This window comes from Indicator indicator, chromosome 2 (genome assembly GCF_027791375.1).
Source record: "Indicator indicator isolate 239-I01 chromosome 2, UM_Iind_1.1, whole genome shotgun sequence".
NCBI classification, from domain to species: domain Eukaryota; kingdom Metazoa; phylum Chordata; class Aves; order Piciformes; family Indicatoridae; genus Indicator; species Indicator indicator.
Genome location: NC_072011.1, coordinates 60271882 through 60393978, shown reverse-complemented (window position 1 = coordinate 60393978; position 122097 = coordinate 60271882). Strand labels below are relative to the sequence as shown.

The following is a 122097-nucleotide window of genomic DNA, read 5'->3' as shown; positions in this document are numbered from 1 at the left end:
TCCAACAGGCCAAGTGGGTAAAGTCTCTGTTGTTAGCGGGGGTGATGGCTGAAATATAAATATGAGGAAACCTCCCCCTCTACACTGCCCTGGTGAGGCTGCATCTGGAATACTGTGTCTAGTTCTGGGCCCCTCAGTTCAAGAAGGACCTCAGGGAACTGCTTGAGAGAGTCCAGTACAGGGCTACAAAAGTGATTAGGAGAGTGGAACAACTTCCTTACAAGGAGAGACTGAGGGAGCTGGGGCTCTTCAGCTTGGAGAGGAAGAGACTGAGAGGTGACTTCATTCATGTTGATAAAGATGTAAAGGGTGAGTGCCAAGAGGATGGAGCCAGGCTCTGCTCAGTGATGCCCAATGACAGGACAAGGGGCAATGGGTGGAAGTTGAGGCACAGGAAGTTCCATGGAAATAGGAGGAAAAGTTTTTTTCACTGTGAGGGTGACAGATTTTTTTTTTTTAATTTTTCAAAATTTTTTTGTATTTTTGTAATTTGGCCAGTGGAATGTGCTGTCTGGGGAGGTGGTAGAGTCACTGTCCTTGGAGGTGTTCAAAAAAAGATTGGGTGTGGCACTTGGAGCCATGGTTTAGTTGTCAGGAGGTGTTAGGTATTAGGTAATAGGTTGGACTTGATCTCTGAGGTCTTTTCCAACCTGGTTGATTCTGTAAGTGATTTTTTTGTAATTTTTTTCCCCTAACTTTCAACATGTACACTTTTTTACCTTTTTTTTTTTTCAATTTAAGAAACATTTTCTTTTCCTATTGATACTATTGTTTTTTTAAAGCCTATAGGAAAATACACTACTACTAAATTCAGTTATCAGCCCTGTAGGGTAAATGCTGTTGTGTCCTTCAGCTGCACCACTCAGTGTTTCTTCACCAGGTCCAAAATCTTCCAGAGGTTTTTGATCACATGTGGAGGCTGCTTAGCAGCAGACTCCCTGAGGCTAGAGCCCATCTCTTGGTAGAGGCTCTGTGCGAGCTTGGTGACCACAGCCTTGATCTTGTCACCTCGAACAGGCAGGGCACTCTTTCCCAGGAAGAACCAGAGCACAGGCAGGGCATAGCACTTGACTGCTTGGGGTTTTCGAGGATACAGAGATGTCACAAGCCCTGCCAGGGGAGACAGACAAGCTTCTTAACAAGCCATGCAAACTTGACTTGTGGTTCTTGGAAGCCTTTTCTAATTGGTGAGCACAAAGAGCCTCCTGATCTGGAAACAGGCAACAGTGGCTGACCATAGAATCACAGAATCACAAACTGTCTTCCATTGAAAAGGAGCTTAACGATCGTCTAGGTCCAACCCCCCTGCCATGAGCAGGGATGCCTCTCATTAGACCAGGGCCTCATCTAGCCTGGTCTTCAAAACTTCCAGGGATGAAGAATTCATAACTTCTCTGGCCAACCCATTCCAGTGTCCCACCAACCTCATAGATTCACAGAACGGTTTGGGTTGGAAGGGACCTTGAAGATCATCTATTTCAAATCCCCCTGCCATGGGCAGGGACACCTTCCACTAGCCCAGGTTGCTCAATACCCCATCCAACCTGGCCTTGAACACTTCCAGGAATGGGGCATCCACAACCTCCCTGAGCAACATGGCAACCTCTCTGGGCAGCCCTCACAGTAAAGAACTTCTTCCTAATGTCTAATCTCTCTCGCTTCTAATGTCTTTCACCTCTGCTGCATTTGAGAGCAGAAAGCAAGGACTCTGTTCTCATTGGAGACTGTGGTGAAGGCTGCAGGTTGCCCAGGGCTGTTACACTGAGCTGCTGGGATCTGCAAAGGCTGCGCCTGCCCAGCAGCCAGCACTGCAATTAAGGCCAGGCCCTTGGGCACAGTCTGAAATTTTATGTCCTTCTTGACTTAGATGTGGAGATTAGCTGAAGCAGGCAATACCTGAGAGGTGTTCTGTGACATCAAGCAGAGCTTGGCCACTGAGGTAATGCACTCGGAGGGCAAGGCAGTGCAGCAGCAAGGTGTTATCTGAAAAAGAAATATTTATTTGTCTTTAATACTCTTCTGAGTTTATAGGACACAAAAGGGAAGAGAAAGAAAAAAGAAATTAAAAAAAAAGAAAAGGGGAAAAAAAGGGAAAAGAAAAAGGAAAAGGGAAAAGAGAAAAGAAAAGGGGGGAAGGGGGAAAAAGAAAAAGGAAAAGGGAAAAGAGAAAAGAAAAGGGGGGAAAGGGGGAAAAAGAAAAAGGAAAAGGGAAAAGAGAAAAGAAAAGGGGGGAAAGGGGGAAAAAGAAAAAGGAAAAGGGAAAAGAGAAAAGAAAAGGGGGGAAAGGGGGAAAAAGAAAAAGGAAAAGGGAAAAGAGAAAAGAAAAGGGGGGAAAGGGGGAAAAAGAAAAAGGAAAAGGGAAAAGAGAAAAGAAAAGGGGGGAAAGGGGGAAAAAGAAAAAGGAAAAGTGAAAAGGGAAAAGAAAAGGGGGGAAAGGGGGAAAAAGAAAAAGGGAAAGGGAAAAGAGAAAAGGGAAAAGAAAAGGGGGGAAAGGGGGAAAAAGAAAAAAGGCAAAAGAAAAGAAACTAAAAAATAAAATGGGCGGCAGGGCATTGGTAACTGGATTTTGTAAAATAAATTCCTGCCATTTTCTGAGTCTTTTTCTTTCTCTTTCCTTTCAGCTTACTTGGGAAAATTTATGATTCAAGCCCAAAAGCTCTCCTTTCACATTTGTAAATCCAAAGTTCACTGCTGTACAAGGAGCTGTGTTAAACATTTCTCACCAAGGCCCTCCAAACTTAAATCGCATGTAAGCAGTGTAAAGGTTTTGTGTCCAAGAGCTTTGCAGAAGTGACCTCCTGCCTCCTCTAAGGAAAAGGGTGAGAAAGCTCAAAAGTCCACACATCTACTCACATTTTAAGGCTAAGCTGTTGTTAAATCTTTTAAGTTATCTGTTGGGATCTATGGAAAGATTCCAAGTTACTCTTACAAGAGAGAATTACTGCTCATTGCCAACCCCATTTACTCTCAGGGGCTCTTGTAACATCTCTGAAATCAGATCTTGGCAGAAGCTGGACAACACACTCATTTCCCCACACCTGACTGTCATATGTATTTTCGTTTTTCTTCTGCTGCCTGTTGTTGATTTGGGGTCTTGTTTTACTTTAGAGACTGTTGCCTGGCTCGGTCTGCAAGCCTCCAGCCTCACTGCTTCAATCAGCCAAGCAAAGCTTTGCTTGGAGGCAGAATTCACATGGGACAAGCTGTGATATCTCACAGTGTCACCAGAGTGACACCAGTAAAGCAGGCAACCTGCTGCTTTGTGAACCACTACAGAGCCAAATCCCCAAGTGGCTTTCAGTGGCACTGTGCTGGGAAGTGCTCACGTTTGCATGAAATATAAAAAGGAATTCCCTGATGATCTTCTTGCAAGTATGTAATAAAGAACTGATCCTGCTATGCTAATTAAACTTCTGCCTTGTAATTACAGTCTTCTCATCTACCTTTTCAAACAGACTCTTCACTTTTGGCCTCACACTCTTGGCAGTGTTGGCAGACAGTGTTTTACACTCGCTGTGCCTCCTCAGAGTTACTTTGCAGCTGCTGCTTTAAAAGAAACACTCCTGTGGTGGGTTGAAATTACCCTCCAAAATAAAATTGCCAGACTAGCTCAGAGGAAGCAAATGAGGCTGTATTTACGAGCACAACTACAATCTAGAAAATGGAATGCAGTAAATATGTACAAAATATACAGCATTTACACATATTTACAATTTAGAAACAACATAGACAAAACCAGGGGGTTACCAACAGCTTCCCCCTCCCTGCTCCCTTCCCCCACTAACCCAAAGAAAGAGAGAAGAGCAGAGAGTAGCTTGTTAGTACTTAGTCACAACAAAGAAATACAGCCAAGGTCAGCAACAGCTAAACAAAAGCACCAGATAGTATCTGCTAGAGCAACAAAGCCAAAAAGAGAAAAGAAGTTAATTTATACAACTGACTTTTTGTTAGATATCAGACCAATGGGATTATTTAGACCTTATCATTATTTTCCCTTTTACATCCAATGGTAATTTATTTACATCCTACCACGTTTACTCAAGATATGTGGAAAATTTTCCTAGGCACAGCCTAAAACTGCCACAACTCCCAAGATCTGGAGGTCTTGAAGGAGCACAAAATGGAAGGCTTTCAGGAAAACACTTGGGGTTTGGTGAAGGGAAGGGAACTGTTTGTTTCCTTGGTTTTTAGGAATAAGCACCTATCCACCTTTCAATTGAAGAGTTTCAAATGCCCTATGCAGTTTGAAAGAGTAAAGCTCAAGTCAATGAAAAATTTACCCAACCATTCTTTCAGCTGCCTTGAAAAACCTAAAGATAGAGGAGCTTCTAATGGATGTTACACAAAACAAGGCAGCAGGCAGCTTACTTTTTGTTACCTCAGCTTTTGCTCTCTTCATTACATATTAGCTAAACCTATTGGTCAGAGGACAGGCAGCCCAGCATTTGCAATCTGAGCCACAGAACCTCCTTCTCTATGCTCTCATCTTCACTGTGCTCCCTCTTTGCTACCTTAACATCTACATGGGAAATTTCCCTTCCCCTTCTGCAGAGTGCTGGCTCCTCCTGAAGCTACTTCTGCTGCTACTTGGGCTGTTGGCCTGACTCCATGCCCTGGCATCAGGCAGTGGACATGTGATGTGCATTTCCTTCAAGACAGAGGACAGAGTTGGACAGATAGCAGAGGAGAGCAAGATCTGCATCTTGGTCCCATTGTAGCTGGGCTTGATTAGCTGATTTGTCCTAATTTACACAGTGATTCCCTCAAGTGGGGTTGGGGTCCCAGGCCACAACCAATGAATGTGTGTGGCCTTCAGCTATGGACATCCCAGTCAATGCTAGAGTTAAGCTAAATAAATAATCCAGGCATTATTTAGAAGTAAATCTGTTTGCAGGTAGAATTCTGGTCTCAGAAATTGGGTGGGTAGGGGGCTTCTGGTTTTTGTTCCTGTATCAAGTAACCAAGCAAATTTCTAACCCACTTGCAATTTTGCATGGAGCATTAAAGGTGGCTGTGATTGTTTTAAGACTGTCTTTTTAATTTTTCTTCACAAAGTTCGAGCAGAGAAAGTGAAAGAATGTAAATAAATCACTATTGGGTGCAAGAAAGCAAAATAATGATTATTCTAAACACTTCCATTGGAGAGAGAGAAATGTTTAAGAATCTCTACTCAAAACAAGGTTGGGGAGATGGGCAGTTCTCGGCTTGCTCGGCTTCTGTCTGTCTGCTGTTTCTTCTTTTCTGGCTGAAGATAACAGACTGACCTTCACAAGCTAAGTCTAACAGCCTCTCTGCTTCTTGACTCTCTGCCTTCTGCCAGGAGGGTGTGGGGGGCTTTCTTCTGGCTGGGGAGGAGGCCCCTTGGGGGAAGCAAAGGGGGCTTGGTTGTGCTTTTCTGTTAATTGTGCATATTTGTGAATGTTGTGAATAGTGTATATTTGTACATATCCATTGCATTTCATCATAGATTGTAGATTTGCTTGTAGATACAGCTTTCATTTGCTTCCAGACTGAGCTAGCCTGGTTATTGTTGGTGTGGGACGGGGGATTTCAGCTCTCACACTGTTACAGTGGCAGATGAGGAATACCACCTACAACTCAGAATCTGAGCTACAAAACTCAGCAAAGCAAGGGGACAAGATGCTGTGCTTGTTTACTCTAAGCTAGGAGCACTGCACGATCCTTTAGAGCTCTGTCACTGTATTTTAAATTGTAAAGGCAATTAATTTTATTAAGGCATATGGGAAGGTTTTGCTCATGGACTTTTCCAGTACAGCCTTCTTACCTCCACTGAAGCCCTAAGTGTTGAATTTTGAGATATTTGGGATTCAGTTGCCTGCCTGAATTTTTGCAAGTGTTCATTAAAAAGAGCAGAAACAAAATAAAATAATAATTAATTATACACACACACACATATATATATAGTGCCTTGTTTGCCTGAGCCTATCTCTCATTAAAGTCAGTGTATGAGAGACAGATCTACCTTGCTCCTGTTCTGATATCTGCCAGCATGGAAAATTTACAATGATTGCTCAGAATTGGGGTGTAGGAAATGATAGAAAGCTCCATACAAAACCATGAAGGGATCTGTTTCCTGCATCCTCTGTTAGCAGAATTCTGCATCTTTTCCCCAACCTTCTCCCAGGCACCACAAAAAAAAAAAAAAAAAAAAAAAGAAGGCCAAGAGCAGTGCAAGTCTTACACCCTTCTCCTTGCTTCACAGGCACAACCCTGTTCTTGGCACAGAAAGGCAGGAGGTCAGCAAATTCCCAAGTTCATGAAGCAGCTGATGTGAAGAAGGTTGGTCCTTCCCCTTTAAGACTCACTTCTTCAACACTGAATTTTTCAGGCATATTCACCCAGTGCTGCATTTTCACAGCCAACATAAATCTGCATGGCAGGGGAATTTACAGCAGACCTTGGCTATGTAGTTATTGGCTATAGCAATCTTGCCCCATGCAGAACAAAGTGTGGAACAAGCCATCATTTACAACTGGATTTATGCCTGTTTGTTCTAAAGAAATGAACTTGGCAAATCATAAATTCTCTTTAAAAAAAAAAATGAAAAAGAAGAAGAAGAAAGGTGGAAAATAGACAGGACCAGCTAATGCCCATAATGTAGAGCCTTTGAGGAAGCTCTTCTGCAAAAGCGCTGATGGGCCAGTGTCCCTTCAGGCCAACAGCAAAGTGATTAATTTGGGAAGTCAAATTGGATCCAAACAAGCTCAAAAAATCCCTTTGTCCCTGAATTCTAGCAAAGTTGTGCTCTAGGATTTGTTGTTCAGCTCTTCTGTACCAAAGCAGACGAGCAGCACAGAGCCAAAGGCTTTTTGGACTTCAGGGAAATGCTGCTACATGTTCAAGCCTGACTGAGAACTGGTACTGAAGGACCGCACCACTACAGCTTCTGGTTACACAGCTCGCCAGTTCATAGGATCACAGGATGTTAGGGGTTGGAAGGGACCTCTGGAGATCATCAAGTCCAACCCCTCTGCCAGAGCAGGACCATAGAATCTAGCACAGGTCATACAGGAATGCATCCACATGGGGCTTGAAAGTTTTCAGAGGAGACTCCACAACCTTTCTGGGGAGCCTGTTCCAGCACTCTGTACCCTCACAGTGAAGAAGTTCCTCCTCATGTTGAGGTGGAACCTCCTGTGCTGTAGTTTCTATCCATTGCCCCTTGTCCTATCACAGGGTGCAACTGAGCAGAGCCTGTCCCCTCCCTCTTGACCCCCAGCCCTCAGATATTTATAAATATTTATTAAATCCCCTCTCAGTCTTCTCTTCTCCAGACTAACCAGCCCCAGGGCTCTCAGCCTCTCCTCACAGGGCAGTGCTCCAGTCCTTGAATCATCCTGGTAGCTCTCCATTGGACTCTCTCAAGTAGATTCCTGTCCCTCTTGAACTTGGGAGCCCAAAACTGGATGCAATATTCCAGGTAAAGTCTCACTAGGGCAGAGTAGATGGGGAGGAGAACCTCCCTGGATCTGCTGGACTCACTCCTCTTAATGAACCCCAGGATCCCATTGGCCCTCTTGGCCACCAGGGCACATTGCTGACCCATGGATAATTTGTTATCCACCAGGACTCCCAGGTCCTTCTCCACAGGGCTGCTCTCTAGCAGATCACCTCCTAGCCTGTACTGGTGCAGTTTATTATTCCTTCCCAGACACAGGACTCTGCTTATCCTTGTTGAACCTCATTAGGTTCCTCTCTGCCCAGGTCTCTCTGAATGGCCACACAGCCTTCAGACAGATCAGCCAAGCCTCCCAGTCAGCAGGAATTCAGGCCTTCTGACACACAGCATAAACAACACATGTGATCTGCAAACCTGGCATCCACCATAGCACCCCAGCTCCCTGCATCCATAAGTACATGCTCTCATCTCACGTTTCAACAGAAGTCAGAGGTGGAGTAAACAGCAGATGAAGAGCCTCAGGGACCAGAAACTTCTGGTCACAGCTGCAGCAAAGACAGTAGTAGCACAAGTACTGCCAGCATGCTTCTGAATCTACACCAGCAGATCAAAAGGGAAAGCCAAGCATGGATTCATCTCACCAAACTATAAACACTTCACCAAGGTTTCAGCAGATGTGAACATCTTCAGCAAGCCACACAGAGCAGCCTGACTCTTCTTTCCTGTTGGAACTGTGTACAAAAAGAAAACTAGGCAAGATCAACACCTTCCCACTAGATCCTTGAGGCTTTTTAGGCTACCAGTACACATTGCTGGCTCATGTCAAGAAGGGAGTCAAGGCACTTCTACCCCCACATGCATGGAGACCTCCAGGCTGACTATGGAACAAACATTTCATCCTTCATCTGGTCTCCACTATGATCTCTATCATTAAATTCGAGGTCTCAATCTGGGAATTCCAAAGGACATTATCATTTGGGATTTACATGGATATTTTCCTACAACCTAGAACTGCAAAATGAGTAACTGAGTTCAAAGCTTTTCACATTGGGGTCAGCAAGGGCCAGACAGTATCTGCTCAGGAGAGCTGCCACTACCAGAGCAGGGAACAAAGCCCAGTGGGAACCAAGAGCCTCCACCACCTGTTCCAGCATGCATTCTTTTCATCTTCTTTTAGTGGATGTAAACTTAGCAGAATGCACAGTTTAGAAATCCAATTCCATAAAAACCAAATGCATGCAGTCTCCCAGCAGGAAAGGGGAAAAAACAGCCATGACAGATATGAGTCACTTCCCTCATGCTCTTCTGGCAGAAACTTAAAACAATCCCTAGAATGTCCTCTACTGAATTAATAATCAGACATATGATCCAGGTGTTAAGCAGCATTCATTCAGCTGCACATCACAACATGATACAACAGACTGGGACAGAAAGATTGCAGGCAGGGTGTCATAGAATTATAGAATTGTTAGGGTTGGAAGGGACCTCAAGTACCACCTAGTTCCAACTCCCCTGACATGGGTAGGGACACCTTACACTAGATCATCAACAGCTTGCAGCAGCTGGATATTGCCACAGATGGCAAGAGCTATCAACAGACTTAGTGTTCACTTGACTCTGAGATGTAGAAGGCTCAACTGAGGAAAGTCAGCTGAAGTTAGCCTTACCTAAGTGAGCAATGGATTCTTCCAGCCCTTTCATAGCTGCAGCATAAATCCCTGCGTGCTTTGAGTTCAGGTTGTCAGTGACTGCTGATACCACAAGGAACAGCACTGGCTGTAAGGCATCTCTGAGCAGTGGTATCATCAAAGCCAACACCTCCAGTGCCTTCTGTTTCACTTTCTTGTTCCAGTCCTGAAGTCTTGGGACAAAGGCATCAAAAACCTGCAAAGAAAACAAACAACATGAAAGCTGGATTAAAATGTCTTTGTTTCCAGATGGGATGTAGAAACAAGCACTCAGCAATTTAAGAGATGAAAGTAGTCCTTCCTGTCACTACTTGGCAGCACGATTTCCCTGTTTTCTTGTGGGCTACTCACTCTCATGGCTGCAAAAATGCTTTGTAACATTTTATTAAGAGGTTTGGGTGCAAACAGAATAGTGATATGGTGTTTACCTATAAATCCCTAGAATTAACCCCATTTTTAACAATGCAAACTAGTATTTGTGGTATAGATGTATGAAACAAACAAATATTCACAATGTCCATTTTTCCATAAAATTGTGTCAAGTCCTAAGTGTAGTTTTGATTTTGCCAAAACTGTGGGTGGATGAGATCCAAGTTTTGGGTTATTTGTCTCAGAATCTGCACCTGGAGAAATGCAGGGCTCTGATGAACTCTTCAAGACTCAGATCATTTGTCTAGCTAACAGGTAAATTTCTGACATTTAATGTGCTGTGCAGTTCTCATCAGAGTAGGTTCAGTCCCTTGACAGCCACATTATCATGCACCATTTTCTAGAAAAGGGTAAAAAAGCAGCTTCTGGGAGAAGAAGGAAAAGAAGATCTTTCTCTAGCCATTTTCATCCTCTTTCCAAAGAGAAAAAAAGGGCCTCCAGGAAGGGTGAGAACAGTCCTTCCCAAACATGAAAGGGCTGAGAATAGAAGTGAATAGGCAGAGTTGTATTTGCAGAAGACAGGATACAGTTCACAGAGGCATCCCTTAAAAAAAAGTTTTGTTTTGTTTTGTTTTTTAAATCAACACAGCCTGATACTTCCCTCCTCTGTCCCAACCCGTTTTTCTTCTAGAAAATAACTGCCAAGCTTTCAGTGGCTGGAATCCTCTATTTCAACCTAACTGGTAGGAGGAGACAGCAGAAGATAAGCAACAGTAAATTCTGCCAGCATCTCCTGACCAGCACCACCAGGCTTGCCAGAGTAACACATCTGGATGGAAATCACTCACCATGAAGCCTGGAGCTGAACTAAATCATTAGGAGTGAGAAGGGACCATCCCATCCCATCCCATCCCAAACAACTGGTATGTAGTACCCAGGCACAACAAATTAACTTCTCTGGAACAGGCTCAGGGAGAGAGCTAGTGGGAAAAGGGCAATAGATGCCCTACTTACTTGGACAATGTTATTGCAGATGGGCTCAGGAATGTTTCTGCAGTGATCTAGGAGGAGCATCACTGCATGGATGCGTGCCTGAAACTCTTTCTCTGCCAGGAGCTTGTAAAGCTCTTCAAGCTTATGAGTTTCTTCCACAGCCTGAGGTAATGTGGAAGGGATTCTCTTACAGGGTGCAACACGGACTTGAGAGCCAAACCACAAACTGGGAAATAAAAACAAGGCAAGACCTTTTAGTGGTAACATCTTCACTTAGTTGTGAAGAAAGCATCTCAAGAGAACTTCCTAATGATGTGATTTCAGCTAGATCCCCATCTGCAAAGCAACTTGGATCTCGTGACAATCATTACAAGAGACAACCTGCAAGTAACGTTATCTCTGGTGCTTACTCAGGAAAACCAGGGTGCCAAGGATGAGGTTCATCTCAGTTACCTTCAGTTGTCTTCCCAGCTACTCATCTAGCATTCCTTTGTGGGGAGAAATGGGCACTACTTCAACATTTAAATGCTTCATCTTGTGGGAGAAATGAGAAGGAAATGACTTACACTGGAGAAGTGTCTCTACAACAGCTATGGGAATCTGGATAAACAGCTCAGATGCATCCTGAGAGGGATTAAGGGACATATCTGAAAGGATCCAGAGGAGCAGTGACAAAGATAAAACCAAAAGCTATACATCTCACCATTACATTCACATTATTGCTTCTCTAGGGACTGGATCCATAGTTTAACAGATCCAATGGTAAACAATTCTTTTGGATCAATCTCTCTCTTCATGAGCATGGAGAAATCCTCACTATGCTAGTGAGGTGTGTGGTTACCTTCCTGCCACCACTGAGTGCAACAGAGCTAAATAAATCCACTTGTATCAGAGGAGAGCAGGTACAAGTAGCTCTCCTGTTGGCATGGGTAAGCAGCAAGGACCAAATTCCTACCTTGAATGCTGATTCCAGCACAGGGGTAAAAAACGTGCCATTAACCAACCAGCAGTGGTAGTGCACAACATGAATTACTACAAGAGTCCAATAGAGAGCTACTAGGATAATTAAGGGACTGGAGCATGTGCCCTATGAGGAGAGGCTAAGAGCCCTGGGGCTTTTTAGTCTGGAGAAGAGAAGACTGAGAGGGGATTTAATAAATATTTATAAATATCTGAGGGCTGGGTGTCAAGAGGGAGGGGACAGGCTCTGCTCAGTTGCACCCTGGGATAGGACAAGGGGCAATGGATAGAAACTACAGCACAGGAGGTTCCACCTCAACATGAGGAGGAACTTCTTCACTGTGAGGGTCACAGAGCACTGGAACAGGCTGCCCAGAGAGGTTGTGGAGTCTCCTTCTCTGGAGACTTTCAAGACCCATCTGGACACGTTCCTGTGTGACCTGTGCTAGATTCTATGGTCCTGCTCTGGCAGGGGGGTTGGACTTAATGATCTCTGGAGGTCCCTTCCAACCCTTAACATCCTATGACCCTGCATAAAAAGTCCATGTTGAGACATCTGTTGACCAAAATGGCTCCAGAATGTCTTGCTGGTACTGTCTGAGGGTCAGAAAGCCATGACTCAGCCAGGCCAAAACACATGTATGGAAAGTGCTGGTTTGGGGAATGGCATCTTCCTTCTCAACCTGGACTTCTTATCAAACCACACATCTCAAAAAGGCTTCGCTCAGAAAACAATACCCTGATTGCAATCACTTGTGTCACAACCCTCTCACAGCCTCCCCAACATTGTCCTTGCCACTGCACTGAATCTTCTCAGCTGCAACCTGTAGCTATCCTTTCCTCTCTCAATTTTTGTGGCAAACCCTCCACAGAATTTGTGTTCAACCTAACGCAGAAGTACTTTTTTTTTTACCATAGAAGATTTGTAGAGCAAGGAAACAATACCCGGCACAGCTCATCACCACCAGAAAGATTATACAGAGGACAAGACATGCAAAGGTTGTCATGTGCTTTGTCAGAGATGACAAACAAGCTCATTACCCTCTATCAGAAGGTGAGTTGTCCTTGAGTATCCTCAAGTTGCTGTTAGTAGGCTTTTTGTCTTCTTTGATAGGTGGAAGTTCACATTTCTTTTCTTCTACCCCCTACAAAGATATATTGAAAAAAAAAAAACCCACGACAACAAAAAAGGGCAAAACCCAAAACTCAAACCCAACCATGAATCTATAGAAGACAAGAAACTGCTTGTTGAAAGCACAAGTTATAGCCAGGATCACTGCTACCAAGGAAGGCTGAGGAAAACATTTTGTAACTTAGAGAGTGAGACAGGTCAGAGATTCAGTGCTGTCCACTGTCTTCACAACCCAAGAGAGATTCTAGGTGCTACCACTGAGGGAAGCAGTATAACATCCTGAATTCATTAGTCTTGAGGAGAAACAGGAATAATGCAAACTGGTAGGGAATAGGTCTTCATAAAAGGAATAGCAGGGAACTTTTGGACCTTTCTAGAGGTTGGCCCATTGGTGTTGGGAGTTATTTTGCTTCACATTCACCCTCCCTATTCTTGCACAAAGGCACAAGACCAGAAACAAAACAAAACAAAAGGAATGATTTTCCACTGAGTGCTGAATTCATGAGGCTTCTTCTGGCTCCATAGTGCATGACAGCAGGGCAGTGTTCACAGAACACAGATAATATATGGACTAATTGGGATTGCCTTGTGCAGTTTTTGTATGTTTGGAAGTATTCTTGGCACTACTGCTGCCTTTGGCTGTTGCAAAGACTCTGCTGCCTTCAGAAGCACTATTCTCACTTCCTTGGTTTATTGGGGGTGGGTGGGTAGTGTTGGTTTTTATAATGCTTGAAGGTAAAACCATTTTCTTCTGCTTCCCTTTCCTGTTTGTGGCTGACATTCAAAATACACCCACTTTATTTCTAACAATACCAGCCCCTGCACTCTCTGCAGATAAGCAGGTTGAGGAGCAACAGTTCATTCCCAGGAGCAAAAGAATTCAGTGGAAGAACGAGATAAAGAAAGTTTAGGTATTGTTTAATCTCATCCTAGCAATCTCAGTTCTAGCCTAAAGGGGACATTTCTCCTGCCAGGGACTTACTTGCTGCTTAATTCTTTCCATAATATCTTTCAAGTCACATGGAGGGACAGAATATTTCAAGCATCTAGTAAAGTTTGGATGAGTCATCAAGATACTCAGCATCTTCCGTCCATAATACCTAGCACAGGAAAGAGAGGACCAAATTGAGACTGTTGCTGTCCCTTCTCCCTTGTAAATAAACAAAGCAAAAGTGGTAATAAACTGATATTTGAAACTGGCCATGTGCAATACCTTCTCAAGAAAGTATTACCAGTTCAGCACAGAGAGACATTTACCTTCGTTTGCTGTCACTGCACAATGCTGCTTGTCCCTGCTGACTGCGAGGGGGTCAGACTGGATGACCTTTGGAGGTCCCTTCCAGCCTGGACCATTCTATGATAACACAGGGCAACAATAGGAAAATTGAATTTCACTCTGGGACTGTGAAAATCTTAAGAGGGCCTACAAGAAAGCTGGTGAGGGACATTTTAGAGTGTCAGGTACTGATAGGACTAGGGGGAATGGAATAAAAATAAACATGAGTAGATTCAGATTGGATGTTAGGAAGAAGTTCTTCAATATGAGGATGTTGAGACGCTGAAACAGGTTGCCCAGGGAGGTGATAGAAGCCTCATCCCTGGAGGTTTTTAAGGCCAGGCTGGATGTGGCTCTAAGCAACCTGATGTAGTGTGAGGTGTCCCTGCCCATGGCAGGGGGGTTGGAACTGGATGATCCTTGAGGTTCCTTCCAACCCTTCCAATTCTATGATTTTATATGTTTCTGCAAGCTCAAAGGATGCTAGGGGACAAGAAAAGCACATCCCCTGCTTTGCTGTCATGGCTTATTTGAAGTGTCTTGCTGCCATTGCACAATCATTTCCTTTCACTGGCGTAGGAGCTAGGACAAATCATCTCATGCTTACTATTTATTATTCTATACTGCCATGGATGTGTGCAGGCAGCTTAGCTGCTCATGTGTTCTTGCCATTTATTATAGGGAATTTAAATTAACAAAAGGGGCTTTGGCTTTTTTGTTTGCTCTTGCACCTATGGAACTACAGCTGTCTTCAAGAGGAAATTTGGAGGTTGTTCAGCATTATACAACAACTGGGAATAAAATTCAGTGACTATCACAGGCAATTAAATCTACAGAATAGTTTTAGATAGACCAAATACATGGGTTAAAGACAGCTGGAATGTTTCTAGGACAGTCCTAACCTTGTCAGAAAAAAAAAGCTTGGGATCCTTCAGTGATGAACAGTGGCAAGCTCTTCAACTTGGCACTGTGCACATAAGACCAGATAAATCTGTCTGACTAATCTGAGCGCAGCTGATCTGAATAAAGTATCATTCAAATCACAGGAATTTAGCAATGGCCCTTCTTGCTGAACACAGCTTCATGTTACCCAGTACTGTCATTTTCCCAGAGAACATTATCCATGCTGTGAAGTGACTTTCTTAGTATTTACTTCATCTTCCACTCTTTTGTGGTTTGGTCATTTACAGCCAGGCATCAAATGTGCTTTCATGTTGGAAAAGGGTGCCCAGGGAGGTGGTGGAGTCACCATCCCTGGAGGTGTTCAAAATCCATGTACACATGGCACTTTGGGACATAGTTTAATGGATATGGTGGTGGTAGGTTGATGGCTGGACTCAATGATCTCAGAGGTCTTTTCCAACCAAAACAATTCTATGATTCTTTAAGGAGATGAAACTAAGATTGTCCATCACCTTGTGTCCTGATGATTGTCCTGAGCAAGCTTCACCAGAGTGTGCACCAGCAGGTTAATACTTTCACAGCTTCCAGACAGGAGCTTCCCAGCTCCAATTCGCTCCATGGCAGGCAGCAGATGTTCAGCTGCAAACCTCCGCACCAGGACATTGCGGTGCCTGGAAACAAGAGAACAAACCCCAGGGTAGAGGGAAGAGGAGGGCCAGAAGCCCAAGCCTTGGTCATAGCACGCTCCCTGTCATTGCTGGGGGAAGGAGGCATGCTCCCTGTTATTGCTGGGGGAAGGAGCCATGTGTTCTCATTGCAGTTTTAGCCTGTAGAAGATTTTGGGGGGGAAAACCCTGCAGAGCATGAAGCTGCAGAATACCCAACAATACAGACAGTTTGTTCTTTGGTTCTGTTTGGGTCTGTTTGAATATTTTACCCTTATCAAAAGCCAAGCAAACAGGAGCAGTCATTTTAGCCTGGTTGTCCTCTCTAGAGGGTGCTTATTTGAAGCTGTCAAACACAGCATTAGTGTTTTAAGGCAGCATTTGCTTCAGTTTTCCCATGGGAGGCAACCCGTGAGGATGCCTGTAAAGTGACTCACCACCTCAAGGCTAACACACAGCATCAATCTGAATAGAAAGAGGAGCTCTGAAGACACAACAGACTCCTCTCTCCAGGAGCTGCGTCTGCTGTGCAGGCTGTGCCTACACCCAGTGGGTTCTCTCCAATGTGCTCCATGTCCCAGCAATTAGCCTTATTATTTCTCAAGTTAATGACACCATGGTGATGTATGGCTTTTCCCAGACCTTTTGTGGTTAGTGTTGTGAAATATCAAAGGGCAGGCACTGCTGGAATTGCCACTGTCCCTCTTCCCACAAAGCCACACCACCACCCTTTGCAGGGACTTTCACTTCCTATCATTCACTACGTCTAGGCAGTGCTGGCAAACTGTGAGAATAAACAGGCTGTAGTAGGGCACCAGCAGAGTAAGGAAGAGAGTTTGGTCAGAAAAATCTAACCAACAAGTTCACAGAAAGTGAACTTTCCTCCCATCATTTCCCTTCTGCTTCCTGTGTGGCAGTTTTAGGCTGATGCCTAGGAAAATTTTCTACAGATCTTGAGTAAAAAAGTGGTAAAATGTAAATAAATTACCATTGGATGGAAAGGGAAAATAATGATAAGGTCTAAATAATCCCATTGGTCTAATAAATTAACATAAAATCAGTTGTATAAACTAACTTTTTTCTCTTTTTGGCTTCTTTGCTCTAGCAGATACCAGCTGGTGTTTCTGCTTGGCTGTTGCTGACCTTGGCTGTGTTTCTTTGTTGTGGCTAAGTACTAACAAGCTACTCTCTGCTCGTCTCTCTCTCTTTGGGTTGGGAGGAAGGTAACAGAGAGCAGGTTTGGTTTTGTCCAGGGGGGTTCTTGTGTTGTTTATAAATTGTAAATATATGTAAAGATTGTATATTTTGTACATATCCATTGCATTTCAGATTTCTAGATTGTAGTCTTCTTGTAAATATAGCTTCATCTGCTTTCCATCTGAGCTAGTCTGGCGATTTGATTTTGGGGGGTAATTTCAACCCACCACACTTCTATCACTTCCTTCTACCCACACAATTTCAGGTGAAGGAGGACATCACTAAGAGCAAACCAACATACTGGGTTCCAGAGGTCATGAGAGCAGCCACTGCTCGTGCAGGAGTCACATTTGCCACCATGATCTCCAGGGAGCGACTGGCTGCTTTCTGAATGAACTTGTTGGACTCTCCCATCTTGTGGAGCAAGACTCGAGTAATCTCATCCACTTCGCGGTCCATGTGCTGCTTCATGGTCTTGAAGAGCACTCCAAGAGTGCTGATTGCAGAGCGAGACACCTTTGAACGCAGGTTGTTCACCTGCAAAAGTCACGAGGGGAAGCCACCTTGTAAAGAAAATCAGTTCCCCTAGACAAAAATCCCAGGAAACAACAGGATTTCTATCCAGGTAGAATGGTAAGAGCACAGTAGGAGCAGAAGAGCACAAATGCAGAAACATCCTTATCCTGAGACCAACTACTTCTCTAGCCTCAGGCCCACTTAGGCAATGCAATTTTAATGAGACTGCAAGCCTAAAAAATCCTGTTTCACCTAGCACAAAGTGTGCTACTTGGTCCTGATGTACACCGCTTTAACTTTCACAGAATCACAGAAGCACAGAATCAACCAGGTTGGGAGAGACCTCCAAGATCATCAAGTCAACTCTAAATAATCAACTAAACCATGGCACTTAGTGCCTCATCCAGTCTCTTCTTAAACACCTCCAGGGATGTCGACCCCACCACCTCCCTGGGTAGCCCATTCCAATGGCCTCTCTTTCTGTGAAGACTTTCGGCCCTCTGGTTGAAAACAAGAAAAACAAAACAATACAAACCAAAGAACAACAACAAACATTTAAGCAAGGGCTGTTTTTAAACTATAAAACCACAGTTCATAAAGATAAGGTAGAGGAAAATTACCACTTTCCTCCTGTCCAAAAACACAGCACTGGTAATTTGAACACTCAACCAGGAAAGAGAAAATACGGGGTCAGGTCTACAGATTAACTTGAGTCCATCATCTGTGGCTCCATCTGCTCTCAGGAGTAAGATGTTGGACTTAAGGCACTAAAGGGCCCTGTAGATCACATGCAATTGCAGCTACTGTCAGGGGGGTTTGCAGCATTCAGTGCTGCTCTAGAGTGATCCTTGCTTCCAAAAGGCTCTCCCTTTTGGAAAGGGAAGGAAGAAAGGAGAATCTCAGAGTCATGTGCTTCATTTGAAAATTACACTGAAGGACAGACCAGGAGTTCTTTCTGCCAGACTACTTGTGCCTGTTAATAAATATGAACAGCACAAGTGCTTCAAATGCATGTGAGATCAAAATCTGGGTCTTGAATGAAATGAAAGCTCCGCACACAAGTGTGCAGAACAGAGCAAAGGAAATTTCCTCAGAAATATAAAAGGGATGTAGAGATCAGATGCTCTCGTTCTCTTAGCCCTGATCTCAGAATGGAAGAATTATGAGTCCTGCATATCTAAGCAGAAAAGTTTGAAGAATCCAACAAGAAAAGTGGCATTCAAGCCTCCAACTTCATTAAATATTGAATCAGAGGAGTAATTTTCATGGAAATGAGCTAAATCTTACTGTCTTTGCAAGAAAAGAAAAATTTAATGTATTTGGCAATCCTGTAGTAAGAGTACAAGGCAGGTGGTTCAGCCCGGGATGGAAATATAGGCAGAGATGTTATTAAGGGGCTTAGGTGGAGACCTCTCTGTGAACTGAGAGATGAGATAGTGAAGCTGTGTGCAATTGCCCTGCAAACCCCACAGCCAGGCTGCTCCAAGCACCCAGTGGCTGCAGGCAAGAGATCAATGGAAAGTGTAAGTGACCAAAAAGCAAGCAAAAAGGAAGAAGGAGGAGACACGACCAGGCAACACTGGAAAATGAACAGTTGCAGGCGACCCACCAGGACGCTGCAGAGGAGGAAGTGTTAGGAAGCTGGAAGGAAAAAGCTGCAGTGTTTAATTACAGCTTGGGCAGAGATCTGGCTGCAGCAAATCACTTGATTAGTGTCTCCATTTCTCCGTGTGTACAGTGCACTATAATGACACCTAGCTCAAAGAGGAGTGAGATAGATGCCCTACAGACCAGTAAATATAGTTTTGTGTATGGACAGATGATACAGACAAGTGGACACACCTATTAGAAAAAGAAGGTGTAAAAACAGCATTGAAGGTAACCACTGAGCACACATGTAAATGAACAAGCACAGATCTACTCCGTGGCCCACAACTGAGGTACATGGGACACAACTAAACACAATGTTCTTACCTCTCTGGTAACTGCCAAGGAAACATCATCAAGTCTAGAAAGAAGGATTTCTGAGTGGCAGGCAGCCAGACATCTGATGTTGAGGAGTGCCTTTGTCTTATTATCCCTGAAAGGCAATTACCAAAGAGATTGGTTTTTCTCTTCATCCAGTAAGTAGGCAGCACCATCTGAAGCTATCAGAGTGTTGGCTCAAACAGACTGAGAGAAGTGCTTCTGATACAGCACTTAATGGAATCATGGAACTCATTGTCACAGGGTGCTGTGCTAGTCAAAACTGTACAGAGCAAACCAAGAGGCAAAAAGAGTTTCAGAAGGGATGGGTTAAGCTGTGGCCATTCAACAAGACAGCATTTCTGAAACCCCTAGACTTCTCTCAGTGCTGTCCAGTGACAGGACAAGGGGCAGTGGACACAAACTGGAACACAGGAGGCTCCATGTAAACACAAGGAAAACTTTGTCACTTTGATTGTGGCAGAGCCCTGGAGCAGGCTGTCCAAGGAGGTTGTGGAGTCTCTGTCACTGGAGGCGTTCCAAACCTACCTGCAGGTGTTCCTGGGTGATTTGCTGTACGTGATCCTGCTCTAGTAGCAGGGTTGGACTTGATAATCTTCAGAGGTCCCTTCCAACCCCTACCATTCTGTAATTCTGTGAAGTCTGTATGTTGGTGCTTCCTAGAGCTGAGAGGTTGTACTGTTTCTGTTTCTGCCCCCTTCCCTGTACCCTATCCCTGAGAGAGTCCTGTCTGGCTGTTACTGGAGCATTTTCCCCAACTGCCATCCCCAGGAGTCTCCACTGCCATTCTATAGCTGAGTTGGCATCCTGAAATATAGTTGTTAGCCCTGGTTTCCACACCTGGGCAGAAGGAGTACTACCATGAAAAATCCTTACTCAGGTCCCACCTGAACCAGCAACCTGAGGCCCCTAAATCTCTGAGCTCGACACCACTTCGATCCTGCTTCTAGCTTCAGCCAGCAAATCATCTTGTTCCACAACATTCTCTCTTCCCTGAATATTTTCTTCGCAGCTGCATGGACCAGAAGGCAAAGCAAGGACCTCCTGCAGCTGTAGCACTGCTCTTGACCAAGGCTGTTCTCCCAGTTCCATCATGTCTGGGACTGTTTCAGTGTGGTTTCGCTAGTTCCCTTCAGACATCTGGGCTGTCAGGACTCAGAGGTACTAGGAAAAAGAAGTGTTTCTAACTTATACTGAGAGGGAGAAAGAGTGAAGAGGGGACTGACTTACCATTCATCACTGCTGAGCCATGTGAACACATTGAGCAGCTCCCGCTGGGGACAAGGGAAGGGTCTGGCTTCCTGGATGTCCCCATCCTCTGCCTCATCTTCTTCCAGTATGCACTGACCAATGAGTGGCAGCTTCTTTGCTGTAAGGAGAGAGTCAGATACCAGCATGACACATCCTGGCTGAAGGCATCCCAATGCCAAGCAGATTACAATACAAACACAGAATTGTTTAGGCTGGAAAAGACCCAGCACTGCAAGGCTGCTGCTAAACCACGCTCCTCAGCACCACATCTCCACGGCTTTGAAACCCCTCCAGGGACAGGGACTCCAACACTGCCCTGGGCAGCCTGTTCAACAACCTTTTTGGGGCAGAAATTGTTCTTCATATCCAAACTACACCTCCTCTCATGCAACTTGGGACCATTTCCTCTTGTCCTATCACTTGTTCTTTGGGAGAAGAGACCAACCCCCACCTGGCTCCATCCTCCTTTCAGGGAGTCATAGAAGGCCAGGTCTTCCCTGAACCTCCTTTTCTCAAGCCTGAACAACCCCAGTTCCCTCAGTTGCTCCTTACCAGGCCTGTTCTCCATACCCTTCACCAGCTTTGTTGCCCTTCTCTGGACGTGCTCGAGCATCTTGATGTCTTCCTTGGAGCACAACTCTCAGTCTGGAGACTGATCTTCCAGTCAAGATTACATATGGATGCAGAGTAGTATTGGTTCAAAGATTTCCCTGCTGTCTGTCTCATTTCTCTTTCCAGCACCCAACCATCCCCCTTCAGCAGGGCAGAAGGTTCTTGTGTAAATCTGAGACCTGGACACACACACAGAGCCAGCTCCCAAGTACCTATAGGTACCACAGCCAGTTCACAGAGTGCAGCAGAGCTCCCACTCTGTGGAAGACAGTGCCACCCAGCAAGACTTGCTACCACAGGAGCAAGCTCCTGAGATCCCAGGATCACAGGGTGTTAGGGGTTGGAAGGGACCTCTGGAGATCATCGAGTCCAACCCCCCTGCCAGAGCAGGACCATAGAATCTAGCACAGGTCACACAGGAATGCATCCACATGGGGCTTGAAAGTCTCCAGAGAAGGAAACTCCACAATCTCTCTCAGGAGCCTGTTCCAGTACTCTGTGACCCTCACAATGAAGAAGTTCCTCCTCATGTTGAGGTGGAACCTCCTGTGCTGTAGTTTATACCCATTGTCCCTTGTTCTATTGCAGAGTGCAACTGAGCAGAGCCTGTCCCCTCCCTCTTGACCCCCAGCCCTCAGGTATTTATAAACATTTATTAACTCCCCTCTCAGTCTTCTCTTCTCTAGACTAAAAAGCGTATACCTCCTTGTATCAACTCCCTGAAACCTGGAGCACTGGGGATACAAGCACCCTGTAACTCTCTGAGGAAAGCCCTCCCAGCTACCCCCAGTGAGCACCAAGCTTGAACCACAAAATCCTGCTGGGCTCAGGGAGACTCTCAAGGAGCAACCACTAGGAAACAGGGATACCTGACCCTCTAAATCTGAGAGTGACTCTGTTTCTATTTGCTTCCAAAATTCTAGGCAGCTGAAAGCACATCCATTTTTGGGATACTATTGGAAAAGTAGTAGTTTATGGATCTGGCTATTTTCCAAGTGTCATGAATGTTTACTGTTTCAGAAGTACCCACTGGATGTAGTTTGAAGATGCTGAGGTGGAATTTATTTGTCACCAAATGTCCTTGTTTGCAAACTGTGCAATGCTTAAGCTTTCTCTTGTGGAAGAAAAAAAATGCAATTTCCATCTAGATAGTGGTGACAACAACAACAACAACAAAAAAAAAAAAAGCCTTCCAAATGTGAACCGGGAATAAAAATATGTAAATACAGATGCAAATTGTTGGTAAACACACTCTCTTGGTGATAAATGGACAAGGTATAAGAAAATTCAGCTGACAAATGCATTTGTTATGAAACCTGTTTGTCATCCAAAGCACCACACATCAACAATTTCATGCCTTGCACTCAAAAGCTCATTGTCTGAAGTGGAGATGAAAACACCTGAGCTGTCTAAAGGATTAAGCATAGAGGTTGCACAGAATCTAGATGAACTGCTAGGGACTCTTGAGGGGGTTTATGCTACCTTGCATGTTCTACAAAGTGTGGAGGAAATAGAAGATCAAAACTATGCAGGCAGAGATTGTTTTGAATGTCAGCAATATCACTGTCACTGGCAACAGTGATGTCACTGCATGAGTATGCTGATATCCATCTCTCTAGTTAATGGAGAGCCACATCAGGCTAGTTCTGGTTGATTTTGAAGAACAGAGCAGCATCACTAGGAGCATTCCAAGCTCCCTTCTTCTTAACGCATTGTGGTAGTTTTGGGCTGATGCCTGGGAAATTTTCCACAGATCTCAAGCAGAATGTGGTAGAAGGTAAATAAATTACCATTGGATGTAAAGGGAAAATAATGGTAAGGTCTAAATCATCCCATTGATCTGATAACTAACATAAGGTCAGTTGTATAAACTAACTTTTTTCTCTTTTTGGCTTCTTTGCTCTAGCAGATAGTAGCTGGTGGCTTTTGCTTGGCTGTTGCTGAGCTTAGCTGCATTCTTGTTGTGGCTAAGTACTAACAAGCTACTCATTGTTCTTCTCTTTTCTTTTTTCCCTTGTACAGGAAGGGGGAAGGGAGTGGAGGGGGGGAAGCTGTTGGTAACCCCCTGGTTTTGTCCAGGGGGGTTCTTGTGTAATATATTGTATATATATACACATGTAAATATTGTATATTTTGTACATATTAATTGCATTTCAGATTTCTAGATTTTAGTATGCTTATAAATATAGCTTCATTTGCTTTCCAACCGAGCTGGTCTGGCAATTTTATTTTGGGGGGTAATTTCAACCCACCACAGCACATCTCTAGTTAATGGAGAGCCACATCAGGCTAGCTCAGGCTGATTTTGAAGAAGAGAGCAGCATCACTAAGAAAAAAGCAGTCCAATCTCCCTTCTTCTTAACTCATGCTACTCAGGATCATAACATGAAGAAGATTACCCACAAAGGAGAGAAGAGAATCATTGTGGACTCACTGTCTGTTGCATATTTATTGCAGGTAGCAAGCAGCCTGGGAGCTACCAGACAGCCTCCCTTGTTACGGTATCTGCTACACACAGGGCCACCACATTTGGGTGGGGTGACAGAAGAGGCACTGCTTGCTCCCAGCTTGCAGTGCAGGCAAGTGAGATGAAAGAGGCTACCAGCTGCTAAGCACTTGTAGGTGCAATAGCATGGTTGGACCAAGTCACTAAGTTGCATGCAGAAACAACCCTTGCTGTGACATCCAAAAAAATGCTGGCTGGAGAGCCAGACAGCAGCACAGGCAAAGGGCCAAAACAGTGAGTGGCTAATGGCTTGTGGTGGTGCACGTATGTGCACAGTAAGAACTACAGCTCAGCCCTGCTGTTACAGCTGCCTCCTGCCACCAATGTTATATTTTGGACTATTGCTATGGGCAAAAGCTAGAGTTTAAAGCTTTGCCACCACGTTATCCAGCTGAACTTTCCAATGGATCTGTAAGCACCAACTGCTCCAATGTCAAACTAAGCTGGAGCAGATCCAAAAGAGGTTTACTCTCAAACCTCAGGACAGGCTTTGAACCCAAGGTCGTGCCTGTGGTTGAGGAATGAGGCAGTTTGTGCTCCTAGTGCAAGGAAAGAGCTGGTGGAGGGGCTGCAGCATAGCAGACTCACTTGAAAGCCTGCGGGGGGCTCCACAACCCTGGCTGTTGATCCTGGGCAGTGAGATCATGTTGGTTTGCTCCCCCAGGGAAGTTTCAGCAAGTTTTTTGCATGCATTGCTGGTGCAGGGTAATCTGGAAACTGTCTCATTGATAGGTGGTAGGCTGGATCCTGCAGAGATTGAAAAGAACACAAGTAATTAGTGAGAGAACAAGAGATCACAGGTAATCAGTGAGAGAACAAGAGGGAATGGCCTCAAGCTACGATTGTGCAGGCTTATATTGGACATCAGGAATTTTTTTTTCCCATCAAGAGTGGTCAGCCATTGGAATGCGCTGCCCAGGGAGGTGGTGGAGTCACCAACCCTGGATGTGTTTAAAGGTGGTTTGGATGTGGTGCATGGGGATATGGTTTAGGGGTGAACCTTGTCGAGTAGAGTTATCAGTTGGACTTGGTGATCCAAAGGATCTTTTCCAACATGAATGTTTCTGTGATTCTGTGAAATATTCAGTGGTCTTAGGTGATTACTGTATCTGTAGCACGCAAAATGTCCATCCAAACATTCTCTTTTGTTCTACTGCACTCTTACAGTAGCTTATGCCCTGCCTCTTTACTGCAGAGACACTCAAAACCAAAGGGAAGATGCCCTGCCTCAAACAGTTTCTGGTCTTGGCTGTTCCTGAAAATTCAAAATCATGCACAGGATGTTTCCCTGCCACTTCTCCTGGCCATTATCTTCTCCATTATCCAGCTTCTAAGGCTGAGCTCTCACTTGAGCAGGATGAAGAACAGCTTCTGCACTTTTTGGAATCTCCAGAGTCTTGTGATCAGCCCTTTGAATAAAGCCTTTGTACATGCTCTGCCTCCCTGAGCCAAGCAGCATTCCTGGGCACTGGCACTGCTGCTGCAGGCAAACATCCTCCAGGGAAAGGCTGCAGGAATCAGATTGCAAGGAGCCCTGGCTGAAGAAGGCTCCAGCCTGCTACATCCCTTTACCTGCTGCAAAATCATCTTGCATTGCCACAGGGGGGGTGAGGCAACGGCCTCGCTGCAGATCAGAGTCCACTCAAGGTCCTGCTGGTCGCTGGGCCTGATATAGCTGCTGGTGGGTTCCCCTGCAACATCAGGAGCCTGTGTGGAAAAATAACACTATTAGTGCAAGTGACAGCCACCCATCCTTGGCTCTGCCCTGCCTACAGGGCTTCCTGGGTACAAAACTGCTCAAGCCTGGAGAGAAGAAGGTTTGGGGAAGACCTTATAGCAGCCTTCCAGTATCTGAAAGGGGACTATAGGAAAGCCATGAAAGGACTTTTTACAAGAGGTTGTAGGTGTAGGATGAGAGGTAATGGATTGAAACTTGAGGAGAGGAGATTTAGACTGGAGATTAGGAAGAAGTTCTTTACTATGAGGGTGGTGAGACACTGAAACAGGTGCCCAGGGTGGAACACCCCCTCCCTGGTGGTGTTCAAGGCCAGGTTTGATGAGGCCTTGAGCAACCTGTTCTTGTGGAAGGTGTCCCTGCCCATGGCAGGAGGGTTGGAACTAGGTGGATCTTCAAGGTCCCTTCCAACCCGAACCATTCTATGAATCTATGAATTTGAGACAGGTGGTGTTCAAACAACATAAAAATATATTCAAGCTATGCATTTCCCACATTCTGTCAAAATCACAGCCACAAAGTCCAAACACTGGAGGAAGACTGCTGCTGGCGTAGCAGAGGAAACACGACTCCACAGCAGCTGCTTTCCCAGGGGCTGTATGAGCTGCTGGACCCAGTGCAACATTGAAGTTGTTCAAACTGAACTCAGCACTGCAGCTTCAGCAGGAGCATCGCTTCACACATTTGATAACACAGAGCTGTCAAGTCATGCTTGGCTTGTCCTAAGAATAACCAGAGAACAACCTGCTTAATACAAATGTACCTGGATTTAAGGTGGGGCACTGAGCTAGCAATACTGGAGACTGGTGTGTCCCTCTCTCTAGCACTTTCACACAGAATCACAAGGGTCAGAAAGGACTTCTGGAGGTCATCGAGTCCAACCCCCCCTTCCAAGGCAGGTTCACTCAGAGAAGGTCACACAGGAGCATGTCCAGGTGGGTTTTGAATGTCTCCAGAGAGGGAGACTCCACCACCTCTCTGGACAGCCTGTTGCAGTGCTCTGTCACCCCTAAAGAAGTTCATCCTGGTGTTTAGATGGAACAGCTTATGTTCAAGTCTGTGCCTGTTACCCCTTGTCCTGTTACTGGGCACCACTGAAAAAAGAGTGGCCCCATCCTCCTGACACCCACTCTTTTATTATTTGAGATGTGGTCTCACCAAAGAAGAGTAGAGAGGGAGGACAACTTCCCTCAACCTGCTTGCCACACTCTTTTTGATGCAGCCCAGGATGCCCATTGGCCTTCTTGGTCATAAGGGCACATGGCTGGTTCATGGTCATCCTGTTGGCCACCAAGCCTCTAAGGTCCTTTTCCTCAGAGCTGCTCTCCAGTCTGCAAGATTTTTACCTTAGGAGGGGACAGATTTTATGACACATCCATGACTAATTCTGAGTTACAGCTCAAATACTTCCCAATCCACCACCCAAGGGGAAGGAAGGAGAAAAGAAGTTGAAACACCTGCCTGTGGAGCTAAATTGCCTACCCTTGTAGAGTTGCTGAGGTACCTCCAGCACTTACTTCAGAAAGCCTGATGCTAAAGCACATTTAAGAGATGTCAGCTATCCAGAGACTCTCTGTCATGCTCACACCAGCAAATGCACAAACCACTGGGCTAGTGGAGTGCACAGGGTATAGATGAGGGTAAAGGATGTCATTGCTTAGCCCGTCAGGTTAGTGCAATAGCAAAATGTCACCTTTCTCAGCTTCAGTCCCTGTAACCTGTTTCCTTACCACTTTGTTTGATTTCACGTCAAGACTGGACAGAGATTTCACCTTCTGACAGAGATTTAAGTCACCATAGAAGGCTTGGGCTTCCTTAAATGCATTGTCTCCTTTCCTATGGCCTAAATGAGAGGCAGGAAGGGATTTTTCAGAGCATACCTTAGGGTGAGAAGTAAAGATGGTAAGCCAGTAGTAAAATTCCTAGAAAGACCAGTGAGTACAAAAGGATGTCCATGTGAACTGCTTTTGAAAACACACTCATAGGTGCTTGTAAAGCTCTGCAAACAGAAGAACTGCCACATGAGGACCAATTACAGGCAAAGTTCAGTTAAATTTTTACAGAAGAAAAGATGCCTCTGCCCTCAATGGAAGAAGCAAAGGCAGGTCCCTGTTAATGTGCTCCATAAGCTTAAATCAAATAACAAAGCATGCCTGTGCAAGGACTTCAGGTACTCTGCTATTAACCAAACCTGCAAGCTGCTAATATAGGATCTTCAAGAAAATTTCAGTTAGAAACTATTCATATAGCAGCAAGACCCTTTACTGCTCCACCCCCTGCCCAAGAGATTTACCTGCTCACAAGCTGTCAAAGCTTTCATCTGGAGAAAAGGAAATCACTTCAGAAAGGCTGGAGCTAGCTGAGACAGTTAACCCACTTCTGACCTTCAGCCTTTTTGTTAGGCTAGATAAATTCACAGAGACAGCTTAAGGTCAGGGAATGAAGGGGCTTAGAGGGTTTTCTCTACAGTCTAATTCCCATTGCTTCCAATGAAAGACAGGCATTAAACACCCTTAAAAGTACAAATGCCTGTCTGTTTGGACTGTGTTCTTTAGAAGAAGGAATGAAGGAACCACTGGGACTAGGACATAAAGCAGGGATTAAGGTATATTTTCTTATGTCTCATGGCATAGGATGAACATCTAAGAAATATGCCAGTAGCAATTTTGGCTGATGAAGATCAACCTCCTAAATGCCCCATTGCTTAAGGTATTAAAAATGCCTAGGAGAAAGCAGTAAGTACCACAAATGAGTCTATCCTACAGCTAGGATAGATGGCTGCCTCTGCCACTGACTTAGCATGTCCCAGTTTTGTTCCTCTGCCAGACTGTGCTACCTAAATGCTAGCATGCTAGGATGTGTAATTAAGGAAGGGCATCACTTATGACATCTTCATGCCCCCCAAAAGATTAATTGACTAAAGTCAGGGCATGGTTCCTGGTTCAGGTGAGATACATGCTGTGGAAAACCTCATTGTTGGTGACATGGACAGTGGGACTGAGGCACCCTCAGCAAGTTTGCCAACACCACCAAACTGTATGGTGAGATCAACATGCTGGAGGGAAGGGATGCCATCCAGAGGGACCTTGACAGGTTGTGGGGAAGAGAAGGCTCCAGCAAGACTTTATAGTGGCTGTCCAGGGGGCTACAGGAAAGCTGGAGAGGGACTTTTTGTAAGGGCCTGTGATGACAGGACAAAAGGCAATAGTTTTAAATGAGAGCAGGGTAGATTAGATTGGACATTAGGAAGAAGTTCTTCCCTGTGAGGGTGGTGAGTCATTGGAGTGGGTTGCCCAGAGAAGTTGTGGATGCCTCATCCTTGGAAGTGTTTAAGAGCAGGCTGGATGAGGCTCTGAGCAACCTGCTCTCGTGGGAGGTGTCCCTGCCCTTGACAGGGAGGTTGGAACTAGATGATCTTTAAGGTCCCTTCCAACTCAAGCCATTCTCTGATTCGATAATGATGAAAGGTACAGCTATGTAAGGCCACGCCTTTCTCCCTTGTACTAAAACCACTGGGACAATAATGGCAGAGCAATTTTTGCTCTGGGGGAAGTGCTGAGTGTGCAGGATTCATCTTTTGCCATTGCTGATAGAAACATGGGAAACAAGCTGGTGCCATTCTGGAGCAGTGGCAACGGTTCCCTGCTGAGTGCAAAAAAAATAATAATAATAAAAAAGTGTTAGAAAATGGCTTTCTGAAGAGATAAAAAAAAAAGCACAGCTGCCTATGAACAGCTCTAGGCCCTGGTGATATTTCAGTAGACAGTAACTGTATTCCTTGTCATCCCTCTGCTGGGTTAATCCAAAAGAAATGCATCCTCTGGGATTTTCATCTTCTTTGGATCATTAGCATGCAGTAAATGAAAACAGAGATTATTTAGTGCTACTATTACTTCCTTTCTCAACAAGCTATTTCTCTGGTGGCTTCCCAGCACAGCAAAAGTAGAGTATCATTGTGTGAAGCCTGCTGATGGCAACAACCCTACAGAATCCATCAGGACTAGAGCCACTCTGGAGGTTGAACACAGTATCTCAGCAGCCAGAGGCTTGTGGTGAGGATAAAGTGGATCTGGAATAAGTGGCAGTTCTTCAGAGTTGGTTGGGTTTTGGTTTTGGGTTTTTTTTTGGCCAGTGGATTTCAGCTTACAGGGCCATAACACATCTGCAGCATGATGGTTTTACGTAGAGCAAAGAGCCATCACCCTGTGGAACTGGGCAGTTTCCCCGTGCCTGTGGGAGAACCATGAGGCAGATCCCTGTGCTACAGATCTCCCCACTTTTCTAAGTTCTTGGTGTGAAAGACACTTAGGTTAGACACACAGCTCACCAGAAATGCTCCTGTTTCTTTCTGTACAATGATCCAAGAGAAATCACAGAATCAACCAGGTTGGAAGAAACCTCCAAGATCATCAAGCCCAACCTATCCCATCGAACCCTAACTAATCAAGTAGTCCATGGCACTAAGTGCCTCATTCAGTCTTTTCTTAAACACCTCCAGGGACCTTGACCCTACCACCTCCCTGGCCAACCCATTCCCATGGCCAATCTCTCTTTCTGTGAAGAACTTCTTTCTAAGATCAAGCCTAAACTTCCCCCTGCACAGCTTGAGACTGTGTCCTCTTGTTCTGGTGCTGGTTGCCTGGGAGAAGAGACCAACCCCCACCTGGCTACAGCCACCCTTCAGGTGCCAGATCTAAAATCCATTTTCTCTTGCTATTGAACTAACTGCTTTAAGGAAATTCTGAACCAGCACGCTTTCTTCCTCAAATATTTACTGTGCATGGCAAGAGGCACAGACAAAAGATGTCACCTGAAAAGCATCACCCAACATGATGCCTCTTTATATAAGTTCTGTTCTCATCTTTCTTGTGGAAGCTCTTAAAAGTTCACTGTCCATATCCAAAGTTCCTACAACAGCTGCTTCTCAGCAGAGCAGGGCTGCTCAACCATGAAACAAGAGGTACCACAAGCAACAGCTTACCCAGCACAGCAAATCAAGAGTTAGGAACAGGCTGATCTGAATGCCAAACCTCATTAGCTCCTTCAGAAAGCCCTTGAACAATCCCTCATTCCAGCTCTAATGAAGTGGTGTGCTGGACACCAGAGTTAGTGGAGTACTGTGCACAAGTTTGCTGCCAAGAAGTGCTGCTACAGTCTCCACTGGAGATGTGACTGAGGGAAATTGTTCCCCAAAGGTGGGTGATGGATTGTGCTGCGGGCTCCTGTGACTGCTGGACACAATGAGACGAGAAGGAGCCAAGTACACTGACAAACCTTTACCTTCAGCATACTCCAACCTCAACCAAAAGTTTTGGAAGGTTTCCCCACCTTCACAGATTCCCAGATCACACTGGGTTGGAAGGGACCCTCAAAGTGCATCTTGTCCAAATCCCCTGCAGTGAACAGGGATACCTCCAACTAGGTCAGGCTGCCCAGGGCCTTATTGAGGCGCTTTGAAGAAGACTGAAACTGTGAGATCCTGAGGCCATGCAGGGGTCAGCAGAACACCTCCTGCAGATGGGTCTAACAGGCTGGCTGAAAACAGAACTGCAGGGAGACACTGTGAAAAAGCAGGGCATTATGAATACATGGAGTGAGGAAAAGAAAGAGAGAACAACTCTTCCTGTGGAACCATCAATATCCTCCAGGGGACCCTCCCCACTGAACCATCAAGGACGCGGTGGTGACTATCTCTTGCAGTCTATCAGACACTCCACTTACATTTCTATACCTTTTCTATCATTCCTTCTTTCTTACCTCTCACTTCTATTTTGATAAGTTTGTAAGGGCAATAAACACTTGACTGCATTTGTGTCTTAGGTTCACTCTGGGGGACTTAGGAACTGTCCTCCAAGCAATCAGAATGGGACAGTCCTCATCCTGAGGGCCTCCGAGTGCTGTGTGAACATAAATCAGATGACAGTGAGACCTGGGCAGAGTGGAAAGCTGGGCAGAGAGGAACCTAATGAGGTTCAACAAGGATAAGCAGAGTCCTGTGTCTGGGAAGGAATAATAAACTGCACCAGTACAGGCTAGGAGGTGATCTGCTAGAGAGCAGCCCTGTGGAGAAGGACCTGGGAGTCCTGGTGGATAACAAATTATCCATGGCTCAGCAATGTGCCCTGGTGGCCAAGAGGGCAAATGGGATCCTGGGGTGCATTAAGAGGAGTGTCCAGGAGATCAAGGGAGGTTCTTCTCTGTCTCTACTCTGCCCTAGCGAGACCTCACCTGGAGTATTGCATCCAGTTTTGGGCTCCCCAGTTCAAGAAGGACAGGGGTCTGTTGGAAAGAGTCCAATGGAGAGCTACCAGGATGATGAAGGGACTGGAGCACCGCCCTGTGAGGAGAGGCTGAGAGACCTGGGGATGGTTAGTCTGGAGAAGACTGAGAGGGGAGTTAATAAATGTTTATAAATATCTGAGGGCTGGGTATCAAGAGGGAGGGGACAGGCTCTGCTCACTTGCACCCTGGGATAGGACAAGGGGCAATGGATAGAAACTACAGCACAGGAGGTGCTACCTCAACATGAGGAGGAACTTCTTCACTGTGAGGGTCCCAGAGCACTGGAACAGGCTGCCCAGAAAGGTTGTGGAGTCTCCTTCTCTGAAGACTTTCAAGCCCCATCTGGATGCATTCCTGTGTGACCTGTGCTAGATTCTGTCTTTGGAGGTCCCTTCCAACCCCTAGCATCCAGTGATGCTGTGACAGCAGTGAAGCTGCAGGGGCTAGTGCAAGAAAAAGCATGCAGCAAACACCTGATGCTTCTCTTCCAATAGCAGGTCTTCATGGCACATAGGATCTCTGCCATGAGAGCTCTAGGAAAGGTTCTAACTTGAGGCTTGAGTACAAAAGCAATCACAATCAGCACCTTGAACTAACACATCCTCAGACCAGGCCCAATTAGTAGCCAATGGCTTGAAATGTTTGTCAGCTCAAGTCAGTTTCCTATCAAAGCATGTTCCTGAAATATCAGTTCCTCTCCCTTGGTGCCTTCCTCTCAGCTGCCTCTGGTGGCAAGGTCTCCCACTCCATGCTCCTGTGTGAAGCCATCCCAGAGAGCTACTAAAATACCTTTCTTGGCCAGTAGTTTTTCTCCTGGTAAGGATCTGCCCACTGTTCCATACATCTTTGTTAAAGGCACAAACCAACTCCAAGCACTTTGACTACAAGCAGGTTTCCACAAACAGTTGCATAAATCCAGGATAAATCCAAGTGAGCAGCTTTAGGGTGCTGTCCTATTCCTGTGTAATCATCAGGCAGGGAAATTCTCAGTGATCTGAAGCAATTTCACCCAGCTGCAACATGGGATCTGAGCCTTGTATTGAAATTTTTCATTATTACAAGCATTGGGAGCACAAGGTGCAGGGCTGACATGCAAAAGAAGGAGCATATCCCCTAACAAGACCAGATTAATTGTCCATTTTATTACTCATATCTATTCCACTAGAGTCCCACTACTGTTCTTAGTGCTGCATGAACCCTGAAATAAAACAGCTCCCACTGCTCAGAATCTATCCCCTGTTTTTTACAGTATTTAAACACCTCTGTCTTATTCACAGGCCAAGTCCACCAGTCAAGCATGGGTGAAATATTTAAAGCCTATGAGGTATCACCTAACTCCACAGGCATTTAAATCCCTAGGGTGTCAGAGTGTCCACATGCATCAGCATGTGCCCACATTCACCAGAGGAGCTGCCTTGCATCTGACCTGCTGTGCAGAGCTCCACACCATGGTGCTCAGAGGGCCCCATGCAGGATCTTTAGTCAAGGTGGTAGTTTCAGGCTGTGCCTAGAAAATTTTCCACAGATTCTGAACAGAAAGTGGTAGAGTGAAAATAAATCACCATTGGATGCAAAAAGGAAGATAACGATAAGTTCTAAACAATCCCATTGGATAAACTATCAACAAAGTTGGTCTGCATAGATTAACATTCTCTCTTTTCAGCTTCCTCACTCTGAGAAATACTAATTTGTGCTGCTGGCTGGCTTTGCTGACCTTAGCTCTGTTTTTTGTTGTGGTTGAGTATCTTAAACAACTCTGCTCTTTCTCTTGTCCTTTATGTACGGGGAGGGGAAGCAGGGAAGGGGAAGCTATTGGCTGCTCTGGTTTTGTCCATGGGGAGTTGTCATCTGTTTATAAGTTGTAAATAGTTGTAAATGTTGTAAATATTGTATATTTTGTAAAGTCATTGCATTTCATTTTAGATTGTAGTTCTGCTTGTAAATACACCTTCATTTGCTTCCAGCTGAGCTGGTCTGGCAGTTTAATGCTGGGGGGAACTTTTCAACCCAACACAGTCAAGGTGGACAAACCTGCTGCCAGCATCTTCCTTGGGTGATCTGGAAGCCACAAAGTGGTAAAGGAGCAATAGGCTGTCTCTGCAACAAACTGCAGTGTTTAGAGGACAGAGGACAAAAAAAAAAAAAGGGCTCCCAGATCTGAACATGCAACACAGTAGAGCTGACTGATGAAAACTTGCAGTGGTTTGGCTCACTGACCTGACAGAAACCACCACATTCCCCAGCTGCCATCACATCCCAAAACGAGCAAAGCTGAGGAAGGGCTAGCTCTGCTGCTAATTCATCACCTGGCTTGCAGGAGAATAGAAATATAACTAAGGCCAGGAATATAAATCTTAAAGCCAGAAAAAAAGGCTAGGAGCATATAAAGATAACCTTTGCAGGCCACAGATTTTGGATGTCAGCTTTCAGTTTTGTACAGGTCCATATTCCAGAATCACCATGGTTGGAAAAGACCTCTAAGATCATCTCCAACTAAAAACTGCATACAAATGCTTGGAAGCTTTGCAGAGCTCTCAAAGGCCCTGGGGTGATGGACATTATACAAATACAAGTGGTTACCACTGTTATTACAGCAGTGCTCTCTGCAGCAGAGCTTCAGCTTGCTAAATTGTTAGGGGTGAGAGAGCATGGATGTTATCAGGAAGAAAGGGAATTAAACCAAAAAAAAAAAAAGTGAAGCAAAGGCATGCTCTCTAGAGAGAGAAACAGAAGGTGAATGAAACCAGCAAACACCTCTGATAATGAGTAGAGTCCCTGTGTCTCAGTCCTTCAGAGAGCTGGGTTGGTCTCCCTCTGCTGCTCTGGCAGGCTGGCATCTCTGCAGCTCAAAAGAAATTCAAGATGTGTTAGACTGTGGGTCTTCCATCCTCATCCTCCCACATCTTTCCTAGATTCAATTTTCAAAGACTGATACTTTTTAGTAATAAACTCTTTTGAAAACAGAGGCTAAACTGGAGGCAAGTTTGTTCTTCAGAGTGGTGCTGCTTTGGGGCTAGGGCATTTAGGCATCAGAGAGTCTGTGAGCTCACTAAAGCTCATTTCTTCTCACTGTCATTGGAGCAAAATGATTCCAAGTGTCCCTGCATCCTTTGGAGTGAGATGCCAAGGTTAAACTTACTTGAACCATAGAATCATAGAATTTATTTGATTGGAAAAGACCTCCAAGATCATCTACCATTAGCAAGAGCAGGCTAGATTTCCATCCTGCAGGGATGAACTGTCACCCCCAGGAGCTGATTCAGGAGGTTCATTTGAGTTCAGACTTCCATGATTCTACCTGGAAAATAACAGCATGAGCCCAGGAAGGATTAAAGGTGCAGTTTTTGCCTTTTGGTCCCAGTCACAGGAAGGGGAGTTTGAGCAGGAGCTGAAAGGGCACTTGCCCATTTGCCCACAGCAGCAAAGGGAGCCTTTAGACCCCAAGGGCAGTGCCTGAGTCAAGGTGGGAGCTCTCACTCTACTGACTGTGTAGGCAGAGGCCAGGTTGTCACTCTTCTTATGAAGAGGAGCTTCCTGGGTGACAAACTTCCCCATCTGCCCTGCATCTCCCACCTGTTTTCTTCTCCCCTCCTTCCATCCACCCCAGGCACTGCTTTACTTCCATGTCTCTCAGGACTATGTCTGTTTCAAATGACACCCCAACTCTCCAGCAGGCAGCTGAAGTCACCCAGCAGAAGTTTCCCTCCCCTGGCTTTAAGACTTTCCAAAACCCCTTTTTGAATAGAGAAAAATAAAAGGAAAAAAATCATCAAATCTTTCTCCCAGATTTTACTGCCTTCTGGGAGGCAATGCTTGCACCAAGCAACCCTTGCCAGAGCATGGTAAAAACAGCCCTCCTGCCTGCCTCCTATCAGCCCCACCAGAGCAGCACCTTGCTGAGAAAGCAACAATGCACAAGACAGGGCTTGTCACCAACCTCCTTCACCAACATGCATGTCCTTCCCTCTGGAAATCTCACTCCATGCTGTCAAGCTCACAGGAGCTGTAAAGCCTCACTGTGGCTTGTCTCCCACAAGGGAAGGCAAATTTCTTCCAGACTCTGTGTTTCCAAACCTGGCAGCAGGGACAGCCATTTGTCAAGCCTTCTCCAGGACAGCAGGCTCCCCCTTTCCAGGTGTACAAGCTGAGCAGGAAAACAGTGGCACATACCAGCAATAAACAAGGCTGCATAGCAACCACAGCTCTGAAGAAATCTTCAGCCTCAGAAGCTAGAAATATCTTTCGTCTGCAGGGCTGGCAGGCAGCTCCCTGAGTGCTGCAACTGAAAACCCCTGAGGCACCTCAGCAGCACAAGGATTTTCAGGCACTCACTGACCTGCAACATGCTCCTGGTCCCTCCTGGCTTGCTCATGACTTCTGTGTGAGAATCGTCCCTAAAGCTGTGCCCAACATGCAAGTCAACAGCAAAGCATGTGTCTGCTGGAAGTTTGTCAAAGGGAGGGGGAAGTTTCCACCACCTTCACTGCAGGATCTGATGATGTTTAGAGCAGGCTGCCCAGGGAATTGGTGGAGTCACCATCCCTGGAGGTGTTCAAGAAACCTGTGGCCATGGCACTTTGGGACATGGTTGAACGGCCATGGTGGTATTAGGTTGACAGTTGGAGTGGATGGCCTTAGAGGTCTTTCCCAATCGAAACAATTTAATGATTCATTTCTATGATTCTATGTTAAGAACAGTCCAATCATCCCTCACAAGTTAACAAAACAAATTGCCTTGAAACCCTCTGTCTCTAGACATGAAGCATGGCCTCTATCTCCTCAAACACAGCTTGGGCTTCTTTGGCTTAATCTCCACACTCAGCTTTGAAGCCTTGCAGCATTGCCAGCAGGGGTGCAGGCTGAGCAGGGCTTTCTCCTTATCTGCAGCAGGGATGGAAATGCTGCCACCTTACATGCTTGTGATCCAGAAACCTGCTCAGGTGCTCCTCACAGCATGTTTTCTTTCACATGGCAAGCTTGCTGAGCAGCACAGCCTTTCACGGCAGCCTCCTGGTGTGCAGGCAGCTTCTCTTTTGTATGCAGGAGCCTCTGCTGGATTGGAAGCCCTCGGGTTTTCCCCATGGCAACCTCATTTGTACACTGGGCAAGGGCAATTAACACTTTGTGGCATTTGAGCCTGCAAGGGAAATGACCCAAGTGCACAGAGTAAATGTTAATTAAGAGTTCAGCTGACAGGTTGGGAGCCAGTGAGCTTATACAGCCCTGAAAAAAAGCTGGACAGCCAACAGGAAGAGTGCAGATACTGCTGTAGCTGCCTCTCTCAATTTGCCTCTGTTTTGCCTAGCCCTGAGGAGAATCAAGACCTCCCTAGCTTTTTCTAAATCATTAGACACTGTCCCCATATCAGCAGAGGACCAAGGGCTTTGAGAGGGATACCATCTTCTATAACCCCTCCTCCACCAAGTGCTGTCATGAAAAATAAATCATATCATCCAAAGAGTGGCAATAGAAGTGTGCAGAGCATGCACCTCAGGGTCATGTAAAGCAAGCAGAAAGGAACTGTTAAGATATATATAAGAAAAAACAAGACAGAAAAATCTGCGGTTTCAGCATCTGCATTTGCAGAACTCTCTGTTGCAGTGGAAGCCTTCTGCACCTCTGCTTGCAGAGGCCAACACCTGAAACAAAAGGCATCAAAACAGTGCTTTGGTTTCCTTAAGGGAGATGTGGTTACTGAACAAAGATCATAGATTCACCTGGGTTGGAAGGAACCTCTAAAGGTCCAACCCTCCTGCAGTCAGCAAGGACATCCTCAACTAGATCAGGTTGCCCAGAGCCCTGTCGAGCCTCTCCTTGAATATCTCCAGAGATGGGGCCTCAACTACTTCTCTGGACAGCCTGTTCCAGTGTCACCCTCATTGTATGTAAAGAACCTTCTCCTAACATGCAATCTAAATCTACTCTTCCCTGATTTCAAACCATGAAATTTACCATGAGGGTAGTGGAACACTGCAACATGAAACGACACACTTCTACTTTAAGGCATAAACACACAGGCTCAGAAACACTGGGTCTTGGCAATAAAATGACAGTAATACTTTTGACTCATAATTATATTGCAACCTTCCTCTGATGAGCCCAGAGCAGTTTGCATTGCCACAAGTGCCACTTAACACCTCTCCATTAGCTGACTCCAGAACCGTGGGAATACACTGGGAAACTGAGGCAGGCCAAACCACTCCAAACCTTACCTAGGAGCTCAGAACAAATACACTGCAGTGAGACCAGCAAAACAGAGCTTCCCTTGATCTAGTGACAACTGTGTCAAGGTAAGAACTGGGATTGGGTCAGGTAGAGGAGAAAATGCTGAGATGTTCCAAAACGTCCAAAACAACATAGAGTCTAAGGGCACTATTCTCATTTACTGAAGCACTATATTAAGAGCTTCAAGTTTCAGAGCTTTACATGTGGGTATCAGGGGTGATAAAGGTCATAGAGACTTGAACTGGAGATAAAGATGAAGGTGATAAAGGTGATGAAGACTTGAACTGGAAATAGGCACAAGAGAATTTAGGCCTGCAACTCTTTTTACCTGCCACCAACTTTGAAGAGGTCCTTAAAAAACACTTTCAAGTTTCCATCAGCCCCTGTTAAGAACTTGGTGAAGGACATATCAGAAGCTGGAAGGTTCCCAGACTCACAGACAGGTAACAGCCTCTCTCAGACAGATGGTGACATAATGGCTTCTTCCTCACTCTCCTGTACCAGAGGACTGCTGTGACAAAACAAACCAGAGATGGGACAGGATGAGGAAGGGCACCATTTCCTGGTTAACAGCTTTTCACTCCAGTCCTCTGCAGCTCCAGAAATTAGGTGCCTGAGGAGCACTATGGAAAGCAAAAATAGGCACAGGCTGGTGGATTTTTCTTTAAATGAACAAAACCCAACAAAACCCAAAATCAAAACCAGACACAACAAAACAAAACACATACAAACCCCACAAATAATCAAACACACGAAATCATAATAATAAACCAACAACAAAACCAAACATTAACAAAAAACCACAATGAAACAAAGCACACCAAAGAAACCCCAAACAAACCACACCCCCTGCCCAAAGAAACCAACCAAACCAAATCCAAGTGTTTACAGACCACAGTAAATTCATGGAGAAGACTGCAGTGATGGATGGATATATTCTCCACTTTCCCCTGCATTATTTTAAATAAAACTCCTTGCCTATGCTGGAGAAAAAGGTTTGTATGGCTACCTTGAATTGAACCTATGTGAATGGAGTGGTGGAGTTTATAATAGAACTGTAGAACTGCTGAGGTTGGAGGAGGCCTTGGGGATTATCAAGTCCAACTGCTCACCTAGAGCTCACAATACCACCACTACTGCTAAGCCACTGAACCGTATCCCTAAGCTTCACATCCATGCATCTTTTAAATGCCTCTAGAGATGGTGACTCCACCACCTCCCTGGGTTGCCTGTTCCAATAACGGAGAATCCTTTCTGTGAAGAAATTATTCCTAATATCCAACCTGAACCTCCCTTGGCACAACTTGAGGCTGTTTCCTATTGTCCTGTCACTTCTTTTGAGTTTTTGTTTGCCTGTTTTCTTTATACAGCTGTTCTTGAAATAAAATTGTATAGGATGCAATTCTGACTCCTTGTTCCTTCATTGAATCTGCTGGGGGCGGGAGTGGTAATAATAGGAATTACAGGAGCAAGTCTGACCCTGCTGGAATCAAACAGCCACTGTGCCCAACCTGTGGATGTTTTGAGAAACTGCTCTGGTTTGGCATTGAATCATCCCTGTCAATCTTGGGTAGAAAATTATTTCTAGTCACTAGCCCACAGCAAATGATAGTAACAAATGAAAAATAGTGAAGCTATCATTTACATGAAGTATGGGGGAATTCTTTGCTCTGGTGAGACCTCACCTGCAGTAGTGTGTACAGGTCTGGAGTCCTCAATATAGGCAGGACATGGACCTGATAGAGAGGGTCCAGAGGAGGGCCACACAAATGATCAGGGTGTTGGAGCACCTCTGCTACAAGGACAGGCTGAGGGAGCTGGGGGTGTTCAGCCTGGAGAAGAGGAGGCTCTGAGGAGACCTAGTAGCAGCCTGCCAGTACCTGAAGGGGACCTACAAGAAGGATGGAGAGAGACTGTTTGCAAGGGCCTGCAGTGACAGGACAAGCAGCAATGGCTTCAAACTAGAGAAGGGCAGATTTAGATTGGATGTTAGGAACAAGTTATTTACCATGAGGGCAGTGGAACACTGGAACAGGTTGCCCGGGGAGGTGGTTGAGCCCCATCCTTGGAGATATTCAAGTTTAGGCTTGACAGGGCTCTGGGCAACCTGACCTAGTTGAGGATGTCCCTGTTTACTGCAGAAGGGTTTGGACTAGGTGACCTTTAGAGGTCCCTTCCTACCCAGACCATTCTCTGATTCTATGATTTTATGCATAATTTCCATGCACCACTTATCCAGGAAAGGCTACCTAGCTTTCCACCAAAGGAAGAGAAGCGACCAGCCTTCAGAAGCCCTACTGATAATGCCCTCATTTTGTTTTAAAAATCTTTTGCTTCTCTCAACTCTTATATAATTGCGCTGCTGAATATTTAAAGAGATAATATGCTTTGCTAAAATATTAACTTAGCTGCAGGTTCAGGTCATGACTGATAAAGCTCTCAAAACATTATCTATCGACACAGGATATTTTCTTTGTCTAGAAAAAACAAGCTTGGGTTGAAATGTTTGTGAATAAATAAATTAGCTGATAAATGTAACTCCTTTTGCTATCGACAAATCAATGCTGACTTTTATGCAGAAGGTGGTTATTAGCAAATATTTTCCAAAGAGCTCACACACAAGAAACATACAGCTGAGAAATTACTCTTGGAACAATTCTCCACACTGCTGACTCCGCACTCTTGGTATCCGCACAAATGGGTGCTCAAGACATGTGGCATTGTTTCTACTTCCTGAGCAACTGAAGTGAGAAAAGAAACAGAATCAGAATCAACTCTAAAGTACACCTGGTGTTCAGATTGCATTTTGAGTAAGAAATTATATGTACTGAAAGTCTTGAAGCTTTGTGTTTTCTGAACCTCACAGAATCACAAAACATTAGGGGTTGAAAGAGACCTTGAAAGATCACCCAGTCCAACAACCCTGCCAGAGCAGGAGCACCTAGAGTAGATCACACAGGAACATATCCAGGTGGGTTTTGAAGGAGACTCCACAACCTCTCCGGGCAGCCCATTCTGGTGCTCTATCACCCTCACAGTTAAAAAGTGTTTCTTTATGTTCACATGGACCCTCCTCTGCTCCAGCTTGCATCCATTGCCCCTTGTCCTATCATCGGACATCACTAAGCCTGGCTCTGTCCTCCTGACATGTCCTTCACATCTTTATAAACATGAATGAGGTCACCCCTCAGACTCCTCTACTCCAAGCTAAAGAGCCCCAGCTGCCTCAGCCTTTCCCCATAAGGGAGATGTTCCACTCCATCATCTTTGTGGCTCCACACTAAACTTTTGCAAGCAGTTCTCTGTGGTCCTTCTTGAATTAAGGGACCCAGAACTGGACACAATATTCCAGATATGGCCTCACCAGGGCAGAGGAAAAGGGGAGGAGAACCTCTCTGGACCTACTAAATACACCCCAGGATATCACTGCCATTCTGGGCCACAGCATTTCACTGAAAAAAACAGCAGCTAGGGAAAAAAATCCTCCTGCAATGTCAAGTACAGTGCAGGATTTCCAAGAAGATACCACAAGATGATCATGCATTTTATTCACAAAAACATAAAGCAACCCTTCTTCGACCCATTCAGCTTTCTCTATTATTTTTTTCATCATAGGACTCTCATTGAGCATGAAGCTCTTGACAAAGCTATAGTTGTGTCGAAGTGCAAGTTTTCCTGAGTATGTCCTACTAGACAGGTATTCAGGGGCTGCTGCATCTGCTCAGATCACACTGCGGAAGGCATTTCTGTTTCCCTTGTCTCCAGTGTCTAGATGAACACAAACCCATGCGGTTCCATAGCCTCAAACCCTGAGAGCTTCTCTTGGCACCCAGCCCACCCCCTGTTACCTCCACAGGGAAACTCTTCTGCTCATGGTCAGGGCACACAAGCTCCAAACAGCTGCATTATCTCAGCAGCAGAGCTGGAAGAGTAAATTGATGCCTGGCCATTAGCAGCCTAGTCCTTGCTTCACACAGCTGAGGCGCATCACCTGCCCCTCCTTAAGAACAGCTGTAGCAATGCAAATTGTACAGAGCTGGAAAGCAACAGGGACAACTTTCAACCCATCATTGCATCATTTGGGCTTTGCTTTGACACATTAGGAGGGTTACATGAAGGAAGACCAGATCCTGAATAGGAGGCAGCATTCCCATATCACTGATCCATTCTATTTTGGTAAAGGGAGTGGGAGAAGAGGAAGAACCACCATGCTGCAGTGTGGCCTGCCTGCTCATCACAAAACCTTTCCAATACACCAAACATATTAGCAGTCTCCAGAACAACAATAGAAAAGCCTCCAGACTCCTGCATGATGCATAAACAGTTAAATATATTTCAGTGCAAAACCCTCTACCTTCTCTTTTCAAGTAGGAGTTAGTATCTTACTCTGTTTCACATCTGGCCATCACTTCATTTTTTTTTTTTTAAGCTGTGTAATTAAGAGCTTGTATAAAATTGATTTAAAGAGAGTCTGCACTCTGGATGACTCCACTGAGAGTGAGGTAAAAGAGCCTTGACAGGTCAGTGTTGGGTTCACCTACTTTGTTTCCTCAAATACCTGATGTTTCAAGGAGGCATCCTAGGGAGTGCAAAGGAGCTGAACTGAAGTGTGATTGGAAAGCAGATCCCTTGGGGATCTTCATTTCTTGTCTCATTCATAAATTTCCCAACAGTTCACATCAAGGACTCCAGAGCAGAGAACTGGGATTATACCCACCATTAGAATGAAATATTGTATCTGCCCACAGGGCATGGGAAACTCGTGCCTTGCTTTAAACATACCAAGCCCAAGACTACCAGAAATGGGACTCTGGACATGTGTGGTAGTTTCAGGATGTGCCTGGAAAATTTTCCACAGATCTTGAACAGAAAGTAGTAGAACATAAATAAATCACCACTGGATATAAAAAGGAAAATGATGCTAAATTCTAAATAATCCCATTGGACAGATAGCTAACATAATAGTTTGGTAAACTAACTCACTCCCTTTTCGGCTTCCTCACGGTGGCAGATACTAACTTGTGTTTCTGCTGGCTTTGCTGACCTTGCATGCATTCTTCTTGTGGTTAAGTAACTAACAGCAACTCTCTGCTCTTACTCTTGTCCCATATACAAGGGGATTAGGAAGGGAGCAGGCAGGGGGAAGCTGTTGGTAGCTCCCTGGTTTGTCCGGGGGGGGGGGGGGGGGTGTCTTGTGTTATTTATAAACTGTACATATATATGCAAATATTGCATATTTTGTACATATTCATTGCATTTAGTTCCTAGATTGTAGTTTTGCTTGTAAATACAGCTTCATTTGCTTTCCAATGGAGCTGGTCTGGCAATTTTATGTTAGGGAGAATTTTCAACCCACCACAAAATGACAGGTGACCTAAGCCCCATCCTGACTGTCAATTCACACATTCCTGATTAAGCATACCTCACCTCTCACCTTTGAGAGACAGGCCAGTTAAACTAACTCCAGCTCAATTCCCCTTGCAAACATCTGCCTGTCAACTTTCACAGCCCTTTGCAGCTACATAATCAATGGTTCATCTATACATACCTCCTTCAGCTTCATTCAATGCTGGCAGGTGGTTTGTCACAACTCAGAAACCAGGTACACACTCCAAAGACAGGCCTGGGTAGACACACCTTTGTGTCTACATCATCATTAGCCAAGCAATCTCAGCAATACTCTTTTTCCAAGAGCTTATAGTGATAGGACAAGAGGGAATAGCTTTAAGATGGAAGAGGGGAGATTTAGATTGGATATTAGGAAGAAATTCTCTACAGTGAAGATGGGGAGACACTGGAACAGGTTTGCCCAGGGAGGTGGATACTCTCTCCCTGGAAGTGTTTAAGACCAGACTGGACAGGACCTTGAGCAACCTGGTGTAGTGGGAGGTGTCCCTGCCCATGGCAGGGGGATTGGAATTAGAGGATCTTTAAGGTCCCTTTCAACCCAAACCATTCTGTGATTCCGTGAATATACAGCCAGGGTGCTTCAGAACTCTTGGTAAAGGTTTATGAGTTCAAGTGGAAGTGCTAAGCACCTTGCAGAGGTTATTTAAAAGCTAGCTGGGGAGGGAAAAGCAAGCAGGAAACCACAGAGCAAGGTAAAGGGTTGGGGGAGCTGTCAAGAAGGCAGTTTGTTTTCAGTCAGATCATCAACCCTCATCTGCAGATCCATCCCTTATTCTCTTACTACTTTACTCACTATGAGAACAGTTTGGTGCTCACAAAAAAAAAAATATTTAATTTTTATACATATATATAAATAAAGGAAGCGGGGGGGGGGGGATTTCTTCATCTCAGTGACCCAGGCAGGCATCCACACCCCAAATCAGCTGTGGGAAATGCCCCATGAAATAGAATCACAGGATACATACAGTTGGAACAAACCTCAAAAATCATCCAGTCCAACTGTTGACCCAACTCTGAAATGTCAACACTAAACTCTATCCTTACAGCACTAACACAGGGAACACTGTCAAATGCTGATTTTCAAATGGCTCTGTTTATTTGGCCCTGGCAAGTAAAAGGCGTTAGCCGAAAGAAGGACTGACAGATGGGGTTGGTCTCTTCTCCCAAGCAACCAGTGACAGAACTAGAGGACACAGTCTCAAGCTGCACCAGAGGAAGTTGAGGCTCGAGATGAGGAGAAAATTCTTGACAGAAAGAGTAATTGGCCGTTGGAATGTGCCACCCAGGGAGGTGGTGGAGTCACCATCCGTGGTGGTGTCCATGGAGGTGTTCAAAAAAAAGATTGGATGCGGCACTTGCAGCCATGGTTTAGTTGTCAGGTGGTGTTAGGTAATAGGTTGGACTTGATGATCTCTGAGGTCTTTTCCAACCTGGTTGATTCTGTGATATGGAGGGATGCTGAGAGGAAAAAGAACAGGACTTTTTAGAAGATGCTAATCCAGCAGCTGAAAGCATCCAGCTGACTGGGGAGGTTAATGGAAGGGAAGATTCATACAGAAGAATCTGACCTGATCCTTCAACGGCCATAATGAGATGACACTTGGAGTTCCACTCAGCAAGGCCTGTTTTTGACATTCAGTGCATATCATAGCAGATGCACTTAAGGCTCTAATCTTAAGTCTTTGGGAGAAAATAAACGTTTGGCCTCAAAGTTAGATGCCATGTCTGATCAGTCATTTCCTCTCCTGAGTGACAGAGTGACAGTGGCTCCTGTGCCTGGCCTCAGCATTGCACTCAATTTCTGTGTATTTCCAAAAATGCTATCACTGCAAAAAGTGGTCAGCAAGTTCTTCCTTTTTTTTTTCCTGTCACTCCAACATTTTAAGAACGTTGCCACAGCCTCCCCACAGAGAACACAGACTAGATGTGGTGTGACACAGAGAGTCAAGAATCCCATTCAAAGGAGCACACCCGGAGGCTTGCCTGTGTGATGAACAGATCCCCGGCAGTGCAGATGGAGATGGAGCAGCTCCAGCAGGTTTGTGTTAGCTGCATTTTCCCCACTGTTTTGCAAAGCAATCAACAGCTTGGAGCAGCAGACTGATAGACAAGAAGAAAAACCTGCCTTGATGGTTATTTTGTCTATTCCACTCCCTAAAAGCTGCATTCCCCCTTCTAAGAGTGTATCACAGTACATTAGAGGTTGGAAGAGACCTCCAGAGATCACTCATTCCAACCCCCTGCCAAAGCAGGATCACTTAGGGTAGTCTGCAGAGGAACGCATCCAGGTGGGTTTTGAAAGTCTCTAGAGAAGGAGACTCCTCAGCCTCTCTGGGCAGCCTGTTCCAGTGCTCTGTCACCCCCACTGTAAAGAAGTTTCTCATGTTGAGGTGAAACCTTCTATGTATCCATTGCTTCTTGTCTTAGTACTGTGCACCACTGCAAAGAGCCTGGCCCCCTTCACTTGACACCCACCCCTCAGATATTTATAGACATTGATCAGATCCTGTGTTGGTGTGAGCTGAAATTCCCCCCCCCCACCAACAATAACCAGGCTAGCTCAGTCTGGAAGCAAATGAAAAGCTGTATTTACAAGCAGAGTCTAAAATCTACAATGAAATGCAATGAATATGTACAAATATACAAAATTCACAACATTCACAAATATATACAATCAACAGAAAAAGCACAATCGATCTCCCTTTGCTTCCCCCCAAGGGGACCCTCCCAAAGGGGCCTCCCTCTCCCAGGAGCTTCCCCCCCAGACCCCCCTGGACAGAGAAGCACAGTTAGTTAAGCAGAAAGTTGTTAACTTAGCTGCCAAGGTCAGTGTGTTATCTTCAGCCAGAAGAGAAGAAGAAACAGCAGCCAGACAGCCCAGCAACTGCCCCCACTGCCGAACGCAGAATGTGCCGAGTGCCTACTTTGTTTTGGGTAATAGTTCTTAAACATTTCTATCTATCCAATGGAAGTGTTTAGAACAATCGTTATTTTGCTTTCTTACACCCAATAGTGACTTATTTACATTCTTTCACTTTCTCTGTTCTGAACTTTGCAAGGAAAAATTAAAAAGACAGTTTCAAACCATCACAGTCCACCCCTTCTAAACAATTCCATTGGCTGCTACTATCATTTATCTAATCTAAAATAATATCTACAACAATAGGTGAATAAAGACCATAGTCCATTCCGCTATTTCAGATGTAGATGATTCAAAAGAGTCAAATCACAGGAAAAACAGCAAACAGCTTGTTTCCTCGCAGATGGAGCGAAGGAAGGAACAGGGACTCTCAGGTGACTCAGGGCTCTCAGGGTTCGTGCACCGTAGATCTCATGGACTCTCCTCTTGGGCGCGATGCTGTGTCTGCGCAACACTCTGAATTTAACCTCTCTCAGCCAAAGTTAGATTTCTTTGTGGAATACACTGAATTTCACCATTTTCTTGCATCACCCAATAGGTGTGACCAGGACCTTCAGCAGAAACCACCCCTCGGACAGGTTTGGCCTCTCCTGAAGGAGAAAATACCCAAACAGTTTTGCCTAACAGATTCTTTTCTCTGATAACAGGAACTCTATCACCTTCCTCCTTTCGCAACAAATCTGATTGGGCAGGTCCAGCTCGATTCACTGAACCTCTACTATTCACCAACCAGGTTGCTTGTGCTAAATGTTTCTCCCAGTTTTTCAAAGATCCACCCCCCATGGCTTTGAGAGTGGTTTTCAGCAAACCGTTGTAGCGTTCGATCTTCCCTGCAGCTGGTGCATAGTAGGGAATGTGGAATATCCACTCGATGCCGTGCTCTTTGGCCCAGTTTTTTACAAGATTGTTCTTGAAATGAGTTCCGTTGTCTGACTCAATCCTCTCTGGAGTTCCATGTCTCCACAGGATTTGTCTTTCCAGACCAAGAATGGTGTTACGTGCAGTTGCATGAGGAACTGGATAAGTTTCCAGCCATCCAGTGCTCGCCTCTACCATAGTCAGCACATACTGCTTACCAGATGGAGAACGAGGTAGAGTGATGTAGTCAATCTGCCAGGCTTCACCATACTTGTACTTGGACCATCGGTCACCGTACCACAAGGGCTTGATCCGCTTTGCCTGCTTAATAGCAGCACAAATGTCACAGTCATGGATGACTTGTGTGATAGCATCCATGGAAATGTCAATGGATCTGTCACGAGCCCATCGGTAGGTTGCATCTCTGCCTTGATGTCCTGACGAGTCATGGGCCCACCGAGCTAAGAACAGCTCACCTCGGTGTTTCCAGTCAAGATCAGGATCAGGACCAGAGTTTGTGTCCACCTGGGAAACTCTTGCAGCTAGATCTGCCTGATGGTTGTGTTGTTGTTCTTCAGTAGCTTTGCTCTTAGGAATGTGAGCATCGATGTGTCTCACTTTCACTGGGATTCTCTCAATGCGAGCAGCAATGTCTTGCCACAGATCTGCAGCCCAGATTGGCTTTCCTTTCCTCTGCCAGCCATTCTTCTTCCAGTCTTTCAGCCAACCCCACAAGGCATTGGCTACCATCCACGAGTCGGTGTAGAGATAAAGCTTTGGCCATCTCTCACGTTCAGCTACGTTAAGAGCTAGCTGGACAGCTTTTACCTCTGCGAATTGACTGGATTCTCCTTCTCCATCTCTCGCTTCTGCAACTCTGCGCGTTGGGCTCCACACTGCAGATTTCCATCTCCGCTTGTTCCCAACAAGACGACAGGAACCGTCTGTGAACAAAGCATCTCTCTTTTCATTATCAGACAGATCACTGTAAGGAGGAGCTTCCTCTGCACGAGTTACTCTCTCCTCTGGAGGTTTTGCACAGCTTGTGCCTTCTGGCCAGTTTGTGATCACCTCCACCAAACCAGGCCTTTCGAGATTTCCCATTCGAGCTCTCTGTGTTATCAGAGCCATCCACTTAGACCAGGTAGCATCTGTTGCATGATGTGGTGAAGAACCTTTGCCTTTGAACATCCAATTCAGAACTGGCAATCTAGGAGCTAGAAGAAGTTGTGACTCAGTTCCAATCACTTCAGAAGCAGCTTTCACTCCTTCATAAGCAGCTAAAATCTCTTTCTCTGTTGGAGTGTAGTTTGCCTCTGAGCCTCTGTAGCCACGACCCCAGAAACCAAGAGGACGTCCTCGTGTCTCCCCTGGAGCTCTTTGCCATAAGCACCAGGTTGGACCATTGTCACTCGCAGGCTGTGTACAGAATGTTCTTAATGTCTGGACCAGTTCGGACAGGTCCCAGACCCATCGCTTGGACTACCTCTCGCTTGATCTGGTCAAAGGCTGCTTGTTGCTCAGGACCCCATTGGAAACTGTTTCTCTTTCGAGTCACATCATAGAGAGGTTTCACAATCTGACTGTATCCAGGAATGTGCAGTCTCCAAAATCCCACTATGCCTAAGAAACGCAGAGTTTCTTTCTTGTTGATGGGATTTGCCATGGTGGAGACTCTATTTATCACATCCATTGGGATGTGACGGCGACCATCTTGCCACCGCACTCCCAGAAACTGGATTTCTCTGGCAGGTCCTTTCACCTTGTCTCGCTTGATAGCGAAACCAGCTTGCAAGAGAATGTCAAGGATTTTGTTACCTTTCTCGAAGACTTCTTCAGCAGTCTCACCCCAGACGATGATGTCATCGATGAACTGAATGTGTTCTGGAGCTCCACCTTTCTCCAAAGCATCATGGATCACTGCATGGCAGATGGTTGAACTGTGAATCCACCCCTGGGGCAAACGATTGAATGTGTACTGAATGCCTCTCCAGGTGAAAGCAAACTGAGGCCTGCATTCCTCTGCTATGGGAATAGAGAAGAAAGCATTAGCAATGTCTATGGTAGCATACCATTTGGCCTGCTTGGATTCCAGCTCATATTGGAGTTCCATCATGTCTGGTACAGCTGCACTCATGGGTGGAGTTACTTCATTCAAGGCACGGAAATCAACTGTCAGACGCCACTCTCCATTCTGCTTTCTCACAGGCCAGATTGGACTGTTGAAAGGTGAATGAGTTTTGCTGATGACCTTCTGACTCTCCAACTGACGAATCAAGTTTTGAATGGGCACCAAAGAGTCATGGTTGGTTCTGTATTGTCTGTGATGCACAGTTTGAGAAGCAACTGGCAGCTTTACATCCTCTATCTCATGTTGTCCCACAACTGCAGATTCATCTGAAAGCTCAGGTCTAAGGACAACTTCAATTTTCCTCCATCAATTTCTACAGTTGCTATTCCAAAAGCCCATTTGTAACCCTTAGGGTCTTTAAAACGCCCTTCTCTCAGAAAGTCAATTCCCAAAATACAAGGTGCATTAGGACCTGTTACAATAGTATGTTTCTTCCACTGCTTCCCAGTTAAACTTATATCAACTTCTATCTTAAACAACTCTTGAGATCCACCAGTGACTCCCTGAATAGTTATAGATTCTCCCCCTTGATAATTTGATGGTATTATGGTGCACTGAGCTCCTGTGTCAACCAAGGCCCTGTACTTCTGAAATTTTGAAGTGCCAGGCCACTGGATGTACACATCCCAATAGATTCTGTTATCTCCATTATCCCTTACCTCCCCCTGGCGGAAGGCAGGGCACCCCTAATGGTGGGGATTACCTCCACATGTACAGCGGCACAACGTCCAGCACCAGAATTAGGATCACTGTTGGAGCTATCAGAGTTGTTCTGGGAAACTGAGGAAGCGACAGCTACCCTCCTGGTATTGCTACCTCGGGATCTGCCTCTCTGCAGCTCCCGTAACCTCTTGAAAAGATCAGAAGTTGGTTGACCATCCCATCTGTTCATGTTCTCACCAAACTGATCACGCAGAGTTATCCAGATACTGCCACGTGATTGCCTCTGCTGTCTGTTTTGGTTTGACCTATTCTGGAATGGCCTCCTTGGAGCACGTCTGTTCCTAACAGCTGAAACTTGTATCCATCTGGAGGAAGAGGAATCAGAATCATCCCCCTTCATCAAGTTGGATATGGAGGTTTTAAGTTCCTCCTTCAGCTCTTTCATGCAATTCTCCATCTTTCCAGACAGAGCTTCAATGGCTGAAACCAAAGAAGTACGTGCAAGACTATCCTCCAATTGCCTCATTTGGTCAGTGAAATGGCCAACAGTAGGAGGCACTCCACCATAATTTCTTGCCACAATCCTGCTTGCCAGAATAGTAGCATAATTAGGAGGAGCAAGCTTAATGAGCTTTTTGGCAAGGCCTGTTCCAACAGGAATTTCATCAGGATTCAGAGTCTTATGATCTCCATACATTACTTCTCTCACAGCAAACTCTCTCAGACGCTTGATTCCCTCAGCTATTGTGGTCCAAGGCTTAGGGTTCCATGGTAAATCATCTCTGCTGGGGTACCTCAGCGAGACTGCCAGTAGGAGGCGTGCCCACAGAGAAGCTTTACCAATGCACTTGCCTAGGTGCCTGTCTATGCCTGTATCCTTTGAGAGCATCCCCAACTGAGAGGCCGACTTATCACCTACCACCAATGCTGGGGCTCCCATATCAAAACACCTGGCTAGCCAAGACAGGACTGGCTCATTATCTTCCTGTCTGGGTGCATTAGCTGACTGTATGTCATCCTCATCATCATCATCATCATCCTGAGGTCGCTGTCCCCATAATCCTGTTGTAATCCTCCGTTGAATTTCCTTGAGTTCAGAGGCTCTGCCAGCAGTTGCTAATCTACCAGGGTCTACATCCTGACCTACATCTCCATCATCCATGTGGGGTCTCAAGAGGTCTAGCAGAGTTTTAAGGCTAACCCTCTCTTCCTCACCAGAAGGATCTTTCTTAAGAGAGGGACCCTGAGTAGAAGGACCCTCATCTCCATCTGCACCATCTCCTGCAGCATCTGCATCTCCTTTACACTTTCTGGTTACAGTGGCCACCAAATTTACTGGCTTGGTTTTCACATTCACAGCAGAGTTGGAAGAGCAAGTAGCCTTATGTCTTTCTTGACACAGTGCTATCAGTAGCCATATGATTATTCCAAGAAGCAACAAAATTAAGGCAAGCACAAGATATCTAGGGTACCACTGGTTCCAAGGACCCTCTGTAGTTATAAGAGGAGTAACAAACTCATATGTGTCTGCTAGCAGATCCATAGTTGAGTTACCATAGCTTCTTAGCCCAATAAGACCACAACAGAATTCACCAACATTCAGTAACTTATTCTTAACCCAAAGAAAGACTTATATGCCACATATCTCACAATCTTGTCTATCATGCAAGAAATGGCCCATCTGTAAACAATCACACCGATAATAGATGAAATAAAATTACTCAAAATCCAAAACAGCTTCATTTTGCTTCCTAATCTGAGCAGAAATAAATCAAACAAGCAATCGAGCCCCGAGTTGGAGCGCCAAAAATAAAAAGTGTGTCGGTGTGAGCTGAAATTCCCCCCCCCCACCAACAATAACCAGGCTAGCTCAGTCTGGAAGCAAATGAAAAGCTGTATTTACAAGCAGAGTCTAAAATCTACAATGAAATGCAATGAATATGTACAAATATACAAAATTCACAACATTCATAAATATATACAATCAACAGAAAAAGCACAACCGATCTCCCTTTGCTTCCCCCCAAGGGGACCCTCCCAAAGGGGCCTCTCTCTCCCAGGAGCTTCCCCCCCAGACCCCCCTGGACAGAGAAGCAGAGTTAGTTAAGCAGAAAGTTGTTAACTTAGCTGCCAAGGTCAGTGTGTTATCTTCAGCCAGAAGAGAAGAAGAAACAGCAGCCAGACAGCCCAGCAACTGCCCCCACTGCCGAACACAGAATGTGCAGAGTGCCTACTTTGTTTTGGGTAATAGTTCTTAAACATTTCTATCTATCCAATGGAAGTGTTTAGAACAATCGTTATTTTGCTTTCTTACACCCAATAGTGACTTATTTACATTCTTTCACTTTCTCTGTTCTGAATTTTGCAAGGAAAAATTAAAAAGACAGTTTCAAACCATCACAGATCCCTTCTCAGTATTCTCTTCTCAAGATTAGACAGCCCCAGGGCTCTCAGTCTCTCTTCATAGGGGAGATGCTCAAGTCCCCTAATCATCCTTGTGGCTCCCTGTTGGACTCTCTCCAGCAGATCCCTGTCTCTCCTGAACTGGGGAGCCCAAAACTGGACACAGTATTCCAGGTGAGGTCTCACCAGAGCAGAGTAGAGGGGCAGAAGAACCTCCCTAGACCTGCTGGGTACACTTTTCTTGATGCACCACAGGATACCCTTGGGTCTCTTGGCCACAAGGGCACATTGCTGTCCCATGCAGAACTTGCTGCCCGCTAGGACTCCAAGGTCTTTCTCCATGGAGCTGTTCTCCAGCAGGGCAGCCTCTAACCTGTTCTGGTGCCTGCTGTCATTCCTCCCCAGATCCAGGACCCTGCACTTTTCCTTATTGAACTTCATGAAGTTTGCCTGCACCCAGCTCTCAGCCTGTCCAGATCTCCCTGGCCCAATAACAGGAGCAATCTGATATTTGGTCTCCTTCCCAAAACGGTTTGGATTACAGCACCATTAGCAACACATCCATTTTTACATACTGGACTGTGACTAGTCCCAAGCACACCACTGCCTCCCAGAGCAGTTCTGAACAACGAAGAACTGAGAATATTTTGCATCTGGTGAGCAGCTCTGGACCAGGATTTGCACTTGCACAGCTGAGCACTGCACTACCCCTCTGTAGCTCTCCTTGCCAGGATCGAGCTAGGAAAAAAAATTTTCAGGCTGGAATCTGAATTTAAGATGAATTAAGTGGCCTTGAACTTAAAAACAAAACAAAACCACAAAGAAACTAAAACTGATGTGATTAGAGATTGTTTTATGACTACCTAAAGCAGGTTAAATGAAAACATTAAAGTCAGTTCAAAACCAATCAGCTCCAAAGCAAAAGTCAGCAATTCTGTTACAGCACTAAAATAAAACACTCCTACTTCTCCCCAACAAAAACAGCCAACAATTATCAAAATTTCTCATTTTTCCCCTCCCTTAAAATTCACTTCACCCTTTCCCTTTTTTGTCCATCAAACTACTAGTCTGTGCAAAATTCACTTCTTCTGCAAATGTACCATTTCCAAGCTGAATTGAAATCTCATTTCACACTTCAAGCTTCCAGAAAAGCAATGCAGACAAGACACCACTTCTGGACTTCAAGCAACCTCACATCCATAATGACATCCACTTCTCCTAGCAGACAGTCAAGCTAAGAGGAGATCATCCACGAAGAGCAGTGAGCACCGTGGTTGTGACCCATGATGCAGAGACAGGGCAGTGGTGGAGTCTCCATCCCTGGAAGTGTTTAAGCAGCCTATGGACCTGATTTAGTGTTGACTTTTCAGTGCTAGGTCAAGGGTTGGACTGATAGATCTTTGAGGTCTCTTCCAACCAGATGTTTTCTGTGATTTTCTGACAAGCTTGACCAGGACACAGGAGGTTGCTTATCAGCTCACCAGCGTGTTCAGCCTTTTTTCCTACTTGCAGCCTTTTGGAAGCACAAAAAAAGGACCTGGTTGCCACCTAGTGCTGTTCCACTCAGGCTTTAATTGTATAGGACTGCAAACAGTCATCTCCCCCATCTTCTACTGGCTCAGCACATCAAGGCTGGCTTAACCATCACTGCAGTGGATACTTGTGGAAGATCCAGGGCTGTGAAGCCAAAGCCTCCTGCACCCTCAGGAGCAGGTTGGGTTGGTTGCTCAGCAGACAGCTGCATTTCCTCTGCCTGCAGTTTCTAGCAGTAGTTATCACACCACTAACACATTAGAAAAAAAAAATCACCTTGAATAAGCAAAGATTGGCAAACTAAGTTAGAATTTATGGAACTGGGGGGTGGGAGAGGGAGTGACAACCCCTGTAAGCACCAGCTGAGCTCCAAAATTGTTATCAGACCCTTTCATGAGGCAGCAGGTTTCAGTACCTTATAAATTGAGCCTTCTGTGAAATTATTTTAGATAAAGGGCAATTTATCTGCATATGGAGAGAAAACCCCTGTCATGGGTTGAGTTACAACCCCTTATGAGCATGAAAACCTTGCACTGGAAATGAGGAGATTGTAGAAAAGCAATTGTCACTTTGAAACTCTCCTTATTTAAAGGTAAAGTCATTTAGTTTGATATATCCAGCGGAGTTCCTATTTTCCAGAATTGCCTTCCCCTCATTCCATCAGTTTCCTTCCCCAGGTGTACCCCGTTTCCAAGTCTGTAGTTGTACCTACAAACTCTACTTCAGCTACCCACCTTGCTTTGAGAAGCCTGAATATTAATCAAGCTTCAGAGAACCCCAGGTTCAGAGAACCCAGGCTCCTTCCAACCTGTAAGTGCTGGGAGCCAGCCAGCTGGAACAGTGACCACAAATACCTGTGTTCCTATGTTACCCCAGCTCACACCATGAAGTTTTTATTTCATTACAGAAATCTCTGAACCCACACAACACAACTCCAGCAAAAGCAGATTCTACCAACCTTCACTGTCCACCCTCCCTTCTCAAAACCCAGATTCAGCTGGGAGCAGAAAACATTTGATCTGATTACAGGAACTTCCAGCTTTAGGCAGCTGATAAGAGTCAAGAGTTCCTGTACCAAGCATTCTGGGGCATATAATTCCAATTTGACTTACCACCTTTTTGGGAAGCATCACAAGTGGTCTCACCCAATTCAGAGCAGGAAGGTTTTAAATACTTTCATCGAGGTGGATGCAAAAAAGATTCTTGTTGGTGCAACATAATTGTTGCTGTGCTTGTCACAGCATTGTCAGGGTTGGAAGGGACCTCAAGGATCATCCAGTTCCAAGCCCCCTGCCATGAGCAGAGACACCTCACACTACATCAGGTTGCTCATAGCCACATCCAGCCTGGCCTTAAAAACCTCCAGGGTTGGGGTTTCTAACACCTCCCTGGGCAACCTGTTCCAGTGTCTCAACAGCCTCATGGTGAAGAATTTCTTCCTAACATCCAATCTGAATCTACCCGCTTTGAGTTTTACTCCTTTCTCCCTAGTCCTATCACTACCTGACATCCCAAAATGTTCCTCATCAGCTTTCTTGCAGGCTCATTTCAGATACTGGAAGGTCACAATAAGGTCACCTCAGAGCCTTCTCTTCTCCAGACTGAACAGTCCCAACTCTCTCAGTCTGTCTCCACAGCAGAGGAGCTCCAGCCCTCTGATCATCCTTGTGGCCCTTCTCTGGACACATTCCAGCATGTCCAGATCTTTCCTGTAAGCGGGGCTCCAGAACTGGACTCCAAGTGGGGTCTCACAAGAGCAGTGTAGAAAGGAAGAATCACCTCCCTCGACTTGCTGGCCACACTTCTCTTGATGTAGCCCAGGATACAGTTAGCTTTCTGGGCTGCAACACACTGGTGGCTTATATTGAGCTTCTCATCCACCAGCACCCCTAAGTCTCAAGATAAATAAATCATTTATTATTCCCCTTCCTCTCGACCCCCTGCTGGCCAACAGCTGAAATCAAAGAAAGAGCTGACTAGGTGTCAGAGGGCATGACAAGCACCACACAAGCCTGCTCCTTCTGAAAAGTGCCATTAGGCACCAAAACACTGCTGACTGTATTATCACAGGGGCTCTGGGGAGTCACTAAAATAACCATCAGACAAGTGCTCTCTAGTGTTGATGAAGTCAAACAGTCCTCCAATTCAGAGATGCAGAGATCAAGGGAGTCCTAAGCCTGTGTGTGCAGTAATCACTATGGCAGGAACCCAGAGAAAAAAAACCCTTCCCTTCCAAGCCCCCATGGAGCTTAAGGGAAATATTTTCTTCTCAAGGACAAAATGCACCATTAATTCCTTAAGTTATTCCTAAATGCCTTTGGCTCATTACTGAGCCAAAGTATTTGAAATAACCTAGTTAACCCCATCTTCATGATTAGAAGAGCCTTGGATAAACTCCAGGTCTGACCATGATTTCACTTCCCCTCCTAGATAACATGAGATTCACTCACACAAATCTTATTTCTCTCTCTGTACCTCCTTGCTGAGCGATTTTGTATCTTGCTGCCAAAACAGAAGCTGAGATGAAAGCACTTGGACAAAATGTTCCTTGTGCAGAGGCCTAGGCTCCCTTCCAAGCAGGATTTTCTTTATGATCTTGGGTTTGCAAGGGCTGGGTATAAGGTAGTTCGGGGGAAAAGACCCAAAAATGAGACTATATTTCAAGCACCAGTTGAGTCAAAAACAATCATCCTGGGAACAGTTAAGCACATTGGGCTAAATTATTGCCACTGCTCAAGCACAGGGGCTTTCCACATGGCATTACTGCAACCCCAATAGGAACAGATCTTTCTCCTCAGTTCAAAACAAGCCTTTATAGATGTTTAAATTAATTGAAAGCCACCACAGCTGTCACAGGTACCCAGATGCTCTTAGTATGTTGTGCTACCTGCTTTACAAGGTTGCCTCCAAATCACAGCTCCAGCAGCCCTTCTGATGACTCCAAGAGCTCTGCACACTTTGTTAGAGAACTCTGGAACCTACATGCCAGGAGGGAGGCAGCAAGACTTATACTAAACTAATATTAATACTAAATACTAAAACTAAACCCAGTCCCAGACTAGAAGGTTATGACCACCAGATAATCAGCCAAAGTAGCAGTCACCCATTTGCAGCAGACTGGAGACGTAAGAATAATTTTCCCCTTCTGGGGTCAGTCATCCTGAAGCAGAACTGAAGTTTTAAGCCACCCACCATAATTTAACTCACAAAATACCTGTCTTTCCTACAAAAGAAGGAAGCAGAGAATCTCCTAGATGGCTCCTCAAGGTGCCACAGCTGTGAATTTGGACACAAAAAGCAACAGGTGTCTGCTGCAATTATAGAATGGATTAAGTCAGAAGGGACCTTAAAGATCATCTAGTTCCAACCTCCCTGTCACAGGCAAGGACACCTCCCATTAGACCAGGTTGCTCAAAGCCTCATTCAGTCACACCTTAAATGCTTCCAGTGTTGAGGTGTTCACAACTTCTCTGGGCAACCCATTCCAGTGTCTCATCACCCTCACAGTAAAGAATTTCTTCCTAATGTCCAATCTAAATCCATCCTGCTCTAGTCAAAAAAAAAAAAAAAAATCCCCTTGTCTTATCAAGGCATAATAGTTTTAAATCCTCTTTCTCCAGCCCCTTTCCTTCCAAGGACCAAGGACCTAACATCCCAAAAGCCACAGATGAGTTTCTTAGAGACTTCATCTTGGTGTAGGCAGAAGTGAAAGCAGCAAATGGCAAAAACACAGAATGAACTTCCCTCACCACAAAACAGTTCCCTGCCATGCAAAGAAAGGCAAGTGTAGTACCAAACTCTAGCTTCATCACAAGACAGCCTAAACTACAGCATTGCTATCAAGCTCTATGCCATCTCCTCAACTTTCATGGGAAGTTTTCAAATGTCTGCATGCTGATATTCCCAGTAATCAGGAATCTTTCCTTCTGTTCTCCCTTGTCATGTCCTTCTCCTCTATCCTGTCTCCAACAGTACATTTTGATTTTGTTGGCTTCTCGTTAACCAATGTTATCAAGAGAGTTGTTTTGTAACAGAAAACCATTAGAAAAAGTAATTTCAAAGGATGAACAGAAGAGGTTGTGCTGCCTTAAAACCAATTAAATCACTTTGCATGGCATGCAGGGAGACCAAAAGCATAACATCCATCCTCCGAGCCCTTCTATAGCAGAACCTCTAACAGACCCAGGTGTCCATCCCACACACACAGCTCTTAATTCCCCTAAAAATTTTCAGAGAATCAGATGAAACACTGAAATACCTAGGAGGGGAAACAAGCATCTCTTGCATCAAACCCTGGTGTAGTACTAAGTTCCTTTGGAAGCAGGAGCATAACAAGAGGCTAGAATAGGAGCCACAGAGTCTTACAGCAGGCTGCATTTAGCAATGAGTCATGAAGTCATCCTCAAAGACACACCTCGGGTGGTGATAATGCTGCCCAGTAATGCCAAGAATTTTTGTGGAGCTGGTGTGACACCCCCTGGCCATCCATGGTATCACACTCATAGAATCACAGAACTGCTTTGGTTGGAAAAGACCTCTAAGATCATCGAGTCCAACCATCCACCTAAAACCACCTTGGCATTAAACTATGTCCCAAAGTGCCATGTCCACAGGTTTCTTGAACCTCCAGGGATGGTGACTCCACCACCTCCCTGGGCAGCCTGCTCCAATGCCTGACCACTCTTGCAGCAAAGAAATTTTCCCTAATCTCCAACCCAAACCTCCCCTGGCACAATTTCAGGCCACTTCCTCTCGTTCTGTCGCCTAATACTAGGGAGAAGAGACTGACCCCCACCTCACTACAACCTCCAACCACAAGACAGCCAAAGTTTATTCACTTCTCTAAACAGGAAATCAAGTCACCAACCCATGAAACAACCCAGCAAAAAATAACAATAACCCCTTGCTCTGTGCAGTGGTGCCTGGACAAACATTAAATACAGGCCTACAAATTGGGCACAACAGTAAAATCCCCCTCAGTTTCCACACTGTTGGTTTATGGACCAGGGAGGGTTGCTCTAGACACACCTTGGACTCTTCACAAACCCTCTTCCAGTCTCCAGTGCTCCACATGAGCAGCTGCTCTGTCTTCCTGGCTCTCTTCCTTACTCCAGCTACCAGGACTAGAGCTGTGAGGAAGGGCCAACCCCTCAGGGGATTTCCCACCTTTTCTCCAGAGGATGGTGCCTCACTGCAGGACAAAGACACAAACAGCTGCCCGAGACCTTGGCTTTGCAGATTAAACAGTTGTAAGGTTCACATAGCACACAGGACTGCCAAGTTACCAGCTCTGAGGAAATTGTGCTTTGGAACTGCCAACCCAGCTGCTTACAGCTGCCATACCCAAAGAGTTTCACACAGAAGAGCGGCTTGAAGATGACGCAGGTGGTGGGAACAGAGGTTGGTGTGAGCCGGCTGTCCGCACACCAGCGCAGGAGACCAGAACTCATACCCCTGCCACCAGCTTCTTTGATAATTCAACAGATTTGAAAAACCTCACTGTCAGCAAAACCCAAGGATGAACAAAGCACTCTTGAAATCCTCCTCCTCTTCCTGCAGCCAGGTCCCAGTGCCGCCGCTCCCCATAACCAAACAGTGCCAACAAGATACTCTGCCTGCTCTTTGACCCCAGCCTAGGGCTCCTGCGTCAACTCCTGGAACAGCCAGGGCACAGATACAGGCAGGACCTCGCACAACCAAAACTCAGGTTCTTCTTGCGTTACTCCACATCCCCAAAGTTCAGCAGACCAGCACTCACCTGAGACAGAATCATGGCACTGTCGAGTTTGGAAGAGACCTTTCAGACCAAGTCCAAACACCCACCTAGAGCCCCACTAGGGGGAGCTCCACCACTACTGCTAAGCCTCTACCGCTACACAACGTCCCTGGGCAGCCTGTCCCAATGCTTCATTAACCCTTTCTGTGAAGAAATTGTTCCTAACCTCAACCCTGAACCTTACCTGACACAGCTTGCGGCTGTCCTCTCAGTTGTTGCTTGTGAGAAGAGGCCAATCCCCAGCTGGCTACTGCCTCCTTTCAGGTAGTTGTAGAAGGTGTTGAGGTCTCCCCTCAGCCTCCTCTGAAGACTGAACAACTCCAGTTCCCTCAGCTGTTCCTTCTGAGACTTGTGTTCAAGGCCCTTCAGCAGCTTGGTTGCTCTTCTTTGGACATCTTTGGCCAGCACCTCGATGTCTTTCTTGTAGTGAGAGGCCCAGGATGGGCAGACCTGCATTCACATCCAGCTTTTGGCCTGATTCACACAGCAACATGGCAGCCTATTAAAAACTCAGGCATCACTTCAGCCTAATTTGGTGGTTTGTGAGAGGCAGTGCTTAAATGCCAGCATTCATTTTCACAGCATCTCTGAAGTGAAATAAAAGCTTCCAAATTATTAAGACACTAATTTACTGCCAGTTAAAACCCTCTGAAGACTGGGAACCTCCATATGCTGCCTTTCTACTTCCAGCCCGCCACAGACAGGGTGATGTCTTTTCCAGCTTTTTCAGTGACAATTCCCTGTGCTGCCAGACAATGCTGCAACCCTAATGCTGTGGGCAAACCAACAGATTGGAATGAGATGTAGGAGTTAGGAAATCAGGAATAACAGATGCTTTGCAAAACACCATCAAGCGTTAGGTTAGCTTCCTCCTCCATCAGAAATCACGGAGTGGTATGGATTGCATGGGACCTCCAGAGACCATTGAGCTCAAATCCCCTGCCAAAGGAGAAGCACCTAGGGCAGGCCACACAGGAACACCTTCAGGTGGGTTTTGAAAGTCTCCAGAGAAGGAGACTCCACAACCTCTCTGGGTAGCCTACTGCAGTGCTCTGGCACACTCTGAAGCTCTTCGTTGCGTTGAGGCAGAATTTCCTGTGTTCCAGCTTGTGTCCATTGACCCTCATCCTATCATTGGGCACCTCTGAGAAGAGCCTGGGTCCCTTTTTCTTGACACCCACCCCTGAGGTATTTGTAAACACTGACCAGATGCCCTTCTCAAGCTTTCTCTTCTCCAGAAAAAACAGCCCCAGATCTCTCAGCCCTTCAAACCTGCTTTCTAGAGCGAGCATTTCATCCTTCACCACTACCTATAGTCTCCCTCAACAAACACCACAGAACATGTTATCTGGTAAAGGAGATGTATATTTATTCACTTTACAAAGAGGGTGCTATTTAGTTGCAACAGCTCCGTTTATAGACAAATATATTATTGTACATTCTAGTGGTGAATGGCTCAAACCTTTACCTTGTTTTGCTCTTAAAAATGTGTTTGCACCACTTCAGCTTCCATTAGCTGAGCAAATAGCTGTCCTTGTTCTGCCACTGAGGGATTAAAAATCCCTAAATAAGGGTAGGGTTGTGCACTACATAGGCACAAGCCTTCACCTTCTCATTTCCCCTTTTACTCCCCCTCTCCCCTCTCAGTTCAACACAGTTTATCCTCTGGGTTAGCATTTAACTTATATACAGCCTCCCTTGAAACAAAATTAGGAGCCACTGATAGTTCTCATGTCCTTTTGAAGCACAAGAAACATCATTGATTGGTACATATAAAAGTCTTTGAGTTCAAATCTGTTTAAAAAAAAAGAGGAAGAAGATAAAGCCATTTTTGTAAGTCAGGTTGGCATTTAGATATTGCCAAAGCATGGCTAAACCAAGGGAAGATGGGGGCAAAGAAAAGAATTTCAGGAGAGAATTTAAATATTACAAAAATATCATCTTTTTTTTTCTCTCTTTTTTTTCTGTGTTTTTTTTTTGGAGGGGGGAGGTGTTTGTTGTTTTGTCTTTTTTTTCCTTTTTTAAAAAAAAGCAGCAGGATGCCCACTTGCTGTTGCTAACCGAAGCATGGAAAGAAGGTACAGAAATCCTTGAATACTGGAAACAAATTCAGTGTAAAGCTGAACCAAGTTTCCCCACACAAAGAGTGGTGGCAGATTTATTTCACTTGAGATACAAATCCATGTCCACATGACAGGCAGAATCTGACCATGAGGTGGAAGAAATGTTTCTATAAGTAAGCGCAGGGAAATGGGGCGAGTGAAGGCTGGCATGGTTAAACATTCTGGATCCAGAAATGCACGGTGCCCCACAAGTGCCTCTGCACACAGGACCTGCAGGACTCTGCAGTCCCTGTATATGCATATATGGCAACTCCCAGCAAGATTGATCCAGAATTAAGAGTTTGGTGGCCCACTTGTTTGAACTGGTAAAAGTTCTTCTTTCATGTTGCTATTCTTCTTCACTTTCATTTTCTGGTTCCCCATCGGAATCACCATTGATTTCTTTTTCAACAGCCATTTCTTGTTCATCAGATTGCTCCTCTTTTTCCTCATCTTCATCCCAGTTTTCCTAGGAAAAAAAAAAACCACACATGGACATGTGAACCTCTGATAGTCACACACTTTGTTAGAAGTAAATGGGAGAAGATTCAATCCAACTCCACTTACATCAGACTCTTTATCTGCAATCATCTCATCGTCTGAGCATTCCTCCTCTGAGGATTCTGCAAAGAGAAAACAATCCCTCAGTATGGAAAACAGACTTTGAAATGTCATTGTGCAAAACACAGCCCAGCTCTACATGCTGCTAAGTCTCCCAACTACGCTACTTCAATTCCAAAACTCAATCCACCTGAAGATTATGTGGATCAACACGAACAAATCACTTCTGTTACAATCATGCAGTACGGAGTTGCAGTGGAAAACAAAAGGTCAAATGGGCAATGCACCTGCACACACTGACACTGGAGAAGAGAAGATTATCAGGAGTAGTCAGCATGGATTCAGAAGGGGAAATCACGCTTGGCCAATCTGATGGCCTTCCATGATGGAGTCACCAGCTGGGTAGATGAGAGGACAATGGGAGAGCAGCAGATGTGCACCTTGACTCCAGCAAGGCTTCTGACACCGTCACCCACAACATCCTCCTAGGTAAACTCAGCCAAGTGTGGGTTGAGTGGACAGTGAGGTGGATTCAGAACTGGCTGAATGACAGAGCTCAGAGGCTTGTGATCAATGGTGCAGGTTCTAGTTGGGAGGCCTGTAGCTAGTGGTGTTCCCCAAGGGCCAGTACTGTGTCCAGTCTTGTTCAGTGACCTCAACTAGGGGACAGAGTTTACCCTTAGCAAGTTTGCTGACAAGGGTGGCTGACACACCCAGAGGGCTGCCCTCCAGTGAGACCCAGACAGTCTGGAGAGTCGGAAAGAGGTGAACCTCATGAAGTTCAACAAGGACAAGTGTAGAGACCTGCACCTATGAAAGAATATCCCCCTGCACCAGCATAGGTTAGGGGCTGACCTGCTGGAAAACAGCTCTGTGAAGAAAGACCTGGGAATCCTGGTGATCAAGTTCAATATGAGCCAGCAATGTGCCCTTGTGGCTGGAAGGTCAGCAGTATTCTGGGGTGCATTAAGAAGAGCGGGTTTAGAAGGTGGAGAGAGGTTCTCCCGCCCCTCTACTCTGTCCTGGTGAATCCACACCTGGAGTTTTGTATCCAGCTCTGGGCTCCCCAGTTCAAGAGGCAGTGAACCACTGGAGGGCCACAAAGATGAAGGAACTGGAGCATCTCTCTGATGAGAAAAGGCTGAAAGACCTGGGGCTGTTTAGCCTGAAGAAGAGAAGACTGAGAGGAGATCTTACCAATGCTAATTATCTAAAGGGTAAAGACCAAGAGGATGGGGCTGGGCTCTTTTCAGTGCAACCCAGTGACAGGATGAGGGGCAGCAGGCACAAAGTAGAACACAGGAGGTTTCACTTAAACATGAGGGAAAAGTTTCTTACTTTTAGGGTGCTGGAGCCTTGAAAAACAGGCTGTCCAAAGAGGTTGTCGAGTCTCCTTATCTGGAGACTTTCAAAACCCACCTGGATGTGTTCCAGTGCAATCCGATCTATGTTTTAGCAGGGGGAGATGATGGAGAAGAACTACATGATTTCTGGAAGTCCCTTCCAACCCCCAACATTCTGTGACCCACTACCCTTGACATCCCGCTGACTCCCGTGTAGAAGTGCCTGGGCTGCAGCTACCTGAGCAGAAAGGCAGCTCACTAAGTTAAGCACCACAGCAAGCTTCAAATTAACTCACTCCTTAGTTTGTGAAGCAGAGATGGGAGGGAATTAAAGGAACTAAAAGGAAGAGCATAAAAGAAGGAACGACAAACTACAAGATATCCATGCCATTAACCACTAACTTTACTGCCACAGACTTCCCACTGGCTGTCACATGAAGTCAGGAGCTGAGCTACACCTTGCATCCACCACTTACCATCCTCATACACCAGCTTTGCAGTCTGATTCACCTCAGTTACATCCTCACCCGCTTCTGAGGCTGCAACCTGGATGGAATTTGCAGATTAGCCTTAGATACAATCATAGACACCAGCCTTAAAAATCAACAAAACTCCTAACAACATAAATGATGCCTACACCCAGTTTACCACAGAGTTATTAATTTAGGGGAGTAGTTTAATATCCAAACATGTATGAAGGATGAAGTACCATTTCAGTAACATTGTCTACAATGCAGTGGGGCCTGGCACCTCCTATCTCCTTTTAAAACTCTATGTGTTAGTAGACATATAAAGCAGGAAAAAATGGCTAACACTTGCAGTAAGCATAGAGTGAACCAGTCATTAAGTACACAGCTCTGAGCCTTATCAGCACAGCTGTAGAGCAGCTGTATTAAGTACCCAATGATAGGTGTAATCACAACAGAAGGTGAAGTCTGCAAACAACAGTTCTTCTGCACAGCCTATGTTCTTTGGTTGGGGCTCACCTGGGAGGCAAGAATGAAGAGTCTTCCGTGCAGACGGGAAAGCTTTTGCAAAGTTCTGACTCTGCTCTCCATTAACTGGTATAGCATCCCCAGCTGAGGAATAAGGTCTGGCAACTTGGGAGAAGTGAAGGAGGAAGAAAAATGAAGCTGTTCACACAAATGGCTTACTCTGAAATTTTTAAACCACCTTTGTATGTTTGGGCCAAGCAATCCTTGCATTATTCTATAGAGAAGGGAAAGCTTAGGGTTCACAGAAACTATCTGCAGCCTGATCAGGTAACATTTGGCCATGGTTAGAAACTGTCTACTTTCAAAACATGGCAATTCTTACACGACTTTCCAGTCACTGCTGTAAGCAGCTGCTGAGGACTATTTGGAAAGCTGTGTAGAAGGAATCTGAATATACACCAATGTACAAATGCAGCCTCACTAATATGTGGCACATTCTGACACACAGTAATCCTATAATACATGGGAGAAAGGGCTAACAGCACCGAAATACCTTCTTCTTAACTAAGCAAGAATGCTTTATCCATCACTTGGCTTCAATCCAGAAGCTAGGACATGACTTACTACCCTGCCAGCTTTGGCACACCTTTACCCTGTAAATCTAGCCATTCCCCAGATAGTCTCAGGATAAGAATTACAATAGCCAAGCAAATTTAGCTCTGCAAGATTTAGTAACACAGGCTGGATTACTCTTTGACAGTAATTTCGATCCCTAACTCTCACAGGTATGTCATAACTTATCTTAAGTTTGGCTTTGGGATGACTGTAATTCTGTCACAAATAACTAAGACAATTTATAAGCAATGTGCAGCAGTCCCACAAAAGTGACAGAGGTATAGCCCTCTGTACACTGATTTGGGCACTGCTGTATGTGGAAAGCAGGAGACAGAATCCTGAAGGAAGAACACAGACATACGTAAGTATTTCAATCTAGTTTTAGTTCCATGCATTAGGACGAAAGCAAAATACTTACTGTAGAAAGGTAGGATGCATGTAGACTAAAAACAGATTTCAGCCATCGAACCATGAGTGAGGCACTGGAAAAGAAAAAGAAATTATATTCAAGAGATACTGGCTGAGAAACACCCATTTCACATTCTAGATGCTACGTAGTTCCAAATAAAATGTTAAATGCAGATATAAAGCAATTTGGCTATATAAATGAGATACCTGTGTAAATTATTAGGAAAAGAACAGGCATTTAGTGAAGGACTAAACTAAAGATGTGTTTCTGACATCTTTTATGGGAATTTTCAATGGATTAAAAAAAAAATCTAAACATTCTACTTTTTTCTCCACCTACAATGAGGGAATTTATATTTAAAAATAAACGAACAAAACACACACAGAGGGAAATTTGTATTTAAAAACCAATAGAAACAAAAAGAACAGAGGGAATCTGTATTTAAAAATAAACAAACAAAACCAAAATAAACACACAGGGAAAAAAAAAAAAAAACAAACACAGAAAGATCCCAACTCAACACCAGATACCACCATTAAGGACAGTTAGTCTCAGCAAAGCTATCCTTAGTGCAGTAGGCAAGGGAACACAACACCAGCCTTACTAAAAGCTCCTTTTTTGCACTCACTATCATCAGGTGAGAATTTTTATCTCAAGATGCTGCAGTGTAAGTATAGTTAGTATGGAAATCAGTCATAGAGGTGGAGGGAGAAACCATAATGCACATACCAGTTGCAGGTGAGTTAAACCATGCTTGGGTTGTCTCTTACCTGTATGGGTTGCCCTGCAATCTCTTCGTAAGCTAAAAGGACAAAAATAGTAAGCAGTTAAATAATAAAGACATCATGATTTTAAACACCAAACATGACATCCCCCTGACAGCCTCGGTATTGGTGCAGAAAGATCTCCAAGCACTTGAAGTCTCTTAGGATTAACCACTGCCAAGCTCCAGAATATTACCTTGCTGGCTCTACCATTCTGTATGTAGGCTTCCAGCTTGCAGAAGCTGATTTTCGTTATTACACTAAAACTGGAACTCTTCCTGGCAGAAGTGGAAGAAAATCTCCTTATTTCTATGTCTATGTGTATCTGCTTAGTAGATGTTACAAGGTGGACAAGGTGTTACAAGGTTACTAGATGTCACAAGGTGGACAAGCTGTAGTCCAACACTTGCACTTAAGATTCTCTAACAAAGGTCCCAGACAAGACACACTGTACCTCATTAAACTAAGTCTAAGGAGGTGACACAACACATGCTTAAAGGAAGTCTAAACTTTCAACACCAGATCACCTGCATAATTCAAGTTAAGATCAGTACCACAGGTGTGAAATGAATCTTACTTGTGGCCAGCACATTAAAATACAAAAGCAATCTAATGATGACTTTGTTATGGAGTCTCATTCACATAACAAGAGCAACTAACTGATGTTCAGTTTAAAGAGAGTCAAGTCTAGAAAAGGCTAATCCTTAAAATAGAGATTTTATTTAACATCACTGAAAAAGCAGATCAGAAGCCAAATCTCTCTTGGAATTATTACTGAGTGATGTCACAAAGCCTAAATATAGTAAGTGGGCTTCTGAGCCATCTTCAAAAGAGGAAAGAAATTGCTCCCCAATTTCCAAGTGCTATCTAAAATCACTGCTCTAAGTATATACTCTGCTCTTTGTTCTCTCACATGAGCATATGTTAAGCTCATGCAACTTGCCCTGTCTGACACTGCTGTTTCCACTTTGCAAATTATCATTCATTTTAAATAGTTCAAAAGAAGATGAAATGGTAACTGCTTGCCATGGACTAAGCAAGCTTTAGCTTAACCTTTTCCTCTTCTTTCCCCACACAGTCATCTAAGACAGCATTAAACTACCTAATGCTCTTCCAAGCTTTGACAATGACATTCTGTCCTTTGGTCGAGCTTTAACCAGAGAAGAGCATATCAGAGATAAGTTAAGAAAAATTTCTGTCTTGTAAAATTCACCAACTAATTTCAGTAGTAAAATAGAGACACATCCTGGATTTTCCCCAGCTAGAACGCTCACACAGTCTCTCCTACCTCATGCAGCAGTGGAATGACAGCGTGGATAGGCATTCTGGCTACTGTGTTCTTTATTACAGTTTCCTTTTTTGTGTTAAGCACTCTCTGTTAAAATGGAAAAATATGGTCAGAGAATCACTCAGTTTTAACATATGTATGAGCAATGAGCACAAAATAAGACACTCAACCCACTTAGAACAATATACCATGGTCTCAAGCCCACCCACCACATGAGGAACAAAGCATCACATGCACATTAAACTTTCCCTTGCCATTTTCTCTGCTTGACTTCTGTCAATAAATGCCTTTCAATAATATCTTCACCAGTATCTTTCACCAATAATTTCTATTCAGCATCAAACTATTAAGACTTTATTTCCCTGCCCCAGAACTATTGTTTCCTCCTAGTCCAAGTGCCAGACTAATCTATTCAAGTGAAAGTGCTGGCATCAAGACTCAGCTTGACAGCGACAGGATGCTGGGCCATCTCATTTAAACTATACTATCCCCTAGAAAGATTGGACCAGATGATCCTTGGGGTGCCTTCCACCATGGCATTCTGTGAATGCATTTTTCCAACGGTATCTACTTGGAAACAGTACACCCAGATTATACTCCAGCTCAATCTAAAGGAAAGACTGCTGCATAAGTAACATCACTTGTCATAGTTTAGATCATAGAATGGTTTGGGTTGGAAGAGACCTTAGAGATCATCCAGTTCCAACTCCTCTGCCAGGGCATCTTCTACCAGACAAGGCTGCTCAAGGCCCTGTCCACCCTGGCCTTGAACACTTCCAGGGAGAGGGCCTCCACAACTTCCCTGGGCAACCTGTTCCAGTGTCTCATCACCCTCACTGGAATGAATTTCTTCCTAATCTCCAGTCTAAATCTCCCCTCCTGAAGTTTCAATCCTTTCCCTCTCATCCTATCACTACAAGCCCTTGCAAAAAGTTCCTCTGCAGCTTTTTTGTAGGTCTCCTTCAGATGTTTTATGTAACAAATTTACCATTTAACATAAGCCTCTCCAAGTTCAAGGACTGACTCAGAAAGCAAGGCAGATAACAACAAAGCATTACCACTACTACCATTTATATTAACACTGCCTTGAGCACCAGATCATAAAAAAACAGCTGGGAGAAACAACAGGTTCTTGACTTGCAGTCTTCCTGACTCTCCCCAAGTCTCAGGGAGTAGATTAACCAGCATACAGTAACCAGGTAACACTTACATTTAAGATTTCCGCATCGTTGCTTTCCAAGCCCTGGACCAAAAGCACTGCAAAGCTGTCTGCCTGTGGAAGGCCCCCTGGAGTTTTTACTTTGCTTACATCAATATCCAGTGCTCCTAGGCGCTCTTCAATGCTTTCCTGCACACAGTAAACAAGGGCAGTGCTGTTTCAGTGCATATTCTCAAAAACATCAGCTGAAAGCAAAGTTATCAAACATACAGAATTCCCTTCTGATTCTGCTGGAAAACGACACAGATTTTGCATGTTCTGACAGAGAACAGACTGAGAAAAGATGGCAAAGCAGTAATATAACCTTAGCATGGAGAGACAGACACAAGCATGTGAAAACTTCTGCAGGGATACGGCAAAACTACAGGTGAGGTATGGAGGGCTTGAAGGGGTGCGTGCTAGGTTAAACCCAGCCCAGGAGGGGGTGAGCTGAAAAGAACCTAGCCCCACGTGGACAAAGAAACCTGACCCAGGTGGGCAGAGAGACTTGGCCCCCTCCCAGGGGGAGGGGTCCCCAGGTCAAAGTCTATTCCGCTCCCATTTCCTGTCTGCAACCCTTTTTAAGGGAGGGCTATTTCCTGCCCCGCTCTCTTCTCCTGCCCTTGCTTTGCTGACCTCCTGGTGCTGTTAACCACGTGGTTGGGCCTGTTCCATGCTGTTCCAGACTCCTAAGGAACTGCATCCATCTTACATCCAAAGAATCCTTTGCCAGAGGTGTCTGGTTTTGCATATATTTTTATTTACCCTTTTTCCTTATACCTTTCTAACCTTCATTTTACTCAAATGCCTTTTCTATTTTGTTGAACTTACCTTTTTACTTCCATATCGATTCAAGACTGTTCTTTTGTAGATAACTCTCTCTCTCTTCTCCTGCCTAATTTTGCTTTCCCTACCAGGAAAAGAGGAGAGGGGAGGCAACCTAAATCTGTTCCATTTGGGGCTCCAGGAAAAGCTTAAACCACAACAGGGTGAAAGGTTTTGAGCAGAGGGAAGTCTCTTTAATACAGGTAGTGTCATCAACCAAACACAGCGACTTTGAGTTCACCTACAGGAGTTCTAATGATGACTTACAACTTCAGTTTCTCCGTTATTGCTGTGTTTAAAGGAGGAAGCAGCAGTTTACCTCTGTCTCTCCAGGTTTCCTCTTGTTCTTCTTTTTCTCCTTCCCTGAGGATGGAGTTTTGACAGTTGTGCTGTGTCCTGGAATGCCAGGCACTAGAACTTTGGTGTCTGAGTTCACAACAGGCGTCTTTACCTAGCAAACAGAGGTAACCACATCTGCATGAATTGCTACGATCTTGAGCATTCTTCCAATTTCAAATACTGATTTTATTCCAAGACTCTTGCATACACAGTAAAACCAGCCTGCCACAACCCATTTTTTTGACATATACATTACTAAGTAAGAACTAATGACCTTAAGCAATAGGCAGCTAGTTTTCATAACTAACTAAAGCAATGCTCTCTCTGGAATCACTTGTGAATCTTTTTACTTACAAACTTGTTCCATAACACTCAGACACAGTGTCTGTTTCCATCAATAAACAGTTGGACGTTTGCTAGTCTAACAGGTGCCTGTTTCCCCCCAACACAGAAGTGAGGGAAAAGTAACACGTGCACAGAACACTCCTGTGAGTTGAGATAAAGAGTTGAGCTAAAAAGAGGCAACATAATGCACAATTACCTTAGCTTGTTTGCACAAAAAGCCCTGCAGAAAGCAGTAGCAAGCAGAAGATAGCAAGCTAAACCCCAAGCCAGGGAGCTACTCCCCTCATCCCTCCCCATCTGGCTGTCATCCCAGCAGGAGAGAGCCAACACCCAAAAGCAGCAACCTGAACAGGAAGCCTCTCGTGTTACAATCTGAACTTCAAGCCCCATAATACTTTGCTCCAGGCAGCACTTTCATTTTGAAGCTGGCATGTAGGATGCTTTTGAGTAACAGCAGCAACTTAACCCATGACAGCCAGCAAGAGATCACAGGACCACAGGATGTTAGGGGTTGGAAAGGACCTCCGAAGATTGAGCCCAACCTCCCTGTTAGAGCAGGGCCATAGAATCTAGCATAGGTCGCACAGGAACACATCCAGATGGGTCTTGAAAATCTCCAGAGGAGATTCCACAATCCCTCTGGGCAGCCTGTTCCAGTGCTCTGTGACCCTCACACTGAAGAAGTTCCTCCTCATGTTGATACCAGGTACACTAACAGTCAGACCCATAAACAGCATGCAGATTAATGTCCCATTGAAAGGTAAGAACTGATCACAAACAGCAGCACAATGTAAAAGGTAGTTACTATTCACTTCGATCCCACCAATTTTCTCCTAGGGAGTGCTCAGATGCAGAACACAGTGGTCTGAATTGGGACTACGGTCACAATGACAGACAGAGCAACTTAGGTTACACCAAAGAAGCTATGATGTTCACTTTCAACAAGCAGAAAGGAGACTGACTTTTAAAGGCAATATATTTTATAAGCAAGTGCTCCCCTGACAGAGGATGTAAAGGAGTATGCTGCTTCCAGACCATCAGCAATACTACCTGTTACTTCCAGAACACTTCTTTAACCACAGTCCTTCTGTGCAGGCCATTTTTTCACATATCTGCCCAAATTTCTGTATTTGTGGGAGCCCTGCTGGGTGCCCACTGAAGCGATGCAAATATAATCTACTACAGTAAGCAAAGCAACTTCCATGCGCTGTGTAAGCAAAACATTGTAGTTTGTAGCTCAAGAATTTTACAACAGTGATTTGCAACAGTGTTAAAATACTGCCTCCTTTGCTCATCATGGACCTTGTCCCCACCAGGCATGCTCAGACAGCCAAGAGAAATGCGTCTTCACTGCAATTCAGTAAAAAGCGAAACCAAGATGGGTATCATCACTGCATGCCAGGAACTTCCTACACCTCCCACTGCCTGACAGCTCTGCTACCCACCAGCCCCAGGACTCAGGAATCAGCACAAAACCCCTCCTGGCTGATGGAGCACCAGACACAGTAGCTAACTCGGGGGTTCAAAAAGCAGCACTGTCTGCTCCCTTCACTGATACTGCAAGCATTTCAAATCTTCAAGGCCTGGAACACACACACTAGTTAACAGCTTCACAGCCTGTTTCTAAAGCCCAGAGAATCCTGCATAAGAAAATGGTGGCAAGGGGCCTCAGTGGACACTACTGCCATCTAAGTGTCAAGCTCACATTCCCAGGTGCCATACGTATCCCTGGGAGTAGGAACATGTGAAGGCCACCCTGATAAAGAGCCGAAAGGACATGTCCTTGAAGGCTCACTGCATTTTATTTAGACTAAAACAAAGCTATCCCTACTGCATCCCAAAGCATCGGGATCAAAGAGGCTGTACAAACCGACAGACTCTAAGGGAAGGAAAAGAAATCATCAGCCAGCCTTGTTTGTCAGACCTTATGAGAACAGGACCTGCTCTGAGCTACGGGAAGGTGTGTGAAGAGCACACTAAAACACACAGTGGCCACGAAGCACGCTTTACCCACAACTGACTGAATATCTGTAGCTATGGATATCTGTAGCTACCACTGCAGCTCTGAGCAAGCCCATCCAGAAATCCAACCTCGTTCTAGAAGAGACCAGCAAATTCTACCATCTCCAAAGTAAAACAAGAGAAGCAACAAAACTGCTTCATGCAAAGCTCACCTTCGTTAAAGCAACGTCTGTTTTAAGTGACAACACTTTCTGGATGTCCCTTATCAAGCACACGTGGGATTCAGTGGTGTTCAAAGACTAGAAGGACAGGAAGAAAACCAGTTAAGGACAGGAACAAAACCAGTTGATATACTTGAGATTCACTCCTGTGATTCATTATGCTACTGAAAGAACAAATTCCAGAGGTACAAAATAGAATGAATTTATTTTTTCATTTTAGAACAGCAGCTGCTTTGCACATCTGCCTTATACTACCAGATCTCTCTGCCCTCCAAAGAGGTTCACACAGGTAAACCAAAACAGTATTAAAAAGCAGTTTCAGTGGCCTAACTCAATAATAGCTGAAATAGCAAGAAACAGACAGCAATAATGTCAAGTTGTATTTTAGTTTCAAGAATGGAAGAATATAAATTGCCTTTCAAAACAGCTCAGGGGCAGGTTATAGCTCCCAAAAAGGGGAAAGGAATAAGCTCTGTCTTGCTATACAGTTTAATAAATAAATAAATATTTTTTAAAATCCCTCCAACTGGGAGCAACTTGTAGTCCAGATTACAAAATCCCACAACTCTACACTAAGTTTTACATACCACTTTCTCTATGATGGGCTGTAAGGTGTTTCCATACACAAGCAGCAGAGACTGTTTGTCTGTGCAAAATGCAGCTGCTAAAATAGGAACAGGTTTTGGTGTGGAGTCCTCATCATTTCCAGGCGTTGCTATCTGGATAGTACAGTTTGATGTTAAGGGTTTTTTGCAATAACTGGAAAAAAAAAAAAGAAATGAAAAAAATTCCAAGAGGTTTAGCTTAAACACTTCAATACCTTCACATCTAAGCATGTTTCATTAACATCCCCTCAGCTAACTCAGCGAGTTTTCCATTTTACAGATGGCTAAGGTGAGGTAGGTAGAGGGAGCTGAAAATCTTGGCTAAAGCAACACTTCATACCCAAGTGCAGCACAGCCCCAACAAGTTCTCCAGAATTGTGTCCAATACTCAAGACAAAGAGCTGGAACTTGGTTTATGAACAGACACAAGAGCTTAAATGCAGCAACATAACAAGATTGAACTTTGCCTTAGAGAAATTTCAAAGACACCCTCAAGATGAGTATTAACTTACCCATTTAAGATATGCTCAAATAAATGCACCTGCCCATCTCTGCACACAACTGCTAACTTCACAGGCTGGAAGAAGGCAGTGTAAAAGGTTTTAATTAGACCAAAGAACAGGACATCAAGAGACAGTAACTAAACACATTTAAGATTTGACTAAATCCATAAGGAAGATCAGAGACACTAACATCACAGGAACATTTAGAACAACTATTAAGAGACAAAAATCTCCTCTATTTTAATGTATCACTAGTGATAAATCCAAATTTGAACACTTTGCACAGTACATACAGGTCATCACAAGCAACAAGTTCCAAAACTATGGTACCAAATACATCTAGAGGCACAAGTGTACAAAGGCACCGATATTGTAAATATGCTTAGAGGAAAGAAACTGAGATGAGTGCTCCAGAAAGTGAAATGACAGGTGCACATTACAGAATATTCTTATCTCCAGTACATGCACAACTGGAAACATGAGAAAATATACCATCAAATATTGGGTTTAGGAAAGGAATCTTAAGGCAGGAGGAGAAAAATGTTTCCAATCATTACTGAAAGTTTGTGAAGATGTTTCACATGTAGATTTTTTTAAAAACAAATACTTGGAAAGATTGTTGAAACTGACAGCCCTTGAGAATGCACACTGCTATTTTGACTCATGAAAGGACAGTTAATTCCAAATGCAGTAACACTGCCAAAACCATTTGCCATCAGATAAACAAGGACCATACCCAAACTGGAATTTTGGAGTCTATTTCGGTTTTTGTTCTCTTTTGTTGTTTTATTTATACTGCCAAGTTACAACAACCAATTTAATTACTAACTTGTTCTAAATAGGAAGCTACTGACATTTTTGCCCTCACAAGCAAAAATCCTGAAGAAAACACTGCATTTGCACTTGGCAGCTTTAAAACCGAGGATTCGAAACTTTCAGCACCTGTGGCAGTTATCCTTACACCTGTGAATTGCAAACTGACATTCAGGTCAAGGAAGTTGGACAAAATGACCTTCGAGGGTCTCTTCCAGCCTGATGCAATCTCTGAACCAGTGAATCTCCGAACAACAACCAAAATACAAACCAAGCTCCTTCCTTTGCGCCCTTAAAACGAAACTGATGTGACAAATCAAAACTGTCGAACCCATCTGATTACAAAATTCTTGCCCCTACCTCTTCTTTGACTTCTGATATGGTCAGGTCAATAAAAGTTGGTTCATCTGTTACTGTGAAAGCCATGACAGCGTTCTTTTCTTTCCTATCTGATCTGATCTGCCTGGAAGACAAACAGTACACATTATTTACAATTGCACAAACAGCACCCTCTGCACCTGAAAAGCAGCATAAAGCCTATAAATCACCAGGACCGTGGCAGTATCTACCCCACCAAAAACATTCAGGCTGTAATTTCAGATTTCACAGAATCACAGAATGTTAGGGGTTAGAAGGGACCTCTAGAGATCATCAAGTCCAATCCCCCTGCCAGAGCAGGATCACCTAGGGCAGACTACACAGGAATGCATCCAGATTGGTTTTGCGACTCTCCAGAGAAAGAGGTTACACGACCTCTCTGGGCAGCCTGCTCCAGGGCTCTGTCACCTCACCATAAAGAAGTGTCTCCTTGTTTTGAGGTAGAACCTCCTGTGTTCTAGCTTGTATCCCGTTTCACATCCTATCACTGGGCACCAATGTAAAGAGACTGTCACCTTCATCTTGACACCCACCCCTCAGATATTTATATTTATAGACATTAATAAGATCCCCTGTCAGCCTTCTCAAGACTAAACAGCCCCAGGAGATATGTTCAAGTTCTGCAGTCATTCTCACAGCTCTCCATTGGACTCTTTTCAATGACTTGGGGAGCCCAAAACTGGACACGGTTTTCCAGGGCAGAGTAGAGGGGGAAGAGAACCTCCCTAAACCTGCTGGACACACTCTTCTTAATGCACCCCAGGAAGCCATTGTCCCTCTTGGCCACAAGGGCACATTGCTGGCCCATGGAGAACTTGCTGTCCACTAGGAGTCCAATGTCCTTCTCCATGGAGCTGCTTTCCAGCAGGACAACCCCTGGTCTGTACTGGTGCCTGGAGTTAGTCTTCTCCAGATGCAGGAGACTGCACTTGTCCTTACTGAACTTACTGAACTTTCAGTGTAGAAAGCGTTCTAAATTCCAAGAGCAAAGTAACTCCCAAATAAAACTGACCAAGAAAACTTAGCATAGACCTCAGAGTAAGAATTAAAAAAAAACAAGGAAAAGCTTATTATACAGCATGTTCTTGGCACACACTGGTGATTCAACTGGCAACTGGAAGCATGCTCAGACACAGCCAAGGAAATTCACATCTTCACTCAACAATCAGCGTAGTTGAAAGCACCATTTAAAAGATCATCACTGCATTCCTCCAAAGTGCCCTTTCTGCTTAACCTTCAGTTTAAGCAGAGTTCAGAAGATACTTCTCAAGTCTGTCCTCCATGCTGATAATAAGGAAAGTTAAAAGTTAGGAAAAGCTTACATACCACACACTCAGTAATCGGTCATGTATAGCTCCAGACAAGAAATAAAGCCCTGTAATTCCATCAAAGGGCTTATTATCATTCATAGGTTTCACTGTGGTAAACATTAATGATGACACTGATGTAGCATGGCCTGTGAAATGCTAAGAGGAAAAGAAGAACCTTTCAGTGATTGCCCCAAGCAGTCATATGGTAAAAATTAAAACATTACTTAACAAAGGAAGGTAGGAAAGACTAAGTGCTACTTAGTCAACAAGGATATTTCAGTGGTTTCATTTTTCACTAGTGATCACCTTCCATGCATTTCTGTATTTCAAGGAAACTTCTTCTGACCCTCCAGATAATTATCAGAATTTTGAAAGTGACATGGGGAATGAAAAGCAAATTCACTGGGACTAAGTCCATTCAAAAGAAATCACATCCACCTGTTACTAACAAAAAGCACTCTCCACCCCCCTACAATTTTACACTTCAACTTTTACAATGAAATTAGATTCATAGTTTCATTCTGAACTGTCAGATGAGCACACAGATCTGCTGACATTCTAAGGGTGTTCAACCTCCCCACCCCTCCCTCAAAAAACAATCAGTTCTTCAATCTGCTTTTCATAAATAGTGGGTTTGGTCATCATAGGAGGCAAACATGATTAGCAGTTGCCATGTGCCAACAAGTCTACAGTAACAGCACATGTGTACACACTTACCTGACAGCAAGTATCAGGAGATTGAGACTAGCTGTGTCCTATCTGCTAGCAGGCAAGAAAACATGGCTGCATTCACGGAACAGCTAAAACATGGTAATTTGCTCACGTCTCAGCCCTGCTCAGGGAACAACAAGGGGTTTGCTCCTATGCCTTCCAACTGTTTCAACAGCAAAACTGATAATGCCACCAGTTACATGAAGCTTAGCAAAGACACGTGAAGGCTTTGAGGAGGGACTCATGTTAAAAGTCAGGGAGCTCATGCACAAACCCATGCTAGCACTAACTAACACTGGGGTGAACCAAGTTCTCCTGCTAGAAGGGTATCCAAAAGGGACCCAGTGGAAAAAAGCAGCATTCACCTTTCTGCTACAGGCTTGAGAAAGTGTGCTGGTAGCGTGCTCAGACACAGCCAAGGAATTTAATGTCCTCACATTCAACTCTCAGAAAGTTGAAACCACCATTGAGGATATCATCACAGCAACAGCCTCCAGCAATCCCCAAACCACCAACTGCCTCCTCACACCCAGTGAAATTTTCAGATGTCCTATCAGGAAATACTAGATACATAATGTCACCAATCAAGAAGGGGTTGATTTTTTTTTTTTTTTTGCACCTAGTTTAACCAAATTACTTACTCTGTAGACTTCTTTGGTCTCCAGGTCCCACAGTTTTATAGTTCTACCGGCTGACAGCAGCATTTTCCCATCTGGACTGATGCACAGAGAGGTGACGCTGCCATTGTCGCCTTTCCACTTGCTGGAATTTGGATGGAGGAGTTTTGATACAAAGGGAGAAAGAGGGAAAAATAGAAAAAGAAAACCCCACAATTTTCATTAGCATAATCTCCAAATGCACATCAACTATGCTGGAAAATTTAAATCAAAAATGATATTACAAAAAAAAAAAAAAAAAAAGGGAAATGAAGGAGCCAAAGACGAGGTCAAAGCTATTCTGTTTTCACTCCTGTCCTTCCAATTTGTTAACACAGAAATACAGCAACTCAAAAATGCTGAATAACTTATTTGCCCATTCTTTTGTTCCTTTTGTAAAGCTCTCTAGTATTCAAAATAAGAGTAGGATTTCAAGGCTTCTTTGCACCGTAATTCAAAAAGCTTGTACCAACCCATTCAGGAAGGCCTTCTTCTCAACACTGAAATTTGGAGTTTCAAGGCCTGTTCAGTTCTTGGCTCTCCTCCCATCATGAATCAAAAAGCTGCCTAAGTAGAGGTACAGAATGCCTCTGAGCTACGACTAGAGAAACAAAGAGTCATCCAGAATGTTTTAGACTACCTCTCTCTGCAACACCTTGTCTTGTCTGTCCATAAACTCTGTCTTCCCCAACACCTTGTCCCTCTGCCAGAGGTTTCAGTATGTGCTGCAGACCTCCTGAAGCAGTTCCAGGGACTACCTCTACAGTCATTAAGAAAGTTAAGCCTAAAATCATGTGGTTTCAATTCTTTATCTACCAGTACACACTTCTACAGGAAGATGTCTAGAAGCCTGCAAATGAAAAGAAGCTGAACACCATTTCTCTATCCCAGGAGCAACCATCCTGAATTCTCTGTGGGATACATAAAAATCCATTTCCAGGTCCTAACAAGTGTCAAGAAATGCAGGCAATCTCACATGTACTTTGAACATGAGCATTATTTTGGATAATTTGTTCTAGTCACATCAATTTAGGAAAAATTTACCTTAGGTATAACTCATATCACATGAGAAAAGCATCAGATAAAAAGCATGAGAATTTTATTGCTGGTGTGCTTTTAATGCATACACTTCCAGAATCTTTCTTTTTTTTTTTTTTTTTTTTTGGTTGCCATCTTTAAAATTAAATAATACAATGTTTCTAATTACCTTTTCTAACCACAATCCCCCCAAGAAGCAGAGGGAAACATCGAAGATGAAGGATGACAAGGAAAAAAAACCTCCCACTTCCTAAGAAATCAGCATGACTGGGACTCAAATACCCAGACACATATACAAGTGCTATGGGATACAAACAGGATGAATTAGATGACCACAGGCAGCTTCAGGGCTTTAATCTCACTGGGATCGCAGGAGTGGAAGACAGGAGTGCTGCAGTAAATGGACCTTTAGGAAAGCACTGCAGGAAGGACATACAAGCAAGACAAAAAGGAAAGGCTTCTCCACACAGAAGGGTAGCATGAAAGAGTAGATCCTTCCTCTGAAACAGGCAAAAGGCCAGTGGAGAACTTGAGTATAACAGGAGACGAAAACAAGGGTGGGCATCTGATACACTGTCCAAATAAAACCAAATAGATAAATTTTCATAATCCCATGGTTCTTCTAAAGGGCTTTAACCACCCCAGCAGCTGTAGGAAGGGCAGCACAGGAGGATACAAGCAGTCCCAGAGATTGCTGGCAAATGCTGAAGACTTTTACTTGATGCAAGTGATTTACAACCACACTAGGAAAGGTGCTTTACTGGATCAGCTACTCAAAAGGAGTAAAAGAACTGGTCAAGGACGTGAAAGCTGATGACAACCTAAAGCCATAACAATCACAAGAAAATTATATTTAAGACCCTCAGAGAAAATGAGCCATATTAAGAGCAGAATCAAAAGAGCAGACTGTAACTTAATTTAGAGTATTCAGAGAACAGACCAGCAGGATCCCACTGGAGGCTGCCCTAAAGGGCAAAGGGGCCCAGGAAAGCTGGTTACTCTTCTATGGCAACCTCCTCAAAGCTACAGAACAGTCCATTCCAAAGAGCAGAAAATCACCAGCTATTGCAGAAGGCTGTTTTGGCCAAATGGGTAACTCCTGACTCAACTCAAGCCCACAAAAAAATAAGCATATAGAAAATGAAAGTGCAGAAAGGTTAACACAGAAGTATATAAAAACATTGTTCAGGCATACAGGGACAGAATTAGCTAAAGCTTAGCTGGTATTCAAACCAGCAGGAAATATGAAGGCCAACAAAAGGACACCTATATAGAGCACATCAGCAGTAAGATAAGCCTGAGGAAAGTGTAGGCCTGCTGCAGAATGATATAGCAACCCAGTCAGCACAAACCTGAGGCCAAAGTATTGAAGAGCAAAGTCTGACAGGCCTCCCATGTTCCTGACTCTACTGCATGAGTCAGATGGAGGAAAGTACTCCTCATAGCAAAGGAAAACCATAATTAGGGATCACAGCTGGGCCTTGAAAAGGAAAAGAACAGGGACAAAACATCCACAAGAGTAATCCAGGTACCAACAGGCAGTGTTACAACAAATCCACCTAGAAGCCATTTCCAGGGACACAAGGGTAGAAAGTGTGACTGAAAACATTCATCATAGATTTACAGATGGCAAATTGTGCCTAACCAACCCAATTGCCTTCCTAATGAGACAACTGTCTTGGTTAGTAAGAAGAAAGCCATGTATGCCATTTTAACTTGACTTTGGCAATGCTTTTGACAACATCTCACAGAGTATCCCTGCAGCCAAACTGTAGATATACAGACTGAATGGATGGACTCTACAGAAGGATAAACTCTGGTTGCAACACTGAGTTCAAACAGCTACCATCACTGGTACAAAGTCCAGCTGGTGGCCAGTTACTGGTGTCACTCTGTAAGGACATCCCAATACTGTTTAACTGCATGCTGAGTTGCATTAGCTGGAGAGTGTAGTCAGCAGGTCAAGGAAAGTGACTCTTCTCTATGCACAACTTCTAAAACTGCATCTAAGCACTTTGTCCACTTATGGAGAAAGTCACTGACACAGTGGAGAAAATTCAGTGCAGGGACACAAAGCTGGCTTAGGGACTACAGTGTAATGTAAGAGAAAAAGGTGAGGGAACTGGGTGTGTTCTATGCTAAGGTAAGATAAAGGGAGACTTTAAAGACATCTTCTGCTGCTTTACATCAGGGTCCCAACTTAATACAATCTAAGGATAACACAAGAGAACTGTTACCAAAAATGAAGCATCATAAAAGAAGGGTCAAGGTGCCATCACACAGTAGGCTTTTATTGAATTAAGATATCCAGGATCATTCATAGAAATTTTGGATTCTTCTTCAAAGTTTAAAACCAGTTTGACTTTATTACAAAAGGAATTAAATGCCTGCACCAGGTATCTTCTTACTCTGCACCAAGATCTATTTTCTCAACAGTAGTTTCAAACAGTAGCAGCCTGCTCAGACAGCCAAGTGGAACTGTCCTCACTGCACATCAGTAGTGAGCGAAACCAAGTGGGTTATCATCACAGCAAGGCCCTTTGAGCAAAGACACATGCATGTAACTTATTTCATTGGGATGAGATGTTCCAGTATCTGCTCCCTCTTATTTCCAATATTATTTTCTAGAATTTAGATTTTCCAAAGTGACTAGAAGCCCACATCCCATTAAAAAGTTAGCATGGAGGGACCCAAATCCCTCACAGGTCAGTTACTCATTTCATTGAGTTTTCCAATACACAGACAAAAAAATACAATTACAAGGATCCTCTTTTATCCCTTAATACAACCACTTCCCATCTCAGAAAAGTAACAGCCAACAGTCAATTCTGCACAGTGGGCATGAAGCCAGCATAGTAGAGCACAGCACTTTCAACAGGGCCTCACTAAAACCTGTGAAGGAGGAAGCATACAAAAGCAAGTGTGAACAAATCTGACCCAAAATCACCATAACTTACCACTTCACTTTGCAGGTCTGTGTGTTCCATTCCACAATGTGTTTGTCCTCTGAACAGCTATACAAGCAGCAGTTGTCTTGATGCCATCTCACACAATTTACTCTACTGTCATGACCACCATCCTACAAGAGGTAAAAGATGGTCAACTCGTTAATAAATCATAGAATCAATAGAACTGTTTTGGCTGGAAAAGAGCTCCAAGATCATGGAGTTCAACCATCAACCTAACACCACCAAAGCCATGAAACCACATCCCAAATTGCCATGTCTACACATGTTTTGAATGAGAATTCTTTGACTACTGAGTCTTCCCCACACCAACAATGAGAAAAAGCTGCTCTTTTGAGAACTAAATTCAAACCACTGACAACTTGAAGCATGGTTTTAAAGAGTACTATACATATACAGTTGTATACACTGAATGTAATTCATCTCTTGGTAAGTACACATCATTATTTGAATTCATTCCTTGTCTAGCCCTTCAGAGTGAAGGACAAAAATTGTCCTGCCCCGCTATTTATATACACATAGCCAAACAGGGCTAACAGAATGCAATTTGTTTCAAAGGCCAGTGAAGCGGTCTTGCTAACAGTCAGCTAAATGCCTGATTGCTAAGCACACTCAGAGCTGAGCAGCCTTCCCTTTGTGCTCAGCATTCAAGAGTGAGCTATCATCAGATCTTACAAAGGGCTGCCATTCACCTCTCTCAACAACCACAAACTCTGCAGCTAAAATATATCCTTTAATGCTTTATGAAAATATTTCCTGGAATTCATAAAATTTCACTAATTGAATTGGCACCAGGCAGCTCAGACAACTCCCCAACGTGCAATCAGTTTTGGGCAAGATGAAATACATCCCAACAAAGGCAATCTATTCTATAAGGGTAGTTAAAAGTGATAGTTCTTAATCTAGCAGGAGTAAGCCTTTACTTCAACCTACCTGTAAAACAGAGTACTCACCAAATAACATCTGCTATCCTGCTCCCACAGAAGAGCAGCCAGTGTTTTCAAACTGACAGAAACAGTAAATTTTAACCTGAGACTCCTTAATTTTGTTCAGTTTTCACGAATCAATACAGCTTTTCCATGCAGCAATTGATACTCCTTAGCTAGTGTCACTTGCACATACCATGATTTTAAGGAGTTGCTGCCTTCTCTAAACCCATGTACAGTTACCACCCTAAAAACAACTAACGCTTTTAGAAGCAAAACTATGCCAAAGTATCTCAAATTTGGTCTTGCAGAGTCATTCACACAGATTTTTGCTTGTTATGTAAGCCAAGACTAAAACCAAGGTACTCAGTGTGGTGGCCTGGAAGAGGGAAGTTATCAATGAGAAGGACAAAATAAAAAACAATGTTATCTCATTCAAGAATGGCCAGATACTCAGAGCTTCCTCAAGGGAGATAAGTTCCCTAAAACTCCCTTAACACTTTCCCCACAAGTGGATGAGCACTTCAGTCCTGTCCCTCTTCCCACAATACTGTGCAGGAACTGAAGGTATGATACTCCCACGGAGGACTTCACTCTCCAGTTGAGCATTTCATCATTATTGATGTTTATAGTGTAAAGTAACAAATCCATACACAACATTAAGATATTACACTAGCTTTGAAACCAAGATTTCTCAGCTGCCAACAAGAGAAAAAGCACCACTTGAAGTTTTCACCTGAACTACTGCACCTCTATGCACATGTGCAGTCACCAAGATAAAATTAGAAACAAAGAAACCCCCAACTGAATAATTAGGGTTGGTTTATTCTATTTTTGAGCAGCAGAAAAAAAACAGAATAACGTGATTGAAACCATCAGTATGTGATGAAGGATGCATTACTTACTAGCTTGCTCTGTAGTTCTCCTTTTACTGTGCTGTACAACAAAATGCTACCAACTGCTGTACCAATAGCCAGGATATCTAACTGTTTGTCCACTTCTGCAACTTCAGACTTTCGTTTTTTCCTCTGGGGACCATCCTGGAAAATTGAAAAAAGAAAAAAACATGACATAAGTTAGTAATCTCAATGTTAAAGCAGAGGGGAAAACACCTTCTGTTAAATGTGAGACCCAGCCAGCCAGAACAAACGCTGACAAGACACAAAAAGAAGACAATGAAGTGCTCAGCAACCCAGAGACTCATCCTGTACCTCCCTCTACAAGGTAACAGAGCTGCTGTGAGTCACTTGGAAGCATTTGCTGAAGGCTATCTTGCTGGCCTAGGGTCCACACATGAGGGAAAAAAATCCACATTTTTTTTTTCACTGAGTTTGTGTCCAAGGGACAGAAATTGATATCATCAGAATACTCCATCCACAAAATGGAAGCCCTTGATGAGGAATGATCAGGTTTGGTGTTTTTTCTCAAAGGCTATTCAGAAGAGTCTTGCAAATACTAAACATTCAGAATGCCTCTGAAAATGAAAGCACTACCCAACTATGAAGAGGGAAGCAGCCAAAACTCCTAGCTAAGTGCTATGCCCAAGTCTTGTCATCAGTAGCAGAGATGCTCCTATGATCAGGCAATTAAGTCTTCACACCCTTCTGCTGCAAGTGCTATCAACCACTTCAAGAAGAAATTCCACTTCATCTCTCCTAATCAAAACCGACTGAATGTCGCGCATCACTGTGAAGAATGAATAAAAGTGTCTCTTGAGCATGTCAAACCAAACAAGTTAGAAGAAGCCACTACATTTATTCTCACCAGGTCAATCCCACATAACTAAAGACATAGGTACAAAGGGAAGGAAAAAAAAAATCTATTTGGGCTTCAAAAGGAAAAAAAAAATCATCCCTAATACCACTGATCAGCTTTTAAAATTAACTTGGTAACTCTCCATACTTTTCTTATGTGACAGCAAAGCATTCTCACCAATTGCAAAACCAATACCATATATACACCAGTTATTTCTTCCCCCACACAACAGATACATCTGCAGTGGCAAGCAGCCAGAAGCCAAAGGAGAATGCTAAAATGTAAGCAATCAGCTCTGTGTGAGCTCCATGTGGTGTAGCTAATCAATTACACAACAGAGGTCACACAGCAAACATAAATAATTTTTACTCATGTCCAGAGATAAAATGGCAGGCTTTAGGGAGTTTTCACCACCACTGTGATTTTAAGAGTGCAGGACAAATATCTTAGTTCTTTGAAGCAGGACTTTCTTTTCTTTTGTATTTAACAGAAACAACACATCCTGCAAGAAGTATTTTGCTTTAGGCCAATAAATATCAAAATGCTATACAAATACTTTTAAAAACAAAGCAGGATCTTGAGTAAAGATTGAGTTTTTGCAAGCATTTTTTTAGGCTCACTCTTTCCTGGGAAAGAAAATCTTTATAAAATAGTTTGAAAACATAGCAACTGAGAAACCATCAGTCACAAAGTCCAATGAAGTAAATCAAACAGGTTTTTAAGTACTAAGTGTCTCAAGTAGCTTAATTTTTGATAGCAATCTTAAAGACACATAAAGAAGGGCCACATGGCCACTGGAGATGCAAGTACAGTTCATCTGGTACTTCTCAATCTCTTCAGGAAGTTTTACCAATTGCCCCACAGACTCTCACTGCAAAGCAAAACTACAATTAAGAAGAGAGACCTCATCACTCTCTACAACTCCCTGAAGGGAGGCTGGATTAAGGAGGGGCTCAGCCTCTTCTCCTTGGTATCAAGCAACAGGACTAGAGGCAACTGTTTCAAGATGCACCAGGGCAGGTTCAGGCTGGATGTCAAGAAATATTTCTTCACTGAAAGGGTTTTCAAACATTGGAATGGTCTGCCCAGGGCAGTGGTGAAGTCACCATCCCTGGAGGTGTTTAAGCAGCCTGTGGACCTGGCACTTGCAGTCATGGTTTAGCGTTGACTCTTCAGTACCGCGTTGAGGGTTGGACTGGATCATCTTTGAGGTCTCTTCCAACTGGACGAATTTTGTGATTCTGTGTGGTAGAACACAGGAACAGGTTGCCCAGGGAGATAGTTGAGGCCCCATCTCTAGAGATATTCAAAGTCAGGCTCAGCAAGGGTCTGAGCAACCTCATCTAGTTGAGGATATCCCTGCTCACTGCAAGGGGGTTGGATTAGATGACCTTTGGAGGTCCCTTCCAACCCAAACCATTCTACAATTCTATGATGAACAGATTTTATTCTCTTTCCCTGCATATATCTTTTAACTTTGTTCACCCTCCATTTCAGATGGTTATGGCCAATCTCAAATAAACAAAACAAAATAAAAATCACCAAAAAACCCCATTTTTTTAAAAAGGAAAGGCAAACCACCAAAAAAAGAATCAAACTTTGCTACACCACACAAGATTAGTACATAGGCAGACTGCCAATTGGAGGAGAGATCCATGTGGGATTCACTTGTGGATCAAGGTCTTCAACATAAGAGCACCCTGTTTTCATGGACAGGATAGGACAAAGGATCTGATCTGTACCAAGTATTGGTTTCCTTTTCATTTGTTATTTTTGGGATTTCTTTCAGATTTATGGAAACTCAAGCTTCTTTAGAAATCCCTCAAGTCTGCTTGAAAAAAAGCACAGTGTTTTAATTAGTAGAGATGCTTAAAAGAAGTTATTTAAAATGGGATTGTGCACATATTTTTCTATAATGTTCTGGCTTGAGTAGGTCAGCCACTGAGACTTTGTTTAAAACCAGAATTCCTATCTCTAGAGGCAGCTCACACATGAAGTAAAGCATTAAAAACACCTCAGTGGGAGGAAGCCTCAAGAGTCTACAGAGCTGAGGATGACAGCACAGTTGCAGTTTATTAGGAAGTGAGTGGAAGAAGGCATTTTGAAAGCTGGTGATCCACATACCCTTGAGCAAGGCACCACTTCATGGAGCAGGAGCAGCACAGCAGGAAGCATTGACACTATGAAAGCACGTGTGGCAAGGAACACCCAAATATGCCATCACTGCATCAGCAATTCCAGGGCCTGCAGTTCAAAACTTTCTAATATTCCCCTGTAACACATGGCCTTCATTCACATGGCAGCAGCCCAAAACATAGTTAGTTTAGTGTTCAGACACTGGAACAGGTTGCCCAGACAAGTTGTGGACACCTCATTCCTCACAGTGTTTCAGAGCAGGCTTTGAGCAACCTGGTCTGGTGGGAAGTGCCCCTGCCCATGACAGGAGAGTTGGAACCAGATGATCTTTAAGGTCCATTCCAACTCAAGCTGTTCTGTATTTCTGTGAACTTGGCCAAACACCATTTATAGATACACAGTGGCACAATTTTACTCCTGAACACCAGATCCTAGCACTGCCTAGACAAATGTAAGCTCTCTGGGAATTAAAAAAAAAATAAAGGAAAAGACTAAACATAGTCAGAAAAAAACCACATTCAATAAAATATATTTATCAGAGTAATTACAGCTTTAGTTCTTCTGTTCAGTTTAGGGCCAAACCAATGAATTCTAAATGTTTATGGCATAATTATTCCAAGAAAGGGTATGCAAACCAGCTCTACTTCAAAACACACCAACTTTCAAGTAGGGGACAGCATTTAAACTACTGGGATCATTAGAAAGCATAGAGAGGTGGCCAAACACTGTCTGATTAAGTCTGTTTTCCAAACATTCCTAAACCATGTTAAAATGGAGCATCTGTGGGGTTTAGGGGTAGGTCTCTTAAAAAGGGTTAAGTTTGAAAAGCCAATCAGAAACCTTCTGTGCTTGACTTATGGCACCACAGCAGTGCACTATGTCAGATTAATCTGGGTTGGAAGGAACCTCCAAAGGTCATCTGGTCCAACTCCCCCTGCAGTGAGCAGGAATATCCTCAACTAGATCAGGTCACCTAAAGCCCAATCGAGCCTCACCTTAAATATCTCCAAGGATGGGGCCTCAACCACCTCTCTTGGCCACCTGTTCCAGTGCTCATTGTAAAGAACTGTTTCCTAGCATCCAATCTAAATCTACTCTTATCTAATTTCAAACCATTGTCCCTCATCCTGTCTCTGAAGGCCTTCATAAACAGTCCCTCTCCAGCCTTCTTGCAGTCCCCCTTCAAGTACTGGAAGGTGGCAATTAGGTCTCCCCAGAGCCTTCTCCTCTCCAGGCTGAACAATCCCAGCAGTTCTACTTCACACAGAATAGATTAGACCCATTTTCACATGCCAGTTTCATTTTATTTTAAGAGTAAAGAAGGACCTACACAGCCCTGCAAATAATGCAATCATTTTTCCTTCAAAGCTACCTGAAAAATGAACAAGTTAAGGCCAGCCTAAAACCAGACTGCATTCTTCAAATGTTCTGGGAAGTTTGCAAAGTTCAGGAACTATGCTGCTCAACTGAGAAAAAAGAGACGCTATCCTCTACCACTGGTCTGCTTACCTGTGGGTTAAGCATTTTGAAACACTTAAGTATTTCACATACACTAAATTGCTGATACACCTAAACACTTTTTAAAAAGCCTCACCTACTTATGACAAAGGGAGAAGATCTCACATACTTTATTCAAGGGATTTTATTTTTCTTTCCCCAGGAAATCATAGAATGGCTTGAGCTGGGAGAAGCCCTAAATATCATCCAGTTCCAACTCCCCTGCCAGGGACAGGAACACCTCCCACCAGACCAGGTTGCTCAAAGTCTCATCCATCCTGCTCTTAAACAGTTTGAGGACGAATAAGGCTTCCACAAATTTTCTGGGCAATTTGGTATGTTCCAGCTAAAGAAAATAGGGTTTCTTCAACATAAAGGAGATGAAAAGGTACATTACTGTATGCACTCCAGCTGCTTTCTGGTTGAGCATCCACCTGAGGTGAAGTTAAGTAAAAAAAAATTCAGTGTGGATACCATCTGACTTCCCTGAAGAGTGCTCTGAATAAAGCTACTGAATACCTTCTCACAGGATTCCTAAGCCTGGGAAGATGCATCACAGACAGCATAGCAGTTGCACGGAAATACTTCCATGGGGAAGTAAGTGTAGAGTGATACTGCTTTTACTGGAATGCAAACTGTACAGCAGTCGACCACCTCTGTAGCATCACCTTCTCAATTAATGTAAGATGTACCAATAAGTAACCTACCTTGTTCCTTCAAGAAAGGCTTCTTCCGTGCAGAGTTTATGAAAGGCAAATGATTTTACACAGTCAGTGCTTCTTTTGAGAGCCCCTTGTCAAGTTGTAAAAAAAGTAATGAAGTCTCCGGTACCGGTCCCCCCCAACACCTATCTGACTTGTGAAAAGCAATCCTGTGATGTTCCTCTGAGGGGCGTGAATTCCCCCCACAGCCCCCCACCACGGGAGACATCACGGGTGGGCATGCTACGAGCACCTGGGGGGGCAGGGGAGACCGTGGCTAAACCCTGCGGGGCTCAAGTGCTCACCCTCCACAGGACCCTTATCCCGTACTCCACACCAGCACGCCTCATCTTCGCTCCCTGGTCTGCCCGGCCACGCCGACCCCCGCCACATGGCGCCGAGAGGGCGGGGTGAAGCCGAACGGGCCGCGGCCACGCGTCAAGGCTACTCGCGGCATCGCCAGCTCCATCCCACTCCCTTCCTTCCCCGGGTGTCATGCTCCCGGCCCTTCCCTCACACACAGCCCATACCTTACTGGGGGGCGGCCGTCCCCCCGGCGGGGCCCAGGCCAGGCAAGTACAGGCAGCGCTGAGATGGGCCGAGGGCACGTACTCGTGATGTAACCGACTGTTGGCCGTCTCCCACACCCGCAGGCGCCCATCCGAACCGGAGATGGCGAAGAAACGACGGTCACAGGGGGAGAAAGCGCAAAGGGCCCGCGCCGCTGCCACCGCCTCACCATCGCATGCCGCCGCCATGGCGCTCCTCGCCCGACCCTCCGCGCCGGCGCACGCACCCGCCGCGTGCTCGCTCCGATGGCGCCGTCCGATGGCGTCACCCGGGCGCGCCGAGCAGCCGCTCAGCATCTCGCGCTGCCTCGCACCGCCTCTCTTCTCATGAGGGCCTGGTGTGAGCTACGGCGGGTGGTCGCCGCCGGCTTCTGCTCCGGCCATGGTGCGGCCCGCGGCAGCAGGCCACGGAAGCGGGCGTGGGAGACGTCACTGTCACCGCTGGAACGGGTGAGGCGGCTGCTGCCACCGGAGGAAGCGGCGGAGGTGGGGCGGTACGCGGCAGCCTCTCAGGCTCCGCCGGAGGAAAAGGAGGAGATGGTGGCTGCCTCCACTCAAGCGCCTCTTGTGGCGACGGCAGGTCTCAGCCCTTTCCGCGCCGGGGACCTAGCGCTGGCAGAGTTGCGGAGGAAACACAACACGACACTGAAGATGCTGTGCCGGCTGGAGGCGGGTTCGGTGTTGAGCGGCTCCAGCGGCATCCTGCCGCACCGCGACATCATCGGGCAGCTGCCCGGGCAGGTGCTGCGCACTTCGTCCGGGACGCGGCTGCTGCTGAGACGTCCCTCGCTGGACGAGTACGTGCTGCTGATGCCGCGGGGGCCCACCATCGCCTATCCTAAGGTATCGGCTGCTCAACCCTACGTCAGTAGCCGATTCTCACCCTCAGCTTTGAGATTAATAATGCGTTGTGCCTTTGTCACCCTCAGGACATAAGTGCTATTTTAACGATGATAGATATCCACCCAGGAGACACCGTTTTGGAAACTGGTAGTGGATCAGGTGCTATGAGCTTGTTTCTGTCAAGAGCAGGTGAGAGTCTGGTTTTACAAAACACAGAACAAATGCAATTTGCTTATCATGTTGCTTTGCTTTTGCCCAAATGTTTACTGTCCACTCTTAAGAGTTTAGCTGCAGCTCAGACGTTCATAAAGAGTTTCTTGACTTAAAGGACAATGACATCTGTGCTAGAGCTAGTACAGGGACTGCAAACCTTTCTGACTATATTTGGAGGACAATGGTACAGAGGGTTACCACTGATCTCACAGAAAGCAGACTTTCAGCCATGATTATTGTTGGCCTTTGCTTTAACCATACTCAATTTTCCTCCAGTCTCAAACCCTCCTCAGTTTCCTTTTCCTTGTCTTGATGGATCCCATGAATAATCAGATTGCTGGGTACCAGTGAAAATGCTTGTGTGGGTGCATGCTTTTTTTGTTTGTTTTTTAATGTTACATCAAGCATGGTTTCATTTAGGTCTTACTGCTGTGAAAGGAAGAAAGCATTTGCATTCAGCAATGTGAGTGAGGGTGAGACCTCACCCTTCAACTTCATCTCATCCGTAGGCGTCCTGCTAGTGGACCACATTTCAGAGTAATTTAACTTATGTGCTCCTGACAGAGAACACAATAAAACAAAACCTCCACAATTTTTTGCTGTGATTGCTTTTGCACACACCTGAAAAATAAAGCACTGTTTCAATGTCATTTTCAAATTACTGGGGTTTTTATGCATTTCTGCTATTGCAGAGTACTGTCCTTCTCTGCAATGTTAAAGGACTTGGGAGGGTAAAGACAGGATCATAGGTCATCTTGAACTGATAAGGCAGAAAAGCATGAGTTGCATATCCTGAAGGCTTATGTTTAAAATTAGTATTTGTGGGCACCCCACCATTAGTTACTGACTACCTGAGGGTATCAGCCGTGGTCACTGAATTTGAGAAACACCTAGCTGTCCTGAGCTTCTGTGAAGCCTCACCACTAATCATAGCCTTGAGGGTTTCCTTAGCCTTTCCCTAACCCTCAGAAGAACAGATGAAGAGAGAACTGTGTATGGAAAACACATTTAAAAATTAAGCTTGTAAGAAAAATTTGAAAACAAGCAGTTTAAAATCCTACTGACAACAGAAGCAGGCCCTGCCTGTCAGCTTTACAGCTTCTGTGAGTAGTGAACAGTTGAAGCTTTCTGAGCTGTATCAGGAAAATCGCAGATTGATGGGGCCACAGATGCTCAGGTTGACACTTGCTGCAGGAATTACACTGGGAGGACATCTCAGAAACAGTTTGTACTACTCTTAACTGCTTTATTTCATCTGGGGATTTCAGTCCATAAAAGAACTAAACCATCAGTTCATCTCCATATTGGTGGTGGAGTTTTTTATAATGTAAAGAAAAAATAAACTGTAATTTGTTGTCTCATATGTGATTACTTCCTAAAGTGAAGTTGAGATTTTTAAAGGTGTGTTATTATTGAGGTGTTCTTTTATTTACTGTGCTGCTTTCTTTCTGAATTCATTTATTACAAGGGGTTAAAAGCAGTAAGACTAGTATCTTTTGTTTGTTTTCAGTTGGGCCCAAAGGACATGTTATAAGTTATGAAATCAGAGAAGATCATCATAATTTAGCTAAGAAGAATTATAGGTACTGGCGTGCTGCGTGGGAAATAGGACATGTGGAAGAGTGGCCAGATAATGTGGACTTCATTCTTAAAGACATTTCAACAGCTGCTGCAGATATGAAATCTCTAACAGTTGATGCAGTAAGTCAAAAAAATCCTCCCATTCAACACTTTTCTTCCTGCAGAAATTAAAACCTCTGATGCTCACACACACAATGGCATTCCATATAATAGCATCATAGAATAGTTTGGCTTGGAGTGGACCTTAAAGATCCAACCTGCCTACCATGGAAAAGGACATCTCCTATTAGACTATCGTAGTGTAATCTGAGAAAAAACAATCAGATCTTCATCAGTGAAAGGAACATTGTGATTTATTTTTCTGCTACCAGAGTACAGCTGTTTTCAAGGTTTTTGGTTACAGTTAAATGAAAGAGCAATATGGCTGTAGTACAGAAATAAAATTGATACCTCCTGTCTTGTAAGCAGACAAGCTTATTTTCTTGTATTCTGGGGAAATGGATGTTTTTGTATCTGACCAAGGAATAGATTTCAAACATTAAGAGAAATACTTAAGCTTATTAAAAATAGAAATATGTAAATACTTTACCACCAGCTCTGTAGAGCACACAATGTAACTAAGGCCTGGATTTAAGTAAAGAATGCTTTTGCTTGCCCTCCTGCCCCGCCTCGTATGTCCAGATGTTGTAAAGGCAAAATGGATGTTAACCATTCTTCCATGTAAAGCAAACTACTTACATTAACAATCTAAACAAAAATTGCATTAAATAGTTTGAGCAAGACATAAAATAAACTTTAAAAATAACAACCCTACAGGAAGGCTCAGATACTGCCTATTTTACAGTTTGAGTAGCAGAAGATGGATAAATTGCCAAAGAGAAGTTTTCCAAATCTTGAAACAAACAGCAAGTTAGATGTTGAGCCTGTAGTGTAACTTTTCGTAATCAAGGTGCATTTGAACATGTATTAGGTTAACATTTGAAGAGTAGATACCCAAATGTGCTAGCAAATGTAGTTTTCTAAAAGTTTTTATTCATGTCAACATTATGGAATTTAATTAGCAGGAGGTTTAATGTTAACACAGAACTCCTGTGTTGGTGAAACACTACTTGCTGGTTTAATAGAAATTCACTTGGAAACAGAAAGGATTTTGTTTTCTAAATGTGTGGCCTCAGGTTTTGAGAAGCAGTAACAAAACTGCTTTGTGATTATATACTGCTTTTGTGTGAATTCGTTTTCCACAGATGAATGGTTTTTTTTCAAGCACTGATAGCTATATATTAATACTTACTGGGAAAACATAGGAGTCTTTCTCTTGCAGATAGTTCTGGATATGCTTAACCCTCAGACAGCTCTGTCTGTGGTACACCCAAGTCTGAAACAGGGTGGTGTGTGCGCTGTGTATTTAGCAAAGTAAGTACTTCCTTCTGGCACTTAGACATTTATTCAGGCATCACCTACCATTGCTTTGAAACCAAGTATCTTTTAAAATATACATACAGAATTAGTTTACATGTTTAACACATTTTTTTTCCTGTGTACTTTTTTCTTCTTTTTTTCCTTTTTTTTTTTTTTCCTTTTTTTTGGGGTGGGGGGATGGCGGGGAGAGTTTTAGGGAGTTATACTTGGCTGAATCCTTTGGCCTTTACTTTGGGAACAGTGTCATTATGGTCAGTGGAAGTTTTCCCGTAATGACACCCTCAAACTAACTGCGCTGTTTTCCAATTGAGTAGTCAGGTTGCTAGCTACTTTATGCTAAAACTGCAGGACTGGAGTAAACCCAAAGGGAAAGAATGTGACAAAGGCAGTAAAACTGAGGCTAACAGTGTATGATTTGATTTTTAAAATACTACTCTATCCTTTGCGTTTCTTCAATAGTATCACACAGGTTATTGACCTTTTAGACAGAATACAGACCTACAAGCTCCCTTTCTTGTGTGAAACAATCATCGAGGTAACTCACAGAAACTGGTTGGTAGCCCCTGCTAAAATCAAGAATTCCAAACCAAGCCAAATGGTGGAAACTCAACAGAATACTGAAGAGCCACCTCTAAAGGAATATGAAGAAATGGACATTCAAGATCAAGTAGTTCTTAAAGAAAGTGAATACAATGGTAAGAGTGTTACTGTTGCTGAGATATCCTGTTACTGCAATTTGATAATCCAAGGATATAATGAAGACAACGTTTGTAGGAAAAGGCAGTGATTTTTCCTTGTTTGTGAAGAGTAAGTTTTTAGACAGCTTCTACCTTGTCACATTGAAAAAGCTATATTAATGGTAATTTAACTTTCAATATCTTATTAAAAGTAGATACTGAACAGAAAATAATTTGCAATCTGCAAATACAGAATGGCTGCTCTTCTACTACTCTACAAATTTTAATTACCCTTTTTTTAAATAACATTCAGTCCTCTGTATTTGTCCTGTAGCTGCTTTAGAGGACCCTGATGGGCTGAAGGATTTCATAGAAAAAACATTACCAGTGTGCTCTCTTTTGTAATCTTGCTATTCTGGCAGTCCCCCCCAAAAGTTCCTCCTACTAGTACAGATTTGCAAAATCCATAGTAAAGCAGAGAGGTCTGAACATCCTGATAGGGAACAACAAAGAACTTCAACAGAGGCAAAAACAATAGGAAAATGCATCGGGGGAAAAAACAATCCATGCCTATTGGCAGCTCTAGTCTGCATGTCTATTTTAAACTTGTTGGAAGAAATTAAAAACCACATTTACTTCTCACAGAGTCGCTTTCTGAGGATCCTGAAACATACTGCTCAGTGCCTTATGTTGCTAGACCATCTTTTTGGCAGGAAGGTCATTCAGGTGAGATACTTGGAAAATGTTTGGGTTTTTTTTTTTAATCTTAAGCGTTCAGTGTTATTTTCAAAACTTTTTTTTTTTTGTACTAGCATTTGACATGTTACTGTATCATGAAATGATAAAACTTAATAATAAAATAACCATGGTGTATTGAAATACTGAAGTAGCAACTTGTTTTGTTTTTAATTAGCATTCCTTACCAAGCTGAGAAAGATTCAACCACTGCGTTCCTGATGCTGCTGAGATGTTAGCTGCTAATTTCAGTTTTGTATCAGAATAAAATAAAGTCTGACAAAGTAGCTGCTAAGCTTTGCAAGTTGTGTCACTGCTTTGATTTTTACTGTATATAACGTTTGAAATCCCATCTGCTATATAAATGGAAAAGTTTGAACAGAATGATCGTGTATGACAGATTGTTCTGCAAAGCACAGTATCTGTTTCTCTCTTACCCAGTGTGTTTCATTCTTCATTGCTTGTGAACCAGTCCATGGATTTGTCTTGGTTCAAGCTGTTACCTGGTGTCCTTTTGCCGGATGGGCTCTGACAGTCTACCAGAAATAAAGAGAAAAGAAGTTATTAAGAAAATAATAGATCCAAGTCTGCCATTTGAAATGCTGGTGCAGCAGCTTCTGACTTCACTGGCTACCAGTTTCTCTAAGAACAATGTTCTTAAAGCACAACCCTAAAGAGAAACTCAAATTTACCAAATCCATTCTCTTGATAAAGCTGTGCTTACTTCAACAAGACCGAGTGTTGAAAGTTTCCTGTTATTTGTGAACTTTACCATATATAAAGCATTCTCAAACACTCAAACAACTCTTTTTCTGACTTTTGTCAGATACGAAATGCAAGATCTCTAAGGTAAAAATAGATGTAAAACTAAGTGTGGCAGTTTTGGCTGGATGCCCCCTGCCACTGCTACATGAGATACACCTCTGGTGTCCTGGGTGCCCACCCAGAGGGGTGGACACAGGAAACGATGTATTTCTACCCATAAATCCTGCGCCCTATAAGGCCATCTGCAGAGTCAGTCTCTTCCTCTTTCTTCCCTCTCTGCTCCCACGGGAGATGTCCTCTCTTATCGGGTAATGCCGGGGGAGTATCCTCAAGGCCTCTTAGGCCTGTCTAGGCCTAATGCCAGGAGGAGAATGGAGGGGGGGCAGTCTCAGACCTGGCCAGCCTGAGACTTGCCTAGCAGTAGGGGGGGGGGAAGGAAGAGCCCTGAGGGATTGGGTAGACCCTCAGGTGAGAGGAAGGGAGGACTGGGAAGCTTTTGGGAATTCTGTGAGGGGGTTCTGTATGCTTTAGGATGTTCTTTTCCACTATGCTTTGTAGTTTGTAGTTTTCTGTAGCTTCACCAATTCGTTTTTCCATTTAAACTTTTTCCATCACTCTCCAATCCGTTTGTGTGTGTCATTCTTTTGTCCCTTTCGGGGCAAGAGATGTTCTGGCTGGCCTCAAACCAGCACACTAAGTCTTCTAGGGTCTCGTGCAAGTCTCTGCATAAACACAGGGTGATGTTAAATACATTAAATATATTAAATGACCTGTTGTAGACACCTGATGTGTTCTGTATCTCAAGGAACTAAAATTTTAATTTCAAATTTGAGGGATCCCTTGAGAAATCAGAGCTGCCTTGAGGCTGTCAAAAGCAGTAATGCAGTCCTGTAACTGAAAATTTGAATATTGGTAAGAATATATGCAAATAAAAATTAGAGCTATAAATAACTGTAGTCCTGTATTAATTAAGTATACCAAGAACTCTGCAGTGGTTAAGTGTCTTTGCAGAACTGAGGTCTCATTCAGCTCCCCCAGAAGTTTACATCTCAAGTGTGTTCCACTCTGAATAATAAAAAAATGAGTGTTTGCCCCATGCCTGCTGTATGTGATGAAGACTTCTCATACAAAAGCTCAGGATGCTATATTGAGTAGATTAATGTGCAAAGATTCAATTACATAAAACAATTTCCACAATAAACTCTTCAGTTTTCCACTTGTACCCCAGTTTTAAAAGCCAAACTGAAGACAGCAACTGAGCAGCCTGCCCTGTCTAAAAGCAGTGCTCTCAACACAAGCTCTGTAACTTAGGTAACACACACTCTTCACTCATGTAACATACCCCAGTATTTTTACTCGTCTAGCCAATTCTAAGTATTTAAAATAGGATTTTAACTTACTTTGTAATGCAAGAATAGTAATAAATGCCTGAATAGACTGGCAGACAACCCAAAATCTACTGTAGTGAATGAAGAAAACTTGTGTGGACTCCAAAACTGTTGGTACTTCCAGGAAGTCAAGACACAAGGTGTGACACAGCAGTAAAAGCATAGATCTGTCAAGGTAAACGCATCTGTCATAAGGGCATCTGCTTACACAGAGAGATCAGGTCTTGCCCTACTGAGAAGAGAGCAGCAGTCCCTACAGTAGTTTGAGGAGTGAACATGGCCTCAGTTGTCTGAACTAACTGCAGGTTATCTGTCCATACCTTGGACATAACAAATAGAAGAGTCAGCAAGCACTTTTTCAGTTGGAAGGGTGTTCTTCAGATTCTGGCATGAGTGTAAGTCCATCATCTCCAGAGTGCCAGTAGATGAGGAAGAAGATGACGATAATCCTAGTCGTACAAATCTTCCCTTCTTGCCACACAGCAGGCAGACTGTAGGAGTAGCACTAGGGCCTCGGGGCAGCTGGGCTTCAGCTTTGTAGCTTCTCACAGCTCCGCTGTGGTGCGTAGAACGTTCGCGCTGCCACACGTAATGTGTTGGAGCAATAGCCATCACCTATGAGAATGAGAACGTAACAAGAACAGGAAATGTACAGCTTTGAACAAGGGATCCAATTCATGCCAGGCAGAGAATGAGTACGTAGCTGAAATGGGTGTTGTCTGCTAGCTATCTGCTTCTGTCCCACTGGGTTTGCTACTTTTGACAAAAGTGAACCAGTTACAAATCAGGTGGGGAAACAACAGCTTGCAGCCTTGTATATTTGTGTGAATCATCAGCAAATACCAGCTAATGCTTTGTACTTGGACTGAAGATGGTGTCTTTTACTAACTACTAAACATCATCTAGATGGGTCTTCTGAGTCACAGTGTCACTGAACTAAGGACCCTTGGAAGCTGGGAAAAGCATTCTACGCTTGCCTCGTTCCTTGTATTTTTTTGTAAGCACCCAATCTCATCCCCAGAAATGGGATTCCAGAGTGAATGAGATTTTCTGTTCCACTAGATGTAGTAAATGCTGGTTTCTTAGAACATGTTAGGGTTTTTCCAAAGAGACACGTTCCACCTGAAAAGTGAGGGATGTCTTTTTTTCCCCCCTCCTACAACACTACATTAACAACAGAGAATGTTGAAAGTGTGTCCTTCTGAAATTTTTTTTTAATGCAGTGAAAAACTCTTACCTCAGAAAGTCAGTTGAAGTTATTACTTTTGAAGAGATTAAAGTCTCACCTGAGGTGCTGGCATTTTAATGTGAGGGTTTTACTTGTGTACAAACACAGAATTTGTAAAGCAAACACAAAATTATTTCTGAAATGAATGAAGTGAAACATAAAGCAGAAAGATACTAGTCAATAAAAAACTTCACTTTTAACAGTAGTGCAATATAAAATGTTCTAAAAAAGGAAATTATCATTCTTATAAAATAAATTACTTATATAGAGCTAGATTGTCAGCTGATAGTAATTGTTGTTGTTTCATCATGTATAATATTAAACCCCTCCCTACCTCTTCACAGCAGCGTCTGCTTACAATAGCCCTGTAGTCAATTCTACTCCACAGCTCATCTCTTAACTTTAAGAAATCAGGGAAGAGCTTCCTCCAGGCTTTTCCCAAAGCCCATGGGAAAATCTCATACTTTGATTCTTCATCATCTTCTTCAACTGTATTGGCCAGATACCTTCAAATATACATATATGTTTGTATCTGTCAATGTCAATCTGTCAATGCTTAAATTACTGTATCAGTATGGTTTCTAACATTGAAAGACATAGTATTGAAGTAGTTCTTCTTCCAGTATTGTCAGAAAAACTGCTTAACAAAATAGAGCTTTTTCTCTGTAGTACAGTATTTTCTTAGTCAGGAAGTTCTGTATGTATCCTTTGGGTGAATAAAAGCTTATGCTATTATAAAAATTGCTTTTAGAGTCTCCTAAATTAGTAGATAAGCATGAACTAGTATCCTGACAGCTTTCTCCAAACTGGCAAGCTATCTTTGCACTAAAATAAACAGTTTCTGACTTATTCTCTAAACAAAGTCTACAACTACCTTAGGAAAACTTAAACTTCATTATTTTCCACTTCATGGATTTTAACTATTCTTGAAAAATTATGTTGCTTGCTTTAACTTAGTAGTCTACATACAGCTTTTCTTTCATCTAGAAATGAAAACTTTAGATGGTTTTCTTCATGTTCATATTTCTGCTTTTCCTCACTATGTGCTGCTTTTGGTTCTGAGTCGTCTTCAGTACTAAACTGTAAATCACACCTGATAAAAGTACGGCGTCTAGCCTCCTCCACAATTTTCTCACTTGTTCCTAACCCAAATATTCCTTCTAGTCCCCAGTATCACCAGACCCTTTGTCCCTTTCTTCTGGCCTGTTTTTTCTCCATTCAGTGCAGTCAGATGACTTCCTCCTCCCTGCTCTGTGGATGCTACCCAGAACAGCATTTACAGGAGAAGAAACAGACATCTTTCTTCCACCACCAGTGTGCAAATCAAAGCACCTGAGAAGCATGATTACAGAAAAAGATGTCCTGAGCACCATAATACTATGAAAGAAAATGCTGAATCTTTTTGTAGAGATAGTCAAATATGGAGAGATTCTATAGACTCGATAAAGAGATTACTGACTGCACCTCTGTCTCAAAGTACAGACAATTTAGAGCTGTTCAATTAGGTTCTCAGAAATTCTGTAGCAGCATTTTTACAGCTGACATAAATCATATTGACAGAAACTTTAATAAAAAGTCACTCCCAAGGTGTGTATCATAATTAAACTTTTTGGTACAAATGACTTACGGGCTGGCAAAGTTACAAAATGGGGATCTTAAAACAAGAAGTGTGAGCTACATCTATGTTGCCATGTATTGTCCTGCATACAGAATCTTCGAATCATTTTGGTTGGAAAATACCTTTAAGATCATTGAGTCCAACCATTCTCTAACTCTTTCAAGCCTGGTGCTAAATCATGTCCCTCAGCACCACATCTCTGCCTCTTAAAAAAAAAATAAAAACACTCCTAGGGATGGGGATTCAGACACTTCCTTGGGAGGCCTATGCCAGTGTTTGAGAGCCCTTTCAGTGAAGAAGTTCCTCCTAGTCTACTACCTAAACCTGCCCTAGTACAGCCTCCTTTCAGGGAGTTGTGGAGAGCAACAAAGTCTCCCCTCAGCTTCCTTTTCTCCAGACTAAACAATCCCAGTTCCCTCTGCTGCTCTTCACCAGACCTGTTCTCCAGACCCATTACCAGCTTTGTTGCCCTTCTTGGGACCTGGTGCAGCCCCTCAATTTCTTTCTTGTAGTGAGGGCCCCAAAACTGAACCCACTGCTCAAGGTGTGGCCTCACCAGTGCTGAATACAGGGGACAATCACTTCCCTGCTCCTTCTGGCCATGCTATTCCTGATGCAGGCCAGGAAGCTGTTGGCCTTCTTGGCTACCTGGGCACACCCTGGCTGGTGTTCAGCCAGCATCCCTAGCTCCCCTTCTGCTGGGCAGCCTTTCAGCCACTCTGCCCCAAGCCTGAAGTGTTTCTTGGGTTGGTTGTGATCAAATACATTTCTTGTAATGCCTAAAAAATTTTCACAACTTTAGTTTGATAGGCAGAATGCCACACTGTGTATCATTGCACCAACACAAGCATCTCCTCACTCCTCAAGCTTCTCTCAGATAGGCGGTGGTCTGCAAAAGAGTTGCAATGTTTATATGCAGTAAGTTTCTATGCTTTATATAGAACCCAAACAACTACACAGCTGTTAAAGAAGTCTCATCAAACATACAATAATTATCAGTGCAATAAACAAAGGAATAAAATAATCCAAAGTTTGTGCTAATAAAGCCAGATAATTTAAATGTACTTACAGAGCGACAAAGAAATTGATTCTGGTGTGCTCATTTACTGTGAAGTTAGCCCTCTTGAAATAAACGAAAGTCATTGCCAAGAGATACTGTTTTAAAATGTAAAATTAAGTATGGATATATTAGTATATATTTTCCTAAAATGTTTTGCACATTTATCTTGCACCAAGACATTTTGATTATTTTTATCAATGAGGAAAGCATATGAACACGTTAGGAAAAAAAAAATACAGTCTGTGTTTGCAGTACAGCATCAAGTGATTAAGGGCAGGTTTTTCACTTCATATACGTTCTGTTCACTAAGAAGGAAATCCACTTACCTTGTCTGCAATTTTACAGCAACAATCCATCCAAAGGAAGTCTTGGATTAGATCATCATCTGCAATGAAAGAAAACTGTAGCATTTCAAGCACACACTTCTAACCCTTTTGCTACAAAGTACTTGCAAATAAATAACAGACAGTCCTTTTACTAAACAAACAAACAAAACCAACTAACAACCAAACAAACCACCAAAACAAAACAAACCACTAAAACAACAAACAAAATGGTGGCAATAATAATAATGATAAAGTGACAAAGGAAGACAAACTACCAGAGAGGCAAGGTGGAAAATCCCGTAACTGCATTTTGTTTGTTCTCACCATCAGCAAGTGAAGGTGGAAAAACACCACGACTTTTTTTTCTATTTTTGTAACTTTTTCCTGCTTTAAGTGGTTTCATCTAATAGCATAACGTTATTTCTGAGGAACCAGACTGTTGGGATCTCTGTACCTTGATTACCAGACAGCCTTTAGAAGGCAACACTTGCTTGATTATTTGTGGTCAGTGCATCACTGTCTGGGAATAGGTCCCATATCTCTGATTCACTTTTGCATTTAAGGTTCAAATAAAAACAAAGTGTAATCTTCCACTTTTAATCTCTTCACTAAATCAACACAAAACTTTATATAAAAGATATACACATGCAAAAGAGATGCTAAAACTCCTCAGATTTTCTTCCCATTCTACTTCTCCCTCTAAATGTTTACTCCCACCATAAATAACATGTTTTAAAAATGGAGAGCCCAGACTTTTTAAGCCTTGTGTACATTCTTTTACATATATTTATGGAAATACAGATAAAAGAGAAAGAAAAAGGAAATAAAATTTTAAAAACTTTTAAAAATAGTAATAAAAGGAAATAAAAATATTATACCACCTTGATTTCATTCATAATTCAAAAAGCTGCTTTTCATCAGTTTGTAGCCCTTCTTGTATTTCTAACTTAAACATAACAACAAAATACCTTTGGACAAAGACATGGCCATTAGCACTGCCCAAGTAGTATTTAGTTTAGAATAGTTTTATACTATTCAGCCAATACCTTGATCTGCCATTATTCACCTACCAAACAGTTTAAAGAAAGCTGTCATTTCCTGACGCTGAATAACCAGGCATGGTCCCTTTGGACATTTATATTTATGACTAGCAACCTTTTTTTTACAACTTGCTTCATGGTCTTTAGAAGTAGGCCGCTTTAGTCTAATAAGGGGTTTTTGCTGATGTGATCTGGATGCACTTGATTTTACATGAACAGTGACAGTGGGAGGTGTCTGACACACCAGATTGTGTCTCATTTTGGTAAGCAAAGATTCCTGTTAAAAAAGAAGAAGACATTAACTAAAAAAACCCTGGTCAGTTTGAGCAGCACTTCTCTGTATTTATTCAAATGAAGCATTTTAGTAGTGTTTGTATGCCAGGCAATACAAAAATTAATTATTCACCACCAATTAGCTAAGTTTTGTGACCTAGACCAACTATGTAGATTTATTTAAAACTTGATAAGCCTCCTTTTTTCAGTGGAAGGAGCTTTCAATCTTTCTTTTTCCATTCAAAATTTTGAAAACTCCCTTCCAGAGAAAGTTAGAATCATAGAATCATAGAATCAAGAAGGCTGGAAGAGACCTCAAAGATCATCGAGTCCAACCTGTCACCCTACACCTCATGACTATCTAAACCATGGCACCAAGTGCCACATCCAATCCCCTCTTGAACACCTCCAGGGATGGTGACTCCACCACCTCCCTGGGCAGCCCATTCCAATGGCCAACCACTCTCTCTGTGAAGAACTTTCTCCTCACCTCCAGCCTAAACCTCCCCTGGTGCAGCTTGAGACTGTATCCTCTTGTTCTGGTGCTGGTTGCCTGGGAGAAGAGACCAACCCCCTCCTGGCTACAACCTCCCTTCAGGTAGTTGTAGACAGCAATGAGGTCACCCCTGAGCCTCCTCTTCTCCAGGCTAAACAGTCCCAGCTCCCTCAGCCTCTCCTCATAGGGCTTGTGCTCAAGGCCTCTCCCCAGCCTCGTTGCCCTTCTCTGGACATGCTCCAGCAATTCAACATCTTTCCTAAACTGAGGGGCCCAGAAGTTGCTGTTTGTAGCCCTATACACTTACTTGGATCTACTAAAAAAAATCTCTATTCCTCCCCTCCAGTTTGTGATTGTGTATTTTACAAAGACTTTCAACAGAATTGAGGTGGCAGAACCATAATTAAGCTATATAACATTATGGTCTTAAGTAGGACATACCCTGAAGGCATAACTAATTAAAACAATCCTGAGGTGTTTGTAACTGTAAAAAACAAGAAGCTACCAAATGGGGTGTGAATGGGAGGTTTAGGTGGAGATTAGAATAAAATCCTTCACTGAAAGGGTTCTCAAACACTGGCACAGGCCCCCCTACTAGGTGGTTATATCCCCATCCCTGGAGAGATTTAAAAGAGGCAGAGATGTGGTGCTGAGGGACACGGTTTAGCACCAGCCTTAGAAGAGGTAGATAGTAACCGGACTTGATGATCTTGAAAATCTTTTCCAAACAAAACGTTTTTATGATTCTATGAAAGCTATGTTTATACAGGAACAAATACATTTACTTCTGTAGTGGGTCCTTCCAGAGCACAGGGCTGTCTGAGGCTGGCTCACAGCAGCCTGCCTGCCTTTCCAGCTCTCCGTTAGCTGCCACATAAACAATAAAACAATCTCGCCACGCGTGGATGTGATGATGCTCTTATGATCCCCCGCTGGCACCTTAGAAGCCCACCGCGGACACCCCACTCTCCTCAGCAGCCTTCTCCGAACAATATCATATTCCACCGCGCAGCTCGAGATGGCGCCTCTCGCAACCAATCCGAGCGCGCGCGGCAGCACCTTCAGCCAATCAGACGGCGGGGCACTCTTAACCGCCCCTCCTCCTGCTACCTTGGGTTGTGGCGATTCCTGTGGAGCCCGCCCAAGCCTCGGCAGCCAATCAGAGAAGGGTACAGCGGTGCCCTGAGAGCGGGGTGCAGGTGCGGGTTTAGGTTTATCTTTGTGGCGTTTCGCGCCTTTTGCCTTACGTCATCGCTCTCAGAGGCGAGGTGAGCCCCGAAACTGGCGCGGACAGGCGCTCCAGGCGTGCCAGCACCTGCACACGGCTCTTTTCCGCGACGGCCGCTTCACCCTCGCGTCCCGAGCTTGTGTGTGGTGTGAGAAGGTGCGCGGCCGCGGCTTCGGCGCCGAGTGGAGCAGAGGACGGCGCTGCAGACACGGCGTGAGGCGCGGAAAGCGTGGTGCTCGCTCTGTCCCCAACCTAACCTGTTCGCAAACTTAGCTTTAATGTTTTTAGCTGCCCAGCAACATTGTAAAAGCCCCCTTAAAGCATTCCCGACAGAGGACATAAGGGACAAGGCATACAGGGTCATTTAAAGGTCATTCAAAACATAGGTACAATAAGTATACTCTGCTGTTCACTTTTCCATAGAAGACAATGCATGTAGTATTATGCAATTAATCTAAAGCAGGCTATTGAAAAGAATTAAAACCTCCCTTTGCTAGCAAGATTCAGTGCAAAATCTTTTGTTGTAAGAGCTAAAGATTTAGTCTAAGAAGATGGCAAGAAATACATTCAATTTAATTGTTTCCCTTTCTACAGGCCAATTATAAGTGCAACTGCTCTGATTTGTTAAGGTAATGAGAAGCCTATTTACTCCTTCCTCATCTTTCATTAATAATTTGCAAGACATCTTGATTTATGTGCTTTGAGTTAGCATATTCAGAAAGGTCACATGGGCTATCTGATGGTGTACTCAGAGCAAAAACGCATCCAGTGGCAAACACATGAACTAAAAACATCTCTGTAGAGAATAGGCTGAAATCAGAGAACTTGGCAGTGAGGTGGAGATAATGCAATTTACATCAGTTGGGAAAAAATCTTGTTTCTTTGAGATTCTCTTCCTATGCATGTCTTTGGGTTGACTTTGGTCAGTATGGGTCAGATGTCTTATGCGTGTTCCCTCCCAGCTTCTTGTGCACACAGCCTACTCATTAGTAGGATCAGTGTAAGGAGCAGAAAAAGCTTTGATGCTCAGCAGTAAGTAAAACAGTGTGATATCAATTCTTTTTAGGTCACAAATCAAAACAAAGCATCATACAAGCCTCTATTAAGAAAAATAACTATCCTAGTCAAAACCAGTACAGAAGACGAAAAATGTATATATATAGAGAGAGAGACCTAAGGAGGAAGTTCTTTACAATGAGAGAACAACTGGAACAGGTTGGCCAGAGATGTGGTTGAGGCCCCATCTCTGGAGACATTGAAGGTTAAGCTTGATGGGGCCCTGAACAACCTGATGTAGTTGGAGATGTTCCTGCTTACTGCAGGGGGATTGGACAAGATGATCTTCGAGGGTCCCTTCCAACCCAATGCATCCTGTGATTCCGCGAATCATCCTCCATTAAATTGTTCATTTTTTGCATAACACTTTTCATCAAAGGAACTCTAAGCACTCTTCAATTAATTACCATCAATTTGATAACTTTATTACACAAAAGAAAAAAAAAGGCAATAAGTTACATAAAATTCTACAGAGCCATCTAAATCACTCAGACTTGTAAAAAGCTTCTGTCATGTTTTTGCTCCACTGCAAAACATAAAACTGCAGCGGTAACTGAGAAGTGCATGCTTCATATTCTCTACACCTTCACATTTGTATTGCTTTGATTATCAATGAGAAGGAGCTTACAATGTAGTAGATCTTTATCCACATAAAGTTTTCCAGGGTTTCTATGCTTTTTTTTTTCCCCTGTAGCTCACGCTTTTCTAAAATATTTTTAAGCTGATGGCGCTGTGGCAGGATATTAAAAAATATTTATTCTTTTCACTCTCAAAAGTCTATTACAATCATGTTTTTCAACATTGACTCTCTAAGTCCTACTGTACTATCCCATACCTCCCTGGACCCAGGGCTCTGCTCTTATGCAGACCAGCTGCAGAACCTTGGCTCACACTCTGAGGAAACTGAAGTTATGACACAAAGCTGTGAGAGAGCCTGCAGCTTTACTTTTCTTCCCTTGCAGAGCTCAGCCGCCTGAGGTACAACCGTTGAGATGGGGATGACTCAAGGATGCAATTCTGAAACATCATGTAAAGGTACCAACATGGAAAGGGTGACGCCTGAACACAGTGACAATCAGGACAAAGAACTTCACACTAAATCCTCTGCATGATACAGTAGACTTAACGGGTTCTCAACCTGGCTTATCATTAACTACAGCTTCTAGAAAGCTGTGGGACAATTCATCCAAGAACATCTGGAAGGATGTAGCTTTCTGATTTCCAAGTAGCTTGTTGGACATCAGGGGGCACTGTGTCACCACCACCAGGTTAAACTAGTATCATACACTGCATTTCGTGTGTACTTAATTCCAAATCCTTCCTGAAAGTGTACATAAAATCAATTTAGCTACTCTTCATCTTCATATCATAATTTGAACCGTTTGTTTATTTATTTGTTTATATTCACTCATTTAGATATATAAATAATAGATATATAGATATATAGATAATAAGCCCTGGGTTTGAAAGACCTGAGGTTCTTACAAAATATTTTTTGTTTTGTTTTGTTTGGGGAAAATTTCCCTAAGCGCACTGGAATTCAGTTCTATCAGATAGATAAATAGTTACACAGCTAATCAAGTAGAAAGTCCAAAAAGGCATCTGCAAACCAGTTTGTTTCCTTTAACAAAAAAAAAAAAACAAAACACTTTAAAATTTGCAGTGATTGAGGTGTTTATGAATAGATTCAGCAGCATCACTGAAAAAAACCACAGGGCTGCTATCATCATAAATTATATCTAGGATACACATGATTTTAAAAAAAAAATGTGTAGTAGGGAAAAAAAGATGCCTTTGGCTTATGATATCTTTCCCAGTGAACTTTTTTGTTGTTAAGACAGAGCAAGAACTATCAGAAGAACACCTAGTATTTCTTTTCAAATGAAGTCATGAAGAAGAACCATTGGTTCTTTTAATTACAGAACACTGTGCACAATAAAATACATATTTTTTCAATTATAGACTCTTCCTACTTACCAGAGAGGGTGACACAGGGGGTGAAAGAATAATTCCCTCCTCCCTGTAAAGATGACTCTTGACTTTGTGGGGGCAAGCCCACCCTCTCAATCACAGATGTTCTAGATGAAATGTATGTGAGCTGAGAGCTCAGTTCCTAACGACCGTAACAAACCTGAAGCGAAACTTTGAACATCTGGTTAACTCAGAATAAACACTGTAGCAAGTCACGCAAGTTCCAGTAAATTAAAAAGGAACAGCTAAATCACCCAAAACCCACATCTATCACCAGAAACCTTTTTCTTATGTGGGAAGAGAGGAAGGATTTAGATGAGTTGTGCGAAACAAATAATTACAGAATCACAGTGCCTGGACTAGGACTAAGCTTACCTGTTTGCTACTAGAGGTAGCAAGTAAGGATACTGGAATGGCACCTTACAGCTACAAATCCTTGCTTTTAAGAACTGTGACAATATGATTAGGACTACAAATGGTCCAGTGTCACTTCAGTGTATATCAGTGATGGATGAATAGCCAGGAAAAACATTTTCAGCTTTTTTTACTTCTAAGCATACAGCAGGGTTTCTGATACCTAAATCCAGTAACAGCTGTAGTTATTCTCTGGTACTGAGAAATTAATGAACTAGAAGAAAAAAAAATATTTGCAAATTATGTAGCGAACAAGAAGTATACTGACTAGACTAATACAGCAAATGGTAGAAGAATGTGAAGGCTGCCAGCAAGCACAGTGCATGTTTAAACATGCTGCTTTTGCATACTTCAGAACAGCCCAGTGCTCTGGCACAGCAAATCTGCATAAAGTACTGGGGACATAGGTTGGAACTTGCTGTTCATTTCTACTGTAAATATGACTGATGCTTCCTGGATGAACTTCATTAATTCAAAGCAGACAATCTACCTCTTTAAAATTTATTTTTAAGGACTGGCACAGCTGTAGTAATTGTAAATGAACCAAATTAATTGTGTCTGAAGAGTTGCACTTACTTTGTTGAATAGACGAGACATTAGGTCTTCACCATCATGTCACAAAATGGTAAGTGGTGAATGATGCATCTCTCAACATCAGTAACTCAGATCTCTGTGGTCATATTTTACTTCAGTGGAAAAGGAGATGAATTTTACAGTATCCCTTTAAGTGGTTTTCTGAACCTTCTGATGTCATCCACCTTATTCTCTTTTTTAAGCCACTGGAGATTGAATTCTGCATTGGTATTTAATGACCATGTTTGGTTGTTACTCAGTTGTGCCCATGCTGTTTCTTCATACAAAGAGCACTAACAAACAGGACTCCCCTCCACCACCACGACTGTGGAGCCATTCGTTCCAGCTGCCAAGAGCACCAGGCTTCCCAAGACACAGGTGCCAAAGCAAGGAGCAGGTGTGTGTCAGTGATGCCAAGGTGCTGCCAGGGTACTGCGCATGCCTACAGTTGCAGTGAAAAGCACCAACTCTTCAGCTTGTGTTTTTCTCCTCTTTCAGAAACAACCAGCAAACACTAGAAGTCTTCACAATTACAAGGTAGCTGAAAGAGGAAAGCAGCAAGAATTTTTCTGAAACATTTTTCTGTAATCACGTTATCTGAAAATATTCCATTCACATCTTGTGAGTAACACAAATGCACAACCTCACATTAGTATACAGAACCATGCAAGATCTAAGCAACTTACTGTGCAGGAAATCTTTTCATCTAAGGAGACTGAAAGTAGAAAACTACTTTTTTTCCTGAAAGTGAGTTCAGCACTTTTTAAAACAATAGCCACATGAGTATGTGAAGAGTGGCCTTCAAACTTTTAGCTGGCTGGCTTATGGTTCTGTAACTGGGCAAAATGTGTCAACTGCATCAAATCTTTCTCATTCCATTTTCCAATTCCAGAATTTAGAATTACCTCTCAGTTTACTGGTCACATAATTCAGAGCACAGGGTATCTATTTATTCTGTTTTTACACTGTCGAACACAATTGAATCTTTGTCCATGACCACAGCCCCTATATTATGACACAACAGTCACAGTTAATACAGGACAATTTCTCTATTGTCAAGAGCTTTATTTTAATGGCATGGTATTCAGAAGACTCATCCCATGAAAGGATTAATCAACAGTAATGTAGCTATAATTTCTGAAGTAAGGGGAAATTATTTTCATACGCAAACATGGCTCAAATCCCCTCTTTCATACTGCTAAGAAAGCAACAGCATCAAGTTCAGTGGTAGGAAGACAGAATTTCAAGGACAACCCATTGGAAACTAAAACCAAGCAAGATAAAATGTGAGCTGGAAAGAGTCTGGAATTTTCTTTTTTCACACCCATCCAATGGTCTAGACTCCACACAGTTAAATTAAGAGTTGCCACAGTTTGTTAAATATTGAATGCCCCTCCCAAGAGGCAATGGGGTCTATAATTACTCCAGGGCAGGTCAAAAAGCTTTCTTGCTTCTCCAAACTCCGTAATCACAAGTTGTAAAAGTTCTTTACTTAGAGGTTGAAGCAATAAAATGACTAGTACAGGGGTTGTAAATTAAAGTGCAAAGAGAAACTGATGAACTTTGGTAATAGCTATTGCTAACTGAAAGAATAAGGAAACTTATGAACTAGGGAAGCAATCACAACACAAAAGCCATTTCTTTCAGTGAGGGGAAAAAAAATAAAAGCATTCTGTGAGCCATGGAACACCTCACTCGGTTAACCCTGCTCTCTGTTGTCTGTCCTGTTTCACTGAATGCTGTTTGTGGGATGAGATTTTTTTTGCTCAGCTCATGGGTGTATTTATTCACCTTTGCTTGGGGTATGACTACACACATGTTAGAGTGAGGCAAGAGTGGGTGGGGATTTCCAGCATGTTTGCTGCTCCATGGAAACTACCTGTGTGCATGATGTGACCCTGTTTATGTTGGGGAATAAATGACTTCTGCTCACACCTGGGTATAGTTGTGTCTGTAAGTTGTTACTGTGGGTTACCTGACTTGCCTTGTAGTGACCTGTATATTTAGACAAGTCCAACATAAGCAAATTAGATGGCAGATAACTCCAGTTTGGGAAAAAAAGTATTTAATGTGCCTTCTGATAGCACCAAACTGACGGATGGGACAGCTATCTGTCTGTATAGCCATCTCCTTTGGTTCTGCCTACAAAGCAGAGACACTGTCATGCAATAAAACACACTAAAATCATTTAGGATGCCCTCAAACAGTTTTAAACAAGTGTTTTGACAAAGTTACACCTGTACCTTTTTCCCCAGAGAATGGTTAAAAGGGGACACACATGTAAAAAAGGATCTTAGATACTAAAATGGAAACAATTTTGGAGCTCCTCTTATAACAGTTTGTGACCCCGTGTTTTCCTCTCAGCACTTTCCAAACCCTTCTAAACCTGTGAGTGATCTGATGTACTGGGCACAGTATGATATTAATTGGCTTGCCTCCCTTCTATGAAGTAGGCTGGGTAAAGAGTTAACTAAGTTTTCTACATCTAAGGCTGTGCATTTTGAGCAACTCTGAATGCTGGCAATGGATGTTCTAAAAAATGATGTCAGTATAAAAGCCACAGAGATGTATTTTCAGGTAAGCAACGACAAGGATGGCAAGCCTGTTAATGACCCCACCCACTGGAGTTAAGACTAAGCCCTGGCAGGGAGGTGAGGGTGCCACAACGTATCAGACAGGTTGGTTTCTACAATCCTCAAAGACGCAAATAGAACACACGTTAATTGCATGAGCATTTCTCGCCTGTTGCTACACCCTGTCTAGTTTTACAAACCTCTGAACCACCAGCCCTTTCTTTACCTCTTAGCAGATACTCTTACTTTCAGTTCAAGGTCTCCAGCCTGACAAAAAAAAGTAAGCTGTGGGCTTCTGAAGATGAGGAGTTTTGAGTGCTGCCACTACCCCCAAACTAATTTCCATCTCCAATGTGCATGACAATGCTGGCAAAATACACAAACAAAATTATATTTATAAGCTGTGCTCTAATTGGAAACATCTAGAAACAGGCCAAAAATAACCAAAACATGTAAACTGGTTTTTTTACAGTATTGAGAAGTAATTAAAGGCTCAGTCTAGCAGAAAGGCACATGACTGCTCATTTATTTTCTTACTGGCTCTATATTTGACTAGCTCCATATGGCCAAAACATTTAATTTCTCCATGAGTCCACGTTCTTATTGTTCAAATCAATATTATGATGTTTACCTGTTACATGGTGGTTTTCAAACCTGCAGGAAAAAATAAGATACGCAGAAGCAACAGGCTTATTAGTCTTGAGTAGCTGCATAAATCATTTTGTGAAGGCATGGAATTTTCAGAAACACATTATGGACAAAACATGGCATATAATTTTTCAATATTGTCTTCTTCCTTTAGTCCATTCAAGGCTTCAGTCAATGCAGATTGTGAGGCCTGGGGAAAAAAATGTGGAACACAAACTTTCTAAAACTGTCCTAATAAAAAAGAAGCAAGTCTGTAATATACATAATGTGTATTGTCATGTCTACCATCCCAAAAACCTGTTGGCACTTTTGAGTGGTTTCTAACTTTGTCAGCCTTAAGCAGCTCAAAGCCACCATGAATTTTCTTGCTAATTTTGTTGATAAAATACTAGTAAGGTTATGATTTGCAATCTGGTATAATGCATGGCCTGTTTTCTAGGGATGAAACTTTGCTTATCTTCAGAAGGATACATCCAAAACTGATCAGGTTTGCAGCCTCTGAAGAAGGTTAGAGCTAGATTGCCAAATACTCCAGTGGCATTGATCATGCTCTCTCCACTCATCTCTCTGATCTGCTGACCACAGTGCATGTCACAGCCCCACCTTGAATCATTTCCTGATACTTCATTAGTGACTCACATCCTTGCAACTTTCCCTGGAAGCAGATTTTGTCCCTTTACAGAGCTGGGGAACACGAAGCCCACTTAACCCATTTCCAGGGAAGATCTTGTAAAAACCTAGAGCAGACCCCAGGATCACACTATTTCTTACTGACATCAGAAACAGCTGGATTTAATGCCTCAGATCTGATCAACATCTCACTGCAGTCAACAGACAATCTCCCACTAGCGTCATCGGCTCTTCAGTACTTTATTGAACTGAACTTTATTCTGCAAACAGATCTGGAGCAAATGTCGATTGCAGAGTGAAAGCTGAAAAAATACAATCACAGGAGTTTTCCTAATGTAAGTTTACATATCCTCTAAGGCCTGGTGATCTGAATATTTTTTTATTCTTTCTGGTATATGCTGGAGCCAGTAATATTCTGTTAGCATTCAAATTATAATTTGTCTGAGCTGTAATTATGCTTTAGTAAGTGTAAACCGTATCTAGCCTACACTGCACTGCCTAATCAGCATTCACCTATCTGATAAGAGGAGGTATCTCCAACAGCTGATAAAAATATCCTGCTTATAACCAATAAGCCAAGCCTTATGTTTAGAGTTGTTCACTGAGGAAAGTTAATATAGAATAACCATTGATCTAGGTCATTTTTTTCCATCACAGAGAGTTATATATCATCACAAAGGGACAAAAAGGACACTGTTTTCCAAACCCCTAGACACCAAGATATCTGTAATCAAGCTACTTCAGCACTTTGGCCCTTCTGTATTTTCTGCCACGTCTGCTCCACTGGCTTGGATTCTACAGAGAAGCTTTCCTCAAAATAACTTGGAAAGTGGGTAAAATTAACACCCTGGCACTCACCCTTTACATATTTATAAACATTAATGAGGTCACCTCTCAGTCTCCTCCAAACTAAAGAGACCCTGCTCCCTCGGGCTCTCCTAAAGAGACACTAAGGGTTATGGCTACATTTTGTGTACTGGCAACAAAAACCTGTCTGGTATTTGGATGTGGTTGAAGAAGCAGTGCTACTTTCAGGAATAGCCACTGTGAGGTTTCAAAACTGCAGACGAAGGCTTGGACTTTTAAAACTAGTCACAGAGGTTTCCCTGCACAGCACAAGGGCCAGAAGAGGAGGATTAGCATGTACACAGCCTGTCCTGTTCTTCTACATTAACTTTTTTTTTTTTTTAAAGGCAAAAGCCCATCATAAAATTTCTTATCAAAGCTTGTATCGTTCATCTTCATGATTTGCTAACAGGATAACTCCTCTGATCTTGAACAAGAAGGTGAGTTTTACAGTAAGGCAGGCATTTCTGAGCCTATTGATCCTGCTCACCTTTCTGAAGAATGCCATTGTTTCACTGCAGCAATGTGAGAAGTCTGTACCTGTGACACTAAATGACTCTCAATTTTTCTCATTACTAAAGATCATACCCTGATTTTGACAAGTCTATCCGAAAAGCAGTAAGAAGCCACATAAAACTGCAAGAAGAATCAAGATAAATGCTGCAAAAGCCTAATTTTGGCTGTATCAGGAGCACACCAAACAACAGCCATTTAATTAGGACCATCTGGGAGAATACCTATCCTGATTTCAGCAGGGCACTCTAGACAACAGCTACAACAAAACTAAAGGTGCAACACAAACACCGCAGTGCACAGAGACAAAACCACAAAGACAAAACCACAAAGACAACTAACTTGCACTGGCATTTTAGAACACACAAGGGTTTGAAACAGGTTCATTAACTGAGCTCTACCTGTGCAAAGGCAACAACTTTTTACTGTACAGTGAATATAAATACTACCAAGAGGAATGTTAAAGTCTTTGGAAATGCCATTGATTCCTCCATAAATGTAGGAAGAGACCTAGAGGGATGTCGTTCTGGTTTTCTCCTGTACTAAAACAACTTGTTTTTCTTGGACACTGCTGTATCTTTTAGAATAATCTACACATATTCCTTTTCACTTCATTAAGTTAAACAAAAACTTCAGAAAATTTTTTCAGTGTACCACCTGTATGTTTTGTCTCCCATTTCTGCATTAACTTTTACATTTTGAAAAGGCATTTTAAAACTTGCAACAGACTTTTTTTTTTGCCTTTTCTCCCTGGTAACCTTGCAGGGCCCCGGCACTACCTACTATTTTGTAGGTTCCCACAAAGCTCTGCTGTTCAGAGACAAAGCACTGAAGACTACATTTTTCCAAACAAGGAAGTGCAGATACTTTGCAGCTCCAGAAGCGACTCTCTTCAGAGGACGCCTGATCTAGAGTAATCTAATGTGCGTTTAAAAAAAAAACCCAACAAAACAGAAAGTCACCAGAAAGACTCTTAAATTTATTCTATACAGACAAGTGTTCTGCGTCTTCTTAAATTAACTGAGGGATTATCAGGGTTCATTTTGAACATCAAGTCCTCACGGAGTTGTTCAAAGGACAGCACTGGGTGAGAACAAAACTGTGAGGTGTGAATATTTATAACTGGCGGTCAGCTTGCCCAGAGCAGACTGAGGATGCGATCTGTGGCCGCTTGTCTGCAGAGGGGAGAGAAAATACCGCCCCGCCGCCTCCCTCCTGAGGGAGGGGAGACGCACACACAAGGCCAGGGCAGAGACCTCGGGGCCGGCCATCCCCGAGGGAGGCCTTCCCATGGTCCTGGCCCTCTGAAGGTCATCGGCGGGCGCGGGAAGGCCCAAACCGGGAGAGGAGCCGACTTTGCTCCCCTGTCCCCTGTGTCACCGTGCGGGACAGCCTCCCCGCCCCACAAAGCAAACACACCCAGGACCTTCTCCTGATGACTAACAGTTTCTCTTCGTAGGGGAGAAGGCTATCCCTCGCCTCCCCTGGAACGCCCCGCATTCTCCCGCGACGGCCCCATCCCGCCGCCCTGCCAGCGCAGGTGGAGCGGCTTCTCAAGCCTCTTTTACCGAGACCGACCGCACCTCAGGAAACCCCTCACCTTCTCCCTACCCTGGTCGCTGACTCCCCCTCCCCAGCCCTACGGAAAAGGCTATATTTGGGCCGGGCTGAGGAGCACTAACACGCCCTGCCCCAACCAGTTTCGCCCAGGTGCGGGGGGGAGGGGGTGGCGGCGGTGGTTTAACAGCGCCCAGTTTGGCCGGGAGGAGGAGCCGTCACCACCGCCCCCTGCGCGTCCCAGGTGTAACCGGAGCCGGGAAGGGCGCGGCGCAGCCACCATCACCTGCGGAACCTGTCGGGCGGCTCACATCGGTTCGCCGCCGCGCACGCAGAGTTCCGTCTCCTTGGCCCGCGCCTGGGAGGACTTTTTTTCGGCTTCTCCGTGTCCTGCCGTCAGCCCGGGAGATGAATCTGCTCAGAGGAGCTGCGTTCCTGCTGACACTCTACACTGTTGTCTGTTCTGTGGAGAGCTGTGAGTGCCCACACCCCTCTGTTCGCTTTGCACAGTCTTTCCCTTTACCCCTCTGTACCAAACCGGGCTCCTCTGCTCTGTGGCCTCCTGCTGCAAACCTTCTGTCTCTCTCTCTCTGCTTCCCACGGAGCCACCCCGGTGGGCGACCCGCTCCGCGTCCCAAAATGGCGCCCCCTTCCCGCGGGGGGCGCGGAGCTGCTGGCGGGCAGGGAGTGGCAGCCCCGCGGGCGGGAAAGTGAGGAGGGAACAGGGGTCCTTGCTATCCGCACTCTTTCGTGCCCGGCCGGAGCGGTCCGGCAGCCCATGGGGAGGGCTCTCGGAGACCTTGAACGTTCTGAAGGACGCTCTCAGCCTTTTCTAGAGAAGGATGGGTGGCGAGGTAGGAAGCCGGCTCCGTCCGGTGAGAGGTGGCTTTGTCTCTTTTCCCCGCCCAGTGGAGCAGCGGCTGGCAGTGCCCTGGGGTGTCCCGGCTATTTCCCCGAGGGCATCTGTGCTCATGCCTCGCTTTTCTTCCAGCATGCATCTGCGAGAAGAACAAGCGTGTCATCAACTGCAGGGAGGCCAACGGCGTGTGCTGGTGCGACTCGATCGGCACTGGTGTCTCTGTGAACTGCGGCACTTGTAAGTAAAGCACAGCTGCGCTCGGTCTGGCTGTGCTCTCTGTTACGGGCTCGCAAGGGAAAGTGCCGGCTAAGCTCTAGGGATTGTGTGGAGCCAGACTGGTGAGTTGCCGGTAAATAATGGTGGCAAGGAAAGAAAACTTCTTTCTCGTCTTCCAAACGAACTGGAGATGGGAGATACGCATTCGTGATTTCTCCAGTCCAACGTGCATAGATGCTTATCGGTTGGACTCGGTGATCCTGAGGGTACTTTCCAACCTGAATGTTTCTGTGATTATACCGATACAGGCTCCCCCATTCTCTTTAATATTCAGTTTCTAAAGGCAAGGATTTATCAAAGATGAATTTTTTGTCTCCTTGTAAGTGCTGTTCCTACAAATCCAGAAGTAAAAGAGCCTTGTCTGAAGGCCTTACTCTTGGTTTGAGCTCAGCTGAGCTGTGAATCATCACCTTGCTGTTAGAAATGAAAGTTAGAAGTGACTTCCTTTGTGTTTTCCTTAAGAACCTGATCCATCCCAGTTGTGTTGACTTTATGCACCACCTTTATGTTAGACACCTGCTCCTCCACCTGTAATGGCTTCCACTCTGGTTGCTCCTGATGTAACCTTGTGTTCTTAGAATCTTAAAAGCTCTGTTTTGAACCTGCATGGTTTGATGCTACCATAATGTGACTTTCTGGTTGTTTTTAGTGACCTCAAAATGCCTGTTGATGAAAGCAGAAATGGCACACACAAAATCAGGTCGTCGTGAGAAACCAAAAGATGCATTTGAAGATACTGATGGTCTTTATGATCCCGAGTGTGAAAACAATGGTGTTTTCAAGGCAAAGCAGTGCAACGGAACCACCTGTTGGTGTGTGAACACAGCTGGTGTTAGAAGAACTGACAAACATGATGAAGACCTGAAGTGCAACCAGTTAGTCAGAACAATGTAAGCCTTTCAGTAGGGTGTGCTGTGACATGAATACATACCTGTATTTGGTTCTGCGTAGTAAAGGATTTATCTGCATGAATAATGCACTGGAGGTGAATGAAGATAGAGGAATCAATGCTCGATAACTGCTATCTTTCCTTTATTATTATTTTTTAATTCAGAAACAAGGACATGTGGAAGGATTTTGTAGAGAGGGGGCTTTCCTTGTTTTTCTTTTGGTGCTCCGTGGTTTTTTTTTCTCTGGGGTTAGTTTTTTAGAATTAATTTTGTGCTTGTGCTTTTAAGAATATTCATTGTGCTTGCCTATTACTTCAGGTGGATCATCATTGAAATGAAACACGCTGAGAGAAACTCTCCTCTGAGCACTGAATCTTTAGACAAGTAAGTTATAATAGTGAGCTGTCATGGCAATGTCTATATGCACTAAATGATACCTAGTGTATACCTAAACGGTTTAGAAGCATTGTCAGAACTTGTGAAAAAATTAAGACATCTTAGAAATGACCTACACATCCTTCATAGAATTCTTTTAATTTTTATTAGTTATTTGCTAATAAGATTTACTTTCATTTAAAATTGATTGCCACTTTTTTTTTTAATCAAGTTATTATACTGAAGAAAATGAAAGGTATTAAGGTGAAACTGCCCTCAAAGTAAACTGTCAGAGGGACTGCATAGAAGAAGAAGAAACAGTTTTGGCCAAAACAAAATCCCACTTCTCTAGCAAAGATCATACAACAAGAAAACCATACTTGTAGTGATTAGATTCCCCTGCCCACAGAACAAAAGCTGCTAATCTCAGCTACTTTTCTGAACTCTCAGAACTATACGAACTCTAATCTCTCCAAGGCTGCAATAATGTATATGTTTATTTTTCAGTAAATGCATTTTCACTGTTAGGAATTAACAGAGCTCTGGTATAATTTAATAGAACTTACAGGGTTTGGTTGGGATGGACTTAATTTGCTTGGTAGCAGTTGGTATGGTGCTGCATTTTAGGCTGGTGACGAAAACAGGATTGCTAAGTCGTCATCAGTGTCTCAGCTGTTGCTGAAGAGTGCTTGCAAAATGTTGAGGCCTTCTCAAACTCTCCCTCTGCTGCCCCAGTTGCATGGGTTGGTGCCAGGCAAGAGGTTGGGAAGGGGACACAGCAGATACAGCTGACCCAAATTGACCAGAGAGTTATCAGATGCTGTATAATAAGTCCAGTGATAAATCGAGGGATCGGGGGCATTTTTTCCCAGCTAGGCATTGCTTTGGGATTGGCTGGGTGTCCATCTGCTATTTGTGAGCCACTGCTTCTGCATCACTTAGAATTTTTTTTATTTCTACCACCTAACCCTTTCACTTATTAGACTGTTTTTATCTTGACCCATGATGGATTGTGTTGTTTTGTTGTTTATTTTGTTTGGGATTTTTTTTTTCATGCCTTTGCCCTTGTGATTCTTATCTCAATCCTGTTTAAGGGTGAAGGCACTAGGTGAGGGTTTAGTTGCCATCTGGGATCAACCCACTGCAGAGAAACTACAGGAAAAAAACCCTCATTTGCATAGTTGTCCTTGCTGCTGAAAACAGATGTGTAAAATAGCACTTTTTTTAACAGCTTGTGACTTTATTATGCTTACAGATTCTGTTTTAAACAGGTGTGACTTTCATATCCTTACAGGTTCTTCAAGGATATCATTACCAAGCGTTACCAGCTGAATGGACGCTATATCACTAATGTTCTGGTAAGAGGCACATTTTTCTAGTAAAGGATCAGACCTTTGTTGTGAATAGCTTGTGAATACTTGTAGTACTGCTTGAGTCTTACTAGAAGCTCTCAAAATAGTGACACTTATTGAGCACCTAGAAAACAGCTGTAGCTGAACTGAAAGACAAAAATTTCATGTCTCAGTCTTTAGATGAATTCTTACTTCATCAATAAAAATGAATTTGAATAATTGTAAACAATTATTTTGAGAACAGATACCACAAACTTGATTCAGGGTGTGAGTTTACAAGTTGGAGCATAATACTTTACTCTGTATTTGACAGTTTGAATAAAACTATCCCCTTCTTATACCATATTATTTTTTTTCTATTTTTTTCCAGTATGAGAAACCATACATTACTATTGATTTGAAGCAAAATTCTACAGAGAAATCTGCAGGAGATGTAGATATAGCTGATGTGGCCTACTACTTTGAAAAAGATGTAAGTGTGCTATGGGTAAAGTTTGTCTTACGACCTAGATGTGTGTTATTGCAGGGCATTAAGTAGCCTTACCTGTGTACAGGCTAAAGCAAGATGAATTTTTTGCAGTGCCTGTTACAGTGTAAAATAGCAAATCTTTCTTTTCCTATCTGCTTCTAGGTAAAAGGTGACTCCCTCTTTCAAAATAACAATCTAAACATGAGTATTGATAATGAGGCCCTGCTTTTTGAGAAGACTGTGGTCTACTATGTTGATGAAATAGCACCAGAGTTTTCCATGAAGTCTCTGACTCCTGGCCTCATTGCTGTCATTGTAGTAGTGATAGTAGCAATAGTTGCTGCTATTGTTGTTCTGGTAAGTTCTAAAAATGCTGGTAAGCAAAATAGGGAACAGTGTATGCTGGGAAATAACATACTAGGGTAGCTGGACTCTGACAAGCAGTATTCCTCTCTGAAGTGCTGCCTTTTTTTGAGAGGTGGGAAAGGTGATGGACACATTTCAGGTTAAAACTGAAGGGTATTGCATGGAAAATGAAAATATTAAAAAAAACTCATTGAGGTGAAAAGTGGCTTTCTTGCCTCCTGGTGTAAAGTTGAGAGTGATGGACAGCTTCTTGTGTACCTTACTTTGGAAGGATGGGGGACAGGTTCAAGTTCAGAGTTTTAAGTTCACAACCAGATCGAGTTACATGTAAGTCAAGACTTATATAAAATTTCTCAATTACTCTGTTCTTCTCTTACAGGTCTTAACAAGGAGGAGGAAAGGGAAGTACGTGAAAGCAGAGGTAATTAATTTCTGTTTATGGTGTATGTGTGAGGAAGAGGTTGGCCAGAATTCAGAAACACCTAAGTTTGCTGTAGGTTAGAAGCTTGCTTAGGATGCTTCAGATATGTTCAAGGAGACCAAAATTAGTAAAAGTTTGTAACTAATTGTCATCTAAATAGCTCACCATGATCATTCTATGCTAGTTTCAAGGGCAGCTGGTGATCTGCTGCTGTTCCCAGAGTTGGGAGGCGGTGCCAACAGCAAGTACTAACTTTACATATCTATAGCAAGGGCTATACAATCCACAGGAAATACTGATAGTCCCTTTCTCTCAGGAAGGCCTTCACTTGAGACATCTACATGGAGTTTGCAGTTTCTTTTGAAGAGCTACTTTCCAATGGAATAGTAACAAACGGTTCTAGTACGAGGTGCTTCACACCACATTTGTAAAGCAATCCAAAGGATGTTGTAGATAAACAGAAAAGTCTGCTCCCTGCAGGCACTCTTAAGGAGTGCTGGTTTTGGTTTACCTTTTTTAAATAAGGGGGCAAAAAATATTTCGAAGTGTTAATAGTGGTCTGGGTGTGATTCCTTCTGTTACTGATACATAAATCTCTTTGCTAATGAAAATCCAGGATAAATCCCACTGACTTCTCAGTTCTTTTGTTGAAAAGTAGCAGAAACGTTGACCTCCCTCTGCTTCTTCCCCTCCAGGTAAAGGAAATGAATGAAATGCATAGAGGACTGAATGCTTAACTAAATCAGCTGAAGACAGAGTAAGATTCAAAGATGACAACAGAAACTATTGGAGGCAGGATGCTTAACTCTAGAAAGAGTCCTTCTAACAGCCAAGACTGGTAACTGTGCCACTACTTAAACTATTTGTCGAGAGTTAAATCTTAAGCGCCCCATCTTACTCAAGTCAACCTTTTAACTATTGCTCCCCAATTTTATTTTTTGGTTTTTTATGATGAAATGAGTTAACAACTGCTGTTACTAGGGTTATGGAGCATAGATGCTCAAATGGCTATTTTACCTTTGTGGGAGGTTTATTAAAGTAATGGGTTTTTTTGCAGCTGTGTAATGAGGCTGTTGCCTGTATAACTGAACTGTTTTTATGGCTGTCTGTATATAGTTGAAGTTGCTGTAACTTTTTTTTATGACTTGAATTAATAAAACTTTGAAACAGGCTTCCCATTCTTCCATGTTGAAATGATGATCTATCAAGTTATTGTCCTTATAAATTCAGGAGTGTAATACTTTTAAAGCAAGAAACCTCAACATAGGTGAAAATACTTTAGAATTCTCACTGACAAATTTTGGTTTAGCCATCTAATCTCAAGAGCAGGATTTTTTTTTTCCTTAAAGCTGTGAAAAGTATGCTTTATCTTATCTTCCACTCTTGTATGGGTAGCAGAAGTAAATGATAAAAGATGGATTGTTTGTATAAAAAATAAACATGCTGTGAATGTAGAAATTTTGGGAATGCATGGACTGCTCTTTCAAAACACTATGTAGGTATTTATAATAAAACAAGCCTCAAACATTGCAGGTGTAGGGTTGGGGGTGGCTAGGCTTGGCATCTGATGGTGCAGCAGGGGGAGAGTATTGCACAATTACGATTTGCATAGTTATTGCAGAGCTGGAATCTTTCTGCAGTTACGACTGTTTATGGTCATGGGCACTGACCAAACCTACACAGGCTTCTACTTCCTAGAGCTTTGCAGTTAGTAATCTATGTACTGTACAGGGGCTAGCAAGTGTGTATATCCATCCAGCATATCTGATTTGTAAAGGAAATGCTGTAACTCCTGTTGCCAAAGAAATGAGATGCAAGATAAGGAACCAAATGGCAAATCTTATTACCTGTGTTTGTTTTGACACCTCTCCCCCACCACCTAAATCAAGAAAAGTAGGATAACCTACTGAAAGGATATTCTATGTATTGTGTTCAGGAAATGTGAAAGATAACCCATTACAGAGCTTGTGTCCATCTGCTGCATGCAGCAGGGAAGTTCCTGTGCTGTGTTGAATGTAGCTCTGATGTCACAGGTCACCAGTATACCATCTGCCTTTGAATGATGTGGTAGCTGATGTGCGTAGGTCAGTGTTGGATGTTGCAACGTAGGCAGGGATTGTTCCCTTGGGTCTTCCAGCATCTAAGGCTATGAATCAGAATGTTTTGAGTTGGAAGTGCCCTTTAAAGGTCATCTGGTCCAATGCCCATGAAGTGAGCATATTTTACAGTTGTGTAAGTGTTAAAGCTTAGGTGTTGCTAAATTTGCTTTTCACCAAGTTGTGTATGACTGTCTTCCCCAATTCTTCACTCTCCTTATCCTATGCTGCTTAAATGTCTGCAGTATGGTATCCTTGCCCTTCCTTTCTTCTCCCCAAGATACTCACAGAATGTTGGGGGTTGGAAGGAACCATAATAATGCCATTGTTTCCTCTCCTTCCTCCCCTCCCCATCCTCATACCTTTTTTGGCCTGTGGGATGGAAAGAGAATGTTATGTATGGTGGCTGGGCTGCAGCTAAACATGTGCAGACTTGACTGGC

General features: G+C 43.6%; 5 protein-coding genes and 4 non-coding genes across 9 annotated transcripts; 2 read left to right on the top strand and 7 right to left on the bottom strand.

Moving 5' to 3' along the window:
* Window positions 1-862: 862 nt before the first annotated feature.
* On the bottom strand, window positions 863-59083 carry TOGARAM2 (TOG array regulator of axonemal microtubules 2). The gene is made up of 11 exons (XM_054397436.1): window positions 58966-59083; window positions 20336-20474; window positions 19094-19199; window positions 16905-17140; window positions 15254-15412; window positions 13545-13662; window positions 12472-12575; window positions 10492-10696; window positions 9088-9304; window positions 1897-1983; window positions 863-1110 (listed from the first exon to the last, which is right to left on the bottom strand). The coding sequence occupies exons 1-11, from the start codon at window positions 59081-59083 to the stop codon at window positions 863-865; spliced, it is 1737 nt and encodes a 578-aa protein (XP_054253411.1).
* Window positions 59084-61835: 2752 nt separating this feature from the next.
* Window positions 61836-89069, bottom strand: WDR43 (WD repeat domain 43). The gene is made up of 18 exons (XM_054397424.1): window positions 88842-89069; window positions 83128-83262; window positions 81288-81409; window positions 77278-77398; window positions 75942-76081; window positions 74598-74700; window positions 73434-73498; window positions 72904-73075; window positions 72308-72394; window positions 69769-69900; window positions 68637-68774; window positions 67427-67513; window positions 66145-66176; window positions 65384-65447; window positions 64402-64515; window positions 63892-63961; window positions 62079-62134; window positions 61836-61980 (listed from the first exon to the last, which is right to left on the bottom strand). The coding sequence occupies exons 1-18, from the start codon at window positions 89067-89069 to the stop codon at window positions 61861-61863; spliced, it is 1986 nt and encodes a 661-aa protein (XP_054253399.1). The 3' UTR covers window positions 61836-61860.
* Window positions 71452-71530, bottom strand: LOC128980802 (small nucleolar RNA SNORD53/SNORD92). Its single transcript, XR_008489490.1, has one exon. It is a non-coding gene; the product is annotated as a small nucleolar RNA SNORD53/SNORD92 (small nucleolar RNA).
* On the bottom strand, window positions 75738-75822 carry LOC128980805 (small nucleolar RNA SNORD53/SNORD92). The gene has a single exon (XR_008489493.1). It is a non-coding gene; the product is annotated as a small nucleolar RNA SNORD53/SNORD92 (small nucleolar RNA).
* On the bottom strand, window positions 77038-77123 carry LOC128980804 (small nucleolar RNA SNORD53/SNORD92). Its single transcript, XR_008489492.1, has one exon. It is a non-coding gene; the product is annotated as a small nucleolar RNA SNORD53/SNORD92 (small nucleolar RNA).
* LOC128980803 (small nucleolar RNA SNORD53/SNORD92) lies at window positions 80787-80864 on the bottom strand. Its single transcript, XR_008489491.1, has one exon. It is a non-coding gene; the product is annotated as a small nucleolar RNA SNORD53/SNORD92 (small nucleolar RNA).
* Window positions 89070-89126: 57 nt separating the features above from the next.
* On the top strand, window positions 89127-94623 carry TRMT61B (tRNA methyltransferase 61B). Its single transcript, XM_054397398.1, has 7 exons — window positions 89127-89723; window positions 89810-89912; window positions 91447-91637; window positions 92839-92930; window positions 93396-93631; window positions 94259-94339; window positions 94527-94623. The coding sequence occupies exons 1-7, from the start codon at window positions 89127-89129 to the stop codon at window positions 94568-94570; spliced, it is 1344 nt and encodes a 447-aa protein (XP_054253373.1). The 3' UTR covers window positions 94571-94623.
* Window positions 94624-94795: 172 nt separating this feature from the next.
* SPDYA (speedy/RINGO cell cycle regulator family member A) lies at window positions 94796-102032 on the bottom strand. Its single transcript, XM_054398918.1, has 6 exons — window positions 101804-102032; window positions 100734-100792; window positions 100417-100502; window positions 98064-98235; window positions 96822-97116; window positions 94796-94884 (listed from the first exon to the last, which is right to left on the bottom strand). The coding sequence occupies exons 1-6, from the start codon at window positions 102030-102032 to the stop codon at window positions 94796-94798; spliced, it is 930 nt and encodes a 309-aa protein (XP_054254893.1).
* Window positions 102033-114959: 12927 nt separating this feature from the next.
* On the top strand, window positions 114960-120689 carry EPCAM (epithelial cell adhesion molecule). Its single transcript, XM_054397890.1, has 9 exons — window positions 114960-115023; window positions 115543-115647; window positions 116336-116576; window positions 116895-116960; window positions 118246-118309; window positions 118674-118775; window positions 118935-119129; window positions 119518-119559; window positions 120255-120689. The coding sequence occupies exons 1-9, from the start codon at window positions 114960-114962 to the stop codon at window positions 120294-120296; spliced, it is 921 nt and encodes a 306-aa protein (XP_054253865.1). The 3' UTR covers window positions 120297-120689.
* Window positions 120690-122097: the final 1408 nt, after the last annotated feature.

Excerpts from the sequence above, each read along its gene's own strand:
- EPCAM (XM_054397890.1), top strand. The coding sequence starts at position 114,960 with ATGAATCTGCTCAGAGGAGCTGCGTTCCTGCTGACACTCTACACTGTT. Across the intron at positions 115,648-116,335 it reads CTCTGTGAACTGCGGCACTT|TGACCTCAAAATGCCTGTTG; the intron begins GTAAGTAAAGCA and ends GGTTGTTTTTAG. Across the intron at positions 119,560-120,254 it reads GGAAGTACGTGAAAGCAGAG|GTAAAGGAAATGAATGAAAT; the intron begins GTAATTAATTTC and ends CTTCCCCTCCAG.
- SPDYA (XM_054398918.1), bottom strand. The coding sequence starts at position 102,032 with ATGAGACACAATCTGGTGTGTCAGACACCTCCCACTGTCACTGTTCAT. Across the intron at positions 100,503-100,733 it reads GCTGTAAAATTGCAGACAAG|TATCTCTTGGCAATGACTTT; the intron begins GTAAGTGGATTT and ends ATTTTAAAACAG. Across the intron at positions 97,117-98,063 it reads GCAGACGCTGCTGTGAAGAG|GTGATGGCTATTGCTCCAAC; the intron begins GTAGGGAGGGGT and ends TCATTCTCATAG.
- WDR43 (XM_054397424.1), bottom strand. The coding sequence starts at position 89,069 with ATGGCGGCGGCATGCGATGGTGAGGCGGTGGCAGCGGCGCGGGCCCTT. Across the intron at positions 67,514-68,636 it reads ACGATGCGGAAATCTTAAAT|AGAGTGCTTAACACAAAAAA; the intron begins GTAAGTGTTACC and ends CCATTTTAACAG. Across the intron at positions 61,981-62,078 it reads TTGCAGATAAAGAGTCTGAT|GAAAACTGGGATGAAGATGA; the intron begins GTAAGTGGAGTT and ends TTTTTTTCCTAG.
- TRMT61B (XM_054397398.1), top strand. The coding sequence starts at position 89,127 with ATGGCGCCGTCCGATGGCGTCACCCGGGCGCGCCGAGCAGCCGCTCAG. Across the intron at positions 89,724-89,809 it reads CCACCATCGCCTATCCTAAG|GACATAAGTGCTATTTTAAC; the intron begins GTATCGGCTGCT and ends TGTCACCCTCAG. Across the intron at positions 89,913-91,446 it reads CTTGTTTCTGTCAAGAGCAG|TTGGGCCCAAAGGACATGTT; the intron begins GTGAGAGTCTGG and ends GTTTGTTTTCAG.
- TOGARAM2 (XM_054397436.1), bottom strand. The coding sequence starts at position 59,083 with ATGAGTTCTGGTCTCCTGCGCTGGTGTGCGGACAGCCGGCTCACACCA. Across the intron at positions 19,200-20,335 it reads TGGCTCAGCAGTGATGAATG|GGATAATAAGACAAAGGCAC; the intron begins GTAAGTCAGTCC and ends ATTGCCTTTCAG. Across the intron at positions 12,576-13,544 it reads TGGAAAGAATTAAGCAGCAA|GGGGTAGAAGAAAAGAAATG; the intron begins GTAAGTCCCTGG and ends ATATCTTTGTAG.